We start from the raw sequence: 144,179 nt of genomic DNA on the forward strand, positions 1-144,179 counted from the left end.
TTTAATTTTGAAAGAAACAACATTAACTGAAACTGAAAGAAGGATAGTTGAATTAGGGTAGGAAACCTGATATTGAGAGGGATTTGCGAGAAGGAAGGAGGAGCTTGTTGGAGTCTAAGGAACTGGAGGCAGAGAAAGGGGTCACAGCTCCCACTCCCTGGAAAAGTGTCGCCATTTGATCACCTCAAAAACGATCCAAATGCAACAAAAATTAAAAAATAAATTTAAGGGAGATTTATAGTAATTAGTAGTAGTTGCGTTCTGTGTCTGTGTTGTTGTGAAAACCCACACAAAGCTTATTTCATTTCATTATTGTGCATCTCTTCTTCTCTCTCTTACTTGTCAATTAGCATCACCACAGATTGCTGCTATTAAGCAGTAACCAAGCAAGTTGCATAGTGTTCACCGCCAGTGGACGGTGATCGATACTTTCGATGTTCATGCCAAAATTGGGCTTATTTTCTAGCCCAATGGGCCTATTAAGGTTTCTTTAAACTTGGACTCAATGTAAAAACTAGGTCTAGTTGGACTCTTCTCCCCAGAAAATATAAAAATGAATGCGCCCAATAACAATCACGAGTGCATTGGTTTAGGTATGCCGAACAGGCGAACACCATCATCGCTGAGGATAAACTTTGGCAAAAAGCCAAAACTCTACCAATTTTAATGAACATAAATTCTTGGAAAAATCACTCTAAGAAGTTAACTATTGATATAAAAGAGTCCAAGGTCTCATAAGTAAATCGCACCCAAAATAATGATTTAATGATTATGTTTTGAAAATTAAATAACGAGTTATTTGTAATTTATTATATTTATTTTTATATTATTTTTAAAAAAATTATTTTTTTATTAAAAATAATTAAATCAAAATTATGATATTTTGAATTTAATTTTATGAATAAAAAAAATTATATTTGACTATCTTTAATTTTTAAATTAGAGTGATTACTTAAAATTAATTAGAAAGTTTATAAATAAATAATGTTCATAAAATAGTATTATTGGACTAATTGAGATTTTTAAATTATTACTCTGTTCTTTAATTTTATTAAAATTTTTACACTAGTCAAATCTTAATTCCCAAATTAAATCCTATCCCTAACACACCCACATACTTACTTCACTACTCTCACTCCCGTCGTCAGAGAGAGAGAGAGAGAGAGAGAGAGAATTCTCGTCGTCGTTGCTGTCGCCCAACGCAGAGTGTGAGAGAGTTGAAGCCGCTCCTGTAACTAGAGCTCATCAGAAGCCGCCGCCATCGTCGTTTTGGTTTGACCGGAAGAGAGGAGGTGACGGTGGTAGATGTTGGCGCTGCTGCATGCAAGAAGGAGGGGCTGATACGCTCTTACTGAGCTGCTGTGTTGCCGTCGGAACTCTCTGCCACTATTCTACTCGCCGAATGTCGTCACTAGAGCTGTAGCTACTCCATTCTTTTACTCCTTTTTGGTACAATGAGTAGTTCTTGTTTCGAAATTCTTATTGCTGTTGTTCTATTATGGGTTATTGAGAATTTTGTGACGTTAATGTCTTAAGGTTGAGTTACCGTAACCGCATGCTGTGTCTGATGGAATGGCTGCTACAGGAGTAATCGAAGTCATGCTGTGGGAGAGGTCGAAGTCATTGCTGTTGTCGCAAATCAAAAGAAAAGGGATTTAATGCTTTAATTTTTGTAAATTGCGATTAATTGAGGTAGGGGCTTTTTCTTAAATCTATTTTATTTTAAGGTATTGTTATAAATCAATATCAATGTAAAAAAATATATTTTTTTGTGAACATGTGAGTCTTATGGATCGGATTGGACTATTTTGGAGAAATGAAATTGTTGAGATAAGTAAATAATAACAATACTTGATTATGACAAACATGCTGGTGATTGGGTTAAAAGCCCAATTGAAATTTAATGAAATTATTTAGTGTTGCAGACTCATATTCATTATGCAACCCAAATAAAGAAGACAAGCAGCCCAACTAGAAAAACTAAGTGCTTCCAAGACTGCTGAATAGAATTGAATCCAAAAACTAGCCCAGTGCCATTCAGAAAAAAGGAAAGCAGCCCTCAGCTAGTAGTGTTATGGTAGTTCGGGTAATGCATAGAGAAAAAAAAAAAAAGAAACTCACCTGTTTACTAAGCACAAAAAGAGAAAGAAAGAAAAAAGCTAATAAGAAAGGCTATGTCAAATCAAATTCAGCATAAACAAGTTAAGCTAAATCAGAGAATAAAGGTAATTTGCTTCCATTAACATGCAAGTCAATTACTTGTTGATTTCTCCTTCTTTCTGCACAACTATTTCGAGTAAATAGAAGAAAGTAGTGACTACTTTATTTCTGCTGTGAATTAATGGCTAATATTAAAATTTGGGACTAAAGCACAAAGTTAATAGTTTTGATTTATCAAATTCATTGAGGATCTATTTTCAAGGAAGCTGCGTGACTTAACTCTGATTCAAAATCCCTGATTTTCTAGTCTAATTAAAGAAAAGAAAGGAAGAGTTTAGTTAGCTTAAGACTCAAGGAGCTGACTTTGTGACGCCGGGACGTCGCTTGGGCCACCAATCTTGGCAAGGTTAACAACCCCACTATGGTGACATAGTTTAGATTCACCAATCTTGGCAAGGTTAGCAACTCCACTATGGTAAAAATAGCCATAAACCCACCTTGGTCGGCCAAGCCAAGGATGCACCTCTTACTCTCAAAGAGCCTAGAGGAAAATAAGCACACAGCTTATTTCATATTCAAATAAACTTCAACTCTATTTCATAAACAAAAGGTATATGAGTTATTTATACTAGTAGGAGAAGGAAAAGCCTTCATGACTTAGACGATATAGAACTAAAACATAACACAAAGTTCACTATCCTAAATAATATGGGCTTTATATTCCTTATTACAATTAACTAATATAATTAACCTACTAACTCTACTTGCTCCGGCATCACTTTGGAAAGAAAGCTCAGGCTGAGGAAACATAACTCATACAAAAAGAAAAATCACTTTAGATTGCAACCATGGAGAGAACCCAAAAGAAAAATTGAGAGAAACCTCACAAATCAGGTTTGAAGTATTGAGAGCATTGCACCTATACTAAAGGGAGCATTCTGCTAAGATGAATAGCTTCATTTGAGAGCTTGGAATATGGGTACAACATATAGAGTTTGAGTTATTTAACATCATCTCCTTCATGATCTATCGTTGATTATTTTATTTGTATATTGTATCTTTTTTTGTTTCTATTCAGTTGTAAAAGGCATAAAAGAAAGGCATTAAGAAAAAGTCATTGAGAAAAAAAGGCTAAGAGAGATACTTGGAGAAAAAAGTAAAGATTTATTTCAGATCTCCTTTGATTGTATTTCTGTTTTATATCTAGTATCTGAGATGTATCCCTTGCTAAGTTGGGTAAACACTTAGTGTGTTGAGAGTCTAGGAAGTTGCCTAGCCAAGTCAAACTTATGTTGAAGCTTGGTTTGTTCCTAATAGAATTAGATTGAATCTTTAGAAATTGGTGTATGTAATACTTGAAAAGATAGTGAAAATTTCACTGTTGTTGTGATGGAGATTGGATGTAGGTTGTATTGCATAAGGCAGTTGAACCAGGATACATGGTTGTGTCATCTTCTTCTTTCCTGCTCTGATTCTGTTTTTCACGATTTATGAGACAAAATAAAATTGTCTCCTACATAATCAATCTCATAGACTAAACAAAAGCTAAGTTTCATTTTCTGGTTTGAGAATTTATTATTCAAGATTAAAATAATGCCATAGATTCAACCCCCTTCTTTAGGTCATCAATAACCTTCAGGAATAAAATTGATAACGGACTAAAAAGGGATTAAATTTTATAATAATAAAATTAATTGGAAACAATGCTTGAAGCCTCTTGGTAGGTGAATTAGGATTTGAACAAATTGCTTACTATCCTAATATTTAAAAATTTAATAACTTAAAGACAATTAAAGAAAACAAATCAATAATATTTATGTTAAGAAATTGTTGGATATTAGAAATGTTGGAAAAAGTTTGAGAGATGTTTGGTTTGAATGGAACCGTAAAAAGTGGTAAAATCCGAGATTCAGAGGAGATTCTGTCGAAATTTTCATAGGAGTTTAAGTGAAATTGAATAATAAAAATAATGAAAAAATTGGTGTTATTTTCAATAAAAACTAGAGACTTTGTTTTGAAGTTTTATTTAGTTAATTTTGATTAAAGAATTATATTTTAAGAAGTTTTAGTGAATTTATAGTATTTGAATTTGCTTAGTTAAATTGAAATTATTTTTAAGTCTTTTCGAAAAAGTCTTAAACTTAAAAATAAAGTTGGAATTAATTTTGGGAACTTCATTTGATTAATAACAAAAAGAGAAAATGAATAATTAAAGTTTTAAAAAATTAATTAATTATTAACGCAAAGGTTTGGGTCTAGGAGGTATGAGTATGAGATTTTAATGGAACTAAATATAATAGTTGAGAAAAAATGATATATTTAAAGAATATGGAGTCAAATTTAGAATTTTCAATAATCATGAGATAAGTGTTAAGTACATTTAGCGATGTTCTAAATGTGAGTTTGAGGATGATGAAAGTTGGGTTTACTAGCTTATAATGTGATAAATTAAAGAAAGATATAACGAAGTTGAATGAGAAAAAGATTGAGATTGATTATTGTATTTGATTTAGTTTATTTGTAACTTTGACTTCTAGTATAGGATATTATGTTAGATGCTTCGTACCCGTAAGCTATATGTAACGACCTAAATTAAACCCAGTGAATATTAAAGTGTGCAGAGTAGAAAGTGGAGTTGAGTGGATGGCTATAATGAAGATTATGTTGTTATGAGATCATTAATGAGAAAATGAGAATTTATTTGAGGTTTATGACAAAAGTGAGAATTTATGAGGTTATTGATGAAAATTATGATTTAGATTTATGCTAGCAATTATTATTAATAATGAATTTGATGATGATAATAGTTTAGATTGATGATGATTACTGGTTGTAAGGACGGATGATTTGTCCTGCTTGTATGATTATGAAATATGTTTTTGATTAAGACGATAGTTTTGGTGATGAGGATCATGATGAATTTGATTATGATGGTTTTGGTTAATGTGATTATTGATTGGTAAGAATGTGAATTCTGTCCCACTTGCATTGTTGATGTTGTGGGGATAGTGGTTCGTTCCGTCACGATGAGGATGGTGGCATAGTCCCGCTCACAGATTGAAAATGATTAAATTGAGAAATGTGCAGGAGGCTATGATTGAGGTTGATGATTATGTTATCGATTATATGATTCGTGATGATTATGATTATGTTAATGATGAATTTGATAATGATGATGATGATGATGGTTTTGGTTAATGGTGATTATTGTTTGGCAAGGATGTGGGTTTTGTCTCGCTTGCAGTATCGATGAGGCATCTGTGCCTGGTGAGGATGGTGGTTTTGTCCTGCTTGTTCAATGTTGCGGTGTGAATGTGGGGATGGTAGTTTTATCCCACCCACGGCGAGGATGGTGGCTTTGTCCTGCTCACGGTAGACAAGTTAAGGTTAAGGATTCCCTCTCTTGACATCGGGAGATTGGATAGAAGGTTGAGGATTATCTTTGATTCAATTTCTGATTGTGGTGTGAACGAGTTAGGTTGAGAATTCACTATTGTTGTATCATAGTCTCTCTCAGATTGTGAAGTGTGGCGGGCACTATATTCTAAAAGTGTGGTGGACACTATATTTCAGATAGCACTTCCTTTAGTGAGAAGGTGACAGGGCACTCTCTCTCTCTAAGATCAGCTTATGATATGTTTAGGATGTTCCTCCTGGGAATGCACGACAGAGAGATGATATCTGGGATAGCTACCAGATGTGTCGGGTCTAGAAGTTTAACCGACATGTGAGTTCACAACCAGTAGAACAGATATGCATCATATGCATTTGTTTGATTTATTTGAGTGTGCATTTTATTATTGTGTTGTGTTTATGTGATTTATTTGATTATGTGCTATGTGATATGTGCTTCATATGTGTTTACTTTTGTGTGATTGAATTGTTTGATTTGATTGTGTTCGCTGGTGCATGGAAGTAATGGAGGTTGAGGCGGATTGAACTCGGTATTGTCATGAGACTCTAGTTTATGTGTTGGATGAATAAGAATGAGTGATGATAGCTTGTTGGGCAGAAAGCCCTTATGTATATTTTTAGTCCCTAAAGAAAAAGTTTAAAGATTTACTTTAAGTTTTTCCAATATATATATATATATATATATATATATATATATATATATATATGACTAAGAAATATTAAGGGTTAAGTACTTTTTTCGTCCCTAAGGTTTAAGGTCAAAATCAAAATCGACCCCAACCTTTTTTTCGTATTAAAATCATCCTCGACGTCACAAAACGTTATAAAATCGTCCTTTTCACCCTTAAAAGACAAATTTACCCTTACAACAAATAAATTTTAAAATTAAAAAATACAAAAAATAAATTATAAAATAAAAAATTATAAAATAAAAAAATAAACTCCATTCTCCTCCTCCATTCCAGATCCCACCATCATCTTCAGCCTACCCCCTCCCTCATCAACATCCTCTCATCTCTCACATGTATCCCTAAAAAGACACCCACACAGCTGCACCACTAGCCTCCTAACCGGTGCCGACGAGCTTCCATCCACGACAAACTGCCGCCTGTCAACTCACTGGCGACGACGACCACAGCCACTACGAAGGGAGTCTCGTGCGCCGTCAACCAAGTGCTGCACGTTCTCCAGACCTCTTCGTTGGCGATGACGACCATGGCCTCACGAACGGAGTTTCAAGCGCTGTCGTTACCCTGCGCAACCAAAGCTCTTAACCCCCGACCCCATGTCGTCCGTTCCTCCCGACGAAGCAATTGACGGCGTCTCCTCACCGTAGAAGACGATGTCAACAACCACGCAAAGGTATCCCATCTCTTCCTCGTGCCCAACCACAGCCTCCATCAGCCCTGAGCCCCCTGTTTGTGTTATGTTTGTTGTTTTCCTTTTTTTTAACCATTAATTGAAAAGAACGAATATGAATAAATTAATTATTGTTAGTGATGTTGTTGTTAGCAGAAGAGATATGGTAGTAGGTAGGAAAAAAGTTATTGTTATTCCTTTCTATCTTTTCTTCTATTGTTATTGTTGGTAGTGATGGAGGATTGTGAGGAGTCTGTGAGTTGCGTCTGGTGGTAAGAGATGAAGGTAGAGGTGTGGGTGACTGGGTGCGTATGGTAGTGGGTGGGTGAGGTTCAATGGGTCACTGGTATTGGATGAGGTTGAACGATGGTAGGTAGGTGAGAAGAGCTTGACTTTTATCAGAAAGCAAGATGGATCCCTTCCTAGGTCTGTGATGTGTGAGCATTTTGTACCTATTTCCCCTTGTTTTCTAGTCATTTTTAGTTAGAATTTATTAAGTCTTATATTATTTTAGTGCAAAAATCCTCTTTAGATGCTATTTTGAGTGTTTTAGTATTTTTATTGATTTTAGGTGAAATTCAGAGCATGTTGGCAGAATTTTGTGTTAAAAGGAGAAGATTTGAGGCTGCCTCTCTGGGCGCTAAATGCCCAACTGGCGTTCAGCGCCAGCAAACCTCCAAACCAGGATTGTTGCTGTCCACTCTGGGCGCGAAACGCCCAACGTTTAGCGCTAGGCAGTCTGAAGTAAAAGCCCATTAAGAGAGCATCTTCAAGTGGATTTAACTTTTATTAGTTATCTTATCTTTTATTTTTGTAATTTTTATTTACAAACAATATCTTTTAGTTTTAGGATTTATTTTTTATTTTATTTTCAAATCAAATTAGGTTATATATAAAAGGAAAAAGATTCACCTTTAGGGAGATCTTCGCACTTCCACACTTTCATACTTTTCAGAACCCTTGTTTTTTCTGTAAGTCATGAGCCACCAAACCTCATTGGTTAAGGATAGGAGCTCTGTTTATTTCAATGGATTAAGGCTATTATTTTTCTATTTTAATTAATGTACTGATTCAATTTCAATGATTACTTTTGTTCTTAATTTTATAAATCTGGGTGGAACGGGAGTATGACCCTTATTCTAGATGCATTCTTGTGACCCTTGGGAGAGGTCTCTCACTTGAACACAGCTTGAAAGTAAATTCCTCATAAATTGTTAATTGCTTGAACAAATCTGGATACGTGACATACAATCCGTTTAGCTTTGGGTAATTAGAATTTTTGTGACCATAAACTAGATCTGAACTTAACCCTCTAATCGGAGTCAAGTGACCAAGAGATTGGTGGTTGATGAAGATTAGAGGAGACTAAATCACTAAGAGATAAGGGTTTAGTCAATTACAATTTGCTATAAAATGAATCTTGCATGATTAAAATAGTTGGTAAGAAAACTTAATCTAGAAAAGTAAACATTTATGATACCTTAACTATTTTCTCCCATTGATTTCTCACTAATTCTCATATTTGCCTTCTTTACTCTTAAATTATTGTTTAATGCTTTTAGAAATCACTAACAATTCTTTTTGTCTACCTAACTAAACCAATAAGCCTACTATTGTTGCTCAATCCATCAGTTCTCGTGGGATCGACTCTCACTTACCTGAGGTATGACTTGGACGACTCGATACACTTGCTGGTTCAGTTGTGGATATTCTTAAAATCCGCCACCAGTCTAGTGCATATGAAGTAATTAACATCCCCCTTGAACTTTTGTGATGTAATATTGTCTTTAATTTCTGGAGGTGGTGGCAAAGCTTTCACATCTTGTATTCCATTTATCCCAACATCTTTTGCAATGGATTTGTCGCCAATAATGTAACTGGAATGAAGAGTTTTGTTAGGAAATGGTTTTTTAATTTTAAAATTTATTTTGTTGTAAGGGTAAATTTGTCTTTTTAGGGTGAAAATGATGATTTTATAACGTTTTGTGACGTTCAGGATGATTTTAATACAAAAAAAAAGTCGAGGACAATTTTAAACCCCAAATCTTAGGGATGAAAAAAGTACTTAACCCAAATATTAAGATATGCAATTGTATATAAGTGAAAATGTTTTTAAAATAAAAAGAATAAAGATCGCAAGCTTTTATAAAGATAAACTTTTTTTAGATGTGCGTTGACCATATGCATTTATTTCTATTAAGTTTGTGACATTTTCTTCGCCTACGGAAGACTTTTAGATTAGGTTCTCACCTCCTACATCTAATATTTTTAGGAGAACAAACAAAAAAGACAAATAATGGACATACTTTATTTATTTTCTTAGATATTTTCTCGTCTTTGTTATTATTATAAATTTTTGTAAAGAGCGATAGGAATTTAAATTATATACTTGTAAGTTTTTATATTATTTGTATAGACCGTGGTTATAAATAAAGAATGCTATGATGATGTATATATATATATATATATATATATATATATATATATATATATATGATTTGTTTTTAGAAGGAAATAAAATATATAAAAAAATATATACAAAATTTAAAAGAAAAGTCAATAAAATTTTTAGACAAAGACTCTTATTTATTATAGTTATATATATTTATGTGGTCATAATATTCTCGTTATTAGAATAGCACAGTCAGAAGTGTAATATTTTAATGATAAAGATGTTATAGATTCCATAATTCAAACTTCGACAAATGAGTATAATATTAATAATTTGTGGGACGTTTTTTATATAGGAAAAATATTTTTAGAATTTTTAAGATTCATAAAACATTTGATATTAATGAATATTTGAGTTGTCGGTTCATAAATATTCTTAAGTTAGAAAATTGAAATTATTGAAAGTAGAATGGTCGGGTTTGTGATAAGTAGTAATACTGTAATAGTAGTATTGTCGCTATTATTATTATTATTATTATTATTATTATTATTATTATTATTATTATTATTATTATTTAACCAAAAAATAACATATAATAATTTATTTGTTAACTATCTCAAATAACATTTTGGGACGACAACCAGTATTCTAACCCGACCCGAAATCTAAGAACTTGCTCTATCTTTATCCCTTCGTCGAATTGTAACAGCCATTGAAGGACCAACAGAGTTGCCTTCTCCGATTATAACCCGTCCCAGTTCCGACCCGACAAACTGGATCTATCCCTGTTGCAGCTCCCTCTCTTCCTCTCGTTCTTGCACTCTCTCTCGAACTTGCTATAGACGGTGGTGATATCCGTGTCCATCTTCTCAAAGATCTCTGTACGAATCTCCTCCAGATCCAAATAATTTTTTGAGAAAATTTTAATCCTCTCTCTTGCGAGCTAAAACGACACTTTTCTCTCCTCTATTTTGTAAATGTACATTTTTCTTCTTTCTAACTTTTAAAAAATATCATCTTTAATCCATTTTAAATTTTTTTGTGTTAATTTAACTAATATTAACTTTATTCATTTTTTAAAAAAAATAAATTATTTTTTGAAAAAAATACTCATTAGCAAAAATTTTATTTTTTATCATTAAATTTTACTTACCAAAATATTTTTTAATAATTTTTTTATTGATTAAATTGTATTTTTACCAAAATATTTTTAAAAAAATTAATAATTAAATTATTTTTTTTTAAGATACCTACCTTCAACAATTTTTTAATTATTAAATTCTGATTTTACCAAAACTTTTGTTAACAATTATTTTTATATTTTACTATTAATTTTTCGATATCAATATATATTATTTTAACATTAAATAAAAAATCTTACTACTGTTAATATGTATAACAATTAATATATATTGATATTGAAAAATAATCTTACTAAATTTTTTTATTTAATATTAAAATAATATATATAGATATCAAAAAATTAATAGTAAAATATAAAAAAATTGTTAATAAAAATTTTGGTAAAATTATAATTTAATAATTAAAAAATTATTGAATGATATTTTAAAAAAAAATAATATAATTATTAAATTTTTTTAAAAATATAATTTAATCAATAAAAGAATAATTTATTAAAAGGTATTTTGGTAAGCAAATTTAATGATAAAAAATAAAATTTTTGCTAATGCGTATTTTTTCTTAAAAAGTGGATAAAGTTAACATTAGTTAACACAAAAAAGTTTAAAATAGATTAAAAAAGAGATTTTTTAAAAATTAGAAAGGAGGAGAATGTACATTTATAAAATAGAGAGAAAGAAAATGTCATTTTAACATCTCGCAGGGAAGGGAAGTGGAATTTTCTCTAATTTTTTTTACTATCTTATTTTTTTGGGTTTAACCATTTCCATTTTCCTTTATCAAATCGAATTGGTTTGCAATTACACAAACTAATGACTTTAAAAATCAATCTCTTTTGTTATTAATATTTTTATGGTTTTAAAGCTTTCTCAGAATTCATACATATGACAATATAGAAGATGGAGTACGAGTGAAAATGGATAATGTATGTTATTGGATACTGGATAGTAATTAAACCTTATTTTTGGGGTATAAATTTTTATAAGTTGTATTTGGATAGGTTGTGGATTTGAATTTATGTAGCAAAGTCCAAAGAAAAAAAAAACAAAAACCAATTCTTCCAAAAAAAAATGAGAACCAATTCCTCCAAAAAAAATCAATACGTACAAAGTTGGTTCAACCAAATCATGTTGAAACCAATTCACAAATACATTTAATTTTATGTCAAATCTAATATTTCTAATAAATTCAATATAACAACCATCTAAATCATTTATTTAGCATTTTATTATATAGTCTTTTAGGGAGTGTTTGTTTTGAGATACTGGGACAGAGACGAAAAGACTGAATTTTTTAGGTAGACTCAGAATTATGTTTGTTGTTTCTAGTACTAAAATTTCTCACTTTGTTCTTAAAATTTCAGTATTTCAGTACCTCCAAAAAACAGAGACACAAGAAACTGAAATTTTTAGAGATGAAAACTGAAACTTTAATAATATTTTATACCTAAAATATCCTCATTTTAATTAATTATTTTATTATTATTCTTTGTATAAACTAAATTAGAATTTTATTCTTGTTTTAATTTCTGTCTTTCACTTTATATCAAACAGAATATTAAAATTTATTTCCGTCTACATTATCTCTACACCAAATCCTACCGTTAGACCTGATTATTCTTTTTCACTAAAACATCCTCTTTGAGCATTTCGCAGTCCCTTTGCGCACAGTAGATGAAAGAAAATTAAAGCGGAGAAAAAGGAAAGTATCGTACACGTATACAGTTTGTTTCTTTCTTATATTTTTATGTGAAATAAACGTGAGGCTTGTTGTACATTGAAAAACATTTATACCGAATTGGTAGAACTCAGGGTACCCTACCTTCTCGAATCTCGATATTCTTAATTATCCGTATGTATGTTCTCAATATTTGATTCTCTCTCTTCAATTCTTTCGCCATTTAATTATTGCACAATTACACATCACACTATCCTCATGGAATTGGATGGGATCAGTGATCAATGATCAATGATCGTGATCGGGTTGTTCACGTGAAATGGATCAGGATCATCAAAATGAACAGTGAACGTGTTGTTTTTAAGGTGTTCTTTGCATGGAAACACAACTGATGGTCCTTCTTCTTCTCACTGTTGGATTAAATTATTATTGATTCTTGAACTGCCATTAAAGGTAGAAAGAAAGATGATCATGACTAGACCATGTGAACAAGGTACATCATAAACCCTTCCATTGATTCGGTTTGAACAAAAAAGCGCATCACATCAAATGAAAATCTGGTTGTTACTCCGTTGCATCAGAAAAATAAATAAATAAATAAAGATACTCGCGTTTGGCTAGGTGTTGAGCATTCGTTTTTTTTTTTTTTTATCAAAGATAGGAGATTTAAACCCGCAACCTCTTAATTAAGTATAGGGAGATTATGTCATTTGAGTTATAACTCATTGCTCACATCATATATAGTATACACATTTTTTATTTGCTAAATAATATCTAATAGTTGTAATTTTTTAATTAAAATGTGTTTTTAAATATATATTAAAGTTAACCAATAACTTTTTAAAAAAACACATAATTTAAATTTTAAAAAATACTAAAAAACCATCGATATTTATTATTTTTTGTCACTGATATTTAAAAGTATGAGATAAAATATGTTATTAAATTACTAAACTTAAAAAATTGAATTGATGACTAAGTAATAGCAAAAAATAATAAATTCTAATAACACTTAATATTTTTCTTAAACTTCTCAATAAATTATGCGTCCAAATATTTTTTAAACCAAATTTTTAATTAAGTTATTGTACACTTCTTTACTTTCGTATATACCAAGGAGTTGCTGCTACTTTTTCTTCTTCATATGTGTACATATTAATAATATTTGAGTAATAGAAAATAATGTTTATTATTTATAGGAATAATAATTGGCCCAAAAAAATTTATTATTTGGCCAAATAATAAGCATTACATTACAATAATATAGACTATTTTTAAGAATTATTATGTGTCAAAAAAAATTAAAATTTGTCAAAAAAATAAATTTTGGCACTATTTTAATTATGAAAATATGTTAATAAAAATTTTGTCAAAAATAGTATTTTTAACATATAAGTAATTGTAAAAAAAAAGTTTAAATCTTATTTTGATAAATATTGGCCATAAAAAAATAATTTATTAGAAAAATTTGAGAATATATTTTTTGTGATACTTATTAACAGTCAAAAATACTATTTATTTTTACATCTATTGACCATAAAAAATTCTCAACAAAAAGTTTTTAACAAGGAATGAGATGAGATCTTGAAACTGAAGAATAAACTGAGATTTTGAAGATGAAGAATGAGTAGTATGATCCCAAACTGAGAACAGTGTAATGCCAAAATTGACGGAGCTCAACGAAAAAAAGGAATAATGGAGTATGTTGAAAACAAATAAGTGTCAAAATTGAGGAATAATTTTCTACAATCAAATTATAAATAAAAAAAATAGAAAATTTGACATTTGTAATATTTGTAAAAAATATATATTAATTTTTACACTTAACTATGGCTGTAAAAAAAAATCATGTTAAAATAGCTCTCGTTTCTTGTAGTGTTACACACTTTTGTTTATTTTCTATTAATTATACGGTCACTAATCAGTCCAAAAGAAGATTATTGTTTGGCCAATTAATAGAAAATATATGCAGTAATAAATAGGTTGCGAAGTTTAAGTTTCCATGTGCACATTTAGTTGGTCCAAAGAAAGGCTTAATGTATGACAAAATTTTTTTACAAGATTTGATTATTGCAATGAGATTATCACTTATCGTTAATTTTTCTATCCAAAGATTGAAAATTAATGTTCTAGATATCTCAATATGATTTTTTTTTCATTATTTAACTAATATTTACTGCATATTTTTTTGTTCTAATCCAGAAACTATGACTTCAACTACCAATGTTTCTGCACAAATTGGCAGTATTCCTATGTTGAATGGTTCAAACTTTAAGTTTTAGAAGGATACCATGGAGATTGTCATCAGTTGTATGGATCTGGATATATATCTTCGAGAGGAAAAACCCACTTCCACTCCAAAAAATCCCAATGAGGTTAAAATAGAGAACTGAGAGAGATCCAATCGAATGAGCATTATGATCATGAAATGCTCAATTTCTGAGGCGTTTCGGGGCTCAATTACTGAGGATAAAGATGCCAAACAGTTATTGAAAGAAGTTGAAAAATGCTTTGCTAAGAATGAAAAGGCGGAAGCAAGTAACCTTTTGAGCAAACTTGTCTCCATGAGTTATAAAGGTAAAAGGAACATAATAGAGTACATTATGGAAATGTCTCATCTTACTTCTAAATTGAAAGCACTAAAGTTAGAGTTGTCTAAAGATTTATTCGTGCATTTCATTTTGATCTCTCTTCTCGCACATTTTCGACAATTCAAAGTGAGTTATAACATTCTAAAGGACACTTGGTCTCTAAATGAGCTTATATCTCACTGTGTGTAAGAAGAAGAGATGCTACAGCAAGATAGGACTGAAAGTGCTTACATGGTTTCATCTTCTCAGTATAAAAGAAAGCGTGATACTACTACGGATGTGCCTTCTCAGCAGAAAAAGGCTAAGAAACAGGACCAAGCTTCAACTTATTTTTCTGTAAGAAGGTGAGATACATGAAGAATGATTGTACCAAATATGCCACTTGGCGTACAAAGAAGGGTATGATTCTTACTTTCATTTATTCTGAAGCTAGTTTAAGTTATGCACCTGTTAATACTTGGTGGGTAGATTCTGCTGCTACTACTCATCTAAGTGTTACTATGCAGGGTTGCTTGTGGAACCGACTATTAAGTGATGCTGAAAGATACATCTATGTGGCAGACAGTAATATAGTTGCAATCGAAGCTATAAGAATCTTTAAATTATGTTTCATGAGTGGATTTTACTTGGATTTATTTGAGATATTTTATGTACTGTCGTTTAGGCAAAATTTAGTTTTTGTTTTTCGTTTAGACAAATTGGGTTATTTTTATTCGTTCAAAAATAATAAAGTCAGTTTTTTTTATAATTCGAATAATATATGCTCTGGTCGTTTGATGAATAATCTATATAGGCTTGATTTGAATTCTTATAATAATGAAATACTGCAAACATGTACAAAACAAAAACTAAATGAGAATTCGGCATCATTATGGTACAAACGCCTAGGTCATATCTCTAAATAGAGAATTCAGAGGCTCATGTCAGATGAGATTCTTAGACCTCTAAATTTGGTGGACTTTGAAGTCTGCATTGAGAGCATAAAGGGAAAAAGGTCAAACAAAAAGAAATTAAGTGCCGAGAGAGCTAAAGATGTCTTAGAATTGATACATACTGATATAGTGGCCCATTCTCTACTGTCTCTTGGAATGGACAACGGTATTTTATTACGTTCATAGATGATTACTCTTGTTATAGGTATCTATATTTAATTCATGAAAAGTCACAAACCTTGGATGTTTTCAAGTCTTTCAAAGCTGAAATTGAACTTCAACTTGGAAAGAAAATTAAAGCTATCAAATTTAATTGTGGTGGTGAATACTACATAAGATATGACGGTTCATGTGAGCAATGTCCCGAGCCTTTTGCTCTTTTCCTAGAGGAGTACGGTATTGTTCCCCAATACACCATGTCAGGAAAACCTAGCATGAATGGTATTGCAGAGCGAAGGAATCGAATTCTTAAGGACATTGTGAGAAGTATGATTAGTCATTCTTCCTTACCTGAATCACTCTGGAAAAAAGTCTTAAAGACCGCAGTGTACATCCTTAATAGGATGCCAAGAAAAATAGTTAACAAATCCCATATGAAATTTGGACTGGAAAAAGGCCCAGTATAAAGCATTTACACATTTGGAGATGTCCAGCTGAGGCGCGACCTTATAGGCCGCATGAAAGAAAATTGGACTCTAGAACAATTAGTTGCTACTTTGTTGGTTACGCTGAGCATTCATGGGGTACAAGTTTTACAATCTTGCATCAAGGTCTACTTTTGAAACGAAAAATGCGAGATTTTTTGATGATGTTGAGTTTTAGAGGAAGAAAATATTAGGAATGTTACTTTTGATGAGGATTCTGTAACTAATAATGATCAGGTCTTTGTACCTATTATTGTTCAAGATGTAGTTATAGTACAAGAGCACAATGAGAATATTATTGTTACTCAAGATACCACTATAGTACAGGAGAATAATGAGAATCCTCTTCAATTTCAACCCATACAGTAAGCTCAACAACCTCAAAAAGTGCCATTAAGGAGATCCAACAGAGAAAGGAAAAGTACAATTTCAGATGAATATATAGTCTATCTCCAAGAATATGAGGATGGCATTGGTTTGACAGAAATGACCCAATCAATTTTCTTCAAGCTATGTAAAGTTCTAACTCTGAAAAGTGGATCGATGCCATGAAAGAAAAGATGAAGTCTATGAAAGACAATGACATTTGGGATCTAGTAAAATTACCTAAAGGTGTGAAACCAATTCGTTGTAAATGGATATTTAAAACCAAAAGGGATTCTAAGGGTAATGTCGAGAGATATAAAGCTCGCCTAGTCGCTAAAGAGACTTTCTCTCCAGTAAGACTCTTTTAGAACCATAATGGCACTAGTAGCTCATTTTGACTTAGAGCTACATCAGATGAATATAAAGACAGTGTTTTTCAATGGTGAGATTGATAAAATGATGTATATGGTCCAACCAGAAAATTTTATATCAGGAGATTCAAAATCTATGGTTTGTAAGTTAAAGAAATCCATCTATGGTCTTAAAAAAGCTTCCCGTCAATGGTATCACAAGTTTCATCAAGTCATTACCTCATATGGTTTTAAGGTAAATATCATAGATGAATGTGTATACCGCAAGTTCAATGGGAATAAATACATATTTTTGGTCTTATATGTTGATGACATTCTACTTGCCAGTAATGACATAGGTTTGTTGCATGAAACTAAAAAAATTTTATCAAACAAATTCAAAATGAAAGATCTTGGTGATGCCTCTTTTGTATTAGGAATCGAGATACTAAGAGATCGCTCTTAAGGTATTCTTGGATTATCACAAAAGAACTATATCGAAAAGATTTTAAGTAGATATGGCATGAAATTTTATAGACCAATGGACACACCGGTAGCTAAAGGAGACAAGTTCAGTCTCAAGCAATTTCCTAAAAATGATCTTGAAAGGACAGCAATGCATGATAAACCTTATGCATAAACATTAGGGAATTTAATGTATGCTTAAGTCTACACACGTCCTGATATATCATTCATAATGGGAGTGTTGGGAAGATACTTGAGCAATTCGGGCATGGATCATTGGATAGTTGTTAAACGCGTAATGCGTTATCTGAAGAGAACAAATGATTACATGCTTATTTATCGGAGATAAAAAAATTTGGAGATCATTGGGTACTTTGATTCCGATTTTGCAGGATGCCAATATAGTAGACACTCTACTTCAGGCTATGTCTTCATATTGGCTGGAGAAGCTATTACATGAAAGTCTAACAAACAGACTCTTGTAGCTTCCTCAACAATGGAGGCAGAGTATGTTGCTTGCTTTGAGGCATCCAAACATGGCATATGGTTGTGAAAATTTTGTCATTAAGCTTCATATAGTAGATAATATTGAAAGGCCATTAAAGATATTTTGTGACAATAAGTCAGCAGTACTATACTTCAACAACAATAAGAGTTTGATAAAATCGAAACATATAGACATCAAGTTCTTAGTTGTTAAGGAGAAAGTTCAAGAAAAATAGATTTCTATAGAACATATAAAAACAGAGTATATGCTAGCAGACCCATTCATAGTTATCAGAACCGAACCGATGATCGAATCGGTCAGGCTACTGGGTCACTGGTTCAACTGGTGGATCACTGGTTCAATCGATTAACCCGGTCCCACATAAGTAAAGCATATAAAATAGCCAAAAACTTAAAAATTAAAATTTAAAATACATATCTTCAATAACATTTTAATAAACATTAAGTCTCAAATTCTAAAAATAAGTAATACAAAAATAAATATAAAATTTGTTAGTACTATTACATTAGTATCTCAATTTAACACAATAAAAATAACAATCCATGGATTATATCCAAGAAGTAATTTCAAAGTCTGGATATCTTTCTTCATCTGACAAATCTGGAGCTACATCCTGATTGGTTTCATTCTGATTTGTATTTTTCACAAAATTATTATTAGCTTCATCATCATCTCGATCATTTTCCAGATTCAATTGATCTAGCATTTCAATAATGTTTCACAAATCATAATCAATAATAAGGCAAAATATTTGGTTAAAGCATTACAAAATCATCCTTAACAAAAACATACCCATATCATTTAAAGTTGATTGAAGAGACATATTTGCAAGATCATTCCGTAAAGCATCAACTTTTTCAAGAGTTAAAAATGGTGGTGAATCTTCCATAATCCATTTCGAATGATCCAAAAATGCATCAAGACAAATTGGATCATAACTTTGTATTTTCATTCGATTTCTATATTATCAATTAACTTGATTATTCTTATTATAACTAAAATTTAAAATAATGCCTTCAAGAAAGAATAATAAAAAAGTACCTTTGTTGTAGCCTTAAGTTGTAATGAACAAAAACAAGATCATTAAGTTTCTGATACTCTAACCGATTCCTTTTCTTTGAGTGAATGTGTTCAAAAATACTTGAGTTACGCTCACAACCTAAAGAACTACAAATTTGACTCAAAACACGAATCGCTAAATTTTGCAAGTGTAGTGCTCCACATCCATAAGATTCTCACCATTGATCTTAACATAAAAAGAAAATAATATATATAATCATAAAAATCAAATCATAAACATATCACAATCATAAAAGACTAATTTTAATAAGAAATTTACCAGGCATCACTGTGCTTCACTCACGTATTGCAAACTGTCTTCCAAAGTCTTGTTCAGCATTCTTAAAGATTCTCATCTCACTTGTCAATTTAGAATTCAAATCTGTAAGCATATCTCTCAATGAAATCTAGTAGGCTAGAATTTGTTTGCTTGTTCTTTTCAAATTCTCCAACATTAAATCGAAAATCTGGATTTAACCAATAACCAGCAGTATGAAGATTTTTTCGAAGTTGTGAATCCCAACGTGTATCTAAAATCTTCAAATAAGGATCAACAACCCTCTTTCTTTTTTGAAACATCTTCACTATCTCTTTCCTAACCTTATAAATAGCTTGATAAAGGAAACTCATTGCGGCTCTATCTTTACTATCCACAATACACAATACACAAACAAGTGGCTCAGTAAGCTTAACAATATCAGTGCATTGATTACAAAATTTAGAATCTAAGACTTGATTCACAAACTTTTTAGCTTTGGCTTCTTTAGAGTAAGCTGAGATTGTCCATTCTCTGGATATCACCATAACTCTCAATGCATCATTTTAAGCTAAAATATTTTGTAAAATAATAAAATTAGTGGCAAACCGAGTTGGAGCTGGACGAAGTATTTCTTATTCACCTGTGAACTTTATCATCAAGTACAAAGGATGGAAATGATTATAGATATACTTCGTAATCATTGAAGCTTGTGACATAGTTTCACTCACTTCCTCTAACTTTCTAATATCCTAAAACATCAAATTAACACAATGTGCTGCACAAGAAGACCAATATAATCTAGGAAACTCCGATTCCAACAGCCTTCTAGTAGCAACGTAATTTGCAGTATTATCTATCACTACATGTACAACATTCTCAGGACCAACAAATAATATAACATCCCTAAGTAATTTAAACAAAGAGTCATCAGTTTTTGAGACACGAGAAGCATCAGCTGACTTTAGAAAAACAGTTCCTTTAGGGCAATAAACCAAAAAATTAATTAAAGTACGCCTACAATGATTAGTCCATCTATCGGCCATGATAGTACATCCAGTTTGTTTCCAAATCTCACGATAATTTTCAATCATTTTCTTTACATCTTCAACCAATTTACTCAACAAATATCCACGAACTCTTCCATAATTTGACCCTTTATACCCTATACCCATGTTTGCAATAGCATCAATCATTGACTGATAATAAGCTAAAATAACCACATTAAATGGCACAGAGGCATTCATCATCCATCTCGCAATAGCAATATCACACTTCTCCACAATTTTTTTGCTTTGAAGAACACTTTTGATAATTGGTTCTTGGTTGAGCTCACAGGTGTTGCTGCTAATGGAAAAAAAAGATTGTAATTCCTTGAGTTGTTTTTCTTTTCTAGAGCTAGGTGCTGGAAGCCTTGATTTTGTTGTTGTCACATCTCATTACGTTCAATCTCATCAAATTCTATTTCAACTTCATCACAAGCATTATAACTTTTTGCATATTCTTCTTGAGTTTTTCTTTTCTTGGTTCAAAGATCTTTAATGTTTTGATTGAATTGGTGTCTCACTACAGCTGGCACCTTTCGACATGCCTCAATATCTCCACCTTTTCCAGCCAAATGATGCTTGTAAGAACCGGCTTAACCGCTTTAATAAAATAATAATTTTTAAGTGTCCGGAGTAGATTCAAAATTTAGAAGTTTTAATTTGAAAATATAAAAGTGAAATTTGATTTCAATGAATTTTTATGAGTTGGAAAATGTATCTTCTGTGAAAGATTTTTTTGTAAAAATGTGCATCGGTGCTTAAGCCGGCAGTACCGGCTCTAAACTGTCCGGTACCGTGTTTTGAGAAAAATAAGATTTTGAAACTTGATTTATTATTTTAAAAGGACAAAAAATAATTTAGAATAAAAACCGGGCACTAATCTTAAAGGTTTTGACTCAAAGTGGTGCAAACGGATCTAAAACGCTAACGGGTTGGACCAGGCCCAAACCGAACCCAAGGCCCAACATATATAAAGCCATTTAATGAGCATTCAGCTCATTTTTTACCTAAGAGAGAGTGGGGGGCGCTGATGGTGAAGAGAGAAGGGGGATGACACTATTCACCTTCTCCTTGTTCTAGCCATAACTTGAGCTACGGAGCTCTGATTGACGAGCCGTTTGCGACCACGTGAAGCTCTCGTCGAGCTTTTCATTTCTATCTAAGCAAAGCTGGTAAGAAATCACGGGGGGGGGGAGGGTCATAAGAAGAATTGGTATATGAACTAATTTAATAGAAGATGAGAATACGTGGAAAACACAGGGAGATTATAAGAAGAATTGGTCTATGAACCAACAAGGTAAAAATGGTATTAAAGTAACAATTAAGAATAAAAAAAATAACGTAAGTAGAAGAGTGAATTAAGTTTTCATTTTGTAACCTGCAGCATGTCATAGAAAAAAGAATTAACAATGAAAAGGAAGAAATTATCAAGTTAAATAAAAAATTCTGCAAGAACAAGAGAGTACCTAGACAAACAGAGAGAAAAAAGAACGGAGAGATAGAGAATTGAAAGGACAGGGAGAAGAGAGTACCTTGCTGGGAACAACGATGCGTAGAAAAAGCTTAAACTAGGGAAAATAAAAAGGAAAAAAAATTTCATAAAAAAAAAAATCCGTGCCCACTTGTTGAGTCCCGCTACACATCCAAGTAATTTTACATCTAAGTTCATTTAAGTCATTTAGTTTATGCTGCGGGGCTTTGTCTTCTTCTTCTTCTTTCTCTTTCTCCTCCTGCTTCTTCTTCTTCTTCTTCTTCTTCTTCTTCTCCTTTTTCTTCATCTTTTTTTCATTATCATCATGATCACCACCACCATACCACCACATCCATCTCCTCCTCCTCCTCCTGTTTCTTTTTTATTTGAATTTATTTGATTGCCTCATTTCTTTTCTTCTTCCTCCTCCATCATCCTTATTGTCATCACCAACAATACTAACATTTTCCTAACATCTTTATTGATTCTGATTCTCTATGGTGATCGAATGAACAAAAAATATTATCAAAACGAAACCATTGTATAATACCAAATGAAGCAAAAATGGTCCATTATATAAATTTGAATTCAGAAACACCTGCGTCTCAAATGGACCAAAAATATTATCAAAACTAAACCATTGTATAATACCAAATAAACCAAAAATTGTCCATTATATAAATTCGAATTCAGAAACACTTGCGTCTCGAATGAACTAAAAATTAGCTCAAAACGTAACCATTGTATAATACCAAATGAACCGAAAATTGTCCATTACATAAATTCGAATTCGATGATAACGATAACGACGATACATATTAGAAGAAAATAATGATAATAACGATGATGATTATGATGATGATGATGATGATGATGATGGAGGAGGAGAATGATGAAAAAGAAAGAAGGAGAGGAAATTCCAATAGGAGGAGGAGGAAGAAGAGGAAGAGGTGTTGTTGGTGACGACAGTAACGAAATTGAAAAAATAATAAGAAAAAGAGGAGAAGAAGAAGACTCGTAGCATCCGGAGTGAAGCAGCACAGGGGAAGAAAATGGGAAAAAGAAACGTCTAACTCAAATCACTTGGATGAACTTGGATGTGGAGAATTACTCCCTTTTTAAATTTCGTATCTATCATTGTCCTTTATTAAAAAGTGGACACAAAAATAAAGAAAATTTGTCCAATATCTACTTTTAAATACTTTTTAAACATTTATTATTCATGTGTTTGTGTCTTGTCTCCAAAAACAAAAACAGCCTAAATGTTCAGCTTCCTTGTCTCTATCTGCATTATTCCGATCCTCATGATCAACCTCACCTCCGGATACCATTACAGATAGAATTAAGTGAAAGAGAGAGAAATGCATGGCTAGAATCACGAATGGAACAGTTTGCTCATGTTCCAATGAAACACACAAAAATTGAAAAAAAAAATCCAAAATAACCCCTGACAATTACTTCGAAAGACAACAAGGCTCTTGATAAAAAAATATCCAATTCAGCCCCTGACAATTACTTCGAAAAGACAACGAAGCTTCTGTGCCAAAAAAAGTCAACGTTATTTTTTTTGGCACAGAGGTTAATAAGTCCTAAAAAAATATCAAGGACTGAATTGGATGTTTTTTTTCTTGAGAAGCTCGTTATCCTTTCGAAGTAATTGTCAGGGACGAATGTGTATTCACTCCACAAAAATTCTAGCGGAGTAGACTCAAACTCTAATGGGCACGTCAAATTATCATTCGTTTTTAGTTAATGCTATTATTTTATTAACAAATTATTGACTTGGAAGAATAGCTTCTTCTTTTTTGATAGACATATGCTACATATAACAAAAACGAAATACATGCTTTTGATAAAACAGGGGAAAGAGATGTATTGGATAATGGAAAGAGAGAATTGAAGCGGATTGAAGCATGTCAAGTTTGATTTTTTTTTTTCTTTTATATAGTTGTTTAATAGTTTTGAGTTTCACATCATTATTTGAAAAATAATGAGCATAACGTTTGATTACAAAAAAATCTTAGTAAACAAATTTAGAGACTTATATATTTAATTACGTAACTTTTTTTATTTTCTGGATAGTTATTGATACATAAATGAAAAATTCAACTAATTCCACTTGGAAACTATATTTCATCATGATATTTCTTTATTCAAAAATTTAATATCGTTTTAAAAATATTGAATTTATATATTGTATTATTTAACCGTATATTCACTATATGCATTGTTTGAATATAAGATAAAAAATGAGAGAAAAGGAAATTAAAAAAAAAAGAAAATAAGAGAAAAAAAAATAAATAAATAAAATTTGTGTTGTTGGACGAAGAAAAAATATTCTTTTATTTGAATGAAAGAAAAAGTAAGAAAAGAAAAAATTATAACAGAATAAAATTACATTAATACTTTTATCTATATTATATATAAATTATAATTGATTTTTTTTACCAAAGATATGAGACTCGAACTCGCAACTTCTTAAATGAGTATGGAGAGACCATGTCATTTGAGCTATAACTCATCGACTATAAATTATAATTGATTAACATAATTGTAAAGAATAAATTTATAATTTTATCTTTATTTACATCTTTTTCATCGTTTTTTTCTCATCTTGGAAGAGAAAAGTTATATGTGGGTTTCACATTATTTTTTTCTTTTCTATTCAATTTTTTTCTCATTCAAATAATTTTTTTTATTTTCTTTTTTTACATTTTTTTTTACTAAAAATAAGAGATTCGAATCTGCAACCTCTTAATTGAGTATGGGGAGACTATGCCATTTGAGCTATAACTCATTGGCTACATTTTCTTTTCCTTCAAACCCCTTTAATCCAAACAATGTATAAATATTCTTATCCTGTTTATACAGGCTAAATCCGTTCTTTTTTGGTTATTTTGTTGTGTGTCCTTTTTTTTTATGAACAAAAAAATAATCATATTAAAAAGTCAATTTAAGAGTATAGTTAACTAAAGTTAATTAGTTAAAAAATAAAAAATAATCTTTTATTATTCTAATTTTTTAAATTTTAAAATTAAAAATAAAAAAATAATTAAATTGATTTATATTATTGTTGATTCCCTGTACTTTTTCGTAGAGGGAAAAAAAAAAGGTAAAAGAGGGCAGTTTAGTTCAAAATGTGGTATGTTCAACGGCAGTTTGGCAGGGAGCAAGAAAATAGCAATTTAATGGTATTGTTACGAATCACGTGAATAATTTAATGGTTGTGGGACGAAGCACGTGTGCATTGTGCGTAAATGCAGCCACGCCAATAAAATAGCTTTGCGGCTCTACATTTTACATGCACCTCTCTTCTCTTGGCTGCGAATGCCGCTTCCACAGTCAATGCAAGTCGGCAACCTAAGGTGCTGCGTGCCATTTCACTCTTAAAAATACTATTTAAATATTAAAATTAATTAGTAAAATTAATTATTATATATTTTATATAAATATAAATAATTTAATTTATTTTAAATAATAATATTAAATTTATTTTATTTAATAATTATTAATTTTAATAATAATTAATAAATATTAAATAAAATAAATTTTAATTATTTTTAATTAATTTTTTATTATTATATCTTTTCATATTTTTAATATATATTTTATACTAATAATTAATTTTAGTATATATTTAGCATAATTATTTTATTTTAATTACCCTAAACCATTTTTCTATATATATTATTAATTAAGTATCACACTTTTCTATTAAACTAATTTATATAAATTTCCAACCATTTAATTTGGAATTAAGGTACTTTTATCCACCAAGTCTGGTTGTTAGGGTATTGAGGAATCAGGATTATGTATAAAAAAATATAGCAATTAATAATTTTATATATATTCTTTTATCCTTTGAGAATATAATCTTTTAGCTTTAGTTCCTCATTTTTAATACCTGTATCATGTGATTTAATTAGTATGAAATTAACCTAATATGTAATTAAGGTGCCTCGTATTCTTTGAACTTATTATTTATTCATGTTATCTGACAACACAGCCAATATTTTTTATTACTATTCACACAAAAATAATTAGAATAATTTTCCTATAAAAATGATAATATTAAAATTTTATTTAATATATTTAAATAAATTAAAATTATTTTAACCATCTTTATATGAGTATTCGTCGTACTTTATTTATTTATACGTATAAAATTAGGCATAACTAATTAAAACATAAAAACGAGACACCCAATTCATAAAACACCTTCCTTAAAAGAATACTAATTAATTTAATAAATGACAGATTGCACTTTCTAATTAATGATGTTCTGCGTAAATTCAAAATTAATAAGATTTAATTTGCACTAAATTTCTAAGTGTACTCACATATCATTAGTTAATTTTATTTAGGAGAGTTCTCTGGTGACCAAGATAGTAGTGACCAAGAGTGATTAAAGATTGATCCACAAATAAGAGGTTGACATGTGAAATGATTGATTATAATGAGAATCATTTTAAAAATATGTTTTTGTGAATTACATTAAAACAAAGAGCCATAATTTTCACAAATTTTCAAAAAAAAATTTGTGGACCTTTGACAATGTAGACAAAAAATTAGAAATGCTAATTATAAGAAAAAAAAAAAGAAAAATATAAATACACAAAAAAAAAAGAGATAAATAAAAAACTGTGCAATTAATAAAAATGAGAAACCAAGCAAAAAAAAATAAAAAATAAGAAACTACGACATTAATTTAAAGTTAAAAAAAAGATTATTTTTTTTTATCTTATATTATTCATTTAAAGAAAGAATCAATAATTATTAATAGTTATATAATAAAAAATTAAAAAAATCAAAATATAATGCAATTAAATGAGGTTTTACTCAATTTGTTGGTTTTGGAATTCAATTACGTAAATTTAAAAATAAAAAAAAATATTTTTTATAAATTTTAAATTAATGCCGTAGTTTCTTATTTTTTATTTTTTTTACTTGGTTTCTTATTTTTATTAACGGCACAGTTTTTTGTTTATCCTTTTTTTTCGGTGTATTTATATTTTTCTTGTTTTTTTTCTTATAATTTAGCTTTTCCCATTTTTTGTCTACATTGTCGAAGGCTCACAAATTTTTTTTTGAAAATTTGTGAAAATTATGGCTCCTTGTTTTAATGTAATTCACAAAAATATATTTTTAAAATGATTCTCATTATAATCAACCATTCCACATGTCAACCTCTTATTTGTGGGTCAATCTTTGGTCATTCTTGGCCACTACTACCTTGGTCACCTGAGAACTCCCCTTTTATTTAATGTCTACAACACTTAATATACATGGCAGGTTTTTCTTACTATATGAACACATTTTTTCTAGCATTAAACAAAATGAATGCTAAAAGAACATTAAAAAAAAAAGTAATTTGAGAATTACCAAAGAGATAACAATTAACAATAATATTACAAGAAAAAAAGAGAGAGAGAGTGAAATATATGCATAAAAGTAAAACTTAAATGATAATTAGTTAGGTAGCTAGCTAGGGTTTGAAGCATGATTTTTTTTTTCTCATATCCAAAGAAGTAAAAGTAGATATTAGGTAGCTAGCTAGGGTTGAAGGTAGGTAACTTAGTTGTGAATTGTGATGGGTACGTATAAGGATATAAAAGCACGTGTAAATTGATGGTGTGGAAATTTGAGGTCGACGGCATTCACAAATGAGAAATAATAGGTTGTGGGGTCAGCGGGGTGTTACTAACATTAGGCAGTCACTATTAACATGCATGATCCAGTGACTACTTTTGTAGGATCAAGCATGTCACAACTCACATCATTATTAATTGTTTCCTTGTTAATGTGACGGGCATGTGCTGCAAATCAGAAAAGAGCATGAAACACGTGAATAAATAAAGAAGAGCGTACAACTCAAGAGTAGCTTCAAGTTGGGTGTGTACATAGACAGCTCCCTCGCAAGTCGCAACCCCACCGCCAATGCAACAACGCCTTTATTTATTTATTTCATTTTATTTCCGTGTTTCGCAACACAAGCCTCTTCGTTTTCATTTCAATTCCCACCCACCCACCCCTAAAATATATATACGCCTCTCATCCCTCATCTCTATTTCAACATTATTCTTCTTTCTTAACTCTTCAAAAAGAAAAAAAAAAAAAAAACATACTTTCCGTCTCTCTCGATGAGGAGGAACTGCAACTTAGAACTACGGCTTTTCCCTTCTCCTGCCTCCGACCACCGCTCCATGGAAGAAGAAGAAAGTAGGAGTAGCCCGTTACAAGGACAGCAGACACCGCAATCACACCCACTCACCATATTCTACGATGGCAAGATTTCCGTTTGTGACGTCACTCAATCTCAGGTACGTACATATCTAATTGAAAACGTCTAGACCAGTAACTTTTTCAAATTCTAACCAACATGTAATCAGCAAAGAAAAGTGAACCATTGGATGAAATCTCACACCAATCTCATACCATTAAAATCATCATTGATGGCTATTTGATGGCTACAAATCACAAAAGTTGCTGCCCCTAACACTCTTCTATTTAATTTCCTCCGATGATGAAATTCAATAATGTATTTACTAGGTAAATTAAATGGTTCAATTTTACGCAGGCAAGATCCATCTTAATGCTTGCAAGAAAAGAATTGGAGGAAAGAGTGAGGACACCAACATCAACTGGGTCTTCAGTGGAGCCATGTTCACCAGCATTGCTTCAATCATCGTCACAGCAACAACAATATTATAATAATAATTTGCATAGCCCCGGGAGTAGTCTTTCCATGAAAAGATCGCTGCAGAGGTTTCTCCAAAAGAGAAAGAACCGCCTTCAGGAAGCATCCCCCTACCATCACTAGCTACAACCAAAACTATATAAGCTAATTAAATAGAGATATTTCAAAATTTTGGTTGCTTAATTAATTAGCTTTCTGCCTTCTATGAAACATATATATATGGACAATCAATGGTTTGTAAATTATGTAGCTTAGCATTTCTTGATCAGCTAGCCTTACTTCTCATGCCATATGTTATTTGGTTTCTTCATTAATAATATTATTTTATTATCTTCTTTTTTACCATAATTTGTTAATGATTAACCACTACATATACTAAATACACCTACCTCATTATCTTACCCGCCAATACATAATAATAATAATTTGACATACCAATTATATGTATCCACGTTTCAATAATTGATCTGGTAACTCTGTATTTGAATATCTCACAAAAATAATGGATATATCATATATCATATATCACGGATAATTAATATAAAAATGATGAGACTTTATTTATTCATATGATTAGTAAAATAGCAATTCATTGTTATAGAAGCTGTATTTTGACTTGGAAGCTAATTCAGGTGATTGATGGTGTTATTCTTCTCAAGTTACGTGATTCTATCTGAGACAAAATTAAATGAGACCGAAAAAATTACTCTATACAAGTTTAAGTGGAGGAACTGGAAAAATTACTCTATACAAGTTTAAGTGGAGGAACTGGTTCCAACATATATATAAAAGTATAGGTAGACAATAAAAATCCTAAATAATGTGAACAATAGATATATATCAAATATTCATTCCACCATGTGTACGAATGGTTATTTTAATATTAAGATTTAAGTAAATAATTTAGAGAAAAACAATTAAGAATTAAACCCACCAAGTAGCTAGTCCACATTCAATTCATCAGACAATATATGTTAGCCGCCGCCCACTCCAAAGTTGGCAAAGCTGCTTTGGCTAAAACAATCTCTAGTTAATCACCCATTATTATTGATGCCATGAAATCAATTCTTCAAAAAGTTTAAGTTGATAGTAGAAATAGATAAATAAATAATTATATTTTTAATACATTTTTTTACATAATATAAAGGTATTTTTTGAATTTGCATAAATTTTTTATATAAGTTTTTTAAAGATCAAACTTCAAACTTTTCCAGTTATAAAAATTCTGATATTATGCATGTTGTAGAGTTATTTCTCTCAAAAAATTTAAACCGATAAAAAAAGAAAAATAATTGGTTATATCTCTAACTAGTATCTTTTAATCACATTTGAGATTATTGATATTCATCTTTATGCCCTAAATATTATATAAAAACAAAAAAAAAATGAATATATAATAGAGTCCCGTTATTATTATGTCCTTAATTATTACATAATATTTTTGAAATGAAGAATGTCATATAAATTGTTTAATCAAATAACCACCCTTATTCTCTTGTTTAATTTGTGCGTTATACTCTTTTGAAATTAGAGGGAAATCATTATCACCATCAACTTTATAGTATTTTAAGCACTCAAAAAGGATGCTTCCTATTTAACATTATTATAAGATTCTTGTGATCATTAATTTCCTTCCCTTCTCGTCTCTTAATACCCCTACAAGACTAAAGGAAAAAATGGTCCAATATGGGAAGCATAAATATGCCATACTTGTTACTTGTTACTTTCATTAGTACGGGAAATGGTTTGAAATTTTTGATAAGAGATATGCCACCAATTAGAATCTATATATATGTACATTCATAGCTTTTATCATATCTGGAGAGTACTGCACCAGCATATGTTAGATGTACCTGAATTAAATCCATGATTCATAAGGCCTCAAAAGATATTCTCTACATGCTTCATTACCAAAGTGACCTAACTTTCAATTATTGTACTTCTATATGAACTTAAATTAAAGTTCTTTAATTTTTGTCGGTTTAAAATTAAACAATGAATACTCCACTAAAAAATCTTGTTAATAAGTGTCTCAAAAACATTAGTTAAAAATACTAAACAGAGAGAGATTTTCATTGAAAATTCAAAATAAATATTTATTTTCAAATTCTTTTATACGGTTAATATATTGAAAAAATAAAACCCTTTTTTCTTTGTCTTCTTAATCGATATCCAAATCCATATTAAGACTGCTCCTGTTTCTGAAACATTTACATGAGAGTGATGAAACACAGCATTGAATACTCTCCGGAAATTGCAGAAACATTTTGTATATACATAATTTTGTTTTGGGAAATGATGGTGTGGCACGTCTTTAATGGACGCGTGGCTCATGTTGGGATAGTATAGCTAGGACCATGTTACGATTTGGTATGAAAAGAAGTGTTTGAATTTAGTTTTGGCTTAGCTATTGAATTTAGTTTATAATAACTTAATTAATTGGCTTGAGATGTATATATATAAAAAATATTAAGTTGAAGAAAATGGGAGCTAGGTTGTGACGAAAATGAAGATACAAGGAAGGTGGACTTGTCGTGTCAAATATGTGTGGGTTTCCTCTTTCCTGGAACGTGTGTGTGTAGCACCACATTCCCAAGAATTTCCTCCACTTGTGTATTATTATTTACGAGAACCTTCCTTTGCTGATCAAACAGATCAGAAATTTCTCTGAATTACTACTATCCAAGTTAGTGATTGGAGATAGATGGTGTTTATTCCAAATTAAATGTGACCAAAATATACATATACACCATTCCCTCTCCTATGCTACTTTTTATGATTATAATTAGGCTCCTAACAACAAATTAAATCCAAGTAAAACGGCGTTAAAAAGGAGCTAATTCTCAGAATCACCAACACAGATATGCAAACTGTAAGAACATTAACCAGTACCGTAGATACTGATTAGCTAAACTCCCTATATTATTTTGATACAAAAGAAAGATAGATATAGATTTACCAAATTCCAAATTCCAACATCACCAAGTGCAAGGAAACAAGCCTGGTTATTATTAGAAATTTATTCAATACATACAGTGGATCATAAAGTAGCAGTCACTCATGGATGGCTTATTTTTAACACAAGGGTTTGTTTATTGAAGCAGGGAATAAAGAAAAAAGTTCATTCCAAAGTTCCTACTATTATCAGGTTTAACTAGCACCACCCAGTGGTGAAACAGAGCTGGAATCCTGTGTCAACTCATAGCCTGGGAGCAACTCTTGGGCGATCCCACTCTGTCATGACATGGTCGCGTGTTATCTCCTTGAGCGAACGGCAACCACTCAGCGCCATGGTTAGTTCAAACTCATCTCGAAGCATCTGAAGTGCTTTTCTTATGCCAGCCTCACCATCAGCAGCCAAAGAGAACACCACAGGCCTTCCAATCTGAAAATTGAAGTCAAAGCCAAGGCAATGGCAGCAATATGAAGTTGGCTCAATTTTAGATCACCTACCTAGGCTATGTATAATCAAACACTACTCGTAACCAATTAGCTTAGACAGAATTTTATGAGAAAAAATGGGAGATCAGAGGAAAGCATGCATCCATTGGTCACATATACTTACGAATACACCGGATGCTCCAAGAGCTAGTGCTTTAAAAACATCTGTCCCTCGGCGGACTCCACCATCCAGAAAAACAGGAACTTTTCCTTGTGCAGCTTTCACAACCTGTTATTAAAGGCAAACAACCAAAACCTTATGAAGAAAAATAATCTTGGTCTCTGATGCACCTTTAAACTTTGCATGCAATATACATGATTAAGCAAAGTTAAATAAGGCATGGGCTAGACTTCTATTCTACAACCAAGAATAATAACAAGATATGTCACGAAGTGATTTATTTCAATTTCAATTAATGTGAAACTTTCCTAAAATGATAAGGATAATGCAATACCTCTTCCAAAGCCATAATAGTTGCAGGGACATAGTCAAGTTGGCGTGCTCCGTGATTGGAAACAATGATCCCAGCAGCTCCACTTTGTATAGCTATCCTTGCTACATTATTCACATTCAAGATTGAGAAAACAATCCAAACAAAGAGAATATGAATGAGAGAGCATCAGAATATATCTGTTTGATATGCTTACTATCTTCGGCAGTGAGTACACCCTTCACAAGAATTGGCAATGAGGTGATTGTTTGCAGCCACTTCACATCCTGTAGCAAGGTTTAACTTGGTATCACTTTCACATTCAACATCCAAAATTAGGAAAGGCATATATGTAAAAATATTGATATCACCTTCCAGTTGAGAGACCGATCAACCTGGCCCGCAACATATGCAGCTAGACCGGAGTCGCTAGTCTGCAAGGACAGTGAGGTGATCTCGAAACAGTAATAGTTAGAAGATCATCAATGGAAAGAAGCATTTGATTTCAAAAATTAGTGTCACACACCTTATCTAGCTTTCCAAGGTTTAATCCTTCAAAATTCTTGAGTGTTAGGTGTGATGGTAAAGTAAATCTGTATGCAACACCATCAAACAACCACGTAACATATTTATATAAGATTCATCCACTCAACCATGAACAAAGACTTTCTTAAATTTTCATAAAAGAATGTTCACATTAAAATTTTTAAATGCTTGCCAACCTGTTCTTGATATCAGCCTCCCTTCGACCAAGAAGGGGAGTGTCCACAGTCAGGGCAATGGCCTTGAAACCAGCCCTTTCAGCTCTTCTCACAAGCTGTATAACAATATTTCTGTCTTTATACACCTAAGAGAAAAACAGCATGAAAATGGTTTAATTTATAATATTTTGTTGTTAACAAGGAAGAATGGAAGAAATTATTGCAGCCCCCCAAGGCTATTTAGTGAAAGGAAAGGAAATTCCTTGTGAAACTAATAATATCATTTCCTGTAAAAGAATCACAGCCATATGAAACAAAGGGTAATAAATTTCCTGTGACAATATGCAAGACTCAATCCGTAGTGCCAAAACATATAATGTCAGAAGTGCAGCAAAATTTAAAAAGAAAAAAAGAAAAAAAAATGGAGAGAAAGAAACAACTGTAATCAAAAGAATTTGTTTCACCTAAAGTGCTTGGACATGTTCTTGTATTTCAATGGGAAACTTGTAACTCTGATTATCACCTAAAAGGGAATCACGAAGCAAAGGAATCAGGGAAATGTATACCCACATAGAGTTGGAAAAAACGTATGCCGGGTCCTGTTGAAGCAACCTCCTCAACACTGGAAGTAGCCCATGAGGATAGAGTCTGTGGGTAAAAAAAATGAAAATTAATTTACCTGAAAAGTAAGGAGTACAAAAGATTTCATGCAGGTAACTAGGAATGCACCAATTTATAGTAGAATCAAATAATCTATAACAAATTACAGAGAAAACAAATATAGTTCTTGTTTGGGAACGAAATTCAGAACAAATATGATGAACACAAACCATGATTGTGCCAGCTGCTGCTGAAGCTCTAGCGGTAGCATATTCTCCTGCACAAGAGTTGCATGGATTGTTTGAAATAAGATTTTTCTATTTTTCTTTTTCTCAATATCAGTAACATCTTCAATTTAAAAGATTAAGAGTCAGAACTTATGACATACCTTCAGGGTGAGCCATCTTTTGCATGGCAGTAGGGGCAACCATGATAGGCATTGATATTTTGAAACCCAATACTGTTGTTGTCAAGTCGATCTCGCTTACATCAATCAGAATACGTGGTCGGAACCTGTTTCAAGTAAACCAAATGGACTTTGTGAAAAAGGCTTCTGCAATAAAACCAATGTTTAAAGATGTCTAAGAACAATGCATTACAAAATCCTTGAGAAAGCATTTCGGTTCTCTTTCAAGGACCATTGATCCTCTGCCCCTGATGCATAGTATTCATAAATCATCTTGGGCAGTTTCTCCTTTGCAATTGCCTCGAACTCGGTAACATTAGTTATCTCCATTGTACTAGGCATTACTTCTGATTTCTGAAATTAGATTAACACAAAGGTTAAATTACATGAATTCATATAAAATCAAATGCATTCCAAATCCATACATCGCATGCAAACTATACAATTACAAGTATGGATATATCTGGATAGAGACCTAGCAACATGCAATCATGAGAAAATCAAAACAATATAGTTATTTTCTGGTTCCCCTCAATTATCCACCATTATGGAATCTGTCTTTAATAAAAAAGTTCCGAGTCCATGTCAATTTCAACATGCATCAGCCCCACCACCACATGCAAAGCAGGATATTCTAAACTTTTCATGAGTATTTTGCGCAACAGGACCAGATAAATTTGAAGAAACCCATGATGGAAAACAACCTAAAAGATTAAAAACCCCAACTTTTCTAATCAAAACCTCAATAACACCCTAAACCATAAACTGTGATCAGCAGATAAAAAGCTGAAGTGTGAATTAAGACTTGAAAAGGAAATTGATCGTGTCAATTCTAATTATTCAATACAAGAGAATGATCAAGTATATCTAGAACTGCAAATATTAGTAAGCCAACCATGAAATTAGGCAGAATGATATGGAGAGCTGAAAAGGAAGAACAAACCTTTGATATATGAAGTGAGAAAGTGGAATGAGATGGGGGCAATTGGAAGAGGAGGGAAAGATGATATATGAGGAGAGAAAAGTGTGTTGAGTTGAGTCACGAGAGCGTGTGTGAGAGAGTATGTAAATGGAGACAATGAGAAAACGGCGGTGAATTGAAATAATAACAAAGGTAATGTGTGTAGTGACAAAAGGGTAAGTATCTTTCTTGACTCACATGTCATGAGATATTGAGATGTTATCAAATGAAAGGAAACAGTCAATTGTCCATTGTTTAATGAAGTTGAGTTATCAGATGAATATGTTTCATGGCTTCTACAGTTCCCAGGTCCCACTTCCCACTCTGCTACTATCCATTTTTTTTACTTGTACAGTTGTATGACACTACTATCCATTTACGAAATGAATCCTTTCAATTGTTAAAAAAATTAAAAGAGTAAAGTATGATTTATAATCTTTTAATATATTTTTTTTTATATTTTTTTTTAATCTCACTTATAATAATTAATAATAAGATATCACACTTTACTCTCTTAATTATTAAAAAAATTGAAGAAAATCCATTTTCATCCATTTCCCAGCTAGGTAAGTGATACGAAGTACATAAATATGTATTTTTTTAAATATTTATATTAAAATACGTAGTATGTCTTATCTCGTTTACACTGTAAAAGAGATAAAATAGTGCGAATAACAAGTGTATATCTCGTTTACAGTGTAAACGAGATAGATATAAACTTAATTTTGGGTGAGACTTATATATACATGTCGTTCACAACGAGATTCTGGGCTTTATTTCCCATCTTTTCACTACTTTTTCCTCTCATCTATTTTTTCTGACTATATTATTGAGTAATACTAAGATGGCGCGCACGATAAACGTGATCCAGACATTAATCAACTGAACGCGACATGGCACGTCGTTGGAGTAGCCGACTTTGCGGTTAGTTTTGTTATCTTCACATTTATGTTATTGTATATTTGTATAGCTATTGTTAGAATACTTGTCAAGAACTAGAATACAATTTATGATTTAGGTGGTTAAATGCATGTTATCAGATGATAGGGGATGATTTTAGAAATGTGGTTCTGATTTTTTTGTGATTAAATTTTTAAGTACATAATTATTAATTTAGATATTAAATGTTGGAGTAGATGTTTTCCAACTCTTGAAGTTAATGTATTAATTACATGTTTTTTAATTTATTAATTTAGTTATTAAGTATCCAAATAAAGTTATTTTTTAAGTGAATAATTAGGTAATTTTGTATTTATCTAAATGAAATTATTAGGTAAAAGTTTGTTAATTAGATTATTGATTACTTTAGTAAATATTTTTATTTTAATTAACATATTGAATAAATGTTTATTAATTAACTTAGTAATTATTAACGTAAAAAGTTTTATTTAAATAAATTTGATAGTACATATTTGTAAATTTCTGTTAAATAAATGTATATAATAGTTAACTCAGTTTGTTATGTCAATGCACGCATATAATATTTTCTAATTGTGATCATTTATTTGTTGTCAACGGTCTCGCATACTTCTTCCTTGGCGAGTGAGTCACACGCTTCCACCATTGGACGCCATCGTCCCATATTTGAGGGAGGCTGCCTTCGGCGATACAGTGCCTCTCAGGAACTTTGTCTTTGATAACTTTCTGATCACAGTATTCGTAGAGTGCTGGCGTATGGAGACTCCACCTGCCATAGGGTGAGTGCACCATCACCCTGCAGAAACGTTGTGTACCACCTCGATCTATGCGCGTACAGAGAGGTAGTGAGGGTGCTTCCGTGATTTCTACAGATGGTATGACACCGAGACATGAGAGTTGGTGGAGTAACTACTTGGTGCCAGGCTTCCAGTGGTTCAGCAGCAGGGGCGCAGAGGAATGAGTCTTTCTCGTTGAAGCTGACATGGCTTTGGGACCAAGTCCGACATATGCCCGACACCACTGATCCAGAGACACTCCGACAGTATGCGAGGTGTTACGTCATGTTACTGATTGGGGGTTATCTGATAACGGACAAGTCGAACAATCTGGTCCATCTCCGATGGTTGCCATTACTTGCCGACTTTTAGACGTGTCGTGGTTTGTCTTGGGGTTCGGCAGTGCTTGCAGGGAGCTACCATTTGTTGTGCTCTGTAGCACTCCGAGGCACGACAGACATAGCTGGCTGCACTTCGTTGTTGATATTTTGGATATACCAAAGATTTTCACAGTGGTATCCACCTGACCGACAGGCCTTCTTGTGGGGTGTCATGTCATCTCAAATTAGTCAGGAAGAAAGATCATGACTCCGTACTCTCAGACTCCACAATTGCAATAGCAACAGGAAGGATATTGCTATTGTCGTCTTGTGCCACTGCAATAAGCAACACACCTCATATTTGCCATACAAATGCGTGCCTGATGGAGGAAAATTTTCGGTAAAGAATTTCACAAAAATGTCGCGTTGCAAGTATAGTTCTAAACTAACAAATTATCCTCGGTCAATGTTTAAATTGTTCGTCACAAATACAAACCCAATAAAATTAACCGAAGTATTCAAACCTCGGGTCGTCTCTCAAGGAATTGCAGGGAAGTATGTTTATTATTGGTTATGATATTGTATCTTTTTGGGTTTTGAGTTTAATAAGCAAGGAATGTAAATAACAAGAAAATAAATAACAACTAAGAAAAGTCCTAGCAATGGTTGAGAATCGGAATTCCCATCCTTATTATCATTATCAATTGTGATGGTAATTGCAACTTGCTCTCACTTAGTTAACCTCTAACAATTGAAGGAAAGTCAAGTGAGCAAATCAACTTGAGTTCACAAGTCCTAATCAAAGATTAGAGTTAGTGAAACTCAAGCCAACTAGCAACTTTCAATCATCAACCAACAAGAGACTTTGACAATTTAAGAGTCTCCAAATTGCTCAATCCAAGCTAAGAATACAAAAATCTAATTTAAATCCAACCAAGTATTTTATCAAACACTTGGAAGGTATAAAATAAAAACATAGAAAATTAACAAGACATAGCAAAATCTAAGACTAACAATTGCAATAGGAAACAATAACAACAAAGTAAAGAAAGCAATCATAAACATGAAAACGTAAATTGCATTAATATGGATTAAAGAAAACAAGAAGAATTCATAAACTAAATTGGCAACATAAAGAGATCAACAAGAGAAGTAGATAAACTAAAGTACTAAAACCAATAAAAGTAGAAGAGAAACTAAAAACTCTAAAACCTAGAGAGAGGAGAGAGCCTATCAGCCTCTCTCTCTAGAAACCTACATCTAAAACCTAAAGTGTGAATGAATGAGAAGTGAATGATTGCCCCTTCCAGCTCCACTCTGCAGCCTCTAATCTGTATTTTCGGGCCTGAAACTGGGTCAAAAGCAGCCCAAAAATTACCCCCAGTGAATTCTGTAAATTGCAGCACGGGACGCTTGTCACGCGTACGCGTGGCGCTGAACTTTTCACCTGGCCACGCGTAGGCGTCGGCCACGCATGTGCGTCGTATGTCTGCTGCACCAGTCACGCGTACGCGTCATCCATGCGTACGCGTCGCTACCAGCTTCTGAAATTCTCAATTTCTTGTGTTCCTTCCACTTTTGTATGCTTCCTTTTCATCCTTTAAGTCATTCCTGCCCTATAAACCCTGAAAACACTTAACAAACGTATCACGGCATCGATGGTAATAAAAGAGGACTAAAAATTAGCAAATTTAAGGCCAAAGAAGCATGTTTTCAGTCCTAGCACATAATTAGGAAGAAAAATGTAAAACATGCGATTTATATTAATAAGTGTATGAATAATTGATAAAATCCACTCAATTCAATATAAAATAAACCGCAAAATAGTGGTTTATCAGTGCCATCGACGACAGAAACACACGGCTTGCAATGCTTGAAAGCCTTAACATAGAATGGGAAGGGCCAGAATACTTTGTCGAATATGCTACAGTCGCGGACCATAAGGTGTCCATCATAGCAAGGTAAGGCCTTGAGCTCACATATTGTTCCGAGACAACAACTCTGTAGTGCTTATAGTAGCTTCAGCACCTTGTTGTATGACTCCTCCCAGTCCCCGTGTATCTGCGCAATTGCCTTTTGCTTCGTCATCTAGACCTTTCTATACGAGAGTTTGAAGTGATAGCTTTGCCGAACTGCACCCTGCAAGACAGGGATGTTGACGGATGGGTTGGACTGTATCAACGACAGGATGACATTGCAGATGAGGCTGCTATCCAACTGTCGATGGTCTTGGGACATGGTGGATGCTAAACACGTATGCGCTCCACCAACCCTCCGAACTTCCCTAACGAAATAAAACATTCATGGTTGAAAACTACACCAGATATAACAATTATAAATGAGTAAATACGTCACAATTAAACTTGACCTCACCAGTATCCGAGGTTCTGTCAGAGGGCTACACGGAGACTCTAGGGATATCCAGTTGCAGCTTGGCGGCAATGCACATGGTACTTTAATTGGTTCGATTCAACCACTCGGTACTCATTACTTCTGCGAATGCTGTAGTTCTTCATATCCTGCATTACTACATCTCTGCTTTTGAATCTGTGGCTGACCCGAAATTCCATCCCACCATCTAGGTTGTAATTGTCTTCCCCGGTATTGAAAAACGGAGATTTCTCATGCATCGCGTCCAGATCCAATGCATGATAGTGACTTGGTACATCTGATAGCACCGGAATCGGGTGGGGGGAGGGGAGGCAAAACACAGCGTACCGCTGCCTCGGCCGACGTCTCTGGTACAAACTTCTCCTCAACATCAACTTCAGAAGAACCACTATCGTTGCTATCAACAACATACTCTTCGTCGAAGTCTTCATCATCCACGTCTATGTTTTCCACTAAACTAGCAACATGAATCGGTGGTAGTGCGAGATGTGGATCATCCTGTACAAAGGTCGAGTGGACGGATCCACCGCCACCAACATCACCAACCTCGACGGAAAGTTCCATCACTTGTTCCGCTATGATTCTCCCATGAATGTCAAACATGAGTTGCACATGCTCGTCGCCCTAGAGCCGAAATAGACAAAACCGAACAACTCCATTTTCCAACGGTGCTAGCAACCTATACCCAACCCTTCTAATCTTTTTTCTCCTTAAACTACTATGATTACTTAATATCATACTCTTCAACTCAGACAAGGAACTTACTCGCCGAGTGCACAACAGTAATGAATTATCGCACTCAAATATCACCCTATTGTCGCTGTTTCTCATACGACAATAGAAATACACACAAACAACCACATATCCGCTACTATGGGACATTTTTACCTATTTTTGGAAGAAAATCGAAGGAAAAAAAGATATGAAATAAATGTGGAGAATGCCAAGAGTTGCACATCCTTTTATAGCTGTTGAAAATTTGTCTTACTGTATCCCGTTTACATTGTAAACATTATAATTTAGCACGTATCTCCTTTACAGTGTAAACGAGATAAATTTACACTGTCTCATTTACACTGTAAACAAGATATACACCTGTCACTCACATTGTCTTATCTCGTTTATACTGTAAACGAGATAAGACATGCTACGTATTTTCATAATTATTTTTAAAATTATTTATTTCTGTTAATAAAATATTTTTTAATTTATTTAAATAAAAAACCGTATATGTTAAGATGAAAACTCACATATATTTATTTTTATATATTTAAAGTTGTTAATTAAGAATCATTAGATAATTTAATATGTTTGACTAAATTATTATCAGACGACTTTCAATTATCAACTTATATAAAAATAACTACATATAAATTTTCACCATATTTTACATCATATAAAACACAAAATAAATAATAGTCTAGCAAATAAGAATTATGCAAAATGAATTTGAAAATATCATGATTGATTCTTCGCTATAATCATTTTGGACTCAACTTAATTGATTTGATCAACTCATCAAATTAAAGTATCAGAATCATTATAATATATTAAAGAGAAATTTTCGGACACTTTAATTTTTAATATATTTTATTATTAGTATAAATAATATTAAAACATTTTTAATAAATAAATTTTATTAATTTATGTGTATAAATTTTAAAAAATATAAATATAAAATATATTAATTTATGTGTATAAATTCTAATAAATATAAATACAAATTATATTTTTTGTGTATAAAAATCTTGTAAATATAAAGATAAATTATTATTAACTAGTAAAAAATAATAATATTTATTGATTATATAATATTACTCTATATTAAATATATGTATAAATCTATAAATAAATTAATAAACACATGTATATAAAATAAATTTTAAAATAAATGGAAGTTACAAAACTCAATCCCCATTGTATTATATAAGTCTTAAAAATAAACCATTGTGTATCTCTTTAAAGCTCCTATATAATATATAAGTTTTCAATATTTGATAAGTATCTTTGAAAAAGTTTCTAAGAGGATTGTCGGTGCGGAATAATTCATCTAAATTGTTGGTAATGAATTAAATTAGGGTAAGGTCTACACTTTTACTTAGTTAATTGTTGGTAGCACAAATTTAGAGAAATTCTCTTATAAATTTTTCTTTTTTTGGTTTCTCACAGTATTTTCCAACCCAATAGATCAAGGATTAATTCGTCGCGGTACTGAACTCTATTTAAGGGAATAATTTCCCCCATTCTCTTATGAATTTTGACTTGCATTTACTTGTTTTTTTATGTTAAGTATGAAAACAGGCCAAGGCCCATTTATACTGGCTGTACGTTGACAAACACTAAAAGAGAAGGGCCAGTTAAAAATGATATGATCTTATACGAGATTTGGCCCAAACATCAGAATGGATCAGCCCAATTCTTCATAAAGGGAGTCCATCAAATGAAATGAGGAGAGACCAAGAGACAAAAAAAAGGGGGAGGGGTAACAGGGTAGTTGGTCCGTTAGAACTAACTACCTAACGCAGCCGAGGCGTTGGATCAATGGCAGCATCACCTGCCTCGCCTGCACCCAAGTTCGAATTTTTAGTTAGTGTAAAAAAAAAAAAAAGAACTAACTACCTAACTATGTTTTGCTGAATGGAATTGGAAAATACGGTGATGTTTGGGAGTGATGGTAGTGCTTCAAGCGCAAGAGATAGAGAGAGTGTTGTGGCGGTCCACAACGGTGTCGCATCTCCGACAAGTACACTCGCTCCTTCTGAAATCGTGCCTCCTCCGCCACCCTTTTCTGGTTTCCGTCTTCATCTCCTGCGCGTCCTCCATCTCCCTCCCTTACGCCCATTTCTTCTTCCGCGCCCTCCCCGCCACTCCCCCACTCTTCACCTTCAACCTCCTCATTAGGGCCTTCTCTCAAACCACCCCTCTCCACTCCCTCACCCTCTTTCGCCACCTGCACCAAACTCCCCCCTTTTCCCCTGACAACTTCACTTTCCCTCCCCTTCTCACTGCATGCGGTCGCGCTTCCTCCCTTCCCCTTGGCGGTTCCATCCATTCTTTGATCCTCAAGATGGGTTTCACCTGTGATCCATATATCAACAACACCCTTTTCAAGATGTATGCTGACTGCGGCGCACTGGGGTTCGCCCGGAAGGTGTTCGATGAAATGCCCGTTAGAGATGTTGTGTCTTGGAGCTCTATGATTTCTGCGTGTGTTTCTCGGGGATTTCCTTGCCATGCAATGGCTGCGTTTTTCCAGATGGGGATGGAGAATGTGAAGCCTAACTCCGTTACTTTGGTGAGCTTGCTTTCTGCTTGCACCAAAATGCTCAACGTTGGTGCTGGAGCATCAATTCATTCTCACATTGTGAGGAATCAAGTGGAATTGGATGTTGGTTTGGGCACTGCTTTGTTTGAGATGTACGCAAAGTGTGGGCAGATTGACAAAGCCCTCCAGGTCTTCGATTCAATGCATGAGAAGAACCTCCAGTCTTGCACAATCATGATATCTGCTCTTGCAAATCATGGCCGCCAAAAGGATGCTATTTCGCTGTTCTCCCGGATGGAAGATATGGGGTTGCAGCCAGATAGTTTGTCTTTTTCTGCAATTCTTTCTGCTTGCGGCCACATGGGACTTGTTTCTGAGGGTAAAATGTATTTTGATAGGATGGTGAGAATGTATAGCATAAAGCCAACTGTTGAGCATTATGGATGCATGGTTGACTTGCTGGGAAGAGCTGGCTTGATTGAGGAAGCTCATGATATGATCAAGAACATGCCAATGGAGCCGAATGCTGTCATATTAAGGAGTTTTCTAGGTGCTTGCAGGAATCTTGGGTGGGTTCCTAGTTTGGATGGAAAGCTTTTGTCTAAATTGGAGTCTGAATTGGGAGCAAACTATGTGCTTACTGCCAGTATTTTTTCCACCTGTTCTTCCTGGAAGGATGCCAATGACTTGAGGTTAGCCATGAAACACAGAGGGTTGAAGAAGACTCCTGGTTGTAGTTGGGTGGAGGTGCAAAATTGATTTCCAATATATGTTGAGAAGAGGCTAAGTTTTGATCCAGAGAAGCTTTTGTTTACCAAACATATTTGTACATTCTTTCTTGTCTCGTTGCATTATTGATTGCAATCAAATGTACACAAACACTGACTCTTACAGATGCTAGGAGATAGGAACACGGGAAAATGAAAATACAGATGAATTTTACTGAGGTTTCAACTCTTACTCCGTTTGGGATTATGGTTGATGTTTCAAGTGCCTTCTTCATGCTTAAGGAAAAAGTTTTGGCATATACAGAGAAAAAATGGGAAGCAATGCCGGCGAAGTTCTCTGACCTTAATGCCATTTTCCAAAAATACCTGAAGTCACAGAGAGAGTAACATGGGGTATCCGCTTCGTGAGTAACTAGTAAGTCTTCACAGTAAAGAAGGACCCTTGACTTTTGATATCCGAATCTCCAATTTGTTTTAAAATGTGTATTATTTAATATTTATTGTCATGCACCTTTTATGATGAGGTGGAACTACAGTTTAATTTATGTGCTTCTGTATCCTGGTTTATGGACTTCCAAAAATGCCACATATTATTTGCCTGCATTATCCCCCTTTGCTTTTTATATAATGGGGAGATTTGCTTTTTTTCATTTTAGCAGGCAATTTCCTTTTCAATTGTTATTTATTGTCCTACTCCTAGTGATTCGTGCGTCCTTGTATATAATAAGATAAAGTTGATTGGCTTATATGGGCTTATGGCGAAGGCTATTATTGACTCCAATAAGTCCATCATTCTGCAAACCATGCACACCGCCACTCTGGTATGCGGTTACCCTTACGGAAAAAATCTCCTCTCTACTTTTATCCAGATCAAATACCCTTCTTGACTAGTTGAACATCCCATGGTTCTGACATTCGTATTCTTGTATTCACTGAGGTAGCTTTATTAGTTATTACATATACTTGCTGTATTGTATTCACTGTCTAAGGTAGTTTTATTAAACCTTTTGACATCCTTACCATGTTACTGTTGATTTTTTTTTTTAAGTGACATCCACACATAATAAAAATTTGAAAAATACTATTTATCTATCAAATATTCTTGACTTTCATATAAAAATAAGATTGTTATTAATTAATTGTATATTTAAATTATTCTTGACTTTCAAAATATTATTTATTATAAAAGGGGTATCAATAACGAGATTGTAAAAATGTCTAGTCCTGTGCATTTTACAATTTTCACAGTTAAATCAAGGGTTAAAATTAAATAGTGAAGCTCCTGATTTGTGTATATCACGTCAAATAGTAAACGGCCCATATTAACCGGATAAATGGAATTAACGATCACATATTCACGTGCCTTCACATGGGGGTGCAAATGGATTGACTACTACCTAATCATGTACCCCATAGATTAAAATGTGATAAAAAGTTAAAACCCATGACAGGATCAGAGATTCTCTTGGATTTTTGAGACCCTTTATCCATGTATATAAACTTGTTTTTTATCTGATTATTATTAACATAATGCTTCTTTCAGGAACCCCAGAAGAAAAGAAAAACGTATTAGCATCCCAACATTGTTTCTGTTGATGATGTCTTAATATATAGTTAATACCAAGATGCATTAATGTACTGAACTAAAAAACAAATGGACAGCTGGCCTTGTACCTGGTGATCTTCTGCCTTTGGAAAAATATTTGTCTAATAACTATTTTTTATCTACTTGCTTGAAATTTATCTCTTGAGCAAAAGAAGTATTATGGTTTCCACTATAGTTGGGTCCCAACATTCCATTCTAGACGAGAAATGATAAATTTTAAGGACCAAATGTTAAATGACCACAAAAAATAAGTCATTTTATATATATTTTTTACTTTGTACTTGTTCACACTCCAGTGCTCCACACTCAGAGAGTCAACATAAACACTGTCTCCAACTAGTGATTCCCACTTCCATGGCTTATTCAGTGAACAGATCAAGTTCAGGTTTCAGCTTCTCAGAGCATTGGCTCATAGTAGTAGCAAGTGCTGTGATTTGTGGATTCTTGGGGTACATAGTGTATGATGCAGTGATGGCTACTGCATCAGAGTTGCTGCAACGCTTGCTGGTAATTTCTCCGTTGCTCTTAATCATCGTTGTTCACTGGCTCTCCACTGGCAGCCAATTAAGCTTCCCCATGCCAGGATCTGAGCCAGGTGCCATCCACAGAGCTGGTGGTTCCCCTTGGGGTGTTGCCTTTGTGTTACTGCTTCTTTTCTTCCTTATTTCCTACCAACCTTCCCTGCATGGCTTTATTGCTTAGATTTTTATGCTGTAATTATGTTGCATGTCATGGGGCTAGTTTATTACTTGTATTCTAGTGCTTAATATGCCCACTTCAGCTTCTTATACCTCATAGTGAAGCTGTTTCTTATGAATGAATCTTTGAGGAAAAAAACAAGCTTGTGTTGCTTATCTTCAACTGTGAAATATTGGGTCTTGTACTATTTACCTTGCAACCAAATTTTCAACATCTGTCTCTTCTTTTCCGCCTGATAAAATTTCCATGCCGTGCTGTCAAACACAAACACCAAAATCAACAGTATTATCTGTTTGAGTTCATGTATAACATATCTTTCTTAGTTGCAAATAAAACTACTAAACGATGAGGAAGAAAGCACGGGTCAGATAATTAATAAATAATCATTATTAGCCGCTAATTGACTCGTTGGCAACGATATATGGAAAGTGTGCAAGATCTGAGCCATCGGAAAAACAGAAATCTTTTCTTTTACATTTTGCATGGTCTGAATTTAATCTTTCACCTGCATTCTGATCCGACTCTTTTCTTCTCTGTTTTGCTATTATTGGGAGTTGATACATACCGTAAAACTTCAATTAATAATGGAAGCAAAAGTATAGTATATTATATACTTTTGGAAAATTTTCAAGTGTACCGTCGTACCGTGTTTCATACCAGTGTTTCAGTTAATTTTAATCGTTAATCTTAATTATAAAAAATATATATAATATATATAATTAAGATCAACGGTTAAAAATCACTGATATATCGATACGACGGTACACTTGAAAAATCTTCCTATACTTTTATACTCTGTCAACTCACGTAGAATCAAATTGATTAGTTCAAAGCTAGAACTCAGTCAAATGCACAGCATTTTCAATCCCAATAATAAGTTCGAATCATACTTAGGCTCATCATTTAATTTGAAGTTGGATTGTAAAAAGCCATAAAATTTATTTTTATTTTAGAAAAATATTACCTAACCAGTAAATATTATTATTTTTTTGAATATTTGGTCAGTAATAATTTGTACTCATATTTATAAAAATTTTACATATAAGAAATATATAATTTACACTTATATTTATCATAATTTGTCCATATAAATTAATACAATTTGCATTCATATTTTTTAAAAATTTACATATATAAATTAATAAAATTTAGAGTAAAGAACAAATAGGTCATTGACCTTTTTTCTCGCGGACATTTTAGTTTCCAAGAATTGGAAAATACATTCATGTCCTTGACTTTTTCAAAATGCGGACAAATTTACCTCTCCGTTAAAGTGACTCCGTTGGACCTGAGGAAAAAGTCTGACGTGACTCCCGTGATACTAACCTAGCCGTTACAGAAGTACACATGGCATGTAACTTTTCAAAATATGATATATTAGTCCTCCCACACTAAAACGACGCCGTTATTTTTATGCTGGCATTGTGCATTGTATTCTTTGTACCTAATTCCCTTTATGTAAATAACTGCTAGATTTGCACCTCCAATTAGAATCTTCTATATATCATCAAAGCAAAGAAAGCATTTTTGCTTATAACATTCTCCCAGATCGTACCATGAGCTATCAACAACTCTTCATAAAAGCATAAAGTTGTGTTTTCATAAAGTCAAATGCGATATCAAACCAACCAGACTTTAGCATAGAATTTTGATAATTGAGACAAAACCATAAAATGTTATATATTAAGAGAACAATAAAAGGTGAATACAATTTGATACAATAGATCTTTTATATACCAACAAAACTATAACCAATCAGCCAATCACAATTCAGTTACTAATCTCTATTAACAATTTCTAACTAACCCCACAAAGGAAGAATCTGATTTGAGAATACTAATACAGTTGCTTCCTCAACAAATTATCGAATGCCAAAGATTAATACAGTTCAACTACTCAAAGCAGAATTTGACCAATATCAAGCTTCACCAATTGGCAGAAACAAACATCAAAAGCTACCAGAGCTATTTCAAAAAATTTGAATAAAATGTTTAACCATCTTAAAACAAAGTAAAAAAAGAAGCTAAGTTGAGCTTAATCAACAGCTGCAGAAGCTATACCAAAAATATGAAACTTTGAAATAAAACATGAAATTATGGTTGAAACTTTACACTTCTGAAGGAGCAATCAGAATTTCTGGTTGAACTGGTGTCCGGCTTGAGCCGAGAATGATAACCTTCCACGACCCAAGCCCAAAAGGCCGGCGGCACCGAGTAAACCCTCGTTGTCGTGACCACACCCGAGTGTCACGCGCGCAACCCTCCTCCTTCGAAACGTGAGCGTTTCGGTGGAGAAATCGCTGAATGTGAAGGAACCGTCGCCGTAGAAAACCTGATACTGGCATACTTTCTTCTGGTTGCATCCAGAGAGTCAAGGCGGTAGCAGAGAGGGGCGTCAAACGACGTCGCTTCCGGTGTCAAGCACCATATACACGTACCTGGCTGGGGTTCCAACCCCAAGGCGCGTGAAGTACTCGCCACTTCCTTAAGCTAGACCTGAGATGACTGAGCTGCTGAAACCCGGATAGGATTTAGGAGAACAGGGTCTGGCATGGGTCCGGTTGATAGTTGCGGCAATGGAGGTCAGGGCGTGGACCCTGGCGGCGTCTCGTTGGAGCCTTAGATTGAAGAGCTGGTTAGAGGCTGAGGAAGGAGTTAGAGGTGGCTGAGGACAGTGACCCACTTCACACACTCCACTGTTTCTGTGCATTCAAAGGATTATGACTCATAAATTTGAAGATTGGAAGTTTGGGTGAAACAACGTCGTTTGGGTGTGGGAGGACTAATATGTCCTGTTTTGAAAAGCTACACGTTTTGGTTTAAGAGGACTAATATGTCCTGTTTTGAAAAGTTATATGCCACGTGTGCTCCGTAACGGTCAGGTCAGCGCCACGGGAGTCACGTTAGACTTTTTCATCGGGTTTAACGGAATCACTTCAACAGAGGGATAAATTTGTCCGCGTTTTAAAAATGTCAGGAATATAAATATATTTTCCCATCTTTGGAGACTAAAATATTCGTGGAAGAAAAGGTTAAAGATGTATTTGTTCTTTATTCTAAAATTTATTTATTATTGATAATTTAATATTTATGCACATAAAAAATACTAAAAAATGAATGGCCTAAAGAGTTGCTCTTTATTTTATATAAAGTACCTAAGTACGTGCAAGCTGGGTATGGGATGTGCAGATTAGAAAACATTGCTAACAGAAATAAAACAAAGTAAACTTGATGGCATTCTTTTGAAAATTGCTGAAGAGATGGTATTATCCTCAGAGGGGCTCTTTAATTCATGGAGCAAGAGTTGAGCTGGATTCAAAACTTTCCTTTGATCTCATGTTAGTTATTGGAGTCATCATTACAAGTGGTTTATCATAGCTTGTGTCCTGTTGTAATATTATTATTTATAGGATAGAAATTGGACCACTCAAATTTAACCCAACGAGGGGGTTGATGCCAACCAAACCCTATGTAATGGACCAGTCTCTGATAGAAAAGAGAAGAGAGTGGGAAAGAGTAATTATGTGAGTTCTAATATAATTAGAATTTTACACTCTGGTCAAATAAATAAATAATAAAAATATGATATACTAATGTATTCTGTACACAAGCATTTTGTATTAAGTAGGTGTATAAAAAAGATTGCATCCAAAAAATGTAATATAGTTCATTTAGCTTGATAATTATATTTGTGGTAATTTTACGATATAATATAATGTAATAACTAAATTCAAATAAATTAGGGTTCATTTTAAATTTGTGTTTGGTCTATGCTTCATTGCTAGTGAGAGTGTGAAGATTTTGGGAGCTGCTGGTAAAGATTGTTAATTTGCTATAAGATTCTCAGATTCTGTGAGTGTCTGAACCCGCCAAAAGTCCAAAACAAGGGTGGTTGTGGCATCAGCATGCTCATTAATGTCAGAACCAACCGACACTCCTGCTACTCTTCCTAAAAGGCTGCCTTAGAAAACAACACTCGGGGACAGCCCTTGAAAATTGTGATACAGATCTTTCTTTCAAATAAGTTACTTATCAACATGAATGGTGAGATGAGAGTCTAATTTTTCTTTTAGGAAAACTTTTAAATATACCGGTAGACTAATATTTTAGTAAATTTTAATAGTTAATTTTAATTATATATTGTTTGATTGTTCGTTATGATGGATGGTCGATTATATAGATAGATGTGAGCAACGATGAGATATTAAGGATCAGGATCAAGACGCGAATTTGACATGGAAAAGTGGGGTCACGATTGTCGATAAGTTGGTGAGCGGAATCACTTATAAAGACATTTCGATACTAAAGTAAGTGCCTGTATAAAGCGGCTAATTAAGATAAAAAGATGACGTATCTTAGAAAAAAATAGATTTCTCTCTTTTTATACCTCATACTCGGATAAGTCTTTTGCTCGAGTTTATTCGTCTAAAAATTTCTACCAATTGTCTAATTTTTCTCTAAGAGATGGTATAACGTATGGGTCACTTTAGCTTGTATGGATAGAGAACTCGTGGAATCCGTGATATGCCAAATGAACCTCCGACCCTTATTGGATTGGGAGAACATATATATTATTTGTTTTAGCGTTTGAGAATCATCCAAATATTACGAGACGTCTATCACACAATCGAGAGTATATTGTAAGAGAAAATATTTTTTGTTCATAAAAGTACAATCTGCCGAAGATGTATTGTCAATAACAAAAAGACATATTATAAAAAAAATTATTGGTAAAAATACAATTTACGAAATAGTATTGTCAATTTGCGGAAAGCTTATCCAGTAAGTGTTCTCCAATGTCAAAATAAAAATTCAGAGATGAAAGGCCAAATGTGAATCTTTATTTTACTTTTCTTTTCTTTTTTTTTCTTTTATTGGAGCCCTATTATTGAATCCACTGAGGAGCAAGGAGGTACCACTGGGCATTGCTATTAATGGCACTTTATATTATATGGGCAACGCTAGATAGACAAAATAAACAGTTAGAATTTGTCTTATTTAGTATTAATTAATGTTCCCAACAATTAATAAATGTTAAACAAAGCAAGTTATGGCTGTTTTTGACTGATTTTTTTTTATTAACAAACATTTCCGATATTATATATATGAAATAGCTTTTCCATGCATATTTCCAAATACATATATCTATATATATATGTAGTAAATCATTATACATGGAATTAACTTGTATTAATTGTTAAGAGAAATTCTTAAAGTGCTTAACTAATGTCACTTATATTGTTCTTATTACGAGCTAAGTCACACCTTAATAAGTCATATTCTCATTAGTTGTGACTTTGTCTATATGTACTACTTAACTAAAGCTTTTGAATTTCATTAATCTAAATAAAAGAAGCTGAGAGAACAGGTAACCAAACCAAATTCAAAACCAAAGTAAATAGGATGACACGTAGATCCCCCTGTAACAATGATGGACAGGAACTTATGATGTTGTTATACCAAGATGGCTTTATCCCTGAAGGGTTTTCAACCGGTCCACCAGCAAAAGAATTTGAAGTCCTAGGCACCATGGTCAAACAAGAGGGGATTCCCAAGTATGAAGACAAGTTTTTCTTCCTATTTGGTTGATCATCATCATCACTTGTGCATAGCTCATTGTTTCCTCTCACATCCAACCTTTTACCAAGCTTTGTGATGAAGTATTCAGGAAGTTCTAGAACCCCACTTAGATTATTGTAGCTTATATTCAATTGATCTAAGTTTGGGAGTAACCCCAAAACTTTAGGAACTGGCCCACTGAGTCTGTTGTTACCTAAGGAAATAGCTGTAAGATTCTTCAATGAAAAAAAGAAGTTTGGTAAAGGACCATTCAATTCACACCCTGACAAGCTCAATGATTTGAGCTTATTAAGCTTCCCTATGAACAGTGGTACCCTTTCTTTAATGGGGTTGTTATCAATGATTAAATACTCCAAAACCTCCATACCTGACAAAGTTTCAGGAATAGGCCCTTCAATGAAATTATGACTCAGATCAAGCAACACTAACCTCTTGAGATTTCCCAAATCATGAGGAATGTTCCCAACAAGCATGTTAGAGTGCAAATCCATCTTCTGAAGGAGTTGAAGTTGTCCTATAGAATGAGGAATAGCCCCTTCAATTGAATTCCAACTCAGGTCCAGAATGGTCATCTTCTTCAGTTTTCCAATTTCCATGGGGATTGAACCATTCAAGTTGTTGTAACTAAGGTCAAGTTGTTCAAGACAAACCAAACCACCAAGGCTTGGGATGTTACCTTGTAAGCTGTTCTGTGACAAACTCAGGACCCTAAGAGAACCAACATCTCCCAAACTCGTAGGTATCTCACCAGAAAGAGATGGATTGTTTTCCAAAGCAAGGTGTTCCAATGAAGAGAAAGTGCCAAAGAGTGTGTTTGGTAGAGTGATGACTTGTGAAGAAGCAACAAAACAGTTGAAGAGTGAAAGGGTTTTGAGATAATTGAGTTTAAGCAAGGATTGTGATAGGTAAGCGGATTTTTTGCAAGGTGGTGAAAGTATATCAGGACCAACGTGAATCTTTGTGACATGAAAGATTGGTGGGTCAGTGGTGGATACTTCACACTGAAGACCAGGCCATGGGGTATCTGTGCATGGCTGTGGATGTGCCTGGGCCCATTCAGGATCTTCCAGAAGACCACTCATCACTTCAAACAATGCCAATAATTCATCTTCTTCCATTGGTGCTACCATGCGCTGTCCCTTGTTGTTTTGTGTGTTGCTTCTTCGAATTCCCTCTGATGTCGTCATTATTTCACCAGCAAACACAAGGAACAAAACAAGAGCTAGAGACGTAGAAGAACCCATTTGTGGCTGCTCCACTGTTAGAACCTGCTCATAGAGTCTTCTAAATTCAAATGGCGAGGTTTCAGTTTCACTTTTTCTATATGGAGTTTATGGCAGAGGAGAAGGATGTAAAGGTAAACTCCAGATATTTATTTTGGAAAGAAATGAGATAAATATTGTGACTTTGTTTTTCATTATATTTCAATATTTAGTGAATAATAATTTATATTTATAAAAAATTTATATACAAAAATATATAATTTAAATTTATATTTTTTAAAATTTATATACATAAATTAATAAAATTTATTTATTAAAAATAGTTTAATATTTATACTAATCAAATAATAATAAAAAATATTAAAAAAATACAAAAGAAAAAGCCATTCTATTAACATTTTTGTAAGTACTTTTGTCTTGTTATTGTTAGGTAACACTCTTTCAAAGTATAATGATCACATAATTACTCTAAATAAAATAGAAAAGAAAAAGCCATTATATTATATTACTATATTTTTTGAATAAGTATAGGGAGCTAATGGCCTAAGCGTATAATGTGTACAATTGAGGTTTATGAAGTATTAGAGATATGACCATTAGTGTTACATTGTCCTGTCTGTCAGGTTACGTTTTTGGGATGAGTGGTTTCATGATATTGTATTAGAGTTCTAGATCTGAAAGGTCAAAGAGTTCGATTCTTGGTGAACCCAAAATTATTTAGTGGTTATTCTGGATAGTATAGCTGATGTTCATTTTATTCATGGACCAAAAATTTAACCTATTATACACATTGTACACTTAGGTCATTGCTAACACTACTCATATTTTTTATGTTGAAATAACGTAACATGGGTAATGTCTCATTTCTGTGTCAGCTGTGAAGGCTGCAAATAAGATGAAGAAAAAAACAAGGCTATGATTCTCCCAAAATCGGTTAGATGTGAGTATGATCAGTGTTGGTTATGTGTGTGAGGGAGATGTTAAGAAAATTAAAGTTGATTTTCATAAAGAAAAAGGGGTGCTATTTGGTAGAAGTGTCAAATACTGACAAGACATGACGGTATATATGCTGAGAAAGACTCATAGATTAAAGCAATAAAAATGAAGGGACCATTCATGGATAATCAGAGACATGCCTTCTCGTATATATCCCATCCGTGAAACTACTCTTTCTTGCATCGCATCTCCTCTTTCATCTTTCACTTCACGAGCCCTATTTTCGATTTTGACTATTCTATTCTTCTGCTTGGAGATAATATTTAATTTGTCATAAAATTTCATGTGGATTTTAATTTAATTTTTAAAATTTATTTTTTATGTAATTTTCAAATTTTGTGAACGTAATTTATGTTAATCTTTGAAATAATTTTCAACACATAAATTTTAACAAGACGCTAACGTTAATTACCAAATATCACATTAAATTTTATAAAACAACGTGTTTCTATTTTGTCACTCAAATAACCTAAAAATATCGTAAATAGTACTAAATTTTTTTCTCAAAACAAGTGATTAAACATTATTTTATAAATTTTAACATAATATCTAACAGTTTATATCAGCATTCCATTAATATTTATGTACTAAAAATTATTCCAAAAACTAATATAAATTATATTTATAAAATTTAAAAATTAAACAAAAATAATTAAAATTTCAGAAACTAAATTATAATTTACCTACAAATTCAAATATTAAATTGAATATTCACTCTTGGCTTTTCTTTCATTCACATTTACTCTCTCTCTCTATATATATATATATATATATATATATATATATATATATATATTTTAACTTAAACAAAATCTACATGTGTATTCTCTTTCTTCTTCTTTCTCTTTTCCTTTCTCTTTCTTTTTCTTATATTATGAATACTAAATTAGTTGAGTAATAGCTAAACGCAATGATTTTTATTGGTATCCAATTTGAATCTTGCAGACAGAAACAAACTATAATCAAAGAAACCATTCCAATATTTATTTCGAGTTATGTTTTTAGATTAATTATATCTAAAATTAAACATCATAAATATCTTAACCGTATTTCATTTTTCAATCCATATGTCAAGTTAACAAAAGAAAAAACATCCATGCCAAAAATATCCAAAATGTATGTGTCTTTGGTATGAGATTTTTTTTAATTTAATTATTAGTCTTTTTAATTTTATCAGATTTTTGTTATTTAAAAAAATTTGTAATTAAATTTATATATTAGATAAAAAATTGTAATTAGATTCTTATTAATTATTTTTTGAAAAAGAATGCAATAATCATAGAATATCATTGTTTTAGAATATTTTATAATTTTTCTTACATTAAAAAAAAGAAATATTCTAAAAATAATTTGCATTATTTAACAAAAGATAATTAGAAAGGATTTGATTGAAAATTTTATATAATACAAAAATCCAATTACAAACTTTAACTAATTTATTTTGATATGTCAATAAACATATATAAGTTGTATTTTATTATAGTTTCAAATTCCTTTGTTTGACAACTGTTTTTATATGAAATATGATCATGAAAAATGTTTGATATTTCCTCTAGAGAATTTCTAATGCATGAGGATATCAAAGGGGAAGAAGAAAAAAAAAAGGGGTGATTTTGATACATGTGGTGATTCATGTCTTGTTGATATTATTGTTGTTTTCAATTACTAGTTAATTAATTATACGTACTAGTATACAGCATTTTCTTTCTATAATGCATGTATTAACATTAATATACATATGATATGATTGTATAAGAGAATGACTTCATAGGTAGAGATCTCTATAATCAACTGAACATGCTTAATCCAATTAATTACGTAAATTAATTTCACTTTTGTTTACTCATTTGAATTCGGCATAAATAAGCTAATTGAGACTTGGTTTATCATAGAAAAAACCACGTTCATTACAATAATATATAATCCTATATTTTGAAAATTCCTATATTTCCATACTCACATACTCAAACTCATATTTATACATATATTTTGATAAGTGATATTAAAAAGACAAAAAAAAAAAATCAAAATCTATTTTATTTAATATTTATAATAATTAATAAATATTAAATAACATAAATTTTGATTTCTTTTGTTAATTTTTTTATTATTAAACATTTTTGTATGTCAATATCCTATAAATTGAAAATAAAAAAATTAGTACATTTTCCTATTATTACATACGAAATCAAAATTTAAAATGCTATGGATACATACATTGAAATCAATCACTATATATTTATATATTTTATTTGGTATATCTGTCATCATAAATAATGGTCATGCTTCCCGATCCGTAATTATGAGGTGATCAATCAACTTAATGTTCCAACATCTCTAAAATACATTTGAACTGCTATTGCTATATATATATATATATTTCCTTATTTTAAGAGAATTATCTCTAATAAAAACATACATGTGATTTCGACTAGCTAGAAAGCTAATAAGTATAATGGCGAATTATCCACCGGGACCAATGGGATATGGTTATGGAAATATGCCAATGCTACCACCACCACCAGTAGGTGTAGGCATGGGAATGGGATATGGTGGTATTCCAATTCCAATAAGAGTGCCAAGACCAAATTATGGTATTCTGCCAAGACAATTTTGGTCAACGCTTGTTCTCACCCTCGGGTGTCTTATAATTTACTTCATACTCATCTCATTCTTGGGTTTATTCAACATACCCATCAGCGATATCTTAAAAAGTCGTGTGTTTTTGTTTACGATCGCAATCACTATACTCTTCATCCTCACTTTTGACTTTATGGTATTCTATACTAATTATCATCAGCAACATCACCAAAACAATAATAATCAACAACCGTATCCAAGATACTACTAGTTGGCACTTGAAAAAGAATGATCAGAGGAGAGGAGGAAGAAGGTACCAAAGAAAAATGGAAGAACATATGATTTTCATATTTTAGTCTTTTAAATACGTGATGAGGCTTCTTGTTTCCAAAGTGTTTTGACGCATAAGGAAATAGAATTAATTGGTTAAGTATATTAGATAATTGTAATAACTGAAATTTTATATTATTTAAGAACAGTGAATTTTATGTTATGTATTAGTTTTATATTGTTTAGGTCATAAATTTTTTTTCTTTTTTATTATTATTAATATGTGTATATATTTTTTTTATTTATGAAGCGAAAAAGTTGATTTGAAAGTGATAATAAATTAAAAAAATAATAATTATAAATATTTTTTATAAATTATTAAAAAATTTCATTAAAAATGTTACCTTATGTTAAACTTATTTAAAGTACTAAAAAAGTACTAAAATATATTTTTTAATTTAATAAATAAATATTAATTTTATTATAAAAAGAGTATGAGGTAATGACCAATTCGGTACCCGAAAGATTCAAACGCTGACATTTTAGTACCCAACTATTGTTATTGACAAAAAGGTACCTGAATGGTTTAAAATTTTGCCAAGCGTGTCCAAGAGCTTGCCGGAACATAGCTCCGGTGAGTACGATGCTTACGTGGTGCTCGGTTTTTGCTGACTAGGTTAGTGTTATATTAGATGGAATTTCTAATTTTAATTATGGTTATCCTACTTGGAAAATAAACTAAACCTAAATTGAAAATTATTTTTGCCCCAAATTAATTTTGCCCTAAAACCCAATTTTGCTCTCGTCGCTCTCTCGTAGAGCACGATCCCAATCTGGAAGATGCAAGCAGCTAGGGCTCGTGCAAAAGGTGGAACCGTGAGAAAGCACTCATCCATAGCCTTCGACGTTGATGGTGGTTCTGGAGTTGGTAGTAAAATCTACGATGGGTGTTGCTTTTGTCCCCTTCCGGTGGTTCCGTTGAAATCGAAGACAAGTAGCAACCCTGATAGATGGTTTCTTCGTTGCCCTCTGTGGAAGGTAAGGTTAAAATGTTGATGTTACTTGACGAAATGATGCATTCTTCCTGGGTTGCTTTTCTCCACTTTTCAGATTTACTTTCCGATCTTCTCTGATTCATGAAATTTTTTGTGCCATGCTAGAACACAGAAAGACGTTGTGGGTATTTTCAATGGTTGGATGAAATTGAAGAACAATGTGTGGAAGGAGAAGTTTCTTCGGAGAATAGCAACATGGTGGGCATAGCAGATCCAAAAAAGAAAAGCAGAACCAACCAGGATGGTAGTGATGGCCGGGAAAGGGATAGGATGATGATGGTGCTTCCTGTGGTTAATGACATGAAGGACCAACTGAAGAGGGTTGAGTTCTTGTTGCTTGTTATCTGTGTATTGCTTGGGTTAAATCTGGTTTTGAGTCTGCTGTGTATGGCTAAGTAGGAAGACAATGGTCAAATTTAAGATTGTAGGATTGAAAGCTTGTTTATTTGTAATGTTTTCCTAATTGTAATTGAGATGAATTAATGGATGCACTCTTATTAATCTTCTGTGACTGAGTTATTGCTTTTGAATTATGAGTAAGCCATATATAAGATAGGTTAGCCATTGTTGAAAAAATGGCATAAACAGAACATGTATAAAAACACCTGTCTTATAGCATGAAAACATAATATCCAGAGTAACATACCTAAGACCCAAAATAACAAAAGTTTTGCCCCAAAAAAACTATCATGGCATAATGACACTAAAGTTGATAACAAGTAATACTAAACATGCCATAATGGCATTTAGTTGCATAGTATCTACTTCAGGTCCAACATGGAACTAGAAACAACATGAAAACCCAAGAAAGAAAGCTATGACTTCTTGATGCTTGCTGAAGGCTTTTTCTTCTTCAAGGATGGGGTGGGCATGAAGCCTGTGAACCTGCTCTGTGTGGCTGGGCTTGCTGCTGCCATGGTTTCCCTAGTCACAGTTGGTGGCCTAGAGGATGCTGAACTTTGGGCTTGCAGAGTGGGCCTACCCAAAGGACCTTGTGACATTGACCCAGGCCCAGCACTTGGTCCTGCAGCATTGGTTGGTGTGGCTGGGATCTGACAATTAGACCCAACATCATGGCTGGCAACCCTAGTTTGAGGTGCTGTTGAGGTTGGGGGTCTTCCTCTTCGAATGGTCCTGCCCCTGCCTCTAGTTGGTGGTATTGGTGGTGTTGGCTCTACTGGCCTTGCTGCCACTGGAGGTGCTGGTCCTGAACTGGTTGCTGGTGTAGTGGTTGCATTAGGGGGTGCAGCATTTGTTGTGGTTGTCAAATCAGCCTCAGTATTCTGTATGAGTTGGGTGATTAGTTTAGGGTGGGGCTTTCTCAGTTCTAGGTGCAACATTTTGGAAAAGAACAAGGTTTGAATTAAAATACAGAAGTTTACCTCATCAGGTTGACTCTGTGGGTGGTTTTGAGTGAGGTTTTCCTCATCTGCAACATGTGTAGCATGTGCAGCCTCCATGGTCTCCTCCCAGTTAGCTTCTTGCTCTCTAGCTTCATCCTCATCAATTCCATCTTCTTGAGCTGCTGCTCCATTTGATCTCTCAGGGCAAGTCCTACTATTATGTCCAACCTTGCATCCAGGCAATAAATAAATACAATCAGATTTCAAACAGTTTATGTATGATTGAATGATATTATGTAAGTAGATAGCTGATAATAGACTTGTTTCACTTACTCTCTTGCAGGTTTGACATGTTATCTGGCCATATCTTCTCTTGGCATGGTATTGGCTCCCAGAGTCTTGCTCGCTGCTGTCCTTCTTCCTTTTCTTGGAAGGTCTGCCAATAGGCCTCTTGTATGGAGGAGGCAGACAAGGCAACCCATCATGGTGCTCCCAATACTCTTGGCTTGGTATACTATTGATGTGAAACTGGTAAGTCCTATTGTATGCTTCGATGGTGAGCTTGTGATGGACATAGTCTTCAGGCTTCTCATTCTTCCTCTGGATTGCTGCAATGCCATGACAGCATGGTAGTCCAGTCAGCTGCCATTTTCTGCAGGAACATGTCCTCTCTCTTGTGTTCACCCTGACTCTATGTTGCCACCTTCTGACTTCAAATTCGTTATGTTCATCATCACCACACCACTGTGCCTCCCAGTAGTTAGCTTGTTTTTTTTCCTTCTCTAATCTACTCACTTGTATAGGGGCTATAAGTCCGGTGTAACCCATCAATGCGTCCTTGTGAGTAGCCATCGTCTTCATGATATAGAATCTGAGTTCCTCAAGCATTGTGAGTATGCTTTTCCCCCGCAGACCCACAATGGTTGAATTAAACGATTCACAGTTGTTGCTAGTCAAGCTATCAACCTTTGGCCATTCAGAAAACTTGCTTCTTGACCACTGTTCTTGCTCAAATTTATCCAAATACTCCCATGCCTGTTTATTGATCCTTTTCACACTAGCCATAGCATCCTTGAATTCTTGATCAGTAGTTGCTTTTGCACATTGCCAGAATGCTCCCTTCAGCTCCTTATCCTTCCATCGTTTGTTCAGGTTTCTCCACATATGCATACAACAAAATCTGTGCTTCACACCAGGCATCACATCCTGTAAAGCTGGTATCAATCCCTGCATTCATGGGTAAATTCAGCAGTTAACATTATAACACTTAAGATTACTCAAGTAGGAATATAAGAACAATAATGATTGCAAACACTGCATATTACCTTTTGCTGGTCGGACATGAACACCCAGCCATTCTCATTATAGTCCCCTATGTCAGTATGTAACTCCTCGAGAAAGAATCTCCAATTTTCCCGAGTTTCTGCATCGACAACACCATATGCAATTGGAAATAGCTGGTTATTCGCGTCCTGTCCTACTGCAGTTAGTAACTGCCCTCCGAAATAGCCTTTCAGAAAAGTCCCATCTAACACTATGAAGGGTCTGCACCCTGCTTTAAATCCCTGCTTGCAAGCAGCCAAACATACATACAAGTTCCTAAATCTAGGCAACCCTTCCTGCTGTGGAGTTGTCCCCATGTTGGCTCTTGACCCAGGATTAGCCTTGATGATCTCATTCAGATAGTCTCTAAGTCTCAGGTATTGATCCTTTTCCGTTCCTTCAATAACATCTTTGGCCTTATCCATAGCCCTGTACATCATCCTCTCGTTAACTGAGATGTCATACTCCACCTTAAACCACTCCTGTGCCTCCCTTTGTAACATGTTAGGATGGATTCTGAGTTTAGGCACAAGCTCTTCAGCAACCCAGGCACAACTCACTGACTTACTCTTGTTGCTTCTCGGACAAGTATGCTCATCCACAAATGTTTTAATCTGAAACGAGGCTGGATAGTTGGTCTTAGAACAATAACACAACCAAGGGCACTCGGGGTCATAACAAATCACCCTGCACCTCTTCCTCTCATTCCTAAGATAGAAAACCTGCCTCCCAATCTGTATGTTGTACTTTTGAACCGCTGCTTTAAAGTGTTCCATGGTCTCAAACTCCATGTTCAGCTCCAGAGTAATTTTCCCAAAGGGTGTGTTCGGGTTATGTTGAGGAAAAATAGGTTCATCTTCATCATCAGATCCAGGAGGGCTATACAGTTCATCAGATTCGTATTGGTAAGTATCAGGTCCCATCTCTCCATCTGCTCTGTTTGGGTTAGGCACCTCTACCCTTGGTGCTTCATTTTCCTTTCCAGGTACAATCCTCTGCCCAGATGGTTGAGGCCTAGGATGATTTCTCCTTGGATTTGTCCTATCCTTTCTTTGTGTTTCTGTATCTGTTAATACATCAGCTGATACTTGTCAGCCATCATGCAATATTTATCAAAAAATGCTGTAACAAAAAAAAAACTTAATATGTTTACCTGCTGCATTTTTTGTAGCTGTTTCCTCTTCCCTCAACTCATCCACCACTGGTTCTTCAAGGTTAACACCTTCATTGGCTACATGTGCATCATAATCATTGCAATCAAAAAACCAACACTTATCCAAAAATGGTATAACAAAAAAGAAGTAATATTTTTACCTCCTGCATTCTGAGTAGCTGTTTCCTCTGCCCTCAACTCATCCACCAATGGTTCTTCATTGTTAGCACCTTCATTGGCAACATGTTCATCATCATCTCTTCTCTCATGTGTTTGTTCATTTACTGTTTCAGCTTCTAAAGGATCACCCTGGTGCTGTTCAGGTTCAGCAGCTCTCCTTTCTTGTGATAAACCACTTGGTGGTGGTCGTGGATGCCTCTTTCTCACCCTCTTAACAACTTCTTCTGGACCTGCAGATTGCTCAGTCTCTTTCTCCCCATTCCCATGATTCACATCTTCATTCATAACACCACCCTCTCCGGCCTCCGACTCGTTAACATCAACACCCTTCTCAGTCACAACTTCATTCAAAGTCTCCTTCACAACAACTGTTAAAGCCTTACTCAACTGATTAACCTCGCCAGTTTCCTCACTCACGATTTCAGTTTCCCTCTCATCACCAGGTGGATTGACCTCAACCACACTCTCACTGCTACCAGAAGACACGACATTGTCATCAATGATTTCAGGGTTGGCATCAATAGGGTGATCAAAGTAGAGATGGACAGTGTTGTCGTTTTTAATTGCACTCTCACACATCCTCATCACTTCAGCATCTGTCCTCAGTACTCTAAGACCCTGACCTAATTCGAAACCAGGTTCTAGCCAATACGCCTCATTATATCCAGGGTAACCCAGGTCTAAAAACAACCCCTCAACAAAAAACAAATTACATGTCTCCACATTCACCCTGTGTATCTCAGTGACTAAACCCCCTTCGTATATCACATTCCCATCTCTAACCTTTTTCAAGCAACCCATGTGATGATACACAAACGTAACTAAACGATCCATCTAAGAAATAATGGAGAGAAGATACAATGAATAAACAGCATGTCACCAGCAAACGCAAAAAACCATAACTTAAACAAAGAACATGAAGCAGAACGTACCTCTTCGTAGGGTTGCTCCTTGCGAACAGTGGTGATCCCACGATGCCACTTCAGAACCGTTAAGCTTGATTCGACAATGGCTCTTGCCTTGTATCCTTCTTCTTCGCGCCAAGCTTCGAGGGCAACGTCTCTCCCTCTCTACGTGACCTTTGATTTTCGCTAGTGACACACTAACCACAGTAACTCAGTAAATGGTAACTTGGTATATGCAAATTGGGTTTTAGGGCAAAATTAATTTGGGGCAAAAATAATTTTCAATTTAGGTTTAGTTTATTTTCCAAGTAGGATAACCATAATTAAAATTAGAAATTCCATCTAATATAACACTAACCTAGTCAGCAAAAACCGAGCACCACGTAAGCATCGTACTCACCGGAGCTATGTTCCGGCAAGCTCTTGGACACGCTTGGCAAAATTTTAAACCATTCAGGTACCTTTTTGTCAATAACAATAGTTGGGTACTAAAATGTCAGCGTTTGAATCTTTCGGGTACCGAATTGGTCATTACCTCAAAGAGTATTTAAAAAATTATTAAATTGTTATCTGATATTAAAATTTAATAAATATGAGTAAATTTTATATGTTATTTTTAATTCAATTTACTAATAGAAGTTGAAATTAATTTATGTTTGACAATTTTATACTAAAATTAATTTTATACTAAAATTAATTTTAATAAAATGAATATTGTTTAGATGATATTAATTAAAATCATTTTTAGATAAATAATTACTAAAAAAATATGATATTAAATTATAATATTATTTTTTTAAATTTGTTATAATTTTTTAATACTTTTTTTAGTTTATTTTTTTATATTATATTATATAATATTTTTTCTAGTATCCTAATTTAGTATGCTATAATTTTTTACTATTATAATAAAAATTAATATTTATTTGTTTATTAACTTCAAAATAACCTATAAAAATTGATAAGTTAAGTGCTCCTTTTTATAATAAAAATTAATATTTATATAGGTTAATTTCACATTAAATTTAATAGTTTAAATTTAATTTATACATAGAACTCAATTTGTTAGTAAATCAAATTGCACTGTATCAATTTACTATGGACGTCCAACTTCTATAATTTGAAGCAACCTAATTCGAATTACTAGTTGTCACAAACCATGCATAAATTGAATCATACTCATTCGATTTACTACTATGGATATCATTCATTTATAAATCGAATCAGACCAATTTGATTTATGCAAAAAAAATAATATTTCTATATAATTTGAAACTTACCAATTCGATTTACTACTATATTGCGTAAATCGAATTTAACCAATTCGATTTATATAAAAATATGGTTTGGAAGATCAATATAACATTTTTTTTATTTAGGTGAATCATATAAATACGTAATATTGGATTGGCTTTGGTTTATTTATGTATTTTGTCCTAATTATTATGTATCAGTAGGTATTGATTGATGATTGATCTAGATTTAAACTTTACATAAAAATTAATGGTTGAAAATTTTAGTTTTTGATATATTTTTAAATATTTAATTTTAATAAATAATATTTATATATTTATATAATTTATTATTTATTATCTATTATTTATTACTAAAATCTAATCTTTTTAATTAACAGTATAATTCAAGTGATATGTTCTTAAAAGTATTTTTAATTTATTTTATTTGATTCATTTAAATATATTAATTAATTATTTATTTATTTAATTTAATTCAGATAAATATCAAATTATTTAATATTTTATTTAACTATATTAATTATAACTAATCAATTGTATTAATTATTTGATTTTGTTAGAATAAATAAATTGATTTTATTTTAATTTGTATTAATTTTTTGTGTTATATATTGATTAATATTTTAATTAAGAATGTCATAATTAATAATTTATTTAATTTGATTGAGATAAATATTAAATTATTTAATCTAATTATAATAAATAAATTGATTTTATTTTAATTTGTATTAATTTTTTGTCATCTTATATATTTTGATTAATAATTTTTTAAAAAGATAATAATTTTTATATAAGATACTTTTTATTTATTTAACTTATTTAATTTTATTGAGCTACACAATTATAATGAATTTATTATATCAAATGTTTAATTTAATTAATTAAAATATATGCTATTTGATTTAATTTATTGTCACATTAATGCTGAAGTCGTTATTTATCAAAAGTTTTTTTATTTCTTTCCTAGATCTTAAATATTTTGGTTTTAAGGTTTAAAATTTTATAAGTTGTTTATATTTTTTATTTTAATATCAAATCTAATAAATTTATTAATATTTTCTTGCAATTTAATGTCTAATAGTTATATAGATACGAATTTGTATAAAGAAATAGAGAGAATTAGATATAAATCAAAGAGAATAGAATAGAAATTTCTAGGACTAGGGCTAAAGAGAGGAAGTAGAGTTTTTAATTACCTCATGCCTCTTTACACTAGTACATTCTAATAGTATAATTCTTTAATTGGACTATAGACCCAATACTAATCCTAACATTATCCTCTCCTTTAAAATAACCTTATCTTCAAGGTTGCATAAAAAAAATAAATCCTAATTAAAATTGTAAATAACAATTACAATTAATAAAAAATAATAATAAATTCTAAAATAATATTTTTTTAGGGCAAATGACGCATATAAACCAACTAGAGGCTGGTTTTACACAATTCTACCAAAGATAAAAATGTTACAAGATTCTACCAAGAGCACTTTTTTTATGTAGTTCGAATTAGAGCCACTCGAATTACACATACCATAGTAATTCGAATTACACACACTAACACATACTAGTTTGAATTAGCATCATCCGAACTAGCCCACAATTTCGTGCCCATAGTAATTTGAAACAGACTGTTTTGAATTACCTCATGTTTTGCCTATATAAAGAGTTCGAAATAACCTCATTCGAACCACTATTCTAAATCCATGCCCCACCAAATTTAAGAGAAAAGGGCCTCCGTACGACTCCAATAAAGGCTTGAGCAGAATATTTAGCCGATGTGGGATAATTCGAACCGACTTTATCGTTTGGATGGAGTAGCCCATATAGCTAGTGTTATCAATGAAGAGGTTAGTGCGAACTTGTTCTTTTAAAATAGGAGTGAATCAGTTATTTTTTTATATTTTTATCTTTGGTGTGTTAGAATGGTAGTCATTATGTACCATTGCTAAGTTAGATAGGATTGCCATACAAGTGGTTTTGTTAGTGGTTTTGTTATTGGTTTTGTTAGTGGTTTTGCTAGTGAATGATATTTTCTTAGTGAATGATGTTAGTGGGGTTTTGTTATACGTCTTTACGCTTAACACAGCCTCCTCTTTATCCTAAAACTCTATTAAACCTTCAGTACCTTGGGTATCTCTAGCACCAAATCCAGTGGGTTCCCCAGGAACCCCCTCCTGTCTTATGGCATCCAAGTCCAACGATAAAAAGTGCGGAGGGTACTGCTGAGTCCCAGAGCTAGAACCACCGCCAGCCCCAGTTGGATTACTTGCTGCTATGTCATCGCCAATGTCATCAGCAATGAGGTCAAGCTCCACATCATCATCGCCATCATCATCCAGCAATGTATCACCCATACCAGCTGGTGCCCCACACTGTAAAGAAATCGGCATCATATCCACGATACCAACCTCTCCACCACCACTGCAGTTGAGATCAACGGCGAATGACGGGGAGGCGACAGGCACATCCCGAGGTACATTCACAGGCACGGACGAAGATTCACCAACAGGTCTTGAGCTAGAACCGGATACCGTGCCTAGAGTTTGGGTATTCCGTTTCGAACCTCCCGAGCTAGATACCACATCAACCAACTTTGCCAACAACTCATGTGTCTTGGCCTCGGGAAATTGTCGACGACAATGGAACAGGATTATGGTAATCAGTGGCTAAGAGAATGGGGGTTGAATCTTAGCCCCTTTTTTTCGCTGAGTAATACTTGCTGCCTTATAGAATGCTCTAGGAGATTTTTCTGCGTTTTGTCTCATAACCAGACACAAGACATTTTCTTTTTGTCTCGTACCCAGTCATGAGATATTTTTCAATTTTGTCTCCTTAGCAACAGAAACAGAGAAGGAGTAGAAGAGAAAGAGAGAATCACACCAAGAAGTATCCTGGTTCAGATGCTAAGTGCAATACAGCCTACGTCCAGTCTCCATCACAACAATGATGGAATTTCACTATAATCAAACAGATTACAGATACCAATTCTCCATAGGAACTACCCTTCCTATCCGGGACAAGTCCAGAATCTATCCCCAATTCTGAACTTGACTTGGTCACCTACCAAGCTTTCAACTGTTAAGTGCTAACCCAACTTGTAAGGGGATTCCCAGAGAATCATGATACACAACACACAAATGTACAAAGGACCTCTAGGACATCCATGGATTTTTCTTTAATTTTGTACACTCTGCCTTTTTTCGTTCACTGGCGTTTTCTTACAAACCTCACACTGTTTGCCTTTTTCACCATGAGACTCAAGACAGACAAAACTAAAGAAAATACAAAATGAAACACATTGAAGGAGAAGAACTTCTGTTAGCTTGGGTAGCTATGAGAACTCTGTGCTTACTCTCCTTGTCTTAAACCTTGGCTGTTCACCCTTATTATAGAAGGGGAAGCCTCCAAGGTTGAAACGGTTCAACCGAGCCAACTTCTTCTTCTTCAACCATCAAACTGGTTCGGACAGAGAGAAAAAAGAGGGAATCGAAAGCTAAAACCAACATGCAATTACCTCTCTCTCATCCCTTTTCTTCAAGCTTCATCAATCTGAGCCTTCCATCTTGACTTGGTCCCCAAGAAGGATTTCTGACCCTTGATGAACGCTTGATCCTTGACAGCTCCATCTGCTTCACTTCTGCTTCCTCCTCCACGTAGCTACAGTAGCTACCTTCTGTGATGGATGAACGAAAAGTAGAGACGAGCCATACCCCAGGGATCTTATTCTCTGACTGAAATGGATTGCTTCCATATCTAGGTATGGAGATCTTGAGACTTCCTCACCACATCTTACCTTTTGTGGTAAGGATCTCAGCCACACCATACTTTAGATATTCTTTTTGCAAGAGCCATCATCACCTTAGCTTGTTGCTTGTTCATAGAAAGCTTTCAATGGAATTAAGGAAGGAAATTAAAATGAGTTAAGTTTTCACTTTCCAAAATCCCATGCTTAGTAACGTGTAATCAATTAATGCCATCAAATCAATTTCAACTTTCTCTTTCCATTTACCAAGGCATTAAATAAAGTTAAATGAATTTGAATTCCATTCCTTAGTGGGGTTAGGTAACCGAACTCAATCAAGCTCCAATTTCATTCTTTCTTCCTTCAATTCTGACCATGCCTTGTTGGTCTTTCAATTTGAAAGTTTTGAGCTACTCATTGTTATCCTGGCCCAATTTACACTTGCAGAACAATTCAGCCTTATATCATTAAACTCTTTGTACCAAAGGCTAAATATTACATTGGGTTTGATGTGATTTTGGCCCAAAGAGATCTGTACAATAATAAAATTATTAATCAACTAATGTCAATTAAAATTTAAATTAATAATTTTGTAATTAATTATTTTTAACAATGTTTGATCATCATCAAAATAATTTGGAGTTTTTCAAACTCATCACAGGACAATCCTCGTCACTCCCTATGATAAAAGAATCGTATTTCACGTCATCTCTAAGCACTAAGATCGGAATGCGATAGAGTAACTTCTGAACCCGTTTCACGCCAAGAAGTCATTGAATCTCGTCATAAGTCTCATAAAAATACTCAGAGGATCTTTATTAGTGAACTTTACATCAGAGCGTGTTTTTCTCTTAATGGATCCTCTATAATGCACTAACACTACAAAACTCTCCTCACTAGCCATTTTGTCTTACTCTAATGAACACAATTCATGTTCACACAGTATTTATACACGTCTGGGGCTTCATAATTCGAAACAGCTAATTTCGAATTATTTATATATAATTCGAATAGCTAGATTCGAACTGCCTATCGAATGTTTCACCATATAATTCGAATCAGAGTGATTCAAACTGCCTATCAAATGTTTCACCATATAATTCGAATTAGTATGATTCGAACTGCCTATCGAATGTTTCACATATAATTCAAATCAGAGTGATACGAACTACATAGCATGCATAGTCACTCATAATTCGAACAACATTGATTCGAATTACTCCTGTTTTTAGTTTGAGTTAGGTTGATTCGAATTACAAAGAGACATGCTTTTGGTTGATCCATGTCTCATTTTTCGATTTGGTTGAATCATGTAAATTTTCCACCCAACTGGCTTAATACTACGATTTGCCCTATTTTTTTAATCTTATTTCTACTCTACTACCGCTAAAAATTAAAATTACCACCAAAGTTCTATTGAAAAAATTTTAATCCAATCCAAAATCAATAAAATATATTTGATGTATAAATTTGAGATTGGTCCAAAAGAGTTATAATCCTTAAAATTGGGCCTGAAATCAAAGGATCATCCATCATTTGATTTTGGGCTTCTAAAAAGACATTTTGGCCCAATGAAACATCAACCTTACTTGACCTAATTGCCATTTCCTTCTTTGAGATGGTTCCTCCAGCGACTCCCTCTCCTCCCATGTCCAACAGCTGCTGCCCTCTACCCAAGTCAAACACATGTTGCCGCCCTAGGATTGATGTTGTCATCCAAGACCAGCAACCCCCTTCCTTTGCGTACTGCGGCCGCATTTTGAACTCACCTGTCACATATCCAAGTCCACTCTCGCGGTTCCATGGAAAAACCGCCACCACAGCCCCAACCAGCGCACCACCAGCCATCGCGAGCTCGCATGAAGGAACCAGTTTTTAGTCTTATTTCTTCTTAACTTCAGAATTTTATCTTGCTTTAATTTAGTTTTCTTCTATCTTTTATTGTTCTAGTATCTTAGTTTATCTTCTCTTGTTGATTTCTTTATTTTCCCAATTTAGTTTATGAACTCTTCTTGTTAGATTCAATTTTCTTTTAATGCAATTTGAGATATTTCATGTTTATTGCTTCTTTCTTTAATTGCTGGTTATTGATTACTTGCATTTTCTAATCTTAGATTTTACTATTTCTTGTTATTTTTCTATGCTTTTATTTTGTGCCTTCCAAGTGTTTGATAAAATGAATGGTTGAATTTTAAAATAAATTTTTATATTTTTGACTTGGGTTGATTAATTAGAGACTCTTGAGTTATCAAAATTCTTTTGTTGATTGGTGATTGAAAGTTGCTAGTTGGCTTGAGCCTCACTAAATCTAGTCTTTGATTAATACTTGTGAACTTAAGTCAATTTTGCTCGGTTGACTTTTTTTCATTTGTTAGAAGATAACTAAGTGAAAGTGATTTGCACTTACGATCACAATTGATGATGATAATGAGAATAGGAATTTCAATTCTCAATCCTTGCTAGGACCTTTCTTAGTTAGTTTATTTTTCTCGCAATTTATATTTTCTTGTTCCTTATTTCAAAACCCCAAAAAGAAGTACATCATAAGCAATAATAAACCCACTTTCTTGCAATTCCTTAAGAGACGACCCGAGGTTTGAATACTTCGATTTATTTTTATTGGGGTTTGTACTTGTGACAACCTAATTAAACATTGACTGAGGGTTAATTGTCAGTTTAGAACTATACATGCAACGCGATATTTTTTGTGAAAATTTTTACCGACAATTTTTTTCCGTCATGCGCTAATACGATTACAGTCTTAATAATAAATAGCTAAAATTTTAGGTGAGCAAATTGGTGATTCTTGATTTTTAGTATGATCATGACGTACTGAAAATTGGGTCGTTACACTCAGACTATTATTTTACCTTGAAATCTTATATGAATCTTGGTCTTTTTTTGTTAATATCACCAAAAGCCTCAAAATTTTACGTTTTTAGAGAGCTATGAAAATTCTCAACACAACCACTCCAGAAGTCTTGTACCCTCTAGTTATTTGAGACCATGTTCTCAAAATCAGGGTGGTTCAACTAAGCTTCGAGGTGGTCTCCAAGGGTGCCTTCTTCTATTCAGGGGCACAACATGAGAGATATGTAAACAAAGAGGAGAGTGATCAGACAATTTCAAGCAGAGCAGGTGTTTAACAGTAGCTTCAGAAAACTTAATTTGCCAATCAATATCACTAAGAGTTCTATCAAGACGTTCAAATAAGTTACCTCTCCTCTAGGTAAAAGAAAACCAGAATAACCCAAATCTAGAAAATAAATATCCGAAACACAAGAGACAAAGTCAGGGCACGCACCACCACTTTGAGATATTGCTCCATCCTGTATTTCACAGCTGTGTAAGATATAATTAAAATCACCAATAGTGCACCAAAGAAGATCAACAGAGTTTCAGAGATCATGAAGCTTATCCCATAGCATCTTTCGCAATACTCTTTGGGGGCTCCCAAAAATAGTCGTTAGCATCCATGACATAGAATTTATTCCTTCAATCTTTAGATGAATAAATTGCATATGTTATTAAATGGCCTCAATCTTCCAGTGATATGAGTCCCACAAGCACCATATACCCCCTGAATAACCCCTGACTTCCTCTACACAGCAGCTGTCAAAACTATTTTGTCTCTAATAAGTTTACCTCGATCACCACTCACACGGGTCTCTAGCAAGATGATCAAATAGGCTTCATAATCCCTTCTCAAATCCCTAGTCAGAGTAGGAAATCCTTTACTATCCACACTCCTGCAGTTTCATACAATAATATTCATCTATCCTAACAAAGAAAAGGAGCCGAATAGACCAGAGACCTTAAACAGAGCGTTTAGAGCTTGCTTCAGCATCCAACATGGACTGGTCTAGAGAAACTTGCTATTTTTGTTTAATTCTCAGAGGAGGAACTCCCATGGTGAGATCAGGTGGTTTTTCGGCAGAATCACCCCCACTTTATTCCTCTTTGCCCTCGCCAATTAAAGGATCTTAAATGGTTGATCCGGCTTTAATTCGTTCCCCACCACATGTTCTTCAAATATAGCATTAACTCCTTTTGTCATCTCGAAATCTTTTCTTTTATGCTTTTCCAAATCCCTCATACGATCAAGTATCTCTCTTTCCTTTGCTTCCATTTCAGGGTTCCTTGAAGAAGGGACTGTTTTTTGAATCGGTTTAGGGCCAGCTTTAGTTATGATAAGGTGTTTTCTCCTGGGCCTTAGCTTTAGTCTTGAAGCCTTTTTTGGATATGATAGGCCCAATTTTGATAGCAAAAGTTTTTTTGTTGACTTGGGGTTTTTGCCTGCTCTTGCTCTTAACACCTTCACTTTGACTATATTTGGTGTGCTCAACCTCTTTTGGGCTTCCTCAGGCTCTGGCCCATTTTGCATGGGGACGATAGAATTCTCCTCCTTATCAGGCTCATTATGGCAAGCTTTTTCTTCAACGTTCAGAATATTAAACCTAGATCCGCATTTCACATTATATCGTGTATCATTCATCACATCTTCTGTAATAATGTGGTTATCTTTAGAAGGATTAGATTTCTTAGCATATGGAACAATTCAGATTTGCCTCCTTATCATCATTCTTGGGCCAAAATCAGGAGGATCCTGATTAGTCTTCCTATTATTATCTTGGCTAATATTAATGTCTTGATTATTGTCGAAATCCTCACTTGCTATTTTTGCAAGAGATTCGCCGGACGAACCCGTTCCTAGCTATATATCCTTTATCTCATCACCTTCGCTGTATTGATCTGCCCTATGAATGTATTTTCCACAAGAAAAAATAGATGAGTTGGAGCCCTTCATACTTGATGTTCAGAGTATTCTCTAAAATCGAGATTCTTGGAACAAGCTTTTTAGATAAATCGATTTTGACACATATTCTGGCAAATTTTTCTCCCAATTGAACGGACGTTGCTTTATCGACTTTAAACATATTTCTAATAGTAGATCCAACACACCAGAGAAAATGATGGTTATACATCTCAATAGAAAAATTTGGGATCCGAATCCACGCTGCTATTTTTCTGACAACACTCTCAGATGTAAGAAAGAAAGGCCTCCACCTTTAAACAATAAGATAATATCTGGCAATCATCCAAGGTCTTTCAAGCAGAGTATTAAAATAATCCTCCTCATCTAAAAAATGAACCAAGAAATAATCATGATCTATATCAATAATATTTATTTTACCTTTTTTAATCTAATCTCTACTGAGACGCTACTCCATGAAACCTGATAAACTCTTTTGCGAAGAATCTTGATAATGAACACCATTTTCCATGGTTTACACCATTTGTTGAACTCATGCTTGAGAACCAGAATAATCGGACACAGGTCAAAAGGGTTATCCTTTTCAGAAGGGCCACCTTCTACATACCACCGATCCTCCAGATTTGGACTATCTTCATCTATCACATTTCAGGACAAAATATCATCTTTCATAGAAACTCTTGGGGTTGATAGCAAAAAAACTTTATACGTAATCTTTAGCTCTTCACTAGCATTCAGGAGCTTATCATCGACCATCTCCATGCTATCAACATATTAGTTTAAGTCTAGACTCGAACGATATTTGACTTTTTTAGTGCTTTGTTACACCAGATCATCTTCTTGATATGAAATTCTAGCAAAACTTTTTAAAAACATATTTTTCTCAAATTGTTAGTTATAAAACTTGTATTAAATATATGTAATTTTTTTAATACTTTTATTTTAGTAGCTCAATAATATACTTTTAAACAATATTAATTATTTATCGAATAAAAATAATAAATTATACTCATTTTTTAACATTACTCGTATTTATTTACTGAAACAAGTATTTTAAAAATGGCATTGGAAATTTTGTATTAACAAACCCGAATAGCGATGGCAATGGGTCGGGCATGGTTAGGGCTGGAAGTGAGCCGAGTTGAGCCGAGCTAGACCGAGCTCAAGCTTGGCTCACGAAAATTGAGCTTGGCTCACGGCTCGACTCATTAACAATCGAGCCTATTTCTTAAGCTCAAGCTCAGCTCACCGAAAGCTCACGAGCTGGCTCAAATAAGAGAAACATAAATACATAATCTATAATTCTATATCAATAAATTGTTTATGTATCAATAAATTATAAATTTTTTATTTATGTCCTATATTAAAATTATATGTAAAAAATAAATATAAATATTAAATAATTTTATTGTTATATATATATATATATATAAAATCGAGCCAGCTCACGAGCTAATGAGCTGAGCTTATCCAAGCTCAAGCTCGACTCATTTAATTTATGAGCTCAATTCCAGGCTCAAGCTTGGTTCACTAGCTCACGAGTTTAGCTTATTGAGCTGTTAACGAGTCGAGCTCGAGCTGGCTCATGAGCTGGCTTGACTCACTTCCAGCCCTAGGCATGGTTGATCCCAGTCGAATTTATCAAGTGTGGATGTGGAGAAGGAAAACCCCGCCTACGGCTCTCAGAAATCAGAATCCTCCACTGCGGTCTCCCAACCCTCCCCCTTCCCCTTCCCTCTCTTCTCTCTCTCTCTCTCTCTCTCTCTCTCGTTAGGGTTTTACGAAATTGGTTCTTTGTTCTCTCGCCGTCATAATCAGGTATATTCCAAAATCACTGGTTTCGCAGTTTCCAGTTTTCGCCGCTACAACCTATCTTCATAACTCTCTTAGACAGTGGACTTAATGTAGCTCTCTTCTATTTCAATAGCTTGATTATATTTCACTAAAATTGTTCAAAGATTTCCATTCTTTTTCAAACAATATGAGGATTGCTTTGCTTTCAGGAGTTGTTATGTTATTTCCGCGAATGGGTGAGACTGGAAAACGGTATCATTCACAGAGAGACCATGACGGGGACAGAAGGAATCAGAAGAGACGAGTGAACGATGCTGATGAAAAGGGAGACGGTGAATTGGTTGTTTATAGGATACTCTGCCCAGATGATGTTATTGGCAGTGTTATTGGTAAGAATGGAAAAGTGATTAATTCAATAAGGCAAGAAACAAGGGCAAAAATAAAGATTGTGGATCCCTTTCCCGGTGCCAAGGATCGTGTTATAACAATCTACTGCTATGTCAAGGGCAAGGAAGATGTTGAGATTGATGATGAGTTCAATGGTAAGGAGCTTCTGTGTGCTGCACAAGACGCACTTCTCAAGATTCATGCTGCCATTACGAATTCCACTGCTGTAATTGGAGAATGGAGGAAAAAGCGAAAGGCTAAGGAGGAGTGTCAACTCCTTGTGCCATCAAGTCAGGCTGCAAATATCATTGGGAAGGCTGGGGCTACCATTAAGAAGCTGAGGAGTAAGACGACAGCCAATATCAAAGTTGTTGCTAAGGATGCGGCTGACCCGACACACTCCTGTGCTATGGATTTTGATAATTTTGTTTTGGTTAGTATATTCAATATCATGAAACTCTTGCCATTGAAACACAATTTACTTTATGGAATTATTTCTTCTCTTAATTCTAAGATACTCGAAATAATAAATCAAGGTAGTTGTCATTTAACCATTAGTGGAATTGAATGTTGTACAAATTATTTTTGTAACTTTCATCTTACTATATGCTTTCTTCTATTCTGTGTAGATCACTGGTGAGGCAGCAGCAGTGGAAAGGGCCCTATTTGCTGTTTCTTCTATTATGTACAAGTTCGGTCCCAAGGAAGACATCTCTCTTGACACATCTGTGCCAGAAGCCCCACCTAGCATTATTATTCCTTCTGAACTTCCAATTTATCCACCTGGTGGACTATATCCAGTTTCAGACCCTATTATCCCACCTAGATCCCTTCCTCAAATTTTAGGTGCTACAAACATGCGAGATGTACATGGTTATGCTGATGCAGGAAATACATGGCCTATATACTCATCCGCCCTTCCAGCAGCTCCTGGGGCTCTTCCAGCAGCTTCTGGTGTAGGTGCTTCTCGTTCTGAGGAATTAGTCATTAGAATGTTGTGTCCCTCGGACAAGATTGGGCGAGTCATTGGAAAAGGAGGGAGTACAATTAAAAGTATGAGGCAAGCGATTGGTGCTCGTATTGAAGTTGATGATTCGAAGGCAAAGCATGATGAGTGTTTAATCATTATAACAACGATTGAGGTACCCATGTTGTGTCGTATTCTCCACCTTCCGTATAAAGTTGAATTGTTCATGCAAGAAAGTTTATTGTTAAACTTGGTGGAGTCCTTGGTCTACCATATATATTCTCTATTAATAATTGATTGCATACTTCTATTTTATGTTAAAATGGAAACTAATCACTTGGATGTGTATCTTGTAGTCACCAAGTGATCTGAAGTCTATGGCAGTTGAAGCTGTTCTATTGATGCAAGGGAAGATAAACGATGAAGATGATAACACGGTTTCAATTCGGCTTCTAGTTCCATCCAAAGTAATAGGTTGTATCATTGGGAAAAGTGGTTCGATTATTAATGAAATTCGGAAGAGAACTAAAGCAGATATTCGAATTTCTAAAGGTGATAAACCAAAATGTGCAGATGTGAATGATGAACTTGTTGAGGTTTGGCTTCTTTGCTTCATTACTACTTTCCTTGATGCTTAAATTTGCATATTCATTTCATATTATTCGATGTTGTTTTGAATTTAGGTGGGAGGCATAGTTGATTGTGTGAGAGATGCGCTAATCCAGATTATCTTAAGACTGAGAGAAGATGTGTTGAGAGAAAGAGACAATGGCCACAATCCCTCTGTTGGTGCTGAATCCATGTACTCTGGTGGTGCTGGACTTTCAGTGCCATCTGTCCTACCTCCAGTCCCTCCTGTTGCCACACCATTGGCTTATGATCAGAGGACTGAAAGTGAAACTGGCCTTGGAATGTTTTCTTCAAGCAGCCTGTATGGATATGGATCTTTGTCGGTATGTCTCATTTTTTCTTGCCAATGCTCATGTTGCATGGAGGGGACAGGAGTATTATGAGGATAATTCCTTAGAGATGTTCCTTTTATATAACTCAGTAAACCCCTCTCCCCTGGTTTTGCATGGAGCATCTTTGTAGTCCAAACTCCAAACCTTCAAAGTGTTAATATACTGCATTTGTCTTCGTTTTCTGCCTTCTTTTGCTTACATATCACGTATCTCACTTTTTTTTCAGTTTCCAATTATTGTCACTGATCTTGTCTTGATTGATTCTATGTAATAGATGGCAGAGAATGGCTATGGATCGATGCCCCCGTACGCCAGCAAGCTGTATGGAGGGTTAGTATATATTGTTATAAAATTATATGAATTCTTTACTTATGATTTAGTGTGTCTGGATTAGAGTTTGCTAAGTTGATTCTGGGGTACTTGATTCTGGTTATACACTTATACGCAGGTTTAGAGTGATGTGATTTATGTTTGGAAACCTTTATCTGAAAAATGATGATTTTGGCCAATGGGCTTAAACATTTTCAAGCCAAAGTGAAAGCAACTCTATTGCACTTCCACTTATACTTATTCTCTTTTCCACCTTTTTTGTAACATTTTATTAAATTTGTTGATGTTTCTTGTTATTGGACTTATGCTTCTGTATTTTTATTCTGTACAGTCTGCCTCCTCCATCAACTTTGGATATGTTGATTCCTGCTAGTGCTGTTAGTAAGGTTTTGGGTAAAGGAGGGGCAAATATAGCCAATATCAGGAAGGTTTGTTCATTCACACTTTATATAGAAAGTATATTTATCTGAGAATATTGTGTTTTATTGTTGGCTTTCGAAGCTAACTGTGAAATTTGCTTTGTTTAATGTCTTGTTTGGCCCCAGATTTCAGGAGCAATGATAGAAATCTGTGACTCCAATTCTGCCTGGGGTGATCGTATTGCCGTGATATCTGGCACACCTGAACAGAAGTGCGCAGCTGAAAACTTGATCCAGGCTTTCATAATGGCCACCTGAATTATTGAGGTTCTTTCTCGGGGTTTTCGAAGGTGAAAAGTTTAATTATTGAAGCATGTCTTTGTCCTGTCCATAGTTTCAGTAGGTTGGTCCTGTAGAGAGAATATTCTCTGGTTCTTCATCTGGATTCAAGTTCTTCCATAACAGCAGCTTGCAAGATTGTGCCGGAGGATCCATTGATGGTTTTTATATGTAGGAACGATAGCTCCTCCTTTTTTCTTAAGCTACTCTCATTACTATGTTTTCTCTTAGAAATCTAGGATCTCCATGTCCGTTTGGTACTGTCTTTTGCTAGCATGGAGTCATCGCTATTTCCTCAAATTAATTTCAGAGGAACCATAAAGAGGTGGTGATGTTTATGTGGTTCACCCTGTCTCTCCCCTGCTAATAGAAAGTATCTTCCCCAACGATGCAAATGAGACTGAGTCTCTATCACACTCATTTGTTATCGTTGCTTATGCTAGTTGGTTGAAAGTTCTCAAGTTGCCTCATGAATTTGAAGGATTTCAGAAAATTCTGCATCATTTTCTTCCCCATTAATCAAATTCCTTATCCTGTAATCCTGCCATCCATGGTTATGAAGGCATTTTTCAACTATATATGACCATCTCCTTATTATAACATCAAATGCGCTAAATTATATACCTAGGAAACGATAGCCGCCCAATTCTTTTTAACAATAGATATATGTTGAAACAAGATAAGGTAAAATACCAAGGTCATATGGGTCCTTATGTCTTAAAAAGTGGAAGAAAGAAAAGGATCATCTGTCTGAATTGTTATTGACTTCGGTTGGATGAGTGTTCCTTCATCTCCTCGCCTTATCCAATGTAGCACTACTCAATACTCATAATTATGAATCAAAATTATTTTGTAAGTTCCTGTGTATGCTTTTCACTTCTTATGGCTTGTGCCACTCGCAAGGGAGTATTTGTTAGCTGCTACCTTTTCCGTTAGCAAGACCACTGAATCTCCTCATGCCCTTTGAGTGTGGCATTGCGATGGCTTTGCCCTGGTTTCAAGGTCCATTGGCTTTGGACTAAAGTCTTCTCGCATAATGCCACTTCGTCTGATTCTCAAAAAATGAACATGGATGATAAGCAATTGATTTCTGGTATCCTGTATAATTAGTGATCCAGCGGAATAAAAAGTTTGTAGGCAATAGTTGTGTTTTTATTCAACTATTGCTGTCTGACCAATATGACTATTCATAGGATGCAGCTAGATTAAAATTTAAATCATCATAATTCCAGCAACATTTCCTTATTCTATTGAAAAACATTATCTAATCCAGATGTTGTAGCATCAGCATGCTCATAACTATCTCATCGCTTCTCTCTTTAAGCGTAATGAATCTCCTTTCTTTCTATTATATGCTATATCGCCTGGTACTTGTCAGGGATGATTTTCGTGTTTTGCCTTCCCAGGAATTTGGGAATCAGAAATATTCTCCATTTCCCGTTAGTCTTATATATCATTACTCACTTTCACTTATCTCTGCATAATTGCTCTCTAAATATTTCTAGTTATTTAAAAGGATATTCTGCTATACACATGGATTAAAATCTCACTTAGTTATATGCCTATCTTAAGTTTTCTAACAGTTTAGCCCCCCCCCCCCCCTCTCTCTTCTCTCTCTCTCTCTCTCTCTCTCTCTGTGTATGCATTAACGTCCATTCTTCCGAGACAAGCTTTGATTATGGCGTCATCATTCTCATCACTGTAGGTGTAGTTTAGGTTTCGGGTTCTTGGTAATTTGATAAGGTCATGCAGGTGAATTGAGGTTAAAATTGCACTTGTTACTTACTATTTGTACATCAATGTGTGTATGATATGATTTGTAGTTATATCATATATTCATATGTAACAAAGTATTAGTGGTTTGGTTTGGTTTGGTTTCAGCCCTCCCAATTGTAATAAACTTTTGCAGTGATAAGGCCACTAATGTTGGTTCCCCCAAAAGATTATGATTTCAACTTGAACGTCACTTATTCAGTTATTTACTTATTTGTACTTATCTTGGGGGGGATGGAGTGTAGACCCCACAACAGTTTAAGCTTATCACCATCGCATATGATATGATTTATTCGTACACGCAATGTGATGCGGAATGGGACTGTATAATTTGTCCTTTCATAATTGCATATAATAATATTTATTTTAGCAAAAAGAGAAATCACTCAACACAATCGCTCCCAAGTCCCAACTCGCCGTTTTCCCCCTGGCGCTCTTCACATTTCAAAACCATGAAAATATTTCAGCTTTATATCCAACCAATATCAGCCTGGGTCCAGAACAAGTTATGCTATTTATATTGTTAAATATTAAGATTTATAATAGTATATAACACATAATTTGGATGATTTCTGGAAAATTCACTCCAAATAACCTAATATTGCAAAAAGAAGGTTAAAAAAAGTGTTGTTGAATGACTTAAAATAATAGAGAAATGAAACCACCCTTCACGTATAGAAAAATATTATCAGAATAAAAGTGATATTATTTTTTAAATAATATTATATTTTTTAATTAGAAAAACACAAAGTCATCCATTTTTCCTTTTTCATTAAAAAAAAAGAAAAGAAAGTGCATGCAACATATAAGAGTTTTCTTTTTCTCAATCACTAACGTTTGGATATTATTTATTAGTATAAACTCAAAATAATCATAAAATCTAATACAAGTGATAATTATTTAAATTGTTTAAACACCATGTTTTGGATTTAAAATAATTATGATATAACTAATTCTATATTAGTTATTATAAATTTATAATATATATTTAAATAATAAAAAGATAAATTAATACCCAGTATAATAAACTACTCTCATTTATCAAACATAAGCATGAAATTATGACATTCATAAGAATTAAACTCATAAAACGAACAAGTAACAAGAATGTCGGGTTAGTTAAGGTAGGTTTAACAGTTCTTTTTTTCACGTGAGAAAATAATTATCACTTTTTCTTTTTTATATTAGATTAATAATGATATTTTTTTAAATTGTGGATTGTTGTGGGAGTTTTTGAAATGTGAGACGATTTAATTTAAAGAATAGACAGTCCGATTTTTAGAAAGTATAGAAATCAGACCATCTGATTTTTAGATACAAAAATCGAACCATCTAATTTTTGTATTGGAACCTCCCAGTTATGTTTAAAAAGTTAAGGAAAAAATTAAAATACACCAATCAAAAAGTCTGATGTGTGTACTGTGAACTTTGAAAATAAAAAAAAAATTACAACAAAAAATTGGACGCTCTGATTTTATATTGAAAAATTTTTAAAAATCTCATGCAAAGTAATCGGAGTTCCCATACCCAAAAAAAATAACATACAAAGCTAACATGGTTGGTTGGATTGCACAAAGAATTCAACCATAACAAAAAAAAATTTAGCCAAAAATTATTCTATTAAAAAAGAAATTTATTTTTATTTAAAATTTAATTTTATTGCTCAGAGTATCTTTTATATATTAGTAAATTTAAATTAAATTATTTAGTTTTAAATAACTTTTAAATAAGTTAAATTCTCTTCTTTTATAATTTTATCTTTGATAAAAGCTACTTTTGTTAAACACTCAGTTATAAATAAAAAGTATTTTTAATATTTTAAATGTTAAGTATGATTATTGTAAAAATTAATTTAAAAATCAGTTTTCTTTTATTCTAATTTATAAATAAAATAAATATGAAAACTAAAATTCTTAAATGAATTATTAATTCATTTTTGTTTGTTACAACTTGCAAAAGCACGAAAAAGAATGTTGTAATTCTTGCAATTCTAATGTAAGAAAATAAAATAAAATAAAAACCCATTATAAGACGAGTGAGTGACAGAGACAGTTGCCAAAATCCTAAGTAAAGGTTTTGGTGTTAGCTTATTGAATCTTCCATGGCTGCGAGGAGACCCGTCCAGTGTTTGCTGCAAAGGGTTTGCGGCGGAAGCAGACGATTCGGTGTTGCTCTTCAGGGCCATGCTTCTTCTTCCTCTTCTCAGCAACTCATTGACAAGGAATATCAGTACAGCGCCCACAAGTAACCTCCTCTCCCAAACACTATTCTTTTCTTTATGTGTTTCTCTTTGATCCTCAATTCTACTCAGAAAATGAAAATTGGGATTAATTGCGAGTAATAATACCTCTTTGTCTGCTGAGCAGTCTATCACTTCAGTAGAGACTATGAATTTATGTTTTCCTTATGCTCATCGGCATATTTCAAATGCATTCGAGTGTCATTTGATCTGAGTTTATCACTATTGAGCATTTTATTTTTATTTTTAACAAAGAGAAGGATGATGGGGATTTGCTTTGGTTTTGAGACTCTTTTTTTTATTTATTTATATTAATTGTTAACGAGTTTAACTTAACTAATTATTTTAGGTTGATAATTGAAATGATCTTTTCTGATTCAAATGCAGTTACCATCCAATTCCCATTGTGTTTTCTCAAGCAAAGGGAGCTGCTGTGTGGGATCCAGAGGGAAACAAATATCTTGATTTCTTATCTGCTTATTCTGCTGTTAATCAGGTAACATGCTTGTCTCATGGTTATTCCCTAAGCTATAGATCTCAAATTTTGATTCGGAAATGGTGTCCAAATGAGTTATAGAAGTTAATTTCTAATTATTGAAGTGCCTGTCTTTTCCTTAGGGACATTGCCATCCTAAAATTCTGAAAGCCTTAACAGAGCAGGCAGAAAAGCTGACCCTGAGCTCTCGAGCCTTTTACAATGATCGGTTTCCACCATTTGCTGAGCATTTGACAAGTATGCTTGGTTATGATATGGTGCTTCCCATGAACACTGGTGCTGAAGGAGTGGAAACAGCTCTGAAATTAGCAAGAAAGTGGGGTTATGAAAAGAAAAGAATTCCCAAAGATGAGGTATAACAATGAGATCATCTTAATAGTAGTCATATCTTAATGTTTTACATTTTCCAAGGGTATGGGGTTGAAGTGAATGTTTGCTTAGTGTGGGACTGTGGCCTAGTACACAAGGAATATCTCATGACATGCTAAGCGGAAATCCACAATACTTTATGACCTTATTTTTCCTCCCCCAACCCCCTTTTCTCTGTGGATATTAATAGTATTTGCAAAACTAAAGGGAGAAACGCGTTAGCTATGGCCTGAAGAATCTGTTTTGACATATATTCTCAATAAATATTTTGGAAACTAAATTCATGTAAGATGTATTGGTACTCCTCCTCTGCAAAGATAAAATGAAGGAAGTCTACTCTTCAAAATATAGCATCTTCTTTTCTGTTTGAGATGCAGATTTGAATTTTCCTGGTGTTTGTCTATTTATGTTCACGGATACTTGTGGCAGGCTATTATTGTGTCATGTTGTGGCTGCTTCCATGGCCGTACACTAGCTGTTATATCTATGAGTTGTGACAATGAAGCTACCCGGGGTTTTGGTCCTTTATTGCCTGGCCATCTTAAAGTTGATTTTGGTGATGCAGAAGCCCTTGAAAGAATTTTTAAAGGTTCTTAGTGCCCCGATATTTTGCTTTACATTTTCATCACTATATTTTAGTTTAAATTGACTGATCTTTGATTTTTTTTTTCTCTGAAAAAATTCAGAAAAAGGAGAACACATAGCTGGCTTTCTTTTGGAACCCATCCAGGGTGAAGCTGGGGTATGATCTTTTGAGAACACTTAATCTGCTTGGCAACACTCACCTTGTTGGTTGAATTGAAAATTGAGATGCTAAAGAAGTTGCTATATACATTATACCCTGATGTTATAATTTGATGGTGTTATTTCCGGTCTCACCATTTGATTGTTTTATATTATGTTTAAATAGTGTGGGAAATCCTTGTTGCTTCTTCAAATTCTTTGGCTAAGAAAAAGATAAAAGTGTGCTTATAGATTTCATTTTGGTCAAGAGCGATGACATTCGGTTGAATATTCACATTTTTATTATGTTCTGATTTCTCAAAGTACATATCTCGGTTGCATCTTTTGATATGTTTTTATTATTTATTTGAAGGTAATCATTCCTCCGGATGGCTATTTGAAAGCTGTTAGAGATCTTTGCACCAGATATAATGTGCTGATGATTGCAGACGAAATACAAACTGGGTTAGCAAGAACGGGGAAGATGCTGGCTTGTGACTGGGAAGAAGTTCGCCCAGATGTTGTGGTTAGAAATTAGAAATCAGCTTAACCTTGTGAATTGTATATCTTTTTATTCTTTCCCAGCACTATGAGTTGAACCTTATTCTGTCTTTCTACTCAGATACTAGGGAAAGCATTGGGTGGAGGAGTTTTTCCTGTGAGTGCAGTTCTTGCAGACAAGGATGTAATGCTTTGTATAAAACCAGGAGAGCATGGAAGGTTTGATTTTATCATACAAATGCTTTTTATAAATGGTCCTTATTATGATTCCTTTATTTACATTTTCTTGCCGATAGTTGTGAGTGTTGTCTGAAGTTTTATACTTCTGTTTACCACCTGGCAATATAATTTCGTTTATTGAAATGAAAACAAATTTGTTTATTAATTAAACAAGGGAAGAATGCTGAACTTCTTTGTATATTATTGATTACAGTACCTTTGGCGGGAACCCATTGGCCAGTGCAGTCGCAATTGCGGCACTAAATGTGATCAAAGAGGAGAGGCTTGTCGAAAGGTATCAAGTGCAGTCCCAACCCCATGCTTGTCATGCATTTTTCAATTATAATCTTGTAGTTGTTCCTTTATTTTATCTTGCATATGCTATTAACAGATCTGAGCAACTGGGAGAGGAGCTCGGCCGCGAGCTGCACAAGATTCAGCAACAATACCCGAAGTATGTGAAGGAGGTTCGCGGACGAGGATTGTTCGGCGCGGTGGAGCTTAACAGCAAGAGCTTGTCCCCTGTATCAGCCTATGATTTGTGCGAAAAGCTGAAGGATAGAGGAGTCCTTGCGAAGCCGACACACGATACAATTATCCGCTTTACGCCTCCACTTTGCATCAGGTAAGCAAATGCAGTACGGTTTGAACAATGCCCTTTCTAAAAGATTTGACATAAAATGATAAAAGTAAATCTTTTGCAGTTGGGATGAGATACAAGAAGGTTCTAAGGCCCTGGCTGATGTCTTGGAAATTGATTTACCCAAGCTTCAAAAGACGAAGCCAAAACATGATGCTTCTCAAGTTGCCTCCCATTCCCATGCATGCGATCGTTGCGGTCGACTCTTGTACGGTTGAATCATTAGAGCACCCTTCTATTCTACTATATAAAAGAGGAGAATAATTTTGTAATATCCTCACACTATTCAATAATCGAGATTAATTTCTTGACAACAAAACTAATCGTAACGTTTTACAGGCCAATTACTCACTTCTTTTATGCACGTGTTTTTAATTATTATTTTACTTTTAGGCTTTTAGCAACGCAAGAGACCTATGAAACTAAGGAGAAAAAGCGAGTTGAATTATCAGCTAAAAAATTAGGTTGGAAACCCGAATAAATTATACGTATATTTATACACAAATACATAATTAATTTTAATAGTTGATTTTAGTAGGCATAATATTTTTGTAATAATAAATATAAAAGATTGTGTATGGCCGTTTCAGTTATACTCTAATATGTTATGTTGTCTGTCCTGTGATTTACTATATTCTCATGTCAGTATAATAACGTCAGTTGCAAATCTCAGATCAAGATATTCTCTTCTAGGGAGGATGTTCTTTTCTTCCTAATCTGGTTGCTATATCTTTTTCATTTTAAAATAATTGCAGGAGATAGCAAAAGAATAACTCCAGTCAACAAGTTTCTTAAAACACACAATGATGTTACACACATAGACCAATTTATATATATATTATATCCGAATACTGAATGTAATTGAATGACTTCAAAATGATCCAACACAAGAAACCCCAACACATGATGATGGCAACATTGTATCATCATCAATTCATCATCATCCATTTTGGTGAAGGCAGGCTCTGAGGCACGCACGCCTTGCTCCTCGTACTCGACCTTCCGAGTCCTACATTAAAGAAACAAAATACGTTAAATACTGATAATTATGTAATAGCATGGGCACTTCCAAGATGCTTAGGCCCGCCTGCAATTACTGTAGAAAATTTGGAAGAGAAAGTAGTCAAAATAGTCAATTTGGTCTTATCCAAGCTACAGGTGCAGTATGAAAGATGAGACACTGTTTATATGTTTGAAGTGACACTAGTGTCTACAGAAAATGTAGTCAAATGAGAAGATTGTCTTGAAAATCTGCATTACATGCACATCTCTTGTAACGATTTCAGAACTTCAAAACAAGTTCTCAAATTACAATGTGTTATGCAGCAAATGGATAATATATATGTTGAAAAATCTTCAAAAGACCAGAACTTTGCCATTTAGATTAGTACCCTCTATTCTGATAATGTAAAATAAACATCACATAGTCATAAATGTTCAACAAAATATTGCTTAAGGACCTGGTAAGGCAAAGTTTGCTTTCACATAACCACATTAGTCAATTTCACATATATATAACACCTTCAAGAAGAGAATAATAAACAAAACTTTTTTTTCTTTCTTCTTCACCCAATAGACAAATTAAAAAGAACAAAGAAATATCACCACCATGTCCTAAAAAATATCAGAAATTGGAGACGAATGAAGATTAATAGTCAACCAGATAGAGTGACAGATAAAATCAAACATGCATAAGAGGATTGCCAAGAACTAGAAATCACAGCTAAATAACAAGGCATTTGCCATCTGCACATGGGTCAAAACTTGTGAATATAATATCTCCAAACTGAAGCCCTACAAACATAGATTGGTAGATAAAGAAAGACTTCCACAAAAAAAAAAAAAAAAAAATTATAAAGCCACGGCCAATCTTTTCTTTCCTCCTTTTCCATTAGGCTATATTTTAGAATGCTTAGCATATGATGAAGATCAGTGCTATCCAATAAGCTACAAGCCTATACATAGTTATGTACCACGTCAAGAGTAGTGGTGTGTCTAACTCCTTTTTCTCTAATACAATGAAGATCTAGTATTTCTAGCTTTGAGCTTATCATTTCACTTTACTTAACTAGTCTCTCAGACTATTTGCAACCTCTATGAAGAACTAAACATACACTTATGTAAGCTGCCGGCTAATATTACTTCCATAATCAAATAAATAACACTTTTTAAAATAGGCTTGTGAATTGAGAAAAACACTACATAAGACTAAATGTTAAAGATTTGATTGTATTTAACAAAATTATTCTTACATTCCTTTTCATGGCGAATAATGATCTTGCTACTAGGGAAGAAAAATAAGAGCCTATTTTGTTTCGAGTTTGTGTTTTCTATTTTAGAAGTTTTGCAAAGTAAAAAGTGAATAAAGAAAAAGTAAGTTTTGGGAAAAACAAATATTATTTTAATCAATTTCTTAAAATGAGAAATAGAAATATTGAGAACTAAAACCAATTAAAGTCTTTAAAAAGAAAATGTGAACTGCATAGAGGCTTAAAATTCTACTTACTTTATGTCTACAACAACGTTCATAGTTCCGGACTTTAACATTTAGTATTACTTAGTAAGCCTTTTTGCCTTCTAAAAGAGCCAAGTTGTCAATATAATTTAATTACTTTACTTACTTTTTAATCTTGTTGGAGATACTAATAAATTTAGAACCTTGATACTGCCCCAAAAAAAAAAAAAAAAAAACCTTTCCAGTAACACTACTTCCAATCCTGCCTTCTCAAGATATCCAAGTTATTAATTTGTTAAACACCTTACCAATGCCAATTTGGACCGTATAAGGAACGATAATCTTCTGTTCTTCTTGAAATATTGCACAGACATCATTCATTGCTACCTTGTACATTTTATTCAAGACTTCTCGTTAATAATCAATAAATCATATTATATGTTCCCTAGTATGGTCTCCAATGTGCCTGTCATAGCCTGATAAAGTTTAAGTATATTGTGAACATGAACTCTACTATTAATGCACAGTCCAATTTTAATAGCTATTCGTTAAAATGACTTTATTTCCCCCCAATGTTAACCATTCTATAGGAAATTAGAATATATTATAATAGCATAATAATAACTCCAGGACTTTTTTAATTAATATATACTGAGATATTAAATTATCTTTTAGATACTTTAGTCAAGAATTGATACATAAATACACTGTTTAAAGGTTAATAAATCTTAACATGACTCAATAACTACATAGATACAACAATGATAACAACCATGTCTTATTCTAATATTCTATTAGCTAGGTTTCGTCGCTTAACTCCATTACCTTCCGAGCATATAATATTAGTATTAAATTCATATATAAAATAGAAAACCTACCTAATCCTAAATTAATAAATAAATAAAGCATTAGCATTCAAATTAAATATAAAAAAATATATAGTTTTAAAATGTTAATTCTTGGAAATTAAATAACTAATCATAATTACTTACTAGACAAAAATGGAAATTAATTTATATTTTTTTAAAGCCTACCTACATTGACAAGCTAAGGTAGCCAGCAATTCAACGACTTGATGCGAATCTTATAAAAGTTCCATTCAGAAAATATAACACAGTTTCTTTATATAATAATGAAGAAAAAAAATCAAATTAACAAAAAAAAAAAAAAAGAAAGAAAGAAGAAGAATAATTAAGCTAATGAATGTCTTTCCTTTTTTTCCCCCAAAAGTAAAATGTGCTAACAAAAAATCAACTACCACATATTTGTATATAAATTCATGTATTCTTTTAATTCAATTTCAATATATGTTTTATATTACAAAATATATTTTATATCAGTAACGAATTTAGTTGTATTTTTTTTTCTTCAAACAATGGCGAGTAAAACTAGATTGGAGGAGCGGTAAGATTGTGTAAAATTTAGAGGCAACGTGCATGGAGCTTAGAAGAGATGAATGAGGCATTGAATGATTGGAAAATAAATTAGTAGTAAGATTAGCATATAGCCCCCAGTGGATGAGTAACACATGGGTTTGTTGATGTGAATGAAAACAAAAGCTTAGCAAGAAAATGCTACTATGCTAGTGAGAGGGAGACAACCAGCCGATTCACATTCACACCATCCCATGCCATCATCATAGTAATTTACTAATTACTTTATGGTTACCGAGAAACTCACATTCAAATTTCTTGTGCATTCTTCTATGAAATACTATATTTCCATTTACACGTCATAAAAGACAACCCTGCTTTTTGTTTCATATATTTAATTTTTAATTAAATGACATGGTGTTCTACTACTACTAGGTAACAAGCTAGGTTTAGCATTGAAAGAAGTGGTCAACAGATCAAACAAGAAAAATGAGAGTGCATCCCCGCCCAATGCATCAAATGTTATTAACAGCAAACATAAAACAAATTAAGGGGAGAGAGAGAGAGAGAAAAGCAAAATATAAAAGATGGTTGGGTTTTGTCTTACCAGGGTAGTGGCCGGAAGGTCATGAGTTCTTGGATTTGCCCTTGTGGTCGGAATGGCGGGTTCCATCGCCGTAGTAGAGGTGCAAGCGGCCATCAAATGCGGGTGATGAGAACTGATGGTGTTGGTGGTTGTCGATGGGAGGAGGCGGAGCAGCGGTGGGTGCGGCAGCTCCAATGAAGAAAGGAACAGTGGATCCGTCCATAGGCAGCGAGAACCTCTGGAGGTGAGGCAAGAAATGTGACGGAGAATTGGACTGAAGGGTCCCCCTATTGTTGTTGTAAGCAGCAAGGCCAGAGGCAGAAGCAGATACAGAAGCCGGAGAAATGGTGAAGTTGAGGTTGTAATCAGTGTCGCCAGCACTGTGATGATGGTTATGAGAGTGAGAGGATGTAACCACAGCTGGCATGAACTGATCAGGGATGAAGGAGTAGTGGTGCTGCTGCTGCTGCTGCTGATCATTATTAAAGGATATGGCCTCAGCTAGGGTATGATGTCCCAGTTGGATCTGGTGTTGGTGTTGATGGGTTCTTGAAGATGAAGAGGGGCCTACGAGAACCTGGTTGAAGTAATCCATGGGTGCTGAACCCCATTGCTGCTGCTGCTGCTGCTGTTGTTGTTGCCTTGCCGCTTTGTGGAAGAGAGCAGCAGCAGGCTCATCAGAAGTAGGACTAGTTGTTGTTGGAACCGCAGTGGTGATGCCACCTGTGAGTAGCTCAGTAAACGAAGGAGAAATTGGGTTCATGTTGTGATGCTGCTGCTGATGCTGTTGCTGTTGCTGATGATGAACAAGGTTATTCTGATGCTGATTATTGTTGCACTTGTCTTTCTTCTTCTCCTTGGCCGCTCTCTCCCTTGCCCTCTCCCTCGCTTTCACGCGGATATCGGACCGAGACAGGGACAACCCGGACCCCTTGCTCGTCTCTGAGGTGCTGCTGCAAGCCGACTTCGAAAGTGACATATTCTGGCTGTTCTGCTTCTGCTTCTGCTGCTCCTCTATGTCTATGTCCGCATCGTCGGCGCCTGCACCGCCCCTCTTCTCATCGCTCGGTTGCTTCGGGGTTTCAGGGAAGGTGGTGTTCAAGGATGGAAGCTCGGCAATGGCGTCTTGAGCAGACTTGATGAGCCACTCCACGGCCTTGCTGGGCTGGTCATAGCCCAATCGGTCTTGGAGGTCATAAAACTGAATGGCGGTGGTGACGGAGAGCCTGACCCTTCTGTCTCTCAGGCCCTTAGAGGTCATTACCTTGCTATGGCGATCTTTGCCGCCGGAAGCTCTAGAAACCCTTATGATCCTGGAGGAATGGTGCCAGGCTGCTCCTATCTTGGCGTTGTTGGTGGGGTCGGTCCTGCCATTAGCGAGCCTGGGGAACTTACACGCCTGTGGTTGGATCTCATCCTCCTCCTCCATGCCACAACAATCATACCTTTGCAAAAGAAACAAATCCCCCTAATTAATTTTGTGCTTCAGAGCTGGAGAGAGAAACAAAAAGCCTGGGCTTGCATTGATGACCATAATTCAGACACACTGCTTTTCTCTCTCTCCTCTGATAACATAAAAAAGCCTTCTTTTTACGCTCTCATATATCACCCTCCAAGTCAGAGACGCCTTCAAGTTTTAAACCCAAACCCACACCACTCAAAGTAATTATTATTATTACCACTATTTACTACATGCACATCAAAACTAAACCTACATATGGCCCGGCCCCTACAGTGTTATCTATTCTGTCTAATGTGTACCTTCAATCTAACTCTTTCTGCTTTGTTTTTAAGCGTCTTCGATCTCAGCCACGCCCCTCCTTCTCCCTGTACTTGTAGCTTTCTCTTCTTTCCCCCTAACACATACACATTATGCAAATACCTCATTAGAATTGTTAGTTAGGGCTTAGTAGTTGCAAAAAGTATTGATTGTCACTGTTCATTAACTAATAAAAGCGCTATCCATGAAATGCTGAAAATAAAATGATTAAAAAAAAGAGGGGTTCGAGAGTGTCATTACTTTGAACAATGTTGGGTGGGCTTCCGTGACAGGTGTTAAGCTCTCAACCAAGGACACAAAAAGAAACAAGATAAACCCGCTATCTTGATCGATGCTTTTCAGTTTCACAATTCAAGCGCTTTCCTTTCCTCCCACAGCTCACAGATCTGTCTACCTGAGCTTCCATTATTGCGTCAAAAACCAAAAAACAGATATTAAATACCATAACTTGAAAATCTTCACCTCATTACAACTACCAACAACACACTTTTCAGATCAGTGCCAACATTTTGCCAGAAACCATAGTCAAATAGAATATCAGAGAGAGATGGACTAGGAGGGGGAGAATGAAACAGAGAGAGACCTTGATTGGTGCATGCCAGATTTCATGAATTGTTAAATTTTACAAATGAGTAGTTTGAAATGCCAAAAAGTTTGAAAGAAAAGACTTGATTTTTCCTTCTTTTTCCTTTTGTAACCTTAAAACCTAGGACAAGATCGAGTGACAAGACCAGAAATAATCCACTACCATAGCATGGTACAACATATATCTTGTGTAGTATGAACTGAATTGGGAGTTTGTTGTGCACTTAATTTTGTGTCTCTGAAACTGCACATCTAAAGAAGAGAATGCTGTAGGGTTTTCTGGTGGGTGAGAAATGGAAAGAAAGTGGAAGAAAATATCCGGGTATATGGGAATTGCGTAGTTTGTAGAGAGAGAAAGAGAGACACAGCGCGTATTTTATGTAAGAGAAAAACACTATACCTCCTTTAACAAAAACAAGAGTAACAAAGATCAACTAGTTGTTTCTTCAAAGAGCTTGAAGAAGAAGAAGAAGAAGAAGAAGGAGAAGGGTGGTTGTAGTTGTGGGTGAAGGTGATGTTCCCCATTCGAACAATGACCGGGCTTATCAGGAAAGGCCAGACACAACGCTATGCTTCCACAGTTTATTATGCTATGCACTCACTCCTTCACATTTCTCCCTGCTTTCTCCTTTATTTACACTATTACCCACTCTCATTCATTTTATTAATAATATCTTCTCTATATAGTATGCCATCTTATGCTTTTCTTTTTTCTCTTTCTCCAATTCCTCCCCATCAAATTTAATTCAAACGTACGATCCAACAAATACCAACAGGAAACCCCCTCAGTTTTATTTCACTTCCTCCCTTCTCAATACGACACTCATTTTTGTTCGGACTTATCATCTACCTTTTTACCTTCAAATACAAATACATACACGTATATGCTTATGCTTTCGCTATACATCAAATATCACCTACAAAATTCTCCCCTTTTTTTTACCACCTCGTTACCACAAAACCCAAACTGATGAAACAAAATTCACAGCAAATTAAATTCATCGGCTTAGGAGTTGTATATGTTCCATTTATCGTTATTTTTAGTTCACCTTTTCTTCTCCCGTTACCTTTTTTTTTTTATTACGGTCTGATTTATTTCTTCATTTTCCCCCATTTTCTTAAAACAAAATTCAGCCTTTGACAACACGCGATTGGGCTTCTTTTTAAGTGGGGTGGGGGGCCTTTTTCTTGTTTCCAAGTACTTTCCATACTTTTTCCTATTGCATGCATAATAATACCAATAAAAAATTGGTGCATCTAGATATTCATCTTTATTCTTTAATTAGTTATTATCTATAAAAAATTTAACAAAATAATTATAATAAATATTTTTAGATATTATATCTTAAATATTCTCTCTCGTATATTAAAATTTTAAAATTATATTTCTTAAAATTATAATATTTAAATTTAAATTTAAACTTAATAAAACAAAAATAAAATACCAAATTAAATTGTAACCAAATTAAAATTACAAATTTTCGGTTCTAAGTGTAGTATATAATTATTTAACAAGAGTAATAAATAATATTATTTTTGGATGAATTTTAAATATATTAAAAAATTATTTAATGACACAAGTTTAAACAAATTTTAAATATGTATTAAAAGTATTTTATGTATTATCTTATGTATTATGAACATATATAAAATAATAAAAATATACAAACAAAATAATCACACAAGATTTACCAGCATGGTTTTGAAATATTAATGTAATATTGAATATCAACTTCTACTAATGTCTAGATAGTACACATTCTTTGTGAAACTAAAGAATAAAAAAAATGGGTTGCAACTTGCAAATATATACTAGAAAGAAAAAATCATTCGTAAAGTAGATGACATTATAAAAAAATGGGCTCATTTTTCTTCGTATTATTAACGGCTTATATTTTGAATCTAAATAATAATAATAAATGAAAAGAAAAAAATTGAATAAATTTTGATTTTATTTTACCGTAATAAACTGAATACTAAAGCAGAATTGGCTTTGGCTTTGGCGTCCGCTTGTTCCGGAAAAGCATAAATTTTTGGCTTGGTTGTGTCTTAAAGAGGCTCTTCCTACTGCAAGTTTTCACTTTAGAAGAGGGATGTCGTCATCGGATAGGTGTTCAAGATGTCTTTCTAGCCAGGAATCGGTTTTACATTGTATTCGGAATTGTCCAAAAGCTCAGCTTGTCTGGCATAGGTTGGATATTTCTTGTCATCCTTTGGATTTGAAGAACTGGTTCCTGTATCATAGCAGAGAGCATACGTTCAAGTTCTTTTCGGGACTTTGGTGGATATGGCGAGTAAGGAATAATGACATCTTTAATCCCCATGAAACTTGGCCTCCGGAAAAAGTGATTTGTCTGGCATAGGAATATTTTTGAATTACAACGTATGTCCCTTCCCTCTACTCTAAATGGTTTTTTGAATCCCCCATCTATTGGTACTTTTAAGATTAATTGTGATGCTAGTTATTTTGGTTCGGGTGATAGTGTTGGTTTTGCTTGTGTTATTAGAGATTGTAATGGGAGCTGGCAAATGGGGTGTTTGGGAATGATTGAGAGTAATAGTATTCTTCAAGGAGAATTGTTTGCTATTTGGAGAGGATATCTCTTAGCTTGGGATGTGGGTCAACGAGATGTTATTTGTGAGACGGATTGTGTGGAAGCATTTAATCTTGTTACTCAAGATGGTTTTGGGTTTATTGATCCACTAGTGCTCAAAATAAGAGATATCATGCATTGAAATTGGCGGGTTGACTTTCGTTTGATTATGAGAGATGCAAACACGGTGGCAGATACTATGGCAAAGATGGCGATGAAGTTACAACTTTCGCATGTGGAGCTTCTTTCACCTTGGGAGGAGTTTAAGAATAGTCTTGAACGGGACTGTCTCTCTATTTAGGCAGTTCCTTATTTTGTTTGTTTTGTTTTTCTTTGTTTAATTTATTTCAGTCACAAAAAAAAAAGCAGAAAACCAAAGAAAAAATAATAGCACAGGGATGATGATCGATACATGCACTTTTTGTTTTTGATATTAGAGTAACAGTAGTATTTTTTAAAATGTGGATTGATGAGGTATTCTCAAATATAAAATTATTTAATTAAAGAAGTAGAGATCGTTCGATTTGTGAGAGATACAGAAATCAGATCGTTTAATTTGTGAGAAGTACAGAATCAGACCGAAAAATTTCTATTAAAAAATTTGAAGTACAAAAATCGGATCTTTTAATTTGTGTACTTTTCACATTTTTAAAAAATATAAAAAATTACAATATTAAAATATATCACTATTTTTACTTTCATATAAAAAAAAGCCTCCATACATTGAGAAAGAGAAAATGAAAGATAAAAAAAAAATAATTATTTTATGTTTTAAAGAGAAAATTAGAAAAAATTTAATTGATAAAAAGTAAATTAAATCTGATTAATGTTTTTGTCTAAAAAATAAAAAATGAATCAATTAAAAAATAATTAAATAACATTATATTAAATAAAAAATTTGAATAAAAACTGAATTTTAAAGAATAGGTAGTATTTTTTATAAACGGATCGGAAATAGCTGTAATTATTTATCGCTAAGGTTTTCTCTATATTTCGTTAAAATTAAACAGCTTATATCACGTCTAACCCCAATAAGAATGAAAATTGAAGAGCTTATAATGTTAAAACCGATAGTTCCGCATTTTGCACAAGAAACCCGGGGGCAAAATCGTATTTAAAGTTAGAGATAAACAAGATAAGCCGTGGTTGACAAATTGTTTAGGTACAAGGTTACATAGAAAGAGGGAAGCCTATGGTCTCCTAATACTTTTCGCCCAAATTTAAGTTGCCTATTGTATTAGAGAGTCCAAAAATATCACAATTTAATTCTATTTGTCTTCTCTACTTCTCTTTTAATTTGATGTATATTTCACGTGATATAAATTATTCATATGCGTGATTATTTTCAGTATGAGGTCCCGTAGACATTCTATGTTTAGGGTTTAGGCTTATTATTAAATAAAACTCTCGTGTTAAATATTTATGGTCCCCCATAGTATCTCAAAATGGTCCATTATTCAAACAAGCTTTTGTGTATTTGCGGCTCTCCGTAGACATATATATGTTATTACTAGATCGATATATATGTGGACAAATAAATATAAATATAATCATGCCAATTTCACAACCATCAATATCGATCTCACCTTAACTATGATCTAAACTCATGATGGTACATACATAATAATTATTTTATGTATATCCTACATCCTACACCATATAATGTCCTTTAGCAAATAGGCTAGGTTGCCACTTGGAAGCAGCCAAATTGCTTATTTATATGAAATTGGTACTCCTATGATCCAGTTTTGACCATATATAAAGCTTTAATGTCTTGGCCACAATTCACAACAATTTTGCAGGTACTATAATACTAGGTCTTTTGAACAATTTGCATGACGCTGAAAGTTTCTCACTACTGCATATGATGTTTTTAATTCATTTAATTTATTACTTCCAGCTACATGGACAAATTCATCATTAGTACTATATGAGCTACATTATCCAGCAAATTAATCAACAACTTGGTTCCTTATTTACAACAAATTAATAGAGTAAAAGCTAAGGGACCCACCTTAATGGCCTGCGTCCATCAGAAAATTGACACGACGAACTTAGGTGAATATTATTATTGTAGGTAAATACAATATGTAGCTGATTTTGCCTGACATAAAGCCACTGAGTTTATTTATTATTTATTTTCTTTTCGATAATTAACTACGTGCAAATGATCAACACCAAACAAAGAGAAGGACCAATCACAACAAGTCAACAAAAAGACAAAGCATATAATCAGTTAGGGGGTGGTGGCAATGCAGACCAAGTTGTTAATCGGATTCGCAGCGAGTAGAATAGAGTGTGAGTAGAGTTCTGGTACGCATTAAATAGGATGTGGGTTGAACTTTAATTTTATCCGAACAATCTCATATATTTATATAAAAATATGTTTCAAGTGGATGTTGAAGTAAAGATTTTTTATTAAATACAAAAGATCTTTAGTAGCTAAGAGAAGATCATTAATTAATAATTGAATACGTTTTTTTTAGGTAAAAATCAATTCTATTTTGAATCATCGTTAAGTTATATAATAATATTATATTTTTTGGTAACCTGTAGATAGGATCGAACACTTACGAGTTAAAAAAGGATATAATTAAGATTGAGATATTCTCAATTTACTAATAAAATTAAAATTAAATTCACCTAGCTTCTTATTGAAAAGATATTTTTCTAAGGTAGTTTGTATTGTCTTCGGACGAGTCAATTATTCCTTCAATAAATTTAATTAATTATAATATAATACCAGCAACAAGTAATGAATAAAACTAATATAAACAAAAACCAAAAAAAAAAAAGGAAAACTTTGTTTGAATCATATTGATTATCTTGTTCCCTTTTTTAGAGTGTGCTAGCTATGTAAAACTATTACCGAATAAATTTTAGGGCATGACCTAACCTACATACTTCCGCTGAAATTAATGAGAAGAATTAAGTTCCTTTTTATGTAATGTCTTGAGATAGCCCTAACCCAGCACCAGATTCTGTTCCTGATGATGATGGTGGTTGTGAAAGAGAATATAATCCAATTTGGTCCATCTTTATATGTATATGTAGCCTCTATACAAGACCAAGAAAATCATGGCTTCAAATTAATACCAGCTAAAGAAGGCAGTACTGTATCATTAATATACAGAACAACTTTGCAGTATAATTAAGTCTGATCTTTAATTGAGTGTCTCACCAGTTATATTTTTTGTTTCTACGTTTTAAAAATAATGTCATGATAAAAACTGCGGACAAAAAAAGGAGTAAAATAATGGAACAATAAAATTTCAGGAAAATTTGCAAATAAAACTCTTAATCCATATGATTTGAATGAATGATCACAGAGACGAGCATTGAATGAATGAGCGAAATTATATCCCCTATATACAAGCATTTATTAATAGAGTTGGTAGCAATTTAAGCCTAATTAGAGCATTAATTAGATGACACTACTTTTGCTTGAATGAGTAAAGTCTCAAATAAATGTAAACACAGCTTCTCATACGTTGAACATTTAATTACCGCGTACTTTGGATATTCAGCTTTTAATATTTGTTGGCTAAAAGCTGTTCTAAGATGAGCCTGGCCTCTTGTTTCTACTTGCTACATAAAAAGCTTGTTAGGTATGGCAGATTTCATTTGGTGTACGATACTAATGTCTTATCTCAGATATTAATACAAGTGTAAATGTATGTATAATACATGTTATGTGGTACCAGTTGAATTGTTTCAATCTTCAACATTAGCCCCCACAACAAAAATTAAATAATTGTCCTTTATACATTATATTCCTGCGTATAGGTGTATATACATATATCTGAAAACATATTATTGAGATTATTTCAGAATTGATACTTTACAGTAATATATACCTTAGCTTGTAACTAAATATAATATGTGCAATGCATATGGTAGGGTTAGAATTGTAGTTAGAGAAAGGGTTTAAATTGATGAAAAGGATAGCAATATATATAGCCATAATGCTGAGACTATAGTGTATGTGTTGTAAAGCATCTTCCCCACCACCACACAAATGTCAATTACACTTACCAAAAGAAAAGAAAAGAAAAGAAAAACACTAGCTCCTTATTCTTCCCCCCCAAAAGTTACAAATCATCCTGATATTTAGTATTTATTTAATTTAAATTAAGCAAAGATTTGAGAGCATTTATGGATGAATGAATTAATTTAAGAAAAGATTCCGTACGAGAAGGCATGATGGGGACGTAGTTAGCAATTTGATGCAGCAGAAAGGCAGTATGATCCCTTTGCTGGCAACCAGAATGGCAATTGGAGAGTGACCAACCCCTTTTGGACACTTGCCAATCGCTATCTTCAATTTTTTTCTACTAAATAAATTAACCATATTTTCGGCCTACTAACTAGGATTAGGATTAACCAAGAAGGTGGTTTTAATTGCCTAATTAAATTAGCACTGCAGTCAAAGTGAAACATGGATCAAATAATACGACTAATAATAATACAAAACCTTATCTTCAACTCTTTATTAATATGAAATTGCACATGCCACCCACATGAATCATTTACCATCACATCTGTCTCCAATTTTCCATTGTTTTTTTTTTCACCAAAAGAGAGATGACATATAATTGGTGGCACTGATTTTCTTCTCCCTCCCTTTTTAGGATGGCAAGTGGTAACTGATATTCGCACTTTGCCCATATTGGAAAGAAGAGAGGCCGTTAGTGTGTGTGTGTTTTTTTTTCCTTTTTTTCTTAAAAAAATATATATACATCAATAGATATTATAATGCGGATTGGCTTCTTGTTTTATAAATGTATTTGCATTGTAGTGAAGAATCGAAACCTTCAAAGTTCAAACTATAAAAATTACTTGTCAAGTAATAGTTCAAATGACATAGACTTTCCATACTCAATTAAGAGGTTGCGGGTTCGAATCTCCTATCTTTCCAAATTTTAACTAATGAGTAATAGCTCAAATGGCATAGACTCCTCATACTCAATTAAGAGGTTGCGGGTTCGAGTCTCCTATCTTTCCAAATTTTGCCAATGAATAATAGCTCAAATGGCGTAGACTCCTCATACTCAATTAAGAGGTTGCGGGTTCTGAGTTACATATCTTTCCAAATTTTTGCCAATGAGTAATAGCTCAAATGGCATAGTCTCCCCATACTCAATTAAGAGGTTGCGGGTTCGAGTCTCTTATCTTTGGTAAAAAAAAAAAAAAAACTATAAAAATTACTTACATATATTTAATTTTATATTTTCTGTCATATATGTATGTACACACTATTTGACGGATACAGAAATACTCAAAAAATCACTAATAATAATAATAATAATAATAATAATAATAATAATAATAATAATAATAATAATAATAATAATAATAGTGACTGCGAAATAATGAGTGATTAGAACAGTGGGCAACAATCTAAATCACACAATTCAAAATCGGGATCTACAAACACAGTCAAAGTAAACGTCAATACGACGATAGACCAAACCTTATCTTTAGCATGTGGGGGGAAAAAATCAAAAATGGCACACATGATGCCAAAATAAATAAAGATTTTGCAAATAAGGAGTGTTTTAAGAGTATTAGTTAAATTTTTTTTTTAATTCTTATTTTTATATATTTTTATGCAATTAATATTTTGAAAACTATAGAAATACAAAATTTTTATATTTAATGTTTTAAAAATTGTTTTAATTTTATAATTCGTTAGCTAAATTCAGTAATAGAAAGGAATAAGAGTGGAGTAAGATAGCAAGAACTACTTGTTTTAACAATGTTACTAGAGACCGGAGTTGTAAAGTGTAATAATATACGGGAGCGTAATTGTGTATCATTAAGTTTACGATAAATTAAAATAAAATCTAATTTATCATAATTAAAATTACGTTAATCAATAGCCTTCTTGAGGACACCTAACAACAATTTAATAAAATTTATTTATTTATTTAATTGAGGTTATTGGATCTATATATGTATGCATACCCACATTTTCTATATAATATTTCAGTCCTACTATACATACAAATTTTTTTAGCAACCAAGTCCAATCAACTTGGCCTAAGGCCAACAAAAATCAACCTCAGATTAGAGTGCATGTAAACACGAGTTCCCCCAACTATTGAATAGCACAAACGTCATTATAACAAACGATTCTTCTCCCTTGATCAAAATCGCAACGCTCATAATTCAAACTATACTCAAAATCTCTCAAAATCGTCGCGAAAAGTTAAGAAAATTTTAAAGTTAAATTTGAAATATTCACCAAGAAACACAGAAAGAGAACACAAAAGATTATTAAAAGTACTGTTCACTAATCGTCCAATTTTTTCACTTTTCTCTTTCTCATTTCGATTACGAAACACTATATAGTAATATTTCTGTTTATTTAGTATGTTCATTTTGTGTTCTTGCATTGAAGTACGTATTACTATTCTCATTATACGCTTCATTTGGTGATAACTGTGTTAGGTTGGTGTAAAAATGTTACGTATAGTTTAAGCTATATTTACATATGTTTGAGAAATTTACATCTGTTTTTGTCCATTTTTCAGAAATTTTTTTCATCGATTTGTTGTAACAATCCATAGAATTTTATTGTAGTGATTCTGGTATCATTTTATACATGTTTGATTGAGTTGCATGTCTTTTTGATCTCACATTGTATGATGTAATAAAAAAATAATAGCGGTGTATTTGGTTTATCTTTTCGGTGTATTTCATGTTAATTGAGGTGTACCTAGTGTTATTGTCCTCTTTATGTTGTAATTAGACAACAGAATATTGTTCTTGTGTTTTTTATATTATTTTGTGCATATTTGAGTGATTTGCATTTTTTTGTCTATTTTTCAGAAATTTTGTTATGGATTTGTTGTAACTACCTATAGAATTTTGTTGTAGTACTTCTGATATCATTTTATGCATGTTTCATTGGGTTGTATGTCTTTTTGACCTCACATTATATGATGTAATAAAAAATAATAGCGGTATATTTAGTTTGTATTTTGGTGTATTTAGTTTGCCTTTCGGTGTATTTTATGTGAATTGAGGTGTACTTAGTATTTTTGTCCTCTTTTTCTTGTAACTAACCTATATAATTTTGTTGTTGTGTTTCTGGAATCATTTTATGCATGTTTGATTGAGTTGTATGTCTTTTTGAACTCACATTGTGTGATGTAATCAAGAAATAATAGTGGTGTATTTAGTTTGTCTTTCGGTATATTTCATGTGAATTGAGGTGCACCTGGTGCGTACTCTTGTTATCTATCAACTTTTTTTTATTCCTTACAAAAAAAATGATAAAAAAATAAGGACTAAAATATAATATAAGCATATATATGTTTGAACAACTCAATTTTTTTTTTGTATAAATATAGTTTATTTACATGATTCTTATTTATTTATAGAAAAATCATGATTTGAGATGCTCCATAAGATCTATTCATGATAAATTTCACAACATGAGCAATGACAAGAAAGTCATTGTTCAAGAACTGGGATTTGGTAGTATGATCGATGTATATCCCTCCCATGAATGTACCACATAAGCTCTTGAAAGAATTGGCATATTCATTTGATTTGTGCAATAACACACTGGACATACGGTATAGTATAATCAAGATCACCAAAGAAAATATAGCAGCTGCCCTTGGCTTGACTATATCTAGTAAAGAACTATTTTGTAATATATTCTGTAAATCAAATTTCGGTGTATTTTTAAATTATTTCTGTGTGCTATCCAGCTAAAATTAATTTTCAATAACTTAGTGAGAAGAAAAAGAAAGTTGTTAGAAACTTACAAGGCAAGACTTTGTCGAAATTGGCAAGCTCTATGATGGAGATGAGTGTTGATGGGGAGAAAAATCGACTGAATTCAAGAGGACATTCATCCTCTACATTCAGATATGCTTCTTGTTGTCGACAACAATAAATAAAGTTTCTTTGGTTCACATGCCGTCCATTCTTCACGTAGACACAATACGTGAACGGAATTGGAGTAGTCATGTGCTCAACTTTCTCATCAAGGGCATCAGAGAGCACACATTGAAAAAAAAAAATATGCTGTTAATGACTGTCTCTTTTCTCTGATGATTGTATATTTACATGAATTCACACACAAAAATAAGCCGGTGCATATAATATCTAGACCACCCTGGGTACAATATTGGACCAGAGAGTTGCTGGTTGAAAGAATACAAGCTAAAATTAAGGATGATATGGTAACTCAATAGAATTCTTCCTTTTAATTTCGATGTATTTATTATAAATTTATTATGTAAACAAATATTTTTTCTATTTTAGGGTATCGTAAAAAGAAGGGAGAAAGGAAGAAAGAAAAGAAGGAATAAAAGAAGCCACAAAAGAAGAAGACTATTTCTTCGGAAAGTGAAAGTGTTGCTGAGTCTGAGTTTGATTCTAAACATGACTTAGAAGAGACACCAAAAAGAAAAAAACTAACTAAAAGAATGGCAAAAAATAAGTATTTTTTAGTGTATTTTGTCAATTTTATTGTATTTATTTGCTTAATGATTGTTTGCTTTTTCAAGATAGAATCTAAAAAAAGGAAGCACGTTATTGAGGATTCATCTTCAGAGAAAGAAACTGAATCTGATGACGAGTAAGATTCAAAATCTATCATTGTAATGCTATGTTTGCTTTTTCATCAAAATTTTATTTATTAACAAAATTTTTTGCATGTATTGTCAGAAGTGAAGAAAGCAAGAAAATAAAAAAAGAAGATTGATAAAAAAAATTCACAAGCCTGCAAAGAAGTATATATTATTTTTTGGTATAATTTATCAATTTTATTGTGTATTTTTCTGATGATTGTTTGTTTTTGCAAGATGGAATCTAAAAAAAGGAAGTATGTTATTGAGAATTCATCTTTCGAAAAAAGAAACTGAATCTGATAATGAGTAAGATTCAAAAACTATCATCATAATGCTATATTTTTCATTTTTGTCAAAATTTTATTTATTAACAGAATTTTTTGCGCATATTGTTAGAAGTGAAGAAAGCAAGGAAATAAGAAAAAGAAGATTGAAGAAAAAAAATCAAAAGCCTGCAAAAAAAAGTAAGTGTTTTTTTATGTATTTTGTCAATTTTATTACGTTTATTTGCCTGAGGATTGTTTATTTTTTCAAGATTGAATCCAAAAAAAGAAAACATGTTACTAAAGACTCATCCTCTAAAAAAAAACTGAATATGATAATGAGTAAGATTCAGAAACTATCATTATAATGCTATATTTTGTTCATCAAAATTTTATTTATTAACATAATCTTTTGCATGTACTATCAGAAGTGAACAAATGCAAGAAATATGAAAAGTAAGATTGAAGAAAATAAATGATAAGCTTGCACAAAAGTATGTGGTGCTTTTCGGTGTATTTTTCCAATTTTATTGTGTTTCTTTTGCCTGATAATTGTTTGTTTTTCCATAATGCAGAAAAAAAAAACCACTGGTATTCCAGAAATTGGGCTCCACTTTACAGAAGCTTACTATGATTCTTTGCAAACATAAGATTCAATGTCTGAAATTCTTTCTTTGCTAAAATTTCCTAAAACCTGATGTAATTACTCTAGTTTTACTGAATAATGTTTATTTTGTCCTTAGAATGCTACATATAAATTTGGCAAGTGAAAACGATCCTATGTTTCTAACACAGACAAGCTATTAGAGCAGTGTAAATCAACCAAGTGATAACATATAATTTTTGTTTCTCTTACCATTTCTTTAATTTTTGTGCTACCATATTCTGTTTCTGATTTCATATTTTTTTTTTTAGAAAAAAAAACCCTTTAAGATTTTATGCAAGAAAAAAAAGTAAGAAAAAAAGAAAAATTGCGACTATATAAGTTCTCATACAACAGAAGTTGTGTTTTTATTAAATACTTGAGGTATAGTTGTGAGATGATTTCGGTATATTTTAGGTTCAAGAAACAAGAAGAATCATTGAATGAACCAGCTCCTGTTTAGGAATGAATAATAGATACTAATCCTAAAGGACAAATGATTGTTCTTCGAAAACACATTCTTTTTCAATCAGAACCACTGGACATGTGAGTTTTCCAATTCACTTTCAATGTTCTATTCATTGAGTTAATCATTTGCACCTAAATGTTTACTCCATATTAACTTTTCATTTTTGTTTTCCTTATAATACCACTTCAAGTATGTACTCCTCCTTCGAAAACACTTGTCTCAAGCCTTCTCTAAACTCAACAAACTGCTGAAAAGTCTTCAGTAGAGAAAGATATAGAAGAAGAAACTATTAATGCCTGAGTATTACTTAAATTCTTTTTCTAATATTTTTGGTGCATTTAGTTTGTCTTTCAGTGTATTGCTTCTGATTTGAAGTGCACTTAATGTTTCTGTCCTCTTTTTGTTGTAACTAGGCAATAAAATATTGATATTGTCCATTTTGAGAGACTTTGTTGATGTATTTATTGTAACTAGCCCATAGAAATTTGTTGTAGTATTTCTGGTGTCATTTTGTGAATGTTTTATTGAGTTGCATGTATTTTTAAATAGCAGTGTATTTGGTTTGTATTTCGATATATTTCATATGAATTGAGGTGCACTTGGATTGGTTATATCAATTGAATTCCTTTTCTTTAATCCTACAGTCCTCCACAACCTCAATAACCTTATGCAAAGTCTCCAATAGAGAAATATACCAAAGAACAACCTCAACAAGAATCTCATAAGGAAGTAGCTCCTACTAATGTGTAAGTTTTACTTAATAATTTTTTTTCGATATTTTCTGTGTATTCTTAAACTATTTTATGTGTCACCATGCATTCATCCACCCGCTTAAGCCGTGAATGATGGAATAATGATGGTTGCCAACGCTGCATTGAAGAATGACTTTTCTACACTATCATTTAACATTGACTTTTCTCAATCAAGTGAGAAAGTTACACTTACTCAAGAGGGTGAACCACCAGCTGACAAGAAAAAATCTCAAGGCAGTCCAATATTGGTGGAAGAGTTGAAGGAGTTGGTTGAGGTCATAAATACTGTGGTTGCAGTAGCATTAAATTATGCTAAGCAAAAAAATCTCTCATCAGAAAAGGTACAACCTACACTAAGTTTCCTTGACAAGTTCAAAATTTCCGTGAGGCAAAAAGAAATAACAGTCTATCTTAAGGAGAAATGCTTTCATTGGGTCACAAATATCAAGACTTATGATGATGGAAACTCTAATGACTAGGAGACAATTTTTAAGCTGAAGCATAAATCTCACCTGAAAATAACTAGAATGCATTTTGATTCTTTAAAAGCCAAATCAGATATCGAAAATATGGTAATACTAGAATAACATTAATGATTTTCTTATGAGTTGTGCTATATATGTATTAAGTTCGGGTTTTTTATTTTCGTAGGTTGTCTCGACAATATGTCAAATTCTGAACAACAAAAAATTGAAATATTTGAAAAACTCATATACTGTCTCCCCATGATATTGTGGTATATAAGTTGTAGTACATTAAAATTTTGGTGTATTTTTAAAATATATTATTTATTGTAACTGTTTCTTTCGGTGTATTATACAAATTTTGCAGAATGCTGCATTGGCGAGTCATAAGAGCAAGTTCATTCATCTAAAAACTAGCAAGCCCTTCCATATTAAAGACTATTAAGACTACATTCCATTTTTAGACAAGAAAAAGCATGTATCCCATCCATTTGTAAGCTTTCATTTATAAAGCTTCTTAAATAATTCTTACATTAGGTGCCAATTAAACTAAAAAATTATTCTCTCTGGTCAAACTTCATATATTTGTCCCATTTTGCTATGCACAACATTGGCAGATATGGATAGTAGATGTTGAAAAGAAGAAATTTCATGTCCTTGACTCATAAAAGAAAAAATCTCCTTCAAAAGACATAACAGAACTTAATACATTTGTTGTAAGTTGTTTATTTGATAAAAATTTTTGTTTTCTCTATAAATTCTCTTGTTTCTGTCTATTTGAAATAAGGTTCACTAGTAGTTCTTTGTGTAACGTTATCATTTATTCATTTCGGTATAATTTGGTGTTAAATATAGAGTTTTTTATACTTGGCTTGATTTGATTTTTAGGGCTTCATAATTTTACAAATGAGGGTGTTTGCCAGAGAAAAACCTTTGATAGACAAAGATGAGGGTGTTGAAGCACCATACGCCAACATCAATGGGCAGTGAACAAAGTATCAAATCTTTCTATTTAATAAATTTTACTATTTTTTGTTACTGTCCTATTTTAATGTGTTATTTTATTTTTGTTTTTAGATAAGGATTGTGTAATATATGTGATAAAATGGTTGGAGATAATTGATCCAAAAAAATCAAAAAAGAAAAATATTCATGAAAAAATTAGAAACATGTAACTATCTTTAAAAATAGAAAACTCTCTATTACTAAATTAACAAAGTTTAATAAAGAAATTTCTTTAAACTGTAGGAAAAAGTTGATCGTTTTAAAGTCGAATATGCTTCACTCATTCTATTTGACAAAATGTATCAACTCAGAGAAAAAAGCCATTCAAGAATCTGAAGCCATCAGACTATCGAAGCCATATGCTGCATTATTAAGTCCTTACTGTACATTAAAATCAGGAGATATTGATAGTAAATAGTTTGAATATTATAAATTGTTAAGAATTTCTATACTAGTTGTATACTCAATTGTTTGTGCAATGTATAGTTTAAACAAACACATACTTTGTATTTTTTTAAATATTCAATTCAAGTTTTTCATAAATTTTCTTTACAAAATTAAAATTCTATGAACATGTCTATACTGTATTGAAATGTTGTTAATCTGAATGAATCTAGGTTAAAAAAAATGCAGGAAAAGAATTTTTACACTGCTTAAGTAGTGAATTGTCTGTGTATTTAAAACAAATAAATTCCATCAAATAATTGAAGAAACTAATTTCAAAATATGGTAAAATAGAACAAAACAAGAAAATATAAACACTAAACCTCATTTCCATAAAAAAAAGAACATTATGTAGATTACACCGAAATTGTGTCAAAGAACAATGAAATGGATTTATGAAAACACCGAAATTTATCTTATTCTCTTGAATCTTTGAACTGATAATTCATAGTATGTTCAAGATAATGGCTGAAATTTGACTGCACCACTAAACCACCATAAAAAAGGTTCGACTACAAAAGGTAAATCATATATTAGCAAAACTATTAACATGCAATAAATTCAATTTTTCCTGTTTAAAGAACATCACTTTTACCTCACGTAGAGCTTTTTTTTCTTTTTCTTTGCAGCATTTGCAATCTATTTTTTTTTGTGTTCGATCCCAATCTATTTTTTGGACGTCCTCTTGTTCTCACCAGTGGAGAACTTTAAAACTCATTAATATATTCCAACGAAGCATCATCGTGAGAAAACGAACATTTTTCTTTGCTTTTGGCTTTGTATTCTTGCATCTTAACCATAGCATTATCATAAGCGCGGTGCAGAATTCTAATAAACTCCTCAGATTCTGATACAAATTCATAAATATTTTGTGATCGAAACACTAAATGTCAAATCTCCTACTTCTTGGCTCCAATAAAGGCTCGTCGTGGCTGCTCTTGATATGTGTATACATCCTCTTTATTTTCTTATTCTATCGTTCCAATATATATCTCGGTGACACTTTATTACTCGCTCAAAGCTTAACCCACTCAAAGAGTGACGACATAATATCCCTCTTGACTCGAATAATAAGCACTGACATTTAATTTTAGATGTTATCGCGTTGTATGTAACTGTAAGCTTGTTGAATGTTGAGTTAGAAACCTTTTCTATAACTTCATATACCGTATAACCTAGAGCGGACTGCGTTGATCTTGTGATGCAATTCACCTTGCCTCTAAATTGTGCTTGGACTTCCCTAAACTTCTCATGAGTATACACATGCTGAAATTGAGATTTTATTGAGGATTTTGTTGTATACGGTATGACGGTATGAAAATCTACCGCATCTGATTCTCTCTCTGTGCTATCTACTTCCTAGGCAATTATCATATTATTTGACGAATTAGATAAGTGAGCTGTTACGTGTAATAAATTTGTTAAAAAAAAAAAGCATGCATGCTCTCGCTCTTTTGTGTGCTTCTCATTCTGGTCCAAAAGTAGTGATCAAGATAAACTGGAATCCATAAATGACGATCTTCGAAAAGCTCTGAAAAAAATCAGAAAATACCTAAATCAAAACCAAAATACACCGAAAGACATACAGTTTGACACCTCTACTGCACAAGCAAAACACATAAATATCCACACACTAAAAGTAACAACATCAGTTAATCCTAATAAAGACACCATTACCTGAAAGCCACTTGTTGTCTCCAACACCATACTTAATCAAAAAATCATTCCAATTCCTATAAAATGATTCTTTTGTAAAAGAGTTCCAAACAACATGACTCATCTCGTGTTCCATTTCTTCGCGTCACTTGTAGCCATTTAATTTACTTGCGATCTTCTTCATGATATGCCAAATACATGATTGGTGAATTGTTGTAGGCACACAAGCCTCAATATCCCTTGGCATCGCTACACATTGAATGGTAAGAATGCCTTTCGAAGTATTTTCTCCCAAGCAACGAAGAAAACATTCAAATAACTATTTGAATGATTGAATATCCTCATTTTTTATCAAATCATATCTCAGAAGTGTTGACTGACCGTGGTGATTCACCCCAACAAAAGAACTAAAAATCAGATTATACATGAATACAACGACATAGAAATAAATCATATATATACCGAAAAACTATATATATATATATATATATATATATATATATATATATATATATATATATATATATATATATATATACCAAAAAACATGAATACAACCAGAACAGCATATTACTTATTTGTATTGTAAGTGGTATCAAATGAAATAACATCTCGAAAATACTCACAGGTAGTCCTACTTCTTGCGTCGACCCAAAAAGCAATCTTAATTGATAGATCAACCTCAAGTTCAAGCTCGAAAAAGAAATGATGATTCTTTTCTTTATTCTTAATAAGTATTTTCCAAATTTTTTTGCATCCTCTAGATTCGAAACATTTCGCACTTCTCTCATGATGTAATTTCTCACATCTTTTTCAATAAAACTTAATTTACGATGACCCCGTGTTACTGCGACAAATGATTGATATGTTTTGCTTGATCTAATTCCAGCTTCCTCGTTATTCTCTATTATACATCATACAGACATGCTTAATTGCCTGTATTGTTTAAGCATCTATACTTGATTTGGACAGCACGAATGTGAATGATGTAATACAACCGTTGAAATGAGTCAAACACCAATGTCCTTCAATATATGTATATAAATTCTTGCAGGACAATTTAATCCAGCTGAGGGATTTGTCTTCTTAGTTGGAGATATGTTCGATTTCCATTTTTCCTATCTGGTACATGTAATCAATTAGCTCTTAATTTTATTTCCATTTTTATTTGTGTTCCGAATTTTCGTAGAAAACTTGCAAGTTTAGAATAATCTTTGTAGAATTTTTCAGCTTCTTCAAGTGTGTTAAAAGTCATCCTAACTTTTGGAACAAGCTACTCATCAACATCACACAGAAACTGAAAATACATCGAAATCGTGCCAAAATACACCATATTAGAATCTAAAATACACCGAAACTTTTAACGAAATAGATTCATCAAAATAATAAAATCAGATTCAAAATTCGTACATTACATTCAAATTCAAACCAGCCATCAACCATGAACAAGAATTTTCACAAACAAAAAATTATTCAACTACAAAACCATAAACAACTAATAAACTACATTAACTAGATTCAACATACACCTCACCACTCGATTTGATTCAAACCAATAGTACAATTCAGCCTGGTTCAACTAAAAGTTTGAACTTAAAACTACACTGAAAGATTACCAAAATGCACCAATTTATAAATAGAAATACACCGAAACAAGAACGGAACAGATTTATCACAATAATAATTCAGATTCAAAATTTCTATATTACATTCAATTCAAACCAACAACCATGAACAACAATTTTCAAAGACAAAAACAACATTATTCACCTATAGAATTATAAACTACTAACGAACTAAATTAACTAGAATAAAACTAGACTTCAGCCACTTGATTTGATTTAAAACAATAATCCACTTTGCTTTGGTACGATTGACAGTCTGAACTTGAATCATTCATTATATTCGACAATGAAATACCTATTCAAACCTGATTTCACAGCTTGATTTAAAAAACTTTGATCCAAATCTTCAAATCAGATAAAAGAGCATTGAACTTGAACGAAGAGAATGCAGAGAACAAAGAGAACATAGAGAAGGAAGAGAAACACAGAGAACACAGAGATGGAATAGAATGTAGAGACGCAGAAAACACTGAGAAAATTTGAGAAAGGAAATGAAATCCACATGAACAAGGCAGTTATATATTTGCACGTTGAGTCAAAAGTTTGTTAGAAGTAGTGGCACATGGAGGTGAATTAGGTCAAAGCTACTTGGTTGAACTTGGTTGGTTAAATGACTTGGATGTAGAGATTAATTCATATAATTACATATTCATTATATTTAAATTCGTCTCTTAATTTTCTAAAAATTCAGCGGTGATACATAAAATGCTTTCCTTGTCCCCCAATGTCGGTTCTTCGGTTGTGGCTCGGTCCTAGCATAGCTCGATATACCTGAACATGAAGACGAAGAACTTCCACTTGAGTTAATACTCAAAATGGCTCCTGAAATTTGGCATCAGCCTCAATTTGGCCTCGAAGTTTCAATTGACCCAAATTGAACCTCCAAATTTCAAAAGTCTACTCACGTTAACTCTTCCGCTTATTTCTGTTAACGGCATGCCTAGTTAGAACGTTAAGTGACACGTTGGCAGTTACTAAACGATGTCGTTTTAGTGTTGACACCTAATCCCTCCTAAAACGACACCGTTTGAGACAATAAGGAGTTAAAATACAAATCTACCTCAATTTTGACGATCAAAACACTGAAATAGAGAGACTCTTCTTCTTCATTCTCCCGCATGCACAATGGTGAGAAAGATCAATGCCGCTACTGTAGGTGTTCGATGAAACTCAATTTGGTCGTTCCCTTTTGCTAGGGCGAGAAAAAAGAATCTACTGCAAACAATTGTTTCTTCGCAAAAGGTTAGTAATGGAACCACTGTATATATGGGTTAAATGCTCTATTTTGCATGTTTCTCTTAGTTGAAGTTTGTTGGCCATTGATTTGTATTGTATTTAATGACTATCTGAATCGGTGCATTGTGAAAGTAGCTAGTTTTATTTAATGAACCTGCTCTGTTAAGATGTTTTTTATTTGGCTATGATAATGATAACCCATGGAAGACTAAGAGTGAAGCCAATATTATATGAATGCAGTGCTTCTTATTACTATATGACAAGTTTATTACTATAATGTATTTTTGAAAAATTGATATATATGATAGGTTGGTTAATTAATCTTATTTGCAGATTTTTAATATAGTAAAGCTATGTCATGTTTATGTTTGAGATTCACCATTCCGTTATGCAAAGTCTCTTCCATTATCATAAACACCATAGTAAAAAAAAACATATTTATAATATACTCAGTTAATTTGTAAGTTCATTCACAATTTTTCACTTTTAATTTGTAAATTACATAATTTAAAAAAATATATTTGTAATATAATTAACTAAATTTTATTCATCACTTTTCTACACTTAAGACATAGCCAACAATTACAACCACAAACAAAACAATAGAAGAATTTAAAATACTATTCTATTCTTTTGAATTTCTAATTTCAGCTTTCATTGTACTAATCCTCCAACCCATATTTATCTTCCAATGCTCAACACTATTTTCATCTTCATTTCTTCCACCAATGCCTTCTTCTTTCTTACCATTTGTCCACAAAAATGTTCACACCATCTCTTTCCAAAGGTCTGTCACAACAAAAATCACAAAAACAAATTAAGCATACATTATAAAAAGAAGAGGTAAATTCCAGAAAGAAGCAATCCAAGAACTTACATTATAATTTGGGCATCTAAAAAAAGGTTTCTCTGAATTTGCTTCTGTTCCTGACCAGCGAAGAACAGGACGCATCCCACAATTGCACCAGTGTGGAACCTTTCCAGTTCTAGCTCGATTTGGGTTCCTTGCCACACTTCCATGTGAACGAGATCTACTGCAGCTCCCAGAACCTTGGCTGGTACTCTTGAGCATCTTCTCTAACACCCAAACAATGATCTTAATTTGGAAATTTAGCTCTCATTGTTAGGGTTTTAAGTTCATTAAAAGGGACTAAATTGAGCCTATCACAATTTTGGACATGTTAAATAAGTGTTAGCAAGCCATCTACCATCTAACGTGTCACTTAGTGTTCCATCTAGGCACCCTGTTAACAGATATAGGCGGAAAGGCAAACATGAGTAGACTTTTAAAATTTTGGATTTAATTTTAGTTAATTGAAACTTCGAGGGCCAAATTGAGATCGAGGCTAAATTTTAGAGGTCATTTTGAGTATTAACTCATTTTCACCTATGTCCACAACCTCAATGTAAAGCTTCGAATCACTTTTTGTATCACAATCTTCCCATGCACTTCGAATATAACTAGAACATGTTCATCATCTTTAAGCCAAAATGCTTTATAATGCACTCTTTGACTTTCATTAATAATAAATAGAAATTGATATTTTTTTTATGTGTTTCTTCCCCATCCAATAAATCTATGTTCACCAGAATCAAACTTTTTAATTGTACTCAATCAACGACGGTAACTATCATGTTTGCGTTACAACTCGATAATTGCCTTACAAAAGATGCACCATCATTGTTATGTCTAATTGTTGCATTCGAATAAATAATAATAGAGTAAGGTATCGTTTTTGTCCCCAACGTTTGGGGTAAGTCCCAAAGTTGTCCCTAACGTTTTAATCGTCCTATTTAAGTCCCTAACATTTCAAAACTGACTCAATGTTGTCCTGCCGTTAGGGATCCGTTAACAGAATTGACAGCGGGACACAATTGAGACGATTTTGAAACGTTAGGGACTTAAATAGGACGAAAACGTTGGGGACAAAAATGATACATAGAAATAAATTTTAATTTTATCCTTCAATAATATCAATTTTTTACTATATATAGTATTCAATTATTTTTTTATCACATTTAAGTAAATTACACTTAATCATATTACTTTTATTTTAAATAAATTATTTTTTTATAATTTTACTCTTAAAGATTTTTAGTTATCATGAAATGTTTGTAGAATGACTAGTTTATAAACTTGCAGAAAAGAAAAAAATAATATATATACAATAAAATATAAATTATACCTCTTGTCTCTAATGTGTCAAAATTCTTTAAAATTATAAAAAAATAAATTTATTTAAAATAAAAGTACTGTGATTAAGTGTAATTTATTTAGATGTAATTAAAAAATAATTGAATACTATGTACAGTAAAAAAAATAATATTATTGAAAGATAAAATTAAATTAAAATTTATTTTTATGTATCGTTTTTGTCCCTAACGTTTTTGTCCTATTTACGTCCCTAACATTTTAAAATCGTCTCAATTTTGTCCCGTCGTCAATTCTGTTAACGGATCCTTAACGGTAGGACAACATTGAGTCAATTTTAAAACGTTATGGACTTAAATAGGACAATTGAAACATTAAGGACAACTTTAGAACTTACTTCAAATGTTAATGACAAAAACGATACTTTACTCATAATAATATTAATGTGTTAAGTTATTATTTTGTGATAATTTTAAGGAAAAAAAAGTGAAGAATGAGAGATAGAAATGAAAAAAATGATAAATAAAAGTGTGTGATTGTGATAAATTTGCTATCATTGCCTTAAAAAAAATTCCATAATTTTACTAGCTGTCGAGGCAAAAACACAACATTATTTTTGCGGTAAAAAAAAAGGGAAAATGTTCTCTGTCAGCATCTGCAAAAATTTTGTAATTTACTTTTTTGTTTTTTAACCAAACAAATCAAAACTAAATATTCAAAACGGTAAGATTCTGTATTTTGATTTAATTGAGTAAATAATTAATATATTTAATTTAAATAAAAAAAACCTATATATATGCAATGATAAGTGTCATGCAGTGCAAGTTAGCAACTTAATTATTATTATGAGGAAAACAAATTATAATTATTTATATGGGCAGCATTTTGAGGATTCCCCGGCGTGTTGGCGTGTGTCTCGCAAATTGATGGTGAATCAGTTGCCGGCTGAAAAGAAGCCAACATTATTTTATTTTAATAAATCAGGCACAGAAGCCACTTTGCACACTGATTTCAGAAATTAATTAATGGTAATTAATCTCCTCCAAGTGGCACCTTAGCTTTATAGAATACTCCATAATTAATAACTAAACAAGTGAGAATGTGCACCCTATTGTACCACCAACATTGAGTGATGCCAATGGGAGCAGGAGATAGTAGTTGCGCACTTCAAAGTCAAGTGTTGGGTGACACGCTCGAGAGAGTCATAAGGTACAGTCATGGGGGAGCAGGGCCACGTGTCAATGCCTTCTTCCGTGGACTTTGCCCATGCCTCCTCATACAAACACCTTACAACACTTTTTTATTTGATTGGACACCCAACATTCTCAGTTAGGATTTGAATTTCATGCCCCATCAACTTGTCAAAATGCGTGGCAAGTTAATCATTGTTATATTAGACGGAAGGGTATCGTAAAACAAAAGTTAGTTATAAAATTGAAAATGATAGAATAAAATTTTACATCTAAATTATAATTTTAACTAACTCCAATCAAATATTTTAAATTTAAGTGTGTACGTTTTATGATTATCGCTGCTTTTTTTTTTTATCATTATCATCAATATCAATATTTTGCTAATATTTTCATTGGTTCTAATTTTTTTAGTGTCATCATTGAATAATTTTAGTTTATTTCTTAGTTTATTTGAAGTTTATTTAGATTTAGAAATGAATTCGATGAATTTTTGTTGATGATTGAGTCTTTTTTACTACTTGTTTAAATTTGAACTAATTTTAGTTCATTTATGAAGTAATTGAGATTCACATGCTACTGATAAGTATTGACTAAATTTTTTATTCCTTAAGTAATTTTGGTTCATTTCTTAGTTTAATTAAGGTTTATTTGGATGCATAAATAAATTTGATGTGTTTTTATTGATGATTGAGTCTTTTTTACTGCTTGTTCAAATCTGAACTAATTTCGATTTTATTTGTGTATTAATTGAGGTTTACTTAATGCTGCTGATAAGTATTGACTAAATTTTTTATTTTTAAGTGATTTCGGTTCATTTTTTAGTTTAATTGAGGTTCATTTGGATCTAGAAATGAATTCGATGTGTTTTTGTTCATGATTGTTCAAATTTGAACTAATTTTGGTTTATTTGTATGTTAATTGAGGTTCACTTTATGCTGCTGTAAGTATTGACCAAATTTTTTAGTAAAGAAAAATAAAATTATTCATTATCACTTTATTCAATTGCATTAGATTCCATTCAATTTGTCTTGAAAGTCATCCCAACCTTTGGGACAAAATTGTTGATTGACAACACACCTAGACTGCAAATGAACTGAAATATTATTATAACAATACCATTGTGTATGTCATAACAAATGAACCGAAAATTGTGTATTCTATAAACTCAGATACTCCTGTCGGTATATTTGATCTTGTTATCTTGCACAATTTAAAATTCTTCATCCTCCTCATCCTTATTTTCTGTTCCTTTTTCTTCTTTTTCATCTTTTTTTCTTCATCTTCTCATATTTCATTTTTTCAAAATTCTTCTTGCATTGATTTACTTTCTTAAAAGAAATAAAACCAAAAAAATAGAAAAAAATATCAAATAAAAAAATAATAAATAACTGTAATAACATAAAAAAGAGAAGGAGAAAAAAAAAAACAAAAACAAAATGTAACAGCAATATCACCAATAGAAAAAAGAGGAAGAAGAGTACGAAGAATAAACATAAAGTGAAGGAAGATTTTGTTTATATTAGAAAAACGTGTTTGTATACGTTACATATAATGAAAATAATTTTTCTTAAGTTTAGGCCAATTTAATTGAATTTGATGATTACTAAAAATACTTAGACATATAGCCACTCTCGAAATGATATCCTATTTAAACTTTATTTTAAAACAATAACAAAATAGTCAAAATGGATACATAATCGTAAAACAACTAAAAGTACCTGCAAAAAGCGTAAAAGGGAGATGTGTTCAATTCCTTTCTATGTTCTATAAACACGGTTTATATATACGTTATCTTGAACGTTTAATTTCCTTTACAAATACCCATATTGTTGTATTAAAAATGGTCCAAATATTACATAGTTATTATACCTCGATCAAGTTTAGATAGAACAGTATTTATATCTTAAAATTTTACTTTTATCTTCTATATGCATAGTAATACATTTGATCAAATGTTAAACATTGAAATTTTACACTAACTGCACAGTATATAAACATTAAACTCTAAAAGAAGAGTTGGCCCAAATTAAATTAAAAGGCCTAAAATTATTGTCTCCACTTGTTTGACTTATTAGGCACATACATCCTTCAATTCTTAATCTACAGGCAATAGGTGCTTTTAATTTACCACTTTAACTTTTAGGTTCACAAGGATCGGAAAGGCACTGGTAGATTCCAGTCCACAACACTAAAATCTCTATAAAAGTTTTTAAATATACCGATACACTAGTATATTATATATATTTTTAATAATTAAGATTAACGGTTAAAAATGATTGAAACAGTAATGTATATACTTAAAAGTTTTTCAAATTTTTAATGGATAAAATTTTTTTTAAGTATAACGATACACTGATATTTCAGTAATTTTTAACCGTTAATCTTAATTATATATCTTATATATTTTTTTATAATTAAGATCAACGATTAAAAATTACGTACACTTAAAAAATTTTTAAATGGATATGGTTATCATTATTCGGTATAATATAGCAGCTAGTTCATGTCCTTCCAACAGAATGAACATCTATGATTATTATAGATTATTCCTTCTAATAATAATTAATGGGTCAGATTCTGGCACAATATACCTCCCTTTATGGGATGTCACAGATCATGCCCTAATAAGGCTGTTCTAGACATTGTTTACTTTTTTCCTCAAACCCTTATTAATTAGCAGCATTCTCACAATCACATGCATCATGCATGAGCTTGCTTATTTAATTTCAATCGCATAGAACCTTCAAACAATGTTCTATTTTAATGTGACCTAGCTACAGGGTAGGAGGAATCCTCATAAGGAGGTTAGGGCCAAGAGATATATGATCTTCCGTATGCAATAATATACACTTAAACCAAACAATACACCCACACGATTGTTTTATTGTTAAAAGTTTTAAAACAGGGAAGAATTAATCATATTTTAAGGCCAGTACCCAAAAAAAAGGGGGTAAAAGAATAAAATACTATACTAGTTAGGTTATATCCGATCCGATACGATCCGTGTGCAGCCCTAATACTAATTGATCACATGCAAATGCCCTCTATTAAAGGAATTTGAGGAAGCAAATAAGCAATAATAATTCGGCTTGTATATTTCGGAGGTGATCAAAGCTACTCTACTTTAAGGGAATCTACATGCCATCAGCATCAATAAAAGTATTAAGTAATATTTGTATATCGATTATAAAACAGTAGAAGTTGAAACTGATTATTTAATTTAAATGTTTGAATACTCATATTATTATATAATATGGACTCTCAGATTATAGTTAATTATCAAAACATTCGTTAAACCAAAATTTTAAAAGTTCGAAAACTCCATGTCTCCATCATTGATGTAAAATATTGCAAGCGAAACCGATTGAAAGAAACTTTAATCTAATTGTTTAATTTGAATTGAAACTCCTAATAAAGAAAATCGTTTAACGGTATAAACTGCTATGCATATATACTAATATACTAATCATATTCATTTGGAATTAAAAAAATAATAATAATAAACTAGAAGTAACATATACGTGTTTGATATCGCCTCATTTTCTCCTTCTATTATCTCCCCTTTATTTCACGCACTCATTTCCTCTTTCGCAATTTCGAGAAACTCTAGCTCCCTTATTCCCTTTATTCCCTCCTCGATAGGTTACTCTCTTCGTCTGGTCTAAATCTTCTGTCTCTGAGTCCTGTGCGTTCTTGTTCTTTAAATTACAGGTCTCTGTGGGTCGTTTGCAATTTGCCTGTCTCTGAGTATCTCAATGTGAAGGGCTGTCGTGGTGATAGGTTAGGGTTTCCAGATATGAGATTCGATTTCTGGGAGTGGATTGTGAGAGAAAAGAACGGATGTCTAGTTCTCTGAGTGTGGTGGTCTCTCTCGTTGTTTCTAAGAAACCTTATGTTCTCAACTCCGTGTTCGACAATCTGGTTCGTATTTTGTTTTCAATCGTCACTATTTCTTCATTTCGTTGTTTCATTCAATTTAACGCCAAGAAAACCAACCTACTTTCTTTGGTTGCAGCTGATGTCGCAAAAGTCACAAATTGGAAAAGGCGATTTGAACAAAACCAATCCGAGTAAGTAGCGTGGGTTGTTGTTCTGTTGTAGGTAACTGGTGTTTTTTTTTACCTCACTCATGTATTAAAGTAAAGTGGATGAAATAATTAGGGATTAGGGTTTTTCAGCGCTAAGATGTAAAAACTGTACGTGATGATAACGAGTTTATTTGAAATTTAAGGTGTTAGATATTTGTAGTCTTGTGTACTATTTGGTGATTTTTGTATGGTGTTGTCAGGCTTGCTGGGAATAAAAAAGGAATGGTGGTCTTCAAAGGCTACGGAAAAACTAGAAAGTGAAAAGGTATCAAAGACCCTAATAAACCAAAGAGGTAATTTAGTGCTTTCTTCTTTTTAGGGTAGGTATGCAAGGCTTTTCGATTCATTTAATTTAAGTGTTTTTGGATTTGTTATTTTTGAGTTTCATATTACATTTTCGATCTCAGAAGGAAGAGTCTTTGTTATTTTTGTTCAGATTTTCAGTTGGCGATCAAGGATAGTTTACTTTCCGATTTTCACAACTGCAGGTGTGGGCGAAAAAATAATTGAAATGGAAAAGCCTAAATTGGAACCGTCCAAATTGGCATTAGGGAAGGAGAAACTGTTGACAGCACAAAAGGCACTAGAAGAAGGTACTCTTTATCATGTATTTTTGGACCTTACATTATGTGCAGAAAAAAAAAAAAAGATAATGGTGTCACATGATAGTTTTATATTACCATAGTTAAGTTGAGTGCTAACTTTTAACTGTCAACAGTTCGAGCCCATAAGAAGACAAATATGGTGTACTAGACTTCACTGAAAAGAAAATTTCTAAGGTTACAATGATACCCACTAGCCATGGAGAAGTATGTCTTTTCTTTTTAATCTGTCTGAGAATCTTCCATCACAGGGATAACTGTTCTATTTATGTATGAGTAACCCAGTGATGCCATTGTTGCTGTAGTGCAGACATTCAATATACTAAGGTATGAGGTTCTTCAGAAATATGATACTCATTATGATGTCTTCGACCCGTTTGAATATGGAAATATTCAAAATGAAAGGGTATATCGTTCTTCACATTCATTATTACTTTTCTTTTCACCATAGTATGCTAATTCTAAATGCTTCTTGCTGGTTGTCTCATGCTTAATTGCACAGAATGCATCTTGCTTTGATTCTTTACATGCCATCAAACTTGATAATAAGTGTTTGGGGGTTATGAGTTGCTTATAGCTTCAGTGTAATACAACATTTCTTGCTCACTTGTTCAGGAAAGCATGCTTAAATACTACGGCACCTCAAGCATCGACGATTGTGATGAACTCATACTAGACTCATATTTAGCATCTGAAGCCAATGAAAATGAGTACATTACTTCATCCCGAAAAATGCAACCATACCTTTATATGCATGTATATCTTGGTTTCATTCCTGAGTGGCCGGCATATTCTTTTTCTTTTCAGACCTATTGTAGTTGGACCAGAAAAAGTAGCCTTAGTTGCTTCCCTCAGGTCAAGAATTCCTATTCAGTAGCTCACTGTTGACCAAAGCACTCACTACAAAAAAAAGGCCTATGGTCACGGTACCATGACCATAACTAGTGAAAAGGGTGACCATAGGTCTATGGTCACGATTTTTGACCTATGGTCACGGTTTTTTCACCGTGGCCTATTATGTCGTGGCCATAGATCTATGGTCACGGTTTTTTTTATCTATAATCACGGTTTCTATGGTCACGGTTTTAGTGTTCAAATTCTGGTACTTTAGGCCACATTTTTTTTACCGTGACCATATGTTAATCTATGGTCACGTGTAAAAACTGTGACCATAGCCTAATCTATGGTCACGAGTTTTCACCATGACTATAGCATCTATGGTCACCCCGCTTAAAATCGTGACCATAACCTTAACCGTGACCATAACCTCTATGGCCACTCCTCCCCAAAACCGTGACCATAGCCATATCTATGGTCACGGTCAAAACCGTGACCAGAACCTCTATGGTCACTCCTCCCGAAAACCGTGACTATAGCCTTATCTATGGTCACAGTTTTGGCTGTGACCATAGCCTCTATGGTCACCCCACCTAAAATCGTGACCATAGCTTCTATAGTCACCCCTCATTATACCGTGACCATAGCCTTATCTATGTTCACGGTTTTCACCGTGGCTATAGCTTATCTATGGTCACCCCTCCTTAAAACTGTGACCATAGCCTTGTCTATGGACACGATTTTTCGCCTTGATCATAGGTTTATTTATAGTCACGGTTTTCACCGTGGCCATAGCTTATCTATGGTCACAGTTTTTACCGTGACCATAGCCTGTTTTATTTTATGAGATTTTTTTTAAAGCATAATCACATCCCAAAATGATGATAATCACAAAATAAATCTAAGAATGAGAGATTCAATAAATGTAAAACAAAAAAGTTTCATTAAAAACTAGATATCCATTACAACACTAATCAAAATAGGGTGTAATTTATCCATTACATGTAATATCAGATAAAGTCTCTTATCAAAAAGTAAAGAACACATCAAAATAATAAATTTAGATAACCAAAATCATTATAAGACCCATCCCATCTTATATTTGTATAGAACATATTTTCTTCACATCATGTCCTCCTGCTAGCAAAAGAAATAAACATGTTAGAACAAAACAAAAATGTTTTTGATGATGCATGCAGTACAGTTGAGTAATGAATATGGAACACAAGTTTAATAAGTCAACCAACGTGAAAATTTCAACCACTAAATAACAGGAGCATTTGCTAGGGTTTTGAGCCACATAAAAAGGACATACTAAGTATAATAAGAACTAGCAACCTTCTGCTAACAAGCTAGATTCTATTGTAGATTCGCTTAAGGCCAATAAATCAACAATAAATTTAACATCAACAGCAATCAGCCACTATTAATTTAACTACTAATTTTAAAAGTACTTACTTCCATATCTTTTGACACATGGTTCGATCCCAATGAAGGAGGAATGCTTCGCCGCGCATCATTTGGTGCACTACTTGCGTCAGGCAGAGATTGTTGGGCAGCTTCTATCATTACTTGCACTTGTTCTGCACTCATACCAGGATTAACTTGTTGCAACAACGTTTTGATCAAATTTGTTAAACCATCCAACTTGAAAGTTAAGTTATTTTGATTTTTCTCCATAGTTGAAACCACTTCAGTATGTTGTTGTTGCATTTGTTGGATTTGGTTATCCTTTTTAAGAGAGAATTTTGTGACTAATCGACCATAGAAACGAACCCTACCATATCTCTCCTTTCCAAAAACCGTTTGAAGTGTTTCATCATCACTGTATCCAGCTTACTTCAAATTTTGAAGATGATCCTATTACACACAAGTAAAATTGAAATAAGTTCATGTGCGCATATGCTGAAAAAAAAAAGATTTACATATTTTTTTTAGTGTACATTTCTAAGAAACTAAACAACTCACAATCGTATCTTGTGTTTCCGAATCAGTCTTTCCTTTCTTGTTAGCACGAGTTACAACAAACATTTTCAGACTGTAATGGATTTTTATTGTCTTCCTTCTTTGCATGCTACAAAGAAATCACTAAAATTACTCGAAGTCGGCGCTGAAGAGCTTGAGACAGCGGCGGCAATGAGGGACTAGGGTTTTGTACTTTTAATTTCCTTCAGAAGTCTCACTCTCACAGAGTGTACGAATTGGGAGAAGAAAGAAGGGGGTTAGTTTCCTTAACTTCATTCGTTTTTTAGTTTTAGCCTTTTAGGGTTTTCATATTCTTTTTTACTAAATAAAGCACAAAATTTAATAATCGATTTAATGGTTAAATTTTTAGTGTATAAAATTAATTTTTATATTGTTCCGATTATTTTATACCGTAACATAGCTAGTATATATATATTTAGAATCTTTTAATTTATTTGTGCATTGCACGAATCTTTTACTAGTATATATATATTTGAAATCTGTTGTAATGTATTAAACACCAGCATAAAGGTTTTATGTTTGTTAAGAGTATATAACTAATAAAAATTATTATATTTTATCAATATTTAGCTAACTTTAAACTAAAGATATTAAATTATAAATATTAAATTTTAATAATAAAAAAATAAAATATTGACTAATATCAATAAAAAATATTCGTCTCATGATATATATTTTTTGTTAGTTAATAAGAAAAAGAGAGTATAATAAGACTGGATTATCTTAATTATTATAAATAAATAATTTATTTGAGATTTAGTTAATATGTGTTTTAAAAGTATATGATAAGTTTATTATTAGTAAAAATTTTAAATATTTTCGTTTAATAAATACAAAATAAATACATTAAAAATTTAAATTTTTCATATTTTTAATAAAAAATGTTATTTTATAATCTTAATATGTGTTCTTAGAGAACATAATTTATTTATTATAGATATATGATTTAAGAGTACATGATAAAATATTATGAGTAAAACTTTTTAAATTATTTTTTTAATAAATACATTAAAAATTTTCAAGTTGTAACCTTAAAATATGTTTTTAGCGCATTAGCTAAATTCATTTATTATTTCGTGTGAGTTTTGAAAGTGAAGGGGCAAAGCAAAATTCTCCAATCAGAAACCTTACGATGCAACTAGATCCTAAAAAGAAATGTTCAAATGAATCAATCATCCAATTTGTAATTTTCCAATCATCATAAAAATCTAAAATAATATTTACAGTCCAAAGAAGAAAGTCATGATTTGAAAGTAGACAGGTTTCTTAACCATGTTGTTCTCTGTCTCCACTCTCCACGAATTAATTATTTTTGTATTAAAAAGGTGAAATAATTAATTTCCAAAATGAGAAAGATAGTTGACTTAAGAATGAAGGAGCCACAAGCAATCAAAAAGATTTCTATCGTAGTTGGAATATGCTAGAAAGCCGTATGTGAATGAAAGATAGCAGGCCGCATGCAAATGAAAGTTGACTCAAAAAGCTCGAAACCAATTCATGCTTTATCTTGCTTTCCTAAGTTTATCCAATTTCTCTGTCAGAAAAAAAAATGTTTATCCAATTTCTAGAGGCCTCGACTTGAATCTCGTACCATAATTTAAATTAGTAAGTAATTAATCAATGAAAAAGTCTAGAGGATCAGTAACTTTTATGTTTTTTGGCCAGTACTTAACCATCAAAATAAAAATGAGTGATTTTTCACCATTAGATATAATGTCACACCATTAAAAATACTATTGATGATCAATTAATGATTACAAAACACCAAAATTGCTGGCCCCTTAACATTTTTCTTAATCAAATACTAATAATCCTTAATTTTCGTTTGTTTTTCCCTTTTGTTTGCATTGAAAAAGTAGTGTGGACTATTTGTTATAAATTTCTTAAAAACATAAAGATTAAATTGTGTATGGATGGGTCATTTTCAAATTGATGAAGCAAAAGACGGGCACAAACAGTTATTAGCGTTGAACACTTGGTCAGTTAGATGAGGGAAGAATAGGGGTAGCATAAGAACACTTTATAGGGTCAAAATTAAGACAAGTCAAGGAATTGAAGGAAACCCAGTTGCAATTGACCTAAGCCATAGGTACAATAACGCTATCACAGCATGAATATTGAATACTGCTTCACGTTATCATGGTTTCTGTTTCTTCGTAAGATTCCACTTCTCTAACTAATGATTCTCCAATGCAATGCTACTGTATATATATATGCAAACACCCGTACACAAACAAGAAATTACAAATCAGTATTTCCTTAAAAAAAAAGATCATGTACACTGGTGGGATGTGATGTGATGTAATAAGTTTTCTGTTCTGGCGTTGTACTAGGGAAAATAAATAAATAAAGGGTAAGGGTAAAAATTATTACCCCCCAGTAAGGCCCATTTATGAGGGTGTAGAGGTATAGTTAAGTGGGCCAGGCTTCCATTCACATGATTTTGAATGTTGGGCCTAAAAGAGGAACTATGTGGACAGTGATTCCTATAGCTACACATCCAAATATAGTTCTTCTATAACGAACTTTTCCACCGCTTCTAACAGTGCCTTAAAAAAAAGAAAAGAAAATTGAAAAAACGTTATTGAGCAATGAGCATGGTAGGACTAGTAGGAAAACCTGAGACTGATGAATGAACAATAGAAAATAGTAATGGAGATGGTGTGAGAAAATAGAAACCTCGTGGGTGACATTATTATTTTTCAAATGATTGAATTGGGGATGAGCTGTTCTTGATGAATGTAGGTCCAGTATTATTCGTCTGGCCTACGACATATCTACCATGTAATCTACCTATTTGTCTTGTATCCCCTAAAGTAAACTAGTACTTCTTTTCTGCCTCTCTGTCTCAGAGCCTACACATTCATTCTTTGTAGAATGTGAACTCTTTTAAATCATTTGAATTTTAATACCAAAAAGAAAATCATTTGAATTTCATAAATTTAGGTAGGGAGGGAAGTATCTTGGCCCACCCTGATCAAATCATACTAGGTTATTCTTCACTGAAACTTAGTGGATCAAGCCCAATTTCCAATGTTGTCCAAAATGAAATAAAACTGGAAAAACTAAACCAAGTAAAGGGCCGGGAATCTTCCGAAAACAAAAAAGCATCCTTCGTCTAAAAATTGTTAGTACTGTAATCTATAAATGAATGTAATATTCGATGAACTTATATTTGATTGGAATTTTCTTTCCTTTATTTAAAGTAATTGCTTGACTATGTTAGGATTCATCTTATGAATGAAAATAAAAAATATACACTAATTACTATAATAAAATATCCTATAGACCCTATTGATTGATAAACAATTAAACATTATGGGAGCAACCTGGATGAGAATGACAATGTACAGAGAGCATAGTTATCAAATCCGGATCGGCCAGTTCGACCGAATGATAAATCGAACCTTAAATCGATTCGAATTAACATTTGAACCGAAAATTCGGTCTAAATTGAGATTCGAACCGAAACGGGTCAACCGCTGATGTCAGTATCACATTGAGAATATACACTACTGTTGGGGTTTGAACTTGAGTCATTTAAGTTGCAAAAGAGCCCTTGCAACCACTAGGACAAATTTTCTCTGTGTTATATGGTGTGTTTTAATAAATATATTACAATTATTACAAACTATTAGACATATCCTAATTAATCACTTGTGTATTAATTCTTTTTGTCATGTAAATTTAAGATATTTTTTATCTTTTTATTCTAATAAATAGTATTCATATTAATTTATTTTATTTTTTATTTTATACTTACTTTTTTAAAAAATATTTATTTTTTAATTATATATAATTATTAAAATAAAAATTAAACTTTATTAAATATCTTTAAATTAAAAAAGATAAAAAAAAATTTTATTAATCAATGATATATTTTTGTTTTTGATCATTATATAACATCTATTAATACTAATATTTTTTAACATATATTTAAATAATGTAATAGATACTAATTAATTAATGAATTAGAAAATAAGTTAATTTGATATAAAAAATTAAATTTTATATAATTAATTAATTATGATCAGGTCAACCGGTTGAACTTGTGATCCACCGGTTGAATCAGTGATTCAGTAATCTAGTAACCTGACCGGGTCGATTGTCGGATCGGTTCTGATAACTATGGTATAGAGGACAAGTGGAGAACCGCCTCAAAAGAATAAAAGAAAATCTTCCCTTTAACACTAAAGTCTAAACTATGACCAAACCATGTTTGTTTGGATTTATGAAAACCAAAACCAGGAGAACAAGATGTAGAGCGCCAGCCCCACATCCCTATGTGCGTGAAGTGCAATGTATTTTCAAACATGCCCTGGCTTCGCACAGATTGGAGGCAAAACCAGCCAGCTGTATAGAGCCCTCTCCTCACTGCTCTTATTTTCAACATCTGCCGGACTCCTCTTCAACTTTTAAAGCCGGTGATGAGGAAGCTGTTGAGGCTGACTGCCATTATTACATATATAATATGCCTTCAATAATGAGGATATAATCTTTTGTGTTCCACAGTTTGCCTACCATTTCTTTCGTTTCTTTTATTAGTGATTGATTAATTGTGTTTGGATATACGAGGAGTACTAGGCGCCAGCAGATTTTGAGTTGTAGCCATCAATTAGTCATCAATAATATATTTAATAGTGTAAGATTTTATCTAAAGATAAAGAATCACTCATTTTCTATTTACTAGCTAAGTGCTGACCAGATTTTCTGTTCCTAGACTTTCCCTTATTTCTTGTATCTGTCCTTTGAAATATAAAGATCCAATATGATAAATTAGTGTTTCTTCTTTACTTATAGCTTGCACCCTTGAATTCAAAATAATAGCTTAATATGTAAACTGAACCCTAGCCAGATTGACAACCCTTTGTGATGTGTCAACTTGTAATTTGTTGTGCTGATTGTTAGTAGTAACCAGTAACCACGCATTATTGACTAATGTTAGACTAAAAAAATTAATTTTCTTGTTATGATAAGACCAAATACATGGATGTCCATTTATGATTTTGGTAGTTAACAATAAAAGAATCACTTTTTAAGGATAAATTTAAATAAAATAAATGAGAGTTAAAAATAAAAGCACCCTACCTGTATAAATAGAAGATATCGTCACGTACATTTTACACAACAATAAAAATATCAAACATTTTTCATTTTCTCTTTCATACTATTTCTCTCTTATATACTTTATTATAATATTATTAAATATATTAATTATATCTATTATATTGATATAGTAATTCTAGTGAATATTACTATTAGAACTATCTAATTATATTTCTATATTTTATATTTGTTACCTCTTCCTTATTTATTTAGTTATTTTACAACACGTTATTAGCACGAAACTCTGATCAAATTTTTAGGAAGATTCAGGTAACAAATTTTCATTATGTCGAAACTCTCTCATCTTGAATTCAATACTCTCGATATATCTGGAAACAACTATTTATCATGGATATTAGATGCTGAAATCCATCTTGATTCAATGGATCTTGGAGATACCATTAAGGCTGGAAATAATGTATTCCAAAAAGATAAAGCCAAAGTCATAATTTTTCTTCGTCGTCATCTTGACGAATGATTGAAAAATGAATATCTCACGTTAAAAGATCCTGCAGATATTTGGAGAGACCTTGAAGAAAGGTATAATCATCAAAAGACGGTGATACTTCCTCAAACCCGATATGAATAGACGCACTTGCGTTTACAGGATTTTAAATCCATTAATGAATATAATTCGGCAATGTTTCGAATCACCTCACGAATGAAATTATGTGGGAAAAAGATATCTGATAATGATATGTTAGAGAAAATTTTCTCGACCTTCCACGTTTTGAATGTGCTCCTGCAGCAGCAGTATCGAGAAAAATTATTTAAAAAATATTCTGAGTTAATTTCTTGCCTTCTTGTTGTTGAACGGAACAATGAGTTGCTCTTAAAGAATCACGAAGCGTGCCCAGCTGGCGCAGCCCCATTTTTCGAAGTAAATGCGGCAAATCATTACCCCAGATGAGGTAAATGTGGCAAGATTTTGGCAACAAAAAAAATTATGGAAGGAAAAGGAAGTATGTTCAAAAGAGAGTATCTCACCAGAAGTGGGATAAAGAAAGAAATATTGGGCAAAATAAATCAACAAAGGATAAGTGTTTCCGTTGTGGTGGAAAGGGCCATTGGTCGCGTACCTGTCGTACACCAAGGCACCTAGTCGATCTTTATCAAGTATCTTTGAAAAAGGACGACAAAGGAAAGAAAACGAATTTTGTTTCAAATGATGCTGAAAATTCCACTACTCATTATGATATATCTGATTTTTTTGAGGATCTTGAAGGAAATATTGGTCATTTGATCAATGATGGAATAGTTTAATATGTGGGATTATTAAGTATCCATGTAAATAAATAATGTAAAGAACTTATTGTTAAGTTTTATTTTCTATGTATTTAAGTTTCAAATATGATGTATATAAATAATGAAATATTAATGTTTACGAATTTTGAAATCATTAAATGTGTCAAATTTTAAAATAAAATTTTAGTATATGACATTATGTGCAGTGTTTCTTAAAAAAATAATTCTAATCAAGAATTCAATTTAACTGTGCATACTACTCATTTTATTAGTATTATTTGTTACCTCTTCCTTATTTATTTAGTTATTTTATAAGATAAATAATAATAATGAAGATGTATGCTTTGCGGATAGTGCAAGTTCGCACACCATTCTCAAAAGTGATATATATTTTACCCATCTTGTGCCAAAAGAAGAATATGTTAATACTATTATTGTCTCAGGCAATGTGATTGAAGGCTTCGGAAGAGCTATAATTTTGTTTCTCGGAGGAACAAAATTCATAATAAATAATGCACTATTGTCTACCAAGTCTCTAAAAAACTTGTTGAGCTTTTAAAATATTCGCCGAAATGGATATCATATTGAGACTATGAATGAGGGAAGTCATGAGTACTTATGTATCACAACTCATGACTCAAATAAAAATGTTATATTAGAAAAGTTGCCCTCACTTTCATATGGGTTATATTATACCAAGATTAGTGCAATTGAATCACATGTCACTGTAAACCAGAAGTTTACTAGCCCAAATGAATTCATAACTTGGCACGACCGATTGGGTCATCCGGGACAACCATGATGCGGAGAATTATTGAAAACTCCCATGGACATTCACTAAAGAACCAGAAGATTCTTAAATCTAGTAAATTTTGTTGTGCTACATGTTCTCAAGGAAAGTTAAGTTTAAGGTTATCATCAGTAAAAATTGGATTTGAGTCCCCTGAATTCCTAGAAAGGATTCAAGGCGATATATGTGGACCTATTCATCCACTATGTGGATCTTTTAGATATTTTATGATCCTAATAGACGCATCTTCGAGATGGTCACATGTGTGCTTATTTTCTTCTCGTAACTTGGCGTTTGCGAGATTACTGGCTCAAATTATTCGATTAAAAGCACAATTTCTAAAAATCCAATCAAAGCAATTCGTCTTGATAATGCTGGTGAATTTACTTCCCAAGCTTTTGATACTTATTGTATGGCTAATGGAATAAGTGTTGAACATCCAGTAGCTTATGTTTACACACAAAATGGGTTAGCAGAATCACTTATTAAACGCCTCCAATTAATTGCTAGACCCTTACTTATAAGAACAAATATCCCAACCTCGGTTTGGGGGCATGCTATTTTACATGCCCCAACACTTATTCGTTTGAGGCCAACGAGTTACCATCAGTTCTCTCCTATGCAATTAGCTTTTGGCCAGCAGCCAAATATTTTTCATTTAAGAATATTTAGATATGCGATATATGTTTCCACTGCACCACCTAATCGCACCAAAATGGAACCCCAAAGAAAATTGGGGATATATGTTGGATATGATTCTCCCTCTATAGTGAGGTATCTTGAGATACAAACTGGAGATGTATTTAAATCCCGGTTTGTGGATTGTCATTTTGATGAATTAAAATTTCTAACATTAGAGGGAGAGAATAAGCTTCCTGAAAAGAAACTTAATTAGAATACATCATCCTTGATGCATTTATATCCTTGATCAGAGCAATGTGAACTAGAAGTTCAAAAGATTATACATTTGCAAAGAATAGCAAATGAATTACCTGATGCATTTTCCAATACAAAGAGGATAACCAAGTCTTATATACCAGCGGAAAATGCTCCAATTCGAATTGATGTCCCAGTTGGACAAATTGCCACCGAAGCAAATACACGCCAGAAGCGTGGCAGGCCTGTCGGTTCCAAAGACAAAAATCCTCGAAAGAGAAAAGAGGTAAATACTATTCTTGTTGAAAAAGACATAGTAAAGACACCTGCAGTTGTTCACAATTCTAATATAATTTTAACGCTAGAAGACGTTCAGGTACCTGAAATTTGTGAAAATGACGAGATCTCGATAAATTATGTCTTTACAGGAGAGAAATGGGATTGGAATAAGACAACTATCAATAAAATATTTGCATATAATGTGGCATTAAATATCATACTTGTAAGTAAGGATCTTGAGTCAAGATCAGTCGAAGAATGTCGACAAATGAATGATTTGCCAAAATGGAAAGAAGCCATGAAGGCTGAGTTAGACTCACTTACAAAACGTGATGTCTTTGGACCTATAGTTCGTACACCAGAAGATGTAAAACCTGTTGGATACCGATGGGTTGTGAGAAAACGAAATGAGAAAAATAAAGTTGTACGCTACAAAGCTCGACTTGTAGCACAAGGTTTTTCACAGAGACCTGGTATAGATTATGAAGAAACGTATTCCCCTGTAGTGGATGCGATAACATTGCGTTATTTGGTCAGTTTATCTGCATATCATAAACTGCATATGCATTTAATGGATGTGGTAACAACCTATTTATACGGCTCATTAGATTGTGATATCTATATGAAAGTCCCTGAAGGACTAAAGATATCTAAACCATCCAATGAATATTCGCAAGGGTTATACTCAGTCAAATTGCAAAGATCTTTATATGGTCTGAAGCAATCTGGACAAATGTGGTATAATCGTCTTACTGAATATCTGGCCAAAAATGGATTCAAGAACGATGATATCTGTCAATGTATTTTCATAAAGAAATCTGCATCTGGATTCATTATAATTGTTGTGTACGTTGATGATTTAAATATCATTGGGACTCATGAAGAGATTCTAACAATTATAAAAATTCTAAAAGAAGAGTTTGAGATGAAAGATCTTGGAAGGACAAAATTTTGTCTTGACCTGCAGATCGAGCATATAAAAAATGAGATCTTTATACATCAAACAGCATACACAGAGAAGATCTTGAAAAGATTTATATGGATAAGTCACATCCCTTGAGTACCCCAATGATTGTAAGATCTTTGGATGTGGAAAATGATCAATTCCGTCCTAAAGAAGAAAATGAAGATATCCTTAGTCCTAAAGTACCATATCTTAGTGTCATTAGAGCACTAATGTACCTTGCTAATAATACACGGCCTGATATATCATTTGCTGTGAATTTACTAGTAAGATATAGTTCCTCTACAACCAGAAGACATTGGAGTAGAATCAAACAAATCTTTTGATATCTTCATGGAACGGTTGATATGGAATTGTTTTATCCATATGGATCCAAGTCACAACTAGTTGGCTATGCAGATGTTGGATACTTCGGGAGATCTCAAACAGAATACCTGTTCACATATGGTGGTACAACTATATCATGGAGGTCCACGAAACAGACGATTGCTGCAACATTCTCTAATCATGCCAAAATACTAGTGATTCATGAAGCAAGTTGCGAATGTTTTTGGTTAAGGAGTTTGATCCAATATATTATGTCATCATGTGGATTAATTGATCATAAGATAGCTCCAACTGTCATGTTTGAAGATAATACAGCATGCATTGCTCAACTTAAGGGTGGATATATCAAAGGCGATAGAACAAAGCATATTTCTCTCAAATTCTTCACTCGTGATCTTCAAAATCAAGGAACAATTGATGTCCAACAGATCAGCTCAAGTGACAAGCTGGCATATTTATTCACAGTCACTCCCAAAATCCTCCTTTAAAAGATTGGTACATGAGATTGGGATGCGCCGATTTTGAGACATTAAATGATGACGATAAGAGGGGGAAACTGTACTCTTTTTTCCTTGGTCAGATTTTTTTCCATTGGATTTTTCTTGACAAAGTTTTTAATGAGGCAGTCACATCACAAAGGATATTGTACTTTTTTTCCTTTACTAAAGTTTTTTCTCACTAAATTTTTCTTTAGTAAAGGAGAGTGTTATGATAAGATCAAATACATGGATGCCCATTTATGACTTGGGCGGTTAACAATGAAAGAATCACTTTTCAAGGATGAATTTAAATAAATGAGAGTTGAAAATAAAAGCATCTTACCTGTATAAATAGAAGGCATCGTCAGATGTATTTTATACAACAATAAAAATATCAAACATTTTTTACTCTCTCTTTCATACTATTCTCTCTCTTATATACTTTATTATAATATTATTAAACATATTAATTATATCTATTATATTAATATAGTAATTTTAGTGAATATTACTACTAGAGTTATTTAATTATATTTTTATATTTTATATTTGTTATCTCTTCCTTATTTTATTTTACAACATTCCTAACATTATACCTTTCAAAAATTTTACAATAAGGTCCAATTTAATCCAATTAATTTTTTAGCCCATTAACCAATAACAAAACTGACTAAAGTTAACATTTTTTTTCTTCAAGAATTGCTGTAAAAAATCCAAAAGAAATTTGTTAAAAAAAAAAACATAATTATTCCCAACCTCTGCATGAATCAAGTCACTTTGTTACAGCTTCGATGACAAATTTCACTATAAGATTCAGGCTCAACATGAATTTCTCCTCTACATAATGACGAACCAAATAGCAATAAAGACTACAACATTCAAATACATAAAAGGAGAATGTTATAGTGCCTTTTAAATAGTATTTAATTTGTCAACATAAATAACTAGTTAATATTTAATAAATTTTAAATATTTATTTTAAAAAAAATTAATTTAGGTAATTTAAACACCATAAAATTAGCTATAAATAAATAATAAACTACCGAGTCCGTAAAATATTTAGTTAACTTACTTGAACATTGATAACATAGTAGAATAACTTTAAATTCCACACACGTATTACAATTTACAAGTTTAAAATGCAAACTATTTTATACCCCCCCAAAAAAAAAAAGGTAGTAGTAGCAATTAAAAAGAAGACGCACTTAACCATTCCCTAGACAAACTAAAAGAGTTTTAAAATCTAAAAAAGACAGATAATAACTTTATTACTAGTTTACTGCTTGTTTGGGGGAGCAGTTTTCTTCTCCCAAAACCTGAAGTGCAGAGCTCTGTCTTCCAGCATATTTTCAACTTCCTCAATTGGAACTCCTTTGGTTTCAGGAACCACGATGGCGACGTAGAAAAATCCCACAACGGCGACAATTCCAAAGAGCATGAATGTCCAAGCTGTGCCAATAGCCTTTGTGAGAGAGAGGAAGGACTGTGAAACCACAAGATTGGAAACCCAAACGGTGGTAGAGGCAATTCCTCCGCAAATTCCTCTGTACCTGAGAGGATAAATCTCAGAGTTGATAACCCAAGGAACGGTTCCCATCCCGGGCGAGAAGAATATGATGTAGAGAGCAAGACTAAGGAGAGCAAGCCAGCCAAGGTTGCTAGGACATCCCCTTGTGTACCATGCTCTGTGATCATTCTGGCACAGCTTCTTTGTTATGTCATTTGGGTTCAAACATGCTCCAGGCATCAACTGCATCATCAAGTTATTCTTTATGTTTAGTACTACTACAAAAACAGAGTGAGTTGGAGAACCAGTACGGTCTAACTTACCTTGCTAGATGAAGCACAAAAACCACAATCCACCTTGAGGCATGCCGTGCAATCCCATACAGCAGGGTTTGCAGCTTTGGAGAAAGCAGTGCAAGTGTTGTTACTGAAATGGGAAGTATCTAATGCACTGATCATGGGAGAATGAGTCTCGGTGTGGCGGAAGGTGGCGGTAAGGATGGCGAGAGATATAGCAACGCCACACAAACTGATCAAGGCGAGCTTCTTACGGCCGGCCTTGTCCACAAAGTAAATACTGAGGATGGAACCAAAGGCGTTGAGGCCGGAGGTGATGAGGGACAGAAGCATTGCAGTCCGGTTGGATGCAAAGCCGGCAAGCTGAACAATAGTGGGACTATAGTACATTACAGTGTTTATTCCCGTAAACTGCTGGAAGAATTGGAGTCCAACTCCTGCATACAGAGCCCTCCTAACAGTTTTTGTTTTCAGCATCTTCATTATGCTTATCTTTTCTGAGTTTGCAGCTTCCTTCTCTTCCAACTCAACTGATTCCTTCAAGGCTTGTACCTCTGCATCAACCAGACTCTTTTCTTGATAAACCCTGACTAGAGTCTCCTTTGCTTTATCTTCCTTCCCCTTTCGGTAGAGCCAGCGGGGTGATTCAGGAAGAAAAAACATTAGCACCAATTGAATTAAGGCAGGTGCTGCTGCCACTCCAAGCATCCACCTCCATGTCCCTGGTGCCTGAATCAAGTCACAAAATATGTTTTAGATCAGCTTAAATCCTAATTATGTCAAGTTGATAGTTGAAAATTGTTTCCTAATCAATAATAGTATAGTTGTGATTATTTCTAATAAAACAAGAAACATAACACATGGGTGGTATGTTATCTAACCTTGGTAAATGCCAAGTTAATGAGGTAAGAGAGGAATTGGCCGCCGGTGATGAGGAAGCTGTTAAGACTGACAAGTGCACCACGGACTTTGGTTGGCGAAGCCTCGGAAATATAGAGGGGAGACGCCATGGAAGCCATACCAACACCGAGACCAACAAAAACTCGGCCTACGATGAGAATGGCGGAGTAGGGTGCGGCAGCCATGATTACAGAGCCAAGTAAAAAAAGCAAGTCTGCAAGCATGATGGCGATTTTTCTTCCATATTTATCGTTGATCCATCCACCAATTGCTGCCCCTATGATTGCTCCAGCTATTGCCGTACTTACAACAGCTTCCTGAAATTTTGTTTAATAACAAATATATATCAACATTACAACATTACAATTAACACAACAATGTTAGGAATCTAACACTTTAATCAATATTAACAGCACTTTGAGCTAACACCTTATTATTATCTCTTGATATTTTAGATTAAAACATTGGAAGTGAAAAAAAAAATTGTTTTTAGGGCCTAATTTGATATTCAATATTAGAGGAGGTACTTGTAACTTGGCAAAGGATTTTTGGACCATTAAATGGTCCATAATAAAATATGTTTTTTAAGTTTTTCAATAACTGCTAAATAGTTTGTTTTTAATTTTAATTAAAAATTAATCTCATATATTTTATTTAATTATAAAAATTATTTTTTATTTTATAAATGATTATTTTATCATTTATTTATTATATTTATTAATAATAAAAAACAAAAACAATAACGAATTAGATCTTCTATTGATCGTAATAACTTTTTGTCGATCCCAATCGATTAAAGTTTATCTTTGATTCGTTACATCCGTCGTCGACTCAATCAATTGGACTTTAGGTTACCACAAAACAATCGATTGAAAGTTGCAAGACAGTATGGTTTTCGCAAAAATCAATCGATTTGGTCATATTACTCAATCCATTGAACGATGACTAGAACGTGGATTTTTTTATAATTCATTCGATTGTTTATATTATTCAATCGATTGAAGGCTGCTATTAAAATTATATATAAAGGTTTAATCCATTGGTATGATAATACAAATGGATTGAATTTTATCCGTGACTAATTATATATTCCAATTCAATCCATTGGTATGCTCATTCAATCGATTGGTAGGATAATCCAATCGATTGAATTTTAAATCGCTCTGTTCTCAATTTTTTATCGTTTTTATAAATTTTGAATCGCACCCTGACTAATGGTTTATAAATTTTCATATTACCCAATAGATTGTTTTGTTAATCCAATCGATTGATTTTCTAAGAAACACGATTTCAAAATTTTCGACGGATGTAATGGATCAAAGATAAACTTTTAATCAATTAGAATTGCCAAAAAGTTATTACAATATGGAAGATCTAATTCGTTATTGTTTTTATTTTTTATTATTAATAAACATAATAGATAAATAATAAAATAATAATTTATAAAATAAAAAATAAATTTTATAATTAAATAAAATATAGAGAGTTAATTTGTAACTATAATTAGAAACAAACTATTTAGTATTTATTAAAAAATTTAAAAAACATAGTTTGTTACTAGACCATTTAGGGTGTGTTTGGATTTGCGTTGGAGAAGAGAAAAGCTCGTTTGAGTTTCTTGAAAGCTTCATTTTTATGTTTGGCAATATTTTTATGCTGTAAACACAGAAGTGATTTCTGCCTTCAACCCAAGTTTACCAAAAGCTAAAAATTCTAGCTTTTCCGTTTACCTTTTCACGTTGGATTGAACTTTAGGTTCTATGTACCAATTATGTCCTTCATTATTCATATGTTTATTTTTTTTATAATACTTTTTTCTAATACTCTCTTATGTATATTATTATTTTTTTATAAAATTTCTGTTTTTTTATATGAGTTCTTTACTGTTATTGTTATTTCTTTTTGTATGGAATATTTTTTAACTTTGTATTATAATTCTATTAATCCTATTAGAGTACTAAAAAATATTGAGAATACTAAAAAAAATATTAAAATTTATTTAAATATTTAAAATAAAATTATAAGATAACATAAAATAATTATTTAAATTCATGTCCTTTTTTGTAATTTTTTATCTAAAAGTAATTTTGAATGATGTAATCCAAACAATATTTAGTTTACTATAATCCATTTTGAATAAGAATTACCAAACATAAACCACGTTAATACTAACTCACTTTTGATCAAAATCAATTCTACAAAATCAATTTTATACAAACCTCAGTTTGCAAACCGTAATCCAAAAACACACTTAATGGTTTAAACGTTCCTTGGACTATCGAATCCGGTGTGTTATAACTTTTAGTGTTTGGGCCTTGTATTATCTTTCCCAAGAGGTAGAGACCGTGAATAAAAAAAACCAAGTAGACTGGTGTCTTAAAAAAACAAATTTTAGTTTTTTTCCTTTAAAAAATAATATTAGGAACTAACTTTTTTAGGCTAATATCAATCAATATTTTTAAAATTATTTTGTTTATCTTAAATTTTAAAACATCAATTATAAAATCTAAACTCTAAATCTTGTAAAAAATAAAACGATTTAAATAATATTAACTAACAAAAAATTAGTTTCCTATATTTTCTCTTTTAAAAAATATTTTCAAAGAATCATTCAAACAATCACCAGATAAATTAGAGATTCTAACAATAACATCACTTTTCATCCTTTAACCAAACCAAAGAGGGTAAAAATCAATCTTATCTTATAGCAAACAGATGAGTATGGAGAGACTATATCATTTGAACCATAACACATTAGCTATCAAATAACAATTCTTAAGCTTGAAAATATTTTCTAACTGATTATTGATTAATAAGTTACACTTAACATATCATTGATAAAAAGTATTGAAAGAAAAAGAACAAACCATGCCTTTAGTTGAAAAGAATTAAAAAAAAAATTGTTCATATAAAAAAGACATGACATCTTCATAATTAAAGTGTGGAGATATCTTTCCTAAAAAAAATCGTGGAGTTAATAGCAATTGGCTCCTTTTTATCAATTTTTGCCTCTTTGGGTCCCATCTATTGTTATCTACGGTAACAAGCTACTATGCTTTCCAGGAATTGATGAATAATAAAAATTAGGAATTTGGTGGCCTGGAATCTGATTTCTTTAACGTTCAGATGAGAAAGAAATAATTGGCACAATAATAATGTTACAACAAAAAATTATGAATGCAATTGGCATGTGATCTTCTATATTTAGTGTGACGATTTTGCAATTCTTTAATTGATGATAATAGAAACTAAATAAATACCACTCTGGAAATAAAAACATAATGACATAGAAAATAAATAATAATAAATTCCGTTCCGGAGAAATCTCCGTAAAATCAAAGCAGATAAAATATTTTCCAAAAATAAAAATAACAGATCTGTAACGTTTCGCGAGAAATCCGTGATTATAAAATTCGCAGTCAAAAAATAAAAAGAAAAAGAAAAGGAATCAGGATTCGCGACAAATTGACGAAAAATTAAAGTGAAAACAGAGAGGGAGGAAAAGTGTGATAATTAATTGACTGAGAAGATCAGTTCTCGTGAAGACTGAGAAGGACAAGATGGCAAAGTTAAGCAGCATTGGCCGAAGTGATGGTTAAATTATATCAAACTTAAAAAGCATGTGGTTTGTTTGTTTGTTTTTTTGTGTGAGACTTGGTTGTTTGTTAGTTCTGAATTGTTGTTATACTATGCCACGCGAGGCCATTAAAAAAAAAAAAGAGATTAGTAATAAGTACCTGAAGCCAAACTTTCCTATCAACATCTTTGAAGTCATCTCTTATGTACAAAAGAGCCCCCGAAATAACTCCTGCAAGAAGGATAATTAAAATATAATGAATTAGTTACCGTAATAATGATATAATAATGTTGTGAAGAGAGAGTGAGTGCTGACCAGTGTCGTAACCGAAGAGGAGGCCACCAATTCCAGCTGAGAAAGCCAGGCGAAGAACGTAAGGATTCTTATACGAGAGAGACAAACACTCACGGAAGGCCGAAGCATCAGGCTTGTGTACTCCTCCTTCCATTAGCTCCTTCTCCTTCTTTTTGATCCTTACCCTTCTTCTTTAGGTGTACTCACCACTCACTCACACAGATAAACAACGAGATTAGGAGGAAATTTATCAACGTCTTCCTCAAATTCAGAGAACAAGATAAAGAGAGAGAAAGAGGGAAAGAGAGAAAGAGAGAAAGCTAGAGGAAGTCACATGTAGCAGAACGATATGAAGGGTGCGCATGTATTTATAGATGGAGGTTACACTCTAGAACCAAACTAATCCTCATCGTTTTAAGTTTTTAATAACAAAAAAAAACAAATGAAATATCTTAAATTAGAATTTTTTTTTCCCCTTACTTTCTCGAAAAGGAATTTAAAATTTTACATTTAATTTGAAGAAAGATAATTCCATCTAGAAATAAAATATGTATCTTTTTGTGCATATGTCTGAATTAAGATGAATTCTGGGTCAAAAATTAAAAAAAAAAGATAATTATGGATATAATGAATGAATACATTAAATGAAATTATATTTTAAAATACGCAACTAATAAAAGTAGATTGCCATATATTATATATTAAAATTGGTATATGTAAAAATAAAAATTAATATATTTGATGAGAAATTTATTATTATATTATACGTAAAGTCTAAAGTTTAAATTTTTCATTGTTATACCAATAAAAAAATTCATATAATATTAATTTAAAAATATAAATTTATTTTACATTATTATCGATAATATATTGGTAACCAAAGAAGGTATCACCTTTTGTCGTGATAACTGATAAATTTGTTTTACATTATTATCCATTAGTGACCGATCACATTTGCATAGTTATTGAAAACAATTTGTATAGTTGAACTTGTGTTAGTTTTTCTAAAGATATATATTCAGTTAAAGAAAACAAACTCAAGTTATAAAAAATATTCTTTTTCTAGTAGTAATAAAAAAAGTTTTTTTTGTGTGCTTGTTTGAGGGTCGTTAAAGATTAGTTTTAATTGACTTTTAAAAAAGTATTTAGTTTTTTTATTTTTGTTAAAAAGATTTTTTTTAATAGATAAAAATTATTTTATATTTAAATAAATTTTTTAAAAATAATTTTTAAGTATTTTTTGGTATATTTGACAAATTTCTAATAGTAAAAATAAAAGTACTAAAAAAAAAAACTTTTTTGATAAGTATTTTTTGGTATGTTTGGTAAATTTCTAATAATAAAAATAAAAGTACTAAAAAAAAAACTTTTTTAATAAGTTACAATTTACATCTTTTTTTAAAAGATTTTTTTTTTTTAAAAAAAGATATTTTCACATAATAAATAAATAAATAAATATTTTTATCTTATTTTATCCAAATATAATTGATATAAAAATATCTTTTTACATGAAATATCCAAATATAAAATCACTTTTATTTTTGTAAAAGATCTTTTTAAAAAAATCATTAAAAAATATATTTTTTAAAAATAGCATCCAAACAAATTTTTTGTGGACAAAATTAATCTCTATTTTAATTCACAAAATTAATCATATTTATTATAATAAAAAAATCTTATCTTCACATACAATTTATTGTAGCCTACGAAGCACGGACACTTTGCTGAGTTGTCGTGTCTGCGTGTCGGACACATTTCGAACACGACAGACACGCTGTGTCCAAACCGTGTCTCAATAAAAAATAAAAAATTCTTCTCCGGACACACTTGGACACACCTAAATACCATCACGTGTCAGCGTGTCCGGTCTTATTCTTAATATATATTCTTAAAATAAATTTAGCTATAGTATATATTATTATTTATTAAAACAAAAAATATTTTAAATACTTGATATAATTAAAATAAGGTATTAAAAATAATTTAAAAAATTAATTTATATTTTAATATCAATAAAATATTAAAATATCATTACGGTTTATCTAAAAAATACTTTATATATTATATGTATACTGTCACCGTGTCATGTAAGATTTTAAAATTTGTGTGTCGGCGTGTTCCGTGTCGTGTCCCGTGTCTGTGTTAGTGTCCGTACATCATAGCTTGTAGCTCTAGTTATAACTTTATCTATATATAATTCTAATTCTAAACTCTCAAAAAAATTGAATTATAAAAAAGTTATAATAAAAAGACCTATTAATGTTAACTAATTAAAAATTAATTTATTATATTTATTCATAAATGTATTTTACCTAAGTATCCATTATACGTGACTTTTCTTATTATTATAATAAAAAATAATAACTGCTTGACCAATCCAAGAAAGGGAAGCAAGATGAGAGTGCAAACAAAACTGCAAAACACGAAGCAGCACCTTGAAGAACAAATGCACATGAAGAATAAGATATACCTTTGTTCTGCATGGCAAACAAATTAAAGCACGGAAACTCGTTTTTAAAGGGTACGTACCATAATATAATTGTAAAGAATATGTAATATCTGACTGTCTGTATTTATGGGAAGCTATACTTGTCTATACGTCCATTTGTCGCATTGCTTATTTCGTAAAACTCAACATATATGACAGCTAACCACTAAAATTACCTCTTAGTACATCATATATTACCCTTCCCATCTTTTGTTTTCTTACTCGTTTTCTCCTGTGCGTATCGTCATATACTATATATGGTGGTACTATTTGTAATTAGCATATGTTATACGCAAGTGTGTGTCTCTCTCTATATATATCATGCATGTTTATATTTTCCCCCTTCTCACCCGATAACATTATTTGTACAAATATCTTCTTGCTGTCAAAATTGACCACAAATTTAATGCATGTAAGTAAGGCGAAAAAAAGAAGGCAAGAAATTTTCCGTGTATAGGAAAATTATATATTCATAAAAGAAAATTAATACTGAAAGAAAATAATTAAATTGGATTTATTTAATAATTAATTTACTAGTTCGTTTAAATAAGTGTTAGAATTTAAATTTTACTTTGTGTATACGTTTATTTTCAAGTCACCCAAAAAATTTTGTTCATTTGACAAATTTTTTTATTATATGTCGTTAATATATATATAATTATGATATTAAACTACTTTTCTCTGTTTTTCAATCATTAATATCTTTTAACGGTTCTTATCAACACTAATTTTTTTTCATAACGATCAAAATAATGCTAACTAAATTGGAGTATGCTTTTAAATTATCAATTCATGATCAAAGATAAAATATGGTTAGTATTGGAATTAAAAAAAAGCAGCGAAGAAAATGAAGGAGTGAAGGATATTCAGATTGTTTGCATTGCAAGAATTGGTAAGTTCAGCAGGTTTTGTGATTTATAGTTATTTTTTTTATCGAAAATAGGAAGATTTGAATCCGTAATCTCTTAGGTGAGTATAGGAAAACTCAAATTTAAATTTTTTTTAGTAATATATGATAATAATATTTATTTATTTTTATTAAATTATTAAATTTGATCTCATAATAATTGTTTACTCAATTTTTGATATCTAATAGTTAATTTAAAAATTTTATATTAGATGTCTATTAGAATAATCAATTCTCAATTTAAATAAGATTGATTGGTATTTTTTTTTAGAAATCAACTCAAAAGAGTATTATTTATCTTCTTTTAAAATTAAATTTAGTTTTTTCTATAGCAACTATATTAATTGAAAAAACTTTTTCAACTATAAATATAAGAAGAGTTGACTTCTAATTATATGAGAAATGAATTTATAAATAATTATTTACTGAAATATATAAAAAGAGAGACATTTTAATTGTATTTTTCTTCTAAAAAACATTACTCAATTTTTTTAAAATATAAAATCTAAAAAATAAAATTTTAAATTATTATTTTAATATTTTAATTTATAAATTAAATATTTTAAAGATTAATCATATTTTATATTAATAAAATTAATTATAACAATAATAATATTATATGTATATAAAAAATAATTATCTAAATAAAATATATATTAAAAATAAATTAAATAACATATATTTATGTAAATATATAATAATTACTAAATAATTTAATAGTTAATTTATATATATATATATATAATATTTTTATTATATAAATTATTATTATATTATATATATTAATATTCCGCTATCAAAATTTTTTGGTTCCGTGGATGTTCGTACTTCCTATGCATGGATTTGGGCTTATGTACATGAAATGGTAATATGCAGAAGCTAAGTGGGGAAAAGAAAAACAAGCATAAACCGAACGGATCGAAAATGTTTTACAAGAGGGAAAAAGTTGGCCATATAAATACTAATGGTTAGTCACATGTGATTTTCTTATTACATTTGGACATATGACAATTGACAATATTTTTTTTTTGATATCATGTACATAAGTCTTTTTTATCTAAGTTTAATTAAATGAGTATAAAGTTCGGTTAAAAAAGATGTGTATATATTTTTTTGTATTTTTATAGTACACAAATTTTCAAAATATAATATACAAAATTTTATACATAACACAAATTTATTGATATATAGTACATATATTTTTGTACATAGTACAGAAGTTTTTGTATATAGTATAAATTTATACTATAAATATACGTATTTTGTTAGTTAGATGAGTTAATATTTTAAGTATATAGTTTTTCAAAATTTTTTATGCTACACATAAAAAATTCTATGTTATATGACAAAATTTTTGTGTTGTTCACAAAAATTTATGTGTTATGCGTATTTCATTAGTTGAATGTCAAAATTTATGTATTGTGTATCGAAATTTTTTTGTTCTAATTTTCTGAACATTTATAAGAGAAGAAGAAGATGATGACGAAGAGGACGATGATAATGATAATAAGAGAGGATGAGGAGGAAAAAAAGAGGAGAAGAAATAAAGCAACAATAATAACATCAAGAAGAAGAAAAAAAAAAGAAGAAAAAAAGAGTAATGGAGACAACAACAATGACAACAGCAGTGATGATGACAACAATGTTAAAAAAAGAAAAAGAAAAAGCGATGATCGTTAAAGGATAGAGAAGTGGGACGCAAATATATTTTTAGTTTTAAACTTAGTTACTCACCTAACATTTTTGTAAACTCAGAATCACTTTTAATTTGTAAAACAAAAAAAGAGAAATGATTCTCATGCTTGACATACATGATTTAATAATGGAAATATTCCATAGAAAAATAAGTATGTAGCATAGATATAATTAAATTTTAAAAATATAATGAAAGGTTGTATTTTATTTCTTTTATGTGGTTTATATACATATTTTAATTAAAGTTTAATTATTTTGTTGATGCTTATAGTTTTATCAAATTTGTAATTAGGTTCTTAGATTTTAATTTTATAATTAGGTCATTTTTTTGTAAAAAATATTAAAATTAACAGAATATATTTTTTTTAAAAATATGTGATCAAAGATCTAATTAGGTTCTTAATTATAGATACTTTCAACTTGCAGAAAAATATTCAGTTAACTCTAATATTTTTTACACTAGAAAGAAACTAATTATAAAATTAAAAGTAGTGTAGAGATTCAATTAAAAAGAAAAATATAGAAATCTAATTGAAAATTTAGTAAAACTATAAGGATCAACAGAATAATTAAACTTTTAATTAATACTATATATAAGGTGTAAATCTAAAATATTTTATTTTTTCACTCTTGCAAATGAAAATATTATGTAGTCAATTGTATAACTTAACTAAAGATAAAAAATAGTGATAAAATTAAAGTAAAAGCTTATATGTAATTATTTTTATGAGAAATTGTTAGTTGAGAAATGTTAGATAATAATTTAGTCAAATATGTTAAATTATCTAACAATACTCAATTAACAACTTTATATAAAGATAACTAC

The 144,179-nt window shown here is 32.4% G+C and overlaps 13 protein-coding genes across 15 annotated transcripts in view; 7 read left to right on the forward strand and 6 right to left on the reverse strand.

Moving 5' to 3' along the window:
- Nucleotides 1–600, reverse strand: part of LOC107632052 (pyruvate dehydrogenase E1 component subunit beta-3, chloroplastic) — a 3,067-nt gene extending 2,467 nt beyond the window's left edge. The window contains exon 1 of the mRNA XM_016335690.3: nt 67–600. Within this exon, the coding sequence (XP_016191176.1) occupies nt 67–175 (109 nt within the window). The 5' untranslated portion in view covers nt 176–600. The remainder of the gene's footprint in view (nt 1–66) is intronic.
- A 27,229-nt stretch (nt 601–27,829) lies between these two features.
- On the forward strand, nt 27,830–28,867 carry LOC107632054 (protein TIFY 5A). Its single transcript, XM_016335692.3, has 2 exons — nt 27,830–28,150; nt 28,408–28,867. Exons 1-2 carry the CDS (start codon nt 27,971–27,973, stop codon nt 28,648–28,650), a joined length of 423 nt encoding a protein of 140 aa, XP_016191178.2. The 5' UTR covers nt 27,830–27,970; the 3' UTR covers nt 28,651–28,867.
- Nucleotides 28,868–31,513: 2,646 nt separating this feature from the next.
- On the reverse strand, nt 31,514–35,407 carry LOC107632053 (glycolate oxidase 1). Its single transcript, XM_016335691.3, has 12 exons — nt 35,050–35,407; nt 34,300–34,460; nt 34,089–34,213; nt 33,931–33,977; nt 33,671–33,748; nt 33,122–33,246; nt 32,926–32,992; nt 32,771–32,833; nt 32,617–32,686; nt 32,424–32,524; nt 32,093–32,197; nt 31,514–31,912 (listed from the first exon to the last, which is right to left on the reverse strand). The coding sequence occupies exons 2-12, from the start codon at nt 34,446–34,448 to the stop codon at nt 31,727–31,729; spliced, it is 1,116 nt and encodes a 371-aa protein (XP_016191177.1). The 5' UTR covers nt 34,449–34,460; nt 35,050–35,407; the 3' UTR covers nt 31,514–31,726.
- A 6,546-nt stretch (nt 35,408–41,953) lies between these two features.
- On the forward strand, nt 41,954–44,445 carry LOC107634008 (pentatricopeptide repeat-containing protein At5g66520). The gene has a single exon (XM_021119981.2). The coding sequence runs from the start codon at nt 42,144–42,146 to the stop codon at nt 43,494–43,496; it is 1,353 nt and encodes a 450-aa protein (XP_020975640.1). The 5' UTR covers nt 41,954–42,143; the 3' UTR covers nt 43,497–44,445.
- A 696-nt stretch (nt 44,446–45,141) lies between these two features.
- On the forward strand, nt 45,142–46,215 carry LOC148572726 (uncharacterized). Its single transcript, XM_088507478.1, has one exon. It carries the CDS (start codon nt 45,306–45,308, stop codon nt 45,771–45,773), a length of 468 nt encoding a protein of 155 aa, XP_088363604.1. The 5' UTR covers nt 45,142–45,305; the 3' UTR covers nt 45,774–46,215.
- A 4,751-nt stretch (nt 46,216–50,966) lies between these two features.
- On the reverse strand, nt 50,967–52,708 carry LOC107632051 (uncharacterized). Its single transcript, XM_016335689.3, has one exon. The coding sequence runs from the start codon at nt 52,591–52,593 to the stop codon at nt 51,112–51,114; it is 1,482 nt and encodes a 493-aa protein (XP_016191175.1). The 5' UTR covers nt 52,594–52,708; the 3' UTR covers nt 50,967–51,111.
- A 4,550-nt stretch (nt 52,709–57,258) lies between these two features.
- LOC148572727 (uncharacterized) lies at nt 57,259–57,872 on the forward strand. Its single transcript, XM_088508038.1, has 2 exons — nt 57,259–57,456; nt 57,579–57,872. Exons 1-2 carry the CDS (start codon nt 57,259–57,261, stop codon nt 57,870–57,872), a joined length of 492 nt encoding a protein of 163 aa, XP_088364164.1.
- A 416-nt stretch (nt 57,873–58,288) lies between these two features.
- Nucleotides 58,289–62,306, reverse strand: LOC148572728 (uncharacterized). Its single transcript, XM_088507720.1, has 6 exons — nt 61,454–62,306; nt 61,293–61,361; nt 60,142–61,205; nt 59,150–60,043; nt 58,856–59,044; nt 58,289–58,756 (listed from the first exon to the last, which is right to left on the reverse strand). Exons 1-6 carry the CDS (start codon nt 62,304–62,306, stop codon nt 58,289–58,291), a joined length of 3,537 nt encoding a protein of 1,178 aa, XP_088363846.1.
- Nucleotides 62,307–73,733: 11,427 nt separating this feature from the next.
- On the forward strand, nt 73,734–79,276 carry LOC107632050 (KH domain-containing protein At4g18375). Its single transcript, XM_016335688.3, has 8 exons — nt 73,734–73,964; nt 74,150–74,760; nt 74,957–75,469; nt 75,651–75,890; nt 75,978–76,247; nt 76,531–76,586; nt 76,918–77,014; nt 77,132–79,276. Exons 2-8 carry the CDS (start codon nt 74,158–74,160, stop codon nt 77,261–77,263), a joined length of 1,911 nt encoding a protein of 636 aa, XP_016191174.1. The 5' UTR covers nt 73,734–73,964; nt 74,150–74,157; the 3' UTR covers nt 77,264–79,276.
- A 1,726-nt stretch (nt 79,277–81,002) lies between these two features.
- On the forward strand, nt 81,003–84,864 carry DELTA-OAT (ornithine-delta-aminotransferase). The gene is made up of 11 exons (XM_016335686.3): nt 81,003–81,301; nt 81,684–81,792; nt 81,915–82,145; nt 82,591–82,750; nt 82,848–82,903; nt 83,258–83,410; nt 83,507–83,604; nt 83,819–83,899; nt 83,996–84,229; nt 84,309–84,569; nt 84,770–84,864. The coding sequence occupies exons 1-10, from the start codon at nt 81,159–81,161 to the stop codon at nt 84,460–84,462; spliced, it is 1,419 nt and encodes a 472-aa protein (XP_016191172.1). The 5' UTR covers nt 81,003–81,158; the 3' UTR covers nt 84,463–84,569; nt 84,770–84,864.
- A 150-nt stretch (nt 84,865–85,014) lies between these two features.
- LOC107632048 (uncharacterized) lies at nt 85,015–91,848 on the reverse strand. Of its 3 annotated transcripts, none has more exons than XM_016335685.3 (5): nt 91,424–91,848; nt 90,679–90,832; nt 90,420–90,514; nt 88,680–90,103; nt 85,015–85,253 (listed from the first exon to the last, which is right to left on the reverse strand). In XM_016335685.3, the coding sequence occupies exon 4, from the start codon at nt 90,085–90,087 to the stop codon at nt 88,699–88,701; it is 1,389 nt and encodes a 462-aa protein (XP_016191171.1). In that variant the 5' UTR covers nt 90,088–90,103; nt 90,420–90,514; nt 90,679–90,832; nt 91,424–91,848; the 3' UTR covers nt 85,015–85,253; nt 88,680–88,698. The 3 variants fall into 3 exon arrangements, with proteins under 3 accessions (XP_016191171.1, XP_088364302.1, XP_088364303.1); XM_088508176.1 differs by having other exon boundaries at nt 91,187–91,640; XM_088508177.1 differs by having other exon boundaries at nt 90,679–90,837; nt 91,187–91,570.
- Nucleotides 91,849–117,950: 26,102 nt separating this feature from the next.
- LOC107632046 (uncharacterized) lies at nt 117,951–118,883 on the forward strand. Its single transcript, XM_016335682.3, has 4 exons — nt 117,951–118,031; nt 118,126–118,180; nt 118,399–118,491; nt 118,687–118,883. The coding sequence occupies exons 1-4, from the start codon at nt 117,951–117,953 to the stop codon at nt 118,881–118,883; spliced, it is 426 nt and encodes a 141-aa protein (XP_016191168.1).
- Nucleotides 118,884–132,738: 13,855 nt separating this feature from the next.
- LOC107632045 (putative inositol transporter 2) lies at nt 132,739–138,722 on the reverse strand. The gene is made up of 5 exons (XM_016335680.2): nt 138,285–138,722; nt 138,130–138,200; nt 134,374–134,709; nt 133,520–134,221; nt 132,739–133,439 (listed from the first exon to the last, which is right to left on the reverse strand). The coding sequence occupies exons 1-5, from the start codon at nt 138,415–138,417 to the stop codon at nt 132,966–132,968; spliced, it is 1,716 nt and encodes a 571-aa protein (XP_016191166.1). The 5' UTR covers nt 138,418–138,722; the 3' UTR covers nt 132,739–132,965.
- Between the last annotated feature and the right edge of the window lie 5,457 nt (nt 138,723–144,179).

Source organism: Arachis ipaensis, chromosome B3 (genome assembly GCF_059453495.1).
Source record: "Arachis ipaensis isolate K30076 ecotype BB chromosome B3, ASM5945349v1, whole genome shotgun sequence".
NCBI lineage: Eukaryota > Viridiplantae > Streptophyta > Magnoliopsida > Fabales > Fabaceae > Arachis > Arachis ipaensis.

Excerpts from the sequence above, each read along its gene's own strand:
- LOC107632054 (XM_016335692.3), top strand. The coding sequence starts at position 27,971 with ATGAGGAGGAACTGCAACTTAGAACTACGGCTTTTCCCTTCTCCTGCC. Across the intron at positions 28,151-28,407 it reads GTGACGTCACTCAATCTCAG|GCAAGATCCATCTTAATGCT; the intron begins GTACGTACATAT and ends AATTTTACGCAG.
- LOC107632053 (XM_016335691.3), bottom strand. The coding sequence starts at position 34,448 with ATGCCTAGTACAATGGAGATAACTAATGTTACCGAGTTCGAGGCAATT. Across the intron at positions 33,247-33,670 it reads TACGTTTTTTCCAACTCTAT|GTGTATAAAGACAGAAATAT; the intron begins GTGGGTATACAT and ends TTTTTCTCTTAG. Across the intron at positions 32,687-32,770 it reads ATCGGTCTCTCAACTGGAAG|GATGTGAAGTGGCTGCAAAC; the intron begins GTGATATCAATA and ends ACCTTGCTACAG.
- LOC107634008 (XM_021119981.2), top strand. The coding sequence starts at position 42,144 with ATGGTAGTGCTTCAAGCGCAAGAGATAGAGAGAGTGTTGTGGCGGTCC.
- LOC148572726 (XM_088507478.1), top strand. The coding sequence starts at position 45,306 with ATGACCACAAAAAATAAGTCATTTTATATATATTTTTTACTTTGTACT.
- LOC107632051 (XM_016335689.3), bottom strand. The coding sequence starts at position 52,593 with ATGGGTTCTTCTACGTCTCTAGCTCTTGTTTTGTTCCTTGTGTTTGCT.
- LOC148572727 (XM_088508038.1), top strand. The coding sequence starts at position 57,259 with ATGCAAGCAGCTAGGGCTCGTGCAAAAGGTGGAACCGTGAGAAAGCAC. Across the intron at positions 57,457-57,578 it reads TTCGTTGCCCTCTGTGGAAG|AACACAGAAAGACGTTGTGG; the intron begins GTAAGGTTAAAA and ends GTGCCATGCTAG.
- LOC148572728 (XM_088507720.1), bottom strand. The coding sequence starts at position 62,306 with ATGGATCGTTTAGTTACGTTTGTGTATCATCACATGGGTTGCTTGAAA. Across the intron at positions 60,044-60,141 it reads TCATGTCCGACCAGCAAAAG|GGATTGATACCAGCTTTACA; the intron begins GTAATATGCAGT and ends CCATGAATGCAG. Across the intron at positions 59,045-59,149 it reads CATGTCAAACCTGCAAGAGA|GTTGGACATAATAGTAGGAC; the intron begins GTAAGTGAAACA and ends CCTGGATGCAAG.
- LOC107632050 (XM_016335688.3), top strand. The coding sequence starts at position 74,158 with ATGTTATTTCCGCGAATGGGTGAGACTGGAAAACGGTATCATTCACAG. Across the intron at positions 76,587-76,917 it reads GCCAGCAAGCTGTATGGAGG|TCTGCCTCCTCCATCAACTT; the intron begins GTTAGTATATAT and ends TATTCTGTACAG. Across the intron at positions 77,015-77,131 it reads ATATAGCCAATATCAGGAAG|ATTTCAGGAGCAATGATAGA; the intron begins GTTTGTTCATTC and ends GTTTGGCCCCAG.
- DELTA-OAT (XM_016335686.3), top strand. The coding sequence starts at position 81,159 with ATGGCTGCGAGGAGACCCGTCCAGTGTTTGCTGCAAAGGGTTTGCGGC. Across the intron at positions 81,793-81,914 it reads CTTATTCTGCTGTTAATCAG|GGACATTGCCATCCTAAAAT; the intron begins GTAACATGCTTG and ends TCTTTTCCTTAG. Across the intron at positions 82,904-83,257 it reads CCATCCAGGGTGAAGCTGGG|GTAATCATTCCTCCGGATGG; the intron begins GTATGATCTTTT and ends ATTTATTTGAAG.
- LOC107632048 (XM_016335685.3), bottom strand. The coding sequence starts at position 90,087 with ATGGAGGAGGAGGATGAGATCCAACCACAGGCGTGTAAGTTCCCCAGG.
- LOC107632046 (XM_016335682.3), top strand. The coding sequence starts at position 117,951 with ATGTCTAGTTCTCTGAGTGTGGTGGTCTCTCTCGTTGTTTCTAAGAAA. Across the intron at positions 118,032-118,125 it reads ACTCCGTGTTCGACAATCTG|CTGATGTCGCAAAAGTCACA; the intron begins GTTCGTATTTTG and ends CTTTGGTTGCAG. Across the intron at positions 118,181-118,398 it reads TTTGAACAAAACCAATCCGA|GCTTGCTGGGAATAAAAAAG; the intron begins GTAAGTAGCGTG and ends TGGTGTTGTCAG.
- LOC107632045 (XM_016335680.2), bottom strand. The coding sequence starts at position 138,417 with ATGGAAGGAGGAGTACACAAGCCTGATGCTTCGGCCTTCCGTGAGTGT. Across the intron at positions 134,710-138,129 it reads ATAGGAAAGTTTGGCTTCAG|GAAGCTGTTGTAAGTACGGC; the intron begins GTACTTATTACT and ends ACAAAATTTCAG. Across the intron at positions 134,222-134,373 it reads TTAACTTGGCATTTACCAAG|GCACCAGGGACATGGAGGTG; the intron begins GTTAGATAACAT and ends GACTTGATTCAG.